At 37.6% G+C, this 121896-nt stretch overlaps 4 protein-coding genes and 1 pseudogene across 8 annotated transcripts; 4 read left to right on the top strand and 1 right to left on the bottom strand.

The window, feature by feature from the left end:
* The first annotated feature begins 2411 nt into the window (after positions 1–2411).
* Positions 2412–19643, top strand: LOC143891456 (L10-interacting MYB domain-containing protein-like). The gene is made up of 4 exons (XM_077396031.1): positions 2412–2517; positions 2614–2708; positions 18149–18498; positions 18587–19643. Exons 2-4 carry the CDS (start codon positions 2690–2692, stop codon positions 19166–19168), a joined length of 951 nt encoding a protein of 316 aa, XP_077252146.1. The 5' UTR covers positions 2412–2517; positions 2614–2689; the 3' UTR covers positions 19169–19643.
* A 1238-nt stretch (positions 19644–20881) lies between these two features.
* On the top strand, positions 20882–31805 carry PMP (putative type 1 membrane protein). The gene is made up of 11 exons (XM_077394668.1): positions 20882–21042; positions 21180–21263; positions 27308–27403; positions 27489–27564; positions 27652–27750; positions 27868–27956; positions 28057–28161; positions 28301–28438; positions 29121–29226; positions 29612–29823; positions 31364–31805. The coding sequence occupies exons 1-11, from the start codon at positions 20974–20976 to the stop codon at positions 31430–31432; spliced, it is 1143 nt and encodes a 380-aa protein (XP_077250783.1). The 5' UTR covers positions 20882–20973; the 3' UTR covers positions 31433–31805.
* A 3404-nt stretch (positions 31806–35209) lies between these two features.
* LOC143890106 (protein disulfide isomerase pTAC5, chloroplastic-like) lies at positions 35210–44104 on the top strand (annotated as a pseudogene). Its single transcript, XR_013255116.1, has 6 exons — positions 35210–35905; positions 38279–38374; positions 38581–38673; positions 42482–42725; positions 43461–43498; positions 43598–44104. The product of XR_013255116.1 is annotated as a protein disulfide isomerase pTAC5, chloroplastic-like (transcript).
* Positions 44105–58841: 14737 nt separating this feature from the next.
* Positions 58842–79373, top strand: LOC143890108 (succinate--CoA ligase [ADP-forming] subunit beta, mitochondrial-like). 3 transcript variants are annotated; one of them, XR_013255118.1, is made up of 6 exons: positions 58843–59155; positions 59793–59903; positions 75845–75951; positions 78319–78392; positions 78661–78941; positions 79061–79373. XR_013255118.1 is itself a non-coding variant. In XM_077394666.1 (3 exons), exons 1-3 carry the CDS (start codon positions 59054–59056, stop codon positions 60721–60723), a joined length of 444 nt encoding a protein of 147 aa, XP_077250781.1. In that variant the 5' UTR covers positions 58842–59053; the 3' UTR covers positions 60724–61054. The 3 variants fall into 3 exon arrangements, 1 of the variants encoding a protein (XP_077250781.1); XR_013255117.1 differs by lacking the exon at positions 78319–78392 and having other exon boundaries at positions 58844–59155; XM_077394666.1 differs by lacking the exons at positions 75845–75951; positions 78319–78392; positions 78661–78941; positions 79061–79373 and adding an exon at positions 60493–61054 and having other exon boundaries at positions 58842–59155.
* LOC143890107 (exopolygalacturonase-like) lies at positions 78215–82271 on the bottom strand. 2 transcript variants are annotated; one of them, XM_077394665.1, is made up of 5 exons: positions 82112–82271; positions 81709–82020; positions 79037–79326; positions 78648–78858; positions 78215–78530 (listed from the first exon to the last, which is right to left on the bottom strand). In XM_077394665.1, the coding sequence occupies exons 2-5, from the start codon at positions 81712–81714 to the stop codon at positions 78267–78269; spliced, it is 771 nt and encodes a 256-aa protein (XP_077250780.1). In that variant the 5' UTR covers positions 81715–82020; positions 82112–82271; the 3' UTR covers positions 78215–78266. The 2 variants fall into 2 exon arrangements, with proteins under 2 accessions (XP_077250780.1, XP_077250779.1); XM_077394664.1 differs by having other exon boundaries at positions 81709–82271.
* Between the last annotated feature and the right edge of the window lie 39625 nt (positions 82272–121896).

The raw sequence follows: 121896 nt of genomic DNA, 5'->3' as shown, positions 1-121896 counted from the left end.
TGACTTTATTGTTTTGATTAAAAACTCCCTAGGATAAAAATTTTACTGGCAACAAACGGAGCATAGGATTTTCTTAGTTGGGAGAATTTACTAGAAGGTTGCCGTCTAAAATCTTAGAAGTTTTAGGAATTTGAGTGTTTTTAGGATAGTTTAGATTGGCTAAATATTGGGTGAGATATTTTATGAGTATTTGTTTCTTTTGTTTCCTTATTTTAGTAGATTTAGGAAATCTAACAAAAGCCTATAAATAAGGCATTGTAAAATGTTCTTGATGGCTTTTGATTAAAGAAAATTCGAGTTTGAGTTTTGGTGGAGAAAATCTCCTCTTTTATCTCTCTTGGGAAGAAGAAGAAGTAAGTTTTCTCTATGAAAACTTCTTTTTATTCTGTATCTATCAAATTTGTTTTATGCAGAGTTTAAGCTTGTTTTTATGCAAGATTTTCATCATTGAAGCAGCCCCATACCTGCTTCGTTTATACCTAACATCTCATCTCGTAGACCAGCCCAATAGTTACTCGTACCCATCCTTCCCCATCTTGTTTAATCTCAGCCCTTTGATTAATAGTTGATACTGTTATGTGGGGGGTGGATTTTTTAAGTTTCGGGCGGGGGATACCATTTCCCTACAAAAAACTTGAAATGAAGAAAAGAAAAGGAAGAGAGAAAGAAAACTAGGGTTTTCTTTGTGACTCTTTTTAGGGTTTTGCACGCGATCAAAACCTAGGGTATGAATTGTTCTTGGATATTTTTTGCTCCGTGGTTTTTCCCTTTTCTTTGGAGGGTTTTCCATGATGTGAATCTTTTAATTCATACACATATACATGCTTTGTAATTTTAGTGGGTTTTCTTTGGTAAAAAAATCCTATACATGTTTGGCAACCATGAAAAAATTATTCCATGGAATATATATTTTCCTCAGTCTGATCCCCTTCCTTCTTAGCTGTTATTTCACAATTGGGCCCACAAATATTCCATCGAATATTTTTTCAATGTTATCAAGCATGCATTCGTCTTTTCTCAAAACTTAGTAAATTACCATTTTTTACGGGTGTAAATTACCAATTTTTTGTGGAGTTTTCTTTATCCATTTGGCCGAGTCTTGGGTGGTAACTGGTCCCCTAGCAACTTTTCCCAAATTTCTTGCTCTGGCATTACTTGTTACTAACGAAAATAAGTAACTTAAACCATGGCAGTTCAAGTTTTATACAAGAGAGGCCTTCATTTTATAATGATAGATTTTACATTATGTGACCCTATGATCAAAACTGTACATTTGTTGGGCCACAATAAGTAGGTTGCGCTCAAGAAATCATTCCCCCGAAGGGACCGCACGTTATGGAAACCTCTATAGATCGTAGGGCTAGGATCATGCAATTGAAATGATTTATGGGGCACAGCCTATGTACGTTGTGGCCCAATAAATGGACGGTTTGTAACATCCCATGAAGTGGGCCTTACATACATTCTGAAAAAACCTAGTCATACACCGTATAAAAGCTCCCCTCTTGAGCAACCATAACTTAGATTTTATATGGTTACGGCTGCAACTTGGGTTGGGTTTTAGCCGCTGAAAATAACATGTGTTGGGTTTAGAAATCACGAGTCTTGGGTAGGAATTTAAAACCCGACTCAATCTTGGGTAGGGCTGGTTTTAAAGAAAAAATAAACCAAAAACCCGACCTGACTCATATGGGTGTATTGTGACTTTCTTAAATTTCTCTTGAATAACATAGCAAATTATTTTCCAATATATTGATACAATTGTTTTCATTGAGGTGAACATGTATGTTATGTGAAAATTGTTCTTAAATTTATATATTGACGACATAAATTTAGAGATTTTTTGTGTGAAGATTTTTTTTTTTGTCTACAATTTTTAAAATTAGTCACTATCCTATGCTAAAAAAAATGAAAACCTAACCCAACCCGAAAAACTATCATGGGTAGGGTCGGGTTTACGAATCTCAGGTTTTCCTGGAAAAAAATTAGACCTGACCTGAGATACTTCTCGGATAGGGTAGGGTTTTGGAAAACCCGACTGGCACGACCCGAGTTGCACCCCCTATAATATGGTGTAAGCCCTTATAGTACCGTATTTTAAAAAGTACTATACAGACTACATCATAGGATGATCCAGACTGTCCATGTGATGGAACACAATGTAAATAGGTTGTTCCCCAAAAATCATTTCCATAGGATGACCTTAGCCCTCCGATCTATAGTGGTTTCGATAATATAGAGTTCTCTATAGATCGGAGGGTTGAGATCATCCAATAGAAATGATTTTTTGGGCACAACCTATTTACGGTGTGGCCCATCACATGGACGGTTTGGATCATCCTATAGTGTGATTTTTTGAAAAAGTAAGGGACTATAAGGGACACCATATAAAAACTCTACCTAGCTATCTCATTTCCCATAACGAAAAAGTTTTCTTAAGAAAAAAAAATTCCACGATAAATGTTTCAGGGTTAGGGTCTCTCTCTCATCGGCATCAAAGAAGGGGCTTCGCTGATCGTTAAGTTCATCTTTCTCTCTTTTTCTCTGATTTTTCTTTCTGGGTTTATTTTTTACCTGATCTTCAAACACCTCGATTTTCTTTCCTCATCTCAGTTTTGCTTTCTAGAAGCTGCCACTCCTTTTGCCATTATTCTAAAATTCGCTTTCGAGGAATTCAAAGTACCCGCAAATGCAACTCATCACCAATGGTAACCCTTTTATTTATGTATGATTTGTTGCTTGTCTCTTGGCAAACATATTAATCAGTTTGTACTCTTACACCATATGTAAAGGGCTTGTGATATGAGTTTTGGTGCGGTGAAATTTGTGATAGACCCTGTTTGGTTTGCAAGAAAATTATTTCTGACGGAAATTTTTTCTCAGGAATATTTTTTTTCCCACAATTTAGAGGGAAATGATATGATTATGGTTAATTTAGAGGGATATTATCATAAATTTAAGCTCCCTCTAAGTAATCATGGAATAGGGTTGGTTCAAGTGCATCTTTTTTTTTTTTGTGTGTGTAAAAAAGTAAGAATATTTAGGAATATTTTTCCTTTCCAAGATTTTCCAGGAAATTCTTTGAATATATGAGGTTTTATGGATTATATGATGGCCATCTGTACTTGGCTAACTCAAAGTTCTTGGAATGGGTAAAAAAAAGCACAATGAGGGGCTGAGCTGATTTTGCAAGGGATGGGTCAGCCTATTTGGAAATTTACAAATCATGAATCCATGTTTGGTTTGGGACATTGAAGTACATGTTGAGGAGAAGAATTCCCAGGTTATAAAATCTTTTATGGTTCATCTAGCTGGTCCTGCACATGATCAGTGTTGGGTTAGAATTAATGACCTGTTCAAAATAACCCTGAGATGATAAGCTATCTTAATATGATTTGTATAATCTAAAGTGCTGCTCATAAATCTTTAAGTCCATAGTGTGAGATTGTCCCTCAAGAGTGATTGATGCGAGTGCAGTGTGAGATAAATTGCGAAACCATACAGATATCTAGAATACACTCAAAACGGAAAAACCATGTTGTGTACCTTGATCGGCGATTGAAGATCCTACGTAGCATTTGGCAGGTGATCAATCTGGGCTGGATATTGTACTGCCTCTCTTGATGATCAGATCTTAGATGGGATAGATCTTCTGATGATTAGGTAGAAGATAGTAGAGATCAACCCATTTATTTATAAAAAAAATCTAATCAACTGTTAATGTTCTATCAATAACATAATTGTAATCATTGGTTTGAAACTCTCACTATTTACAATTCAATCAAATCTTATGGATTTAGACTTGAATCCCTTGATTGAATCTTAATCCGTATGAATCCTGCAATTTTTTTTATCGAATCTTACTTTTCAATCATAAAACGTACAATTCATGCGATTTATCCTAATTGAGTTTTGTGTAAAAGACAATAGGACTTTCGTTCGAAATACCACATTTCCCTTTTGCATTAGAAGAGGCCTTCAAAAACACTCTCGTGACTCGTGAGAAGGAAGAAGACAGAGAAGAATGAGGTGTTCAAACGAATCAGACAAGTTTGAACCTGTCAAGTGCAATGCATGTGCTTGAGGACATTGAGGCATATGACGAAAGGAACCAGTCAAGTGCAATGCATGTGCTTGTATAGATTTCAACCATTTACGGAACTGTGTTCTACTAATTGCATCGCCAAACTTCAGAGGATCTCTTACAAGTAAAGAGCATAGTCATGAGATAGAGTGATCCTAAGAGATCATTGAGATCTCCTTAGAGATGCTTTTAAAGTTGGTTTAATAGGTTGTACTTGTTCTTCAAGAACACTGTCTTGCACTAGCTGCGAGTCATGATCCCTAACTTACCTTTGATCACTATACAATCTTCATTGTGACAACAATAGGCTCTTCCTTACCTTTCAAAAAAAAAACAAAAAAAAACAATAGGCTCTTCCTTAAATGTAAAAGGAGATTGTAAACTCCTACTGATGTTTTCATCTTTAATAAATTATCTCACCTCATTTTCACAACCCTGGTGCCTTTACATGAACTGTAATGACCTTAAAGACATTTAGAACGCTGGATTTGTCATTAAACTCAACTCAACTCAACTAAGCCTTTGTCCCAAACTAGTTGGGGTTGGCTAATGCATCCTTTAGAAAATTTTCATGAAGAAGGTGAAAGGATCTACCCGGCTAAAATTGACTAAGTCTAATCCTGACACTAGTTGGGTTCGTCTACATGGATCATTTTCTTCCATTCTTTCCTATTCAAGGACATGTTCTCTGTCATGTTATCGACTAGATTTGTCATTAATTAAGAAAATATATCCATATGTAGAAAAATCATCTTTTATGAAAATCTGGCTAAAATAATCCTGAAATGAAACTAAGAGGCAGATAGACTTGCAAGTGATAAATGAAATTAAGAGGCAGATAGACTTGCAAGATAGACTTTATGAATATCCGGCTGGGCTCCGCCGTTTTTATTTACTAAAATCCTCACCATTTGCAAAAAAAAAACCCTTTATGGCGCTATCAAACTCTTGAATGCCTCTCCTAATGGTTTCAGAATTCAGACAACCTTTGCATAATCAGAAGACATACGATCAACTCTCATCCACCATTCATATTTGGATTTTACTTTACAAGAGCTGCCCGATCAAACTTAATAAGCTCATCCACTCTTAGTGCAATATCATAGATCCTACAATAGGTCAAACCTCATTGGCAATGGTCTATTCTCATCTTTGTACTCTTTCCTTTGGGTCAAAAATACAATTTATGATTCTCTCCAAACCTTATCACAATACTAGTCAATGGAAATGTAATAACTTTTGAAAATCTCAATACCTTTGGGTAAAGGAAATTTTTAATGTTAGTGCATTTTCCTCAAATTACGTGCCATTTTGAATTGAGCAAATTGTAGTGTCCGTTATGTCGAATACTGTTGAGGAGTGTAAGGGCAGTTAGGCCATTACATGTATAAGTGAGGGGTATTGTAGTCTTTGTACTCAAGGTGTCTTACTTTGGGCTTATATATACATTTTTTACATGTGAGAGCTCCCTAGTGAGAATCTCACCATCTTCTCCCTCACTCTTCTTCTTTCATCTTTTCCTTATTCTAACATGGTATCAGAGCAAGATTCTTAGGGAAGAAAGAAGAAGCAGCGGTGTTTCAAGCATCCACGCCACCATCTCTCTCTCTCTCTCTCTCTCTCTCACTCACGTTGCCATCTCTGTCTTTTCCGTCTCTCCCACTCACTCACCTCTCTGTCTCGCATACACCCCCTCCCTTGTCTCGTCTCACGCCAACACCCCTTTCTCCCTCACAACCCCAAATCCCTACTCTAAACCCTAAACCCTTTTTCTTTTGGCTCCCTAAACCCCAATTTTCTTCTTTAAATACCATTTATAAATCCAACAGTTTTTTTCCAAACAAAAAAAAAACACAAAAGATCCCTCTCTTGTATATTCTTTTCTTCTCTTTTCTCCATCTATAAATCCCTTTCTTGTTGTTTTCTCCATAAATTATTCTTTTTTGTTCTTGTCCATTGTTAGTGTCTTTCTAGGTCCCTACCCTAAATCATTTCATTCCTTCATGTTTTTAGTCACATTCCCTTCTACTCCATCCCCATTCTTGTTCTATCTCTCTCTATTCGTTGTTTCTTATGGCGTTTGTGTTGATCTCAAAGATGTACGCCATTTTTTTTGTTAAAATGTCCAAGAGGGATATTGTGTGTTGAAGGTCGTCTTTTCGTTGCAAGTTGAAGGCCTTCGGCCTCAACTTGAGGGGGATTGTTGGAGCCCTCATGTAGTTCCATTGATGGAGTGTATTGTATCCTTGTTTTGTTGTTATCTTGTTGTCATCTCTTTCTTTCCATAGTCTTTTATGTCTTTTGTGTTTATGTCAAAGGCGCATACCAAGTGTTTGATAACATGTATAAGAGAGGTTCTGTGCCTTGAAAGTCTCTTTTTTTTCTTATTGCAAATTGAATGTCTTTGGCTTCAACTTGAGGGGGAGTGTTATCGTGTAGTTATGTTAGTATGTAGTTGTCGGTGTTATCTTTTCTTGGTATTGTCTAGTGTTGTCATGTTGTCATGTAGTTCTTCTTTTATTGTCTTCTCTTGAGGGGGAGTGTTAGTGTTGTCTTCTTTCGACTTGTCTTGTTGTCTTCTTCTCTCTTTGTCGACTTTTCATGTGTTGTCTTGGCGTGTCTTCCTTGTTGTCTTCTCTTGTCTTATTGTCTCCGGGCTCATGTAGTCTCGCTCGAGGGGCAGTATTGTTGGTGATTCTGTTCTTTGTCTTCTTCATATTGTCATCTCCTTGATGTATTTCACCACTCTTCGAGTGTCAGTTTCATTCTTCAATTGGTTCTTCTCTTCGTGTTCTTGGCGTAGCTTTTTTACGCATTCATCTTTCTTTTCCGACTTTATGCCTTATCTTCTCCGGGCGATGGTATCCCCATTGTTGGTCGGTTCACTGGGCGATGGTTTGCCCCTCTCTTCAGGCGACGCTGTTCATGCCGTCAACCTTCTTTCCAGAGTTCCCATCGTTGGTTGGCTCTCTTCAGGCGACAGTTTACCCGTCGACCTCTCTTCGGACGACGATGTTCATGCCGTTGACCTTCTTTCTAGACGATGGTGTCTCCATCGTTGGTTGCAACGATTTTCCCATCGACCTCTTTTCAGGTGACGATGTTCATGCCGTCGACCTTATCTCCAGACGATAGTTTCCTCATCGTTGGTTGGATATCTTTTCCTTTTCTTCTTCTCTCAAGGCGGCGGTTTCCTGTCGACCTTGTCTCCGATGGTTTCCGCATCGATGATTATCTTCTCTTGGCGTTGTGCTACATAGTTGATGTCTTTGCTAGCCAGTGCTACTTCGTCGATGTTCATTGTACGCGCCTATGGTGTGCCTATGTTGCTCGCTGGACCGTTGCACGGTCCTGCCATGGCACCTCCATTGCTCGTTGATATGCTGATTTGTTCGTCGTGCTCTCATCCAGGGGGAGGCCCTGTTTGATCACTCTCGCCATTGTACTACTTCAGGGGGAGTTGCTCCTTTTTTTATGGCCGTTGATCTTGATGTTGTTCACTGTGGCCGTTACTACTTTTTATTATGCTTTTCATTATGTATTCACCACACCAGCTTGAGGAGTATTATACGAAGCTGATGTGTGTATGAGCTTATTGTACCTTTTGTTGTATGGTCCTTATTAGTTGTTCGTTGTAGTTTCTTTGTAACAAGCTGGAGTTCCATAGTATATGCACTCCAGCTTGAGGGGGAGTGTTGAGGAGTGTAAGGGTAGTTAGGTCATTACATGTATAAGTGAGGGGTATTGTAGTCTTTGTACTCAAGGTGTCCTACTTTGGGCTTACACACACACACACACACACACACACACACACGTCATTTACATGTGAGAGCTCCCTAGTAGAGAATCTCACCATCTTCTCCCTCACTCTTCTTCTTCTTTCCTCTTCTTATTCTAACAGCTACCATTCGCTATAATTCAAAATGCAATTATGACTCTTGATAAATTTGAACTGGAAAACTCGTTTAGTCTTCATGAGTGGACCTCTTTGGTGTAAACCATTCACTCCAACTTGCCAATACATAGCACCGAACATTTCCAATGTATATAAAAACATATTCATAAAGGTACAATTTTTTTGAATTAAAAAATGTTTTTTTTTTTTCAATTTTTTTTTTTTGAATTAAAAAATGTTTGAAAGGTACAAAATAATTTATCATTGATATTGCTCAATAATACTGCTGAAATCTAACACATTTCTCCTCTAAAATTTCAGCTTTTAAAATCATTCACTTTATATATTCAATTCTATTAAACATTCAATAGAAGCCTTATCCAGGATTGTATCATGTTGCTAACCTTTGAAAATAGTTGGTCTCAAGACATCTTCTAGGCCATTACATTGTTGTTTTGAATCGAGTCAAGTAGGTTTTCCTTTGGGCCAACCACTACTCACTATAATTTGAAACGCAATCTCTTAACATGATTGGAAAGTCTTTTAGTCTCGGTGAATAGACCACTTTGGTGGTTAACTACTCACACCAACTCTTTTCAGTTCACTTGAGTAGGAAAAACATATAAATGTCTTCATGGTTCTTACTTTATTAATGATAATTCTTCAAGTAAAGTGTATTATTCTCTTAAAGTTCTTTAATTCGTTATTCACATGCTGAAAAGTTTTGCTGATTTTGAGTTCATTTTGAAATTATATGTTCAAAATGGGGTCAGTTTGGTGTTTTTAAAAAAATTGTTTCAGGAACAGTGAACCCTATTCTTTTAATGGCGAGGAACGGTGAATCCTATAATGATGTATTCCATGAATACCCTTGATAATCTTTCAAAATTATCTAGTTGTCCTTGAAATAAATACGGAATAATTTTGAGCAATAATTTTGACCTGTTTGGATTTTTTAAGCTTAACTTTGATGGTTCTTGCTTTGGGAACCTCGGCCCGGTCGGCGTTGGAGGTGTATTGTAGAATGAGCATGGAGTGGTGATCTGGGCCTTTGTGGGCCCTATAGGCGTGGCCGACGCTTCATAGGCCGAGGTGAGAGCAGTTCATCAAGGGTTAAAACTGTTAGATAGAGGCCTAATAGAAAAAGTTGTGGTTGAAGGTGACTCCCTGAATGTCAGTCGTTGGCTTCAAGGATCCTACATCACACTTGAAGATTTGACCCTTTTTTTCGACGAAATACTAGATTGGGTAGGATCTTCCGCGCTATTATTTACCATCATATTCGTCTCTTCGCTAACGAGGCAGTCGATGGCCTTGTTAGAGTTGGAGTTTCCTTGGAAGATTTGGCGGCTTGGCGCTTTATGATTCTCTTCCTCTTTCATTGTTTATACTGTATTTTTGGCTCTTATGTTTTCTGTTCTCTGTATTACTTCTTGTACTGACCATCTCGGTCCTTTCCTCACTCTCTCTCTCTCTCTCTATATATATATATATATATAAGAAAACGGTTCCTACACATGTGTAGAGAGTTCTCTACACACTAGCTTAAAATACAGTGGGGGCCCACATTGTTTGGGTGATCCAAGCCATCCATTTTAAAGGCCCTCACATAGATAGGGTGTCTACAAAAAATCAGATCCATAGGATCATCCCAACCCTACGATTTGTGGAGGTAAAATGGATGTCTTTAAACCTTCACAAATTAGTCCATTTTTTGCCTCCACAGTTCGAATGGTTAGGATGATCCTATGGATCTGATTTTTTGTGGACACCCTATCTATGTGAGGGCCTTAAAAATGAATGGTTTGGATCACCCAAATAATGTGGCCCCCACTGTATTTTAAGCTGGTGTGTAGATAACTTATCTACACATATGTGTAGGAACCGTTTTCTCATATATATATATATATATACGGAAAAGTGTTGCTACTCGGTCTTATAGCTAAGCTTATCTACTTGGTCGGATTAAATACAGTGGGGGCCCACATTGTTTGGGTGATCCAAACCATTCATTTGAAAGTCCATTACCTAGATAGGGTGTCCACAAAAAATCAGATCCATAGGATGATCCTAACCCATCCAACAGTGGAGGGAAAAATGGGAAAAAAATGGACAGACACAGTTTGTCCACGAATCTGCCCATTTTACCATTTCATTTCTAATATTCTTTCCATTAATCTTGGATGGTATCCAACTCTGAGCTGCATGAGATGACAAACTATGTATTCGTTTCTCTTAGTTGGGTACACACCATTAACCATTCTAGACTGCCTTTGTAAATTTGTCTATTTGATCAATTAATCGCATCTTTGCTTTATTAATCTCACCCACCATATTTGCAGCATGCGATGACAAGCTATGCATTCGTATCTCATAGTTGGGTTCACACCATGACCATTCTACACTGCCTTTGTAAATTGCTTCTTTGCTTTATTAATCTCACCAATCTTTTGCTGAATTTGTTATATTTTTATTTTTATTTTTTCCCTTTTCTATAACATTTTTGAGGACCCTTCAGAACTTTGCTGTTTTAGAAGTATTTTCCAGGAAGGCCGATTGTTTAGTACTTTAGTTTAAGAATACCAATATGAGAAGGAATCCAATAATAGAAACTGGTATAGAACATTATGATTCAGAAGCCCATATAATTCGACGTTTCTTTTCTAATTAGCAATGTGGACTGTGGAGTCACATGGTAGACAATATGTTCTGATGCTTGAGATTGATGATCAAGTGTCTGGATGTTAACCAACACATGCTGTTTAGCTCCCATCGACTTTCATGATAGCAAATGTCAAAACAGAAACAACACTCACCTAAGTCTTAGCTATTGAAATATTTCGCTTGGATTAGAAAAATTTAGCACCAACCACATGCTGGGTCGCCCATGGCATTCCATTTTATTCATCGATGATTACATTTGGTGCTGGATAATGTTATTGATTATCACTTATCAGACACTGTAGGCTTGGGGTAATTGTTTTGCACTTTTGTTTCCTCAATAAATATCGCATTAGTTGTTGATGATTTAGTAACGTTAAGAGGCACTTCAATGGATCTATTGAAGAATCGAAGCACATCTTGTTGTATGGGGTATCTTCAAGAATGTGAGGTGTTTTCACGATTTTTATATAGAAAGCTCTTATTATTGTAGCTCCCACTTCTAAATGATTCAGAAAGTGTTCCTACTTATTGACCTCTGTGAGGAAGTTTACACGGAGCCACCTCTAGCTCTATTACTGAAGTGACATTTTTGTTAAATTTTTTTTTTGTTAAATTTCTAATTTAGCCTCTACTTTGTTAGAATTTGAATGTGTGAGGAAAAACGTCGGGTCTAAGCCAATCGATAGGCACAAAATAATAGGAAAATTGCAATCACGCACCAAAACATAAGATGGCACAAGTGTTTACTTGTTTCAATAATGATGCATACGTCCACGGGGTGAGGACCAATTTTCACCATAGAGAAAATAATATAAGGATTGCAAAGAGATTAGTCTAATCCCACAACTTGTAACCCCCTTCTCTCACCCTAAAAATTCCTATCTGAAATCCTTTCGTTCTCTCCACTCACGACTAAGAGAAAAAAGCCGTTTCTCAAAACCATTTTGTTATAATTCTACATGGTGTGAACGATGGAGAGAATGAGATGTTGAGAGAGGGAGAGAGAGGAGAAGAAAGGAGGCGTGATGGAGAGAAGACAAAAATATGTCTTTACACCACACGTCCCCCATATATATATATATATATATATATATATATATATGAGGAAAATGATTGTGAGCTTGAAGCTCATATAGCTTATGTGGGCCCACATTGTTAGGATGATCCAAAGCATTCATTTGAAAGGCCCTTACATAGATAGGGTGTGTACAAAAAATCACCTCCATAGGATCATCCTAACCCATCCAAAAGTGGAGGGCAAAATGGACAGACACCGTTTGCCACAAATCTGCCCATTTTTGCCCTCTGCTTTTGGAGGGGTTGGGATGATCCAATGGAGCTGATTTTTGGTACACACCCTATCTATGATGGGGCCTTGCAAATGAATGGTTTGGATCACCACAAAAAATGTGGGACCCATGTGTTTGGGCCTCAAGCTCATATAAGCTATATGAGCTTCAAGCTCACAATCATTTTCCTCTATATATATATATATATATATATATATATATATATATATATATATATATACACTCGTAAAAAACCCCATAAAATCATTTCCATAGGATGATCCCAACCCTCCAATCTATAGAGGTTTCCATAATATGTTGTGCCTCTTAAGGTGCCCGGAATTCGTCAATATTTTGAAAGACATCCTGAATCCGTAGTATTATGTAATATGTTCACAAAAATCCGTAGTATTATGTAACATATGTACCCAATCCGTAATTTACGAAGAAAAAACGTCCATATGTTGACTTTGTTCACTTTTTTTATTACAAAAGCATAAAGGAGGGGGGTAGGATTGAAATTATGTGGCTTTAATGGGTGCCTTTGTTAAAAAGCATAAAGGAGGGGGTAGGATTGAAAATATGTGGGTTGAATGGGAGCCTTTGTTAAAAAAAGTCAAAAAAAGTGATGCGTAATTTTCATAGAATTTTGGGAGAAATTCAAATAATTCTCTCATTTTCTCTTCTGCTATATAGTATATAGATATATGTGAATATGGTACAAAGACTGAAATGCCCTTATGGCATACAGTTAAGACTCCCCTCAAGCTGGAATGTATATATCATACATTCCTAGCTTGTTACAAGCATCTTTTAACTTAGCAGGTCCTAATGCTTTGGTGAATGCATCGGCGAGCTGGTTTGCTGATCGGGTAAACATGATGCATATTTCTCCTCTTTGAATTTTTTGACGAATGAAGTGGCAGTCTACCTCAATGTGTTTAGTACGCTCATGGAAGACAGGATTGTTGGTAATATAAATCGCTGACCTGTTATCACAATACAATCGTGATAGTCCAGAAGGTGGAAAACCAATCTGTGACAGAAAGGAACATAACCAAATCAACTCTTCACTCATATATGACATAGCTCTGTATGCTTTCGCACTAGATTTGGATACAATATCCTGCTTTTTACTTCTCCAGGACACCATATTTCCACCAACAAACGTGCAATAACCAATTGTGGAACTGGAGATCCTACTCAATCTGCATCAGTATATCCTTCTGCTCTCTCATGACCATTTTTCTTAAAGCATAACCCTTTTCCTGCTGTGGCCTTTAAATACCTGATGATTTGAATCACTGCTGCCCAATGAGAGGTGTTAGGGGAACTCATAAACTGGCTCACCACTCCTACAACATACAAGATATCATTTCGAGTGACTGGCAGATAAATTAGCTTTCCCACCAATCTCCTGTATCGGCCTAGATCATCCAACAGGTCACCTTGTTCTGGAAGAAGCTTTACATTTGGATCCATAGGAATAGATGCTGGTTTTATTCCCGTGGAGCCTGTCTCCTATAGAATGTCCAAAGTATAAAGACCACAACGAGAGTGAGCCACCTTAATCCCAAGAAAATACCTAAAAAGACCCAAGTCCTTTATTGCAAATTCTTTCTAGAGGAATGTCTTCAATTTAAGTATACAAACTTTATCATTTCCAGTAATGACAATATCATTCACATAGACGATGAGGAAGGTCTGTCCTATAGTGGAGTGGTGACTAAAAACAGAATGATCAATTGTACATTGCTTCATACCAAAACGCATAACTGCACTATTGAAACGTCTGAACCAGGCTCTTGGAGATTGCTTCAACCCATATATTGCTTTCCTCAGGCGACAAACTGATGAACCCATTTCCCCATGAGCAACATACCCAGGAGGTTGCTCTATATGGACCTCCTTGGTGAGACCTTCATAAAGAAAAGCATTTTTAACATCTAACTGATATAGCAGCCAGCCACGGTTCACAACAATGGAAATCAACACTCGCACAGAAGGTATCTTTGCCACCGGTGAAAAAGGCTTCTGATAATCCACCCCAAATGTCTGAGTGTAACCCTTCGCAACCAGCCTCGTCTTGAGGTGCTCAATGGTGCCATCAGGCTGATATTTGATAGTGAATACCCAGTGGCAGCCGACTGTGCACTAGAAGGCAGTGAAACAAGGTGCCATGCGTGATTAGAGTGTTGGGCAGCCATCACGGCATCCATAGCAGCCCGCCAGCCTGGATGATTAAGTGCCTCTGAAACTGTCTTAGGAATAGAAATAAAAGACACTTGAATCAAATGAGCGAAAGTTAAGAGAGATGATCATAAGAGTCAAATTGCGAAATAGGGTGAGCAGTAGTAGGTGAATGAGTGCGACTAGCAATGGGAGAATTAGACATAGTTGGGAGGATTACCTGATGATGTATCATCCGACAAAGGAGGAGAATTGACTGGCAGAGATGATGGCCTAGAAGACTGAACGATAACTTGTCGTGGTCCACGGCTATAAACATTTGGTGCTGGTAGAATAGTCTCCACCTGAGTATCTGTCAGAGGCCTTGCTGGTGATGTAGCACAAACATCTGTAATGAGATCAGGGGGCGGTAATGGAAGAAGCTGGGTCTGCAACTCAGTAGAATTTGTCTGGGAATCAGAAGAATAAGGTGTGTCCTCGAAGAAAGTAACATCGGTTGAGACAAATGATTTGCGCATGTGATTTATGGCTCCATCTGCTGCTGAGTTCTTGCAACCTCTAGAGTCCAACTTGCTAAGGGGATATTAGATTCCTCCGCATCTTTAGGACATTCACCATTCCACCCTAAGCGTGTATCACTCCTTTGAATACGTTGATCTTCACCATCCCAACTCACTTGACGATTTAAGTGAACATGTCACCCAAGGACACAGTACACGGCCTTCTCTCTTTGAACGTATCAAAGTATTCTTATCTGGAACATACATACAAAACATCCTGAATCAAATATCCTCTCATCACTAGGAAAAGTGCTAATACTTGTCGAGACTGGGAGAACATCTTCAACCAACTCGTTCTATTCACTCTCTACAACTTCCTTAATATTCCTTGAGTTATTACCATTCTCCTTACAATGACATTCCAGACAGTTTCGCTTCATGTAGCCACATTCTTTACAACGATACCTTTCCCTACGACCATGGATCTCGACCTGACTTTCCCGGTCCCTTATCAAACAACCTTCCTCTTTGATTCACTCTGAGAACAATCAATCCATGAACTTGGCTTCCATCAGGATTGAGCTTCATCCTAATCTCAATTAGGCCGTCTTTGTTCATCTTTTCATTAACTTTCTGGAGCTGATCCACAATCTCATTTAATACACTCAAATGTTTCGGAAGATTCCCGCCTTCCTGCATCATTAGCCAACACATCTGATGCTTTAAATACAATATGCTACCTAAGCTCTTCAACTAATAGAGCTTCTCTAACCTCTCATAATTTTGGTGTTGATTCTTCCTCTGTAACTCAACTCAACTCAACTCAACTCAACTCAACTAAGCCTTTGTCCCAAACTAGTTGGGCCGGCTAATGAATCCTTTAGAAAATTTTCATGAAGAAGGTGAAAGGATCTTCCCGGCTCAAATTGACTGAGTCTAATCATGACACTAGTTGGGTTCGTCTACATGGATCATTTTCTTCCATTCTGTCCTATGCAAGGTCATGTTCTCTGCTATGTTCCTAGCCCCCAAGTCTTTCCTCACTGTTTCTACCCAAGTTGTTTTCAGTCTGCCCCTACGTCTTTTTACTCCATCAACTTGGCACGAGTCACTTCTTCTCGTTGGAGCATCCAAAGGCCTACGTTGGATATGCCCAAACCATCTTAAGTAGTGATCTCTCATCTTCTTCTCAATTGGTGCTACCCCCACCTTTTTACGGATGTCTTCTTTTTTAATTCGATCTAACCTTGTGTGGCCACACATCCATCTAAGCATTCGCATCTCCGCTACACTCATCTTATGCACATGCTGCTTCTTGGTGGCCCAACATTCTGAGACGTACAACATGGCTGGCCTCACAATTGTCTTATAAAACTTTCCCTTCAACTTGGTAGGTATTTTACGGTCGCACAGAACTCCTGAAGCATGCTTCCGCTTTGACCAACCTGCTCTTATTCTGTGGTTAACATCCTCTTCCTTCTTTTTGTAGGATTGAACTAAGATAGCGAAAGATATCCCTCTTAGGTACCTCCTGTCCAGTCATATTTACTACATCCTTGCCCAACCTCCTTACATTACTAAAGTTGCACTCCATATACTCTCTCTTAGTCCTGCTCAGTCTAAAACCTTTGGATTCAAAACTTGTTCTCCATAACTCTAACTTCGCATTAACTCCTGCTTTGGTTTTGTCAATTAATACAATGTCATTTGTAACGTTAAATATATTTTCTCTTTCCAAATATAGTCGAATTGTGTTGACCACCTTGACTCAATTTCCTTCCACTCGGCATCCTGTAACTTCTATGGCTTCCCACCCCTTTTGTTCAACGCCTTAGCCAGGCCACGTTGAACAGGAATGCCTTACCCTTCTCTGTCAAAGAGTGAAGCTACCTTTCCCATCAAATTTACCAATTTCAAACTTTGAGATTGAGTTCCTTGAAGCCATATTAGATCACCCTACACCTCTAAACAACACTCTGTAAAGTTTATTGCTCCACACAAAAGCAGAAAACTAGGAAAAGATAAGCAGAAAACACTCTACGCACTGATTAACCGAAACACACTCTAGATTGATTGAAAAACCTTTCTAAATCACTGTGAAGTTTATATAATAAATACCTCATTGTGGAACTCCATCTCCAATGAGAATCTCCCAAACAAAAATTCTAAACCAATCCGATCACGCCCAAAACAATCAGAAAATAACAATTAGTCAATTACACACAAGCACACAAAATGACACAAGTGTTTATGTGGTTCAACAATGATTCCTATGTCTACATGGTGAGAACTGATTTCCACTATGGCTCCGTTCCTTTCAACACAAAATGACAGGTCTAGCCTTGGAAAAAAAAATGACAGGTCTAGCCTTGGAAATCGTCCAGCTGGAGTAAGGGGCGTTCTCAGAGATAAGTCGGGTAGTGTGGTTTGGGCTTTTGCTGGTCCTTTGGGAGTAGCTGATTCTTCAGAGGGGGAGTTTAAGGCGGCATTCCATGGTATTAAATTTTTGAAGGCTGAGGACCTTAACAAGGCGGTGGTGGAAGGTGACTAGCAATGTGATTCTTTGGTTAAGTGGCTCTAAAAATTACCCTTGGCGTTTCGCTTAGTCTTTTGAGGAAATCCAGGACATAGTTGGTACCTCATCTATCAGTTTAATCATGTAAGAAGATCGACAAATGGGGAAGCGGACGGGTTAGCTAGAAGGGAGTTCAGTTGGAGGCCCTTGAGCAACATGATGTCCTTCCCTCCTTGATATGATTTTGTAACTGGCCGGTTCTGTTTCCGGCATCTTCTTTTTGTATCATTTTGTATTTGACCTTCTCGGTCCCTTTTTAATGAATATTTGACCATTAAAAAAATGGGCATAAAATTTTTTTTATGGCCATTTTACGTCAAAAGAATATAGAGAGAATAATGTAAGGATACAAAGAGATTAGCCTAATCCCACAACCCATAACCCTATCCTTCTCTCACCCCAAACCACTCTCTCTCAAACCCTTCTGCTGTCTGCACTCGCAACCAAGAGAAAAAAACTACGCCTCTCTCTCTCTCTCAAAAAAAAAAAAAAACACCTTTGTGAGATTTATTTCTTAGAGTGTGTCTTATGGTTTTACAGAAGACTTTATATCTTTAGGTTTTCCTTGAATCTAAAACCCCTACACGATTTTCAGAACCGTCAAGCTCTCTCTCTCTCTCTCTCAAACATATTAGGAAAGTAGAGAAGACCCCACAAAATACGTCAGAAACAACACACAAATCCCAACAATATGGAATGCATTCATCTATATATTTTAACTGCAATCAGCAATGTTGAATGCTGAATATATTATGTATGAGTAGTATAAGTTTGAATGTGGAATGCATTTGGTTGTATGTTTTGATTTATAATTGGTGATCTTAGATGTTATATTACATGTAGGTTTGAATATGGAATGCATTCCCATGTATATTTGATTTGGAATCAGTAATGTTGAATGTTGTATGTTATATGTTATATTATTGGTTGATTTTATGTGTGGTTTATTAGGAGTGAATGCTGAAGAGTCAGGGAGTCAAGTTCCTGACACTAGCCTGAAAAAGTCTATTTGTTGGACCTTTGGTATGGATCGTTTCCTTGCCGAACTTTTAGTGGAGCAAACACATTTAAGGAGGAGGTCGGACAATGGTTTTTTAAAAGTTGCATGGACGACAGTTGAGGCAAAGATGAATTCGCGATTCAAGTCTAACATTACAAGGAATCATTGCAAGAATCGATTAAGAACATGGAACAAACAATACCAAATTGTAAAGTCTTTACTTAATCATGGTGGTTTTCGTTGGGATGATGCTTCATCTATGGTGGTTGCTGATGAGAATGTTTGGGAAGACTATATCAAGGTAAATATGATAAAGAAAGTAGTAACTGTTATTATAGTTTACACAAAATGATTGGATCTATACATAATATCACTTATTTTCTCTATAGGTACACCCCGATGCAAAACAGTTTCGAAGAAAGTCTTTACCAAACTATAATGAGTTGTGCATCATTATTGGAGAGAATCAAATTGGTGGAATTGGTGGAAACAAAGCTAGAACAAGTAACAAAGTGGAGACTGACGATAACACTCCAAGATCGAATGATGTGACACCACTTATGGCTGATAACTTGGAACCTAGGGTCGATCATATGAACGACTCTGATTCAGATGAAGACTTAGAACACTCGTCTCCACGGAGTGGGCATTTATCTATGATGTCTACAGTGCCTAAACGGTTAGGGAAACGGAAGAAAGGTGCCACGGCCAGTATTTTAGACTCATTGGCTCAAATGACAGATGCAGTTAAATTGATAGCGTCGGAAAGGAATGGCATTGCGAAGGAATTTTCTATGGAAAAGAAATTGAAAACCTTGTATGAGGAGATTAGGAAGGTCCCAAACATTGACAGAAATATCCGTGTGCAGGCACTTGACTTTTTCTCTGACAATGAGAACAAAGCAAATATGTTCTTGATTCTTGATGAGGATGATAGATATGAGTGGCTGAAGCTTCGCTTTGGTTGTTGAAGAATGTGTTCCTTGTAGGTATTAGACTACTCACATTCTTTTTCTAATCTTTTAATTAATGTTTAGATCTGGGTTATTTTGACTTTGTTATAGATTGGGGTAATTGTAGGTTTTAGCTCCATGTTTGGTATCTAATATATTGGAATCATGAAAATATGTACCTTGAAACTTTGGTAGTGTGGGTATATGCTGTCTTTGAGTACGGAGCCACTAAAGAACAAATGCTTACTTCCTTCTTTTATTTTCGTTTTGCTTATTTGTTTTATGTATGGGGATCTAATCGACCCACTAGTATGTGGTTTCAGTAACCACCCCCGCCCCGCGCGCGCGCGCGCTGTAATGTTATTTTTTGTTGCCGTTTCTACTTCAACAGCCTGATTTCTGTAAGTCTCTTATTTTGGTTATAACTGTCATGTTCTTTGGACATCTGATGTTTTTTTTCTTTTCTAGAATTAATGGAGTTTCTGTTGCAACAGTTTTCCCCTGGAACATTGCCAATTTGGTATTTTGAGTTTGGAAAGGTTGCTGTCTCAGTTATCACCCTGAAGTGCCTCTTTTAGGCTCTGTTCACTTGCGTTCTCAGGATATCAAATCCCGGGAAAACACCTCTTTTTTTCCCGAGAAAGCTAAAATAGTGGATTAATAACTGAAGAAAATCGAAAAAATCTCTCCCCTCTCTAAGATGATATCCCTTTGCAATCGAGAGGGGCGATGGCAAGCAAGGGGAGGATGGGTTGGGATCTTTTATTAGCTTTAAAAAAGGCTATTTATTTTGCACTACCATGTTTTAATAATGACACAAAGTCGCCTTGTCTTTTATTTTTTTAACCAGTTGTCAAAAGCTATTACAAATCCCAAAAAGCTCTTCCAGTTAAAAAGGAAAATACAAGGTGGGATTGTATAATTATCAATGATCAAAACATGGTAGTACAAGCAGCCTAAAAATGTAAAGTGATAAGCTGGTTAAATAATAAAAGACAAGGCGACATTGTATCATTATCAAAACATGGTAGTGCAAGTATCAGTACCCTAAAAAACGTAGAGTAGAGATTTTAGGGTACTGATATTGTCACTAACATGTTTTTATAATTGCATGAACTCATCTTGTCTTTTATTATTTAAACAACTATCAAAGGTTATTACAACTCCCAAAAGCTCTTGGAAGTCAATTAAACAAGAAAAGACAAGCTGATTTTTGTGCAATTATCAAAACATGGTAGCGCAAATATCATTAGCCAGATTTTATTATCCACGACGATTTCATTATTGAATAATGATATGGAGACCCTGAAGGGGACCGAGAGTACCACGCAACAAATAGCCACTTCACACATTGGTGATCTCTTCCTCCTGATTTTTTGCCTTTAAATGGCAAAACTACCCTCCACATGGCATGTAGGGATTTGCTCGGTTGTACACTAGGTTCTAATCTCGGTCTCCTCGGTGGCAATCTTTATCATCCACGACTTTTAAAGGGAGATGATAAATTCGCACTCCTTCAACTTTGAATTGTGGCAGACTTCAACACTTTTTTGACGTCAAATCACGTTAAAAGTGGGGCGAATAATCCTATAAGGGGTGCGAATTTATCATCACCCCTTTAAATAGAGATAGTTAAATTATTCGAGGATAACATTATCCTTATCCGCGTACCAAACAGCTCCAACAGACGCAAGTGCATTTCCGTATTTACCACCCAAAAATTGTACTTCTCGTTCTTTTTCCCCCTTTTAGCTGTAGAGAGACGATATTACTCTGTATCAGATTTTCTCTCTCTCTCTCTCTCTCTCTCTCTCTCTCTCTCAATGGATTATCATCTCTTCATCAAACTCCATCTATCAATCTTCATTTCCGCTCTCTGCGTGCTCCTTAAGGTTCGTTTTCGCTCCGTTTGTAACCCTAATTCATCAAATTTCATGGAAAATTTTGCCTTTTTCGTCTCAATTTTCTTGTATAAAATAGATCTGATAGTTTTTCTATTACTTTTGCTGTTTTTTTTTTGTTCATATAGGCTGAGGCCAGCGATTCGATCTTCTTCCTTGATAGTCCCGGACGTCCGTACTTTCGCCCTTATCACTCGGAGAATGTCATTGAGGTAATTTCTATATCGATCTTGTCCTTTTTAAAAAAAATTATTTTATATGTTTTCTTTGAATTGGATGAAAAGAATTGAATCTTTTAGGTTTTTTTGTGTGTTTTGGTATTATACTTTTGGAACTCAATGGAAACTTTAGGGTTTTAATTTGAACAAGGTTATGTAGGTTTGCAGGAGGTTTAGAAAGTTTTATAGTGAAAAGAACATGATTGAGCCACAGTGATTAAGACAATAGTTGTTAGATTAGGCTGTGAAAATGAAAGATGTGCATGTGATTATCTTCCCTAAGGCCCTGTTTGGATTGCAAGAATAACATTTCTGATGGAATTTTTTGCCTATGGAAAATTTCTTCTTCCCATGATCTTGAGGGTAATAGTATTGAATAGGATAGGTTCAAGTCAACTTTTTGTTTTTTGTATGTGAAAAAGTTGAAATTTTTAGAAATATTTTTCCTTTCCGAACTTTTCCTGAAAATTCCTGCAATCCAAACAGGGCCTAATTTTAGGAATTTTGTGCATTTGGTATTATTATTTTAGCGCTGATGTCTATATTTTGGGTCAGTCGAACTTAATTCTGTGTAGCTGGAAAACGATAATATTTGATTTTCAGTCGTATGTTTTATTAATATAATTTGGTATTCAGCGAGATTTTCTGTTTACTGGTTGATATTTAGATCTTGATTTCAACTGAGTTGCGTTCTATGCAAGAGAATGATAATGGAATTTGATTTTCCTCGGTTTTTTGTTTGTTTGATACTTGATATTCAGCTCAATTACACTTGAATGCTAGAATGATAAAGAACTTAATTTTCAGAACCAAAAATTTACTGTTAGATATTCATACTTTTATCTCTTTAGTCATTCTATGCATCTGTTGATTGATAATTAAATTTGATTTTCAGGATTTTTTTAGTGCTTGATATTTACCTCTTGATTTCACGTTGAGTTTCATTCTACGCATCTGAAGAATGATGAAAGAATTTGACTTTCAGCGTGTTTTTGGTTTAATACCTTATGTTCAATTCTTGATTTCACTTGAATTTCTTTCTCTATAACTGAAGAATAGTAAAAGAAATTGATTCTCTCCAGCACTGCTATTTGATGCCCTATTTTCCATCTCTTGATCTGCCTAAGTCCGGTTTATACATTTGAATTATTTTTCTGGTAAGTATGATTAATAATATTCAAATTTGAACCTCATATCACAATTATTTTTCTAGTAAGTATGATTAATAATATTCAAATTTGAACCTCATATCACAATAAAAAGTGAGAACAGAGTCTTACAATAATGGAATAGATATGGCAACCATTGTGTTTTGTTGCATTGGCAGAATTCAGGTGGATTATGAATGTTATGTTTCTGCATACTGAGAAAATAAGACATCCTGCAATTTATTCTTGTTCGTAAATTGTATTTTCAAATAGAATCCCATTTCTCTCCTTTAACATGGTTTTTTACTCACCCTTTTTTGTTTCAGTTTTGTTTTTCTGATTGGGTGACCACTTTCTCTGTTTCTTGGATGAGGCTTCAAGATAGAACAATCACTTCTATTCATTTCATTATGAAATAGAGAGGCACTGTCTATCGGAGAACTGGTCCAGAGTGCCAGACACACAGTATCATATTAGATTTGCTATCTGCCTGGGTTAATTAGCTTAGGAAGGCATGGACCAAGGCCGCGAAACTCTGTATGATGAGTGGATCTACCTACCTATTAGTGACTTAATTGTTTGTGTGGTGTGGTGTTTTATTTATAACGACTTCACTTATCAAAATGCAACACAGAACAATTCTTTGAAGTAATTATATGAAGTCCAGTCATAGATTGAAACAAATGACCTGCTCTTGTGACTGGAATATCTCATGCAGTCATGCCCATAATATATCAGATATCTGGAAAGATAAGAGAGTTTATTCTGATAATACTTGAACAGTTGATTCAGATAAATTTAAGAGAACTTGGAAAAGAAATGATACACTAGGCCATAATCAGATAAAAGCAATGGAAGGGTAAACGGAAAAAAAAATCCATTGATATAATAATTCATAAGAAAAGGCCTTAACAAGGGAATAGCAGATTCAAGAGAGTTTGGCATCCCCTTGCCTTACTCCTCCTCATCCACTTCAAGATTCATCAAAGGAAGTGTTGTAATGTGGAGACCTCGTCGTCCTTCCCTGAAATGGAACGTCGAATGCTGGAGCAAGAACTAGCATTCAAGTCGATCTATTACGACCATCGCGGTTGTTCATATTTCATTTTCTTCTTCACCCTTCTTAGAAAGCACTCATCGAGTTACTGAAGAGATTTTCTCTCTCGACGCCAAGAATTTTCTTATTCATTTCCGATCCGAATTTGCTTATTTATTTCTAACATACTCGTTTTTTCATGCAACCCAAACTTCCTATCCTAGTGTATTACAAACTCCTAAAGATACCCTTAATTCACATTGCTAAACCTAATGGGATTCTAATAAAAAGTTGGAAGATGCACCTCTAAATCTACTTTCATGGTTTTTTTTTGGATGAGGCCCACCAAAACTAAATAAATACATGCTAAAATAGTTACAAGTCATCTGATCATACTAAATCAAAACAATCCACTCTACCAATTTTCACAGTAAATACAGATTTCTATGGCCTAATTTAACACCTTTGCTTGCACTGGATCAGAGAAAATTCGTCCTTTAGTTCTTTTGGATTCATGGGATGGAACAACTTAATCCATCATCTTCTAGCTTTAACAAATTCATTGAATGTTATTGGTGTGAAGAATAGCTATAATACGATTCAAGGAGTGAAGAGAAGATAGAAAAAATGGTCTCATAGTTCCAATCACAGCAGGTAACTTCAGTCTGGCAAACGTAAGGCTAGGCATGGACATGTTTCGGGTTGGTTCGTTTCTGGGGACCCCAGAACCGAACCAATCCCTATCGGTTCCCAGTATTGGGAACCAGAACTGAACCATGGAACCAAACCGAACCAGAACCGATCTTGATCGGGTTGGTTTGGTTCGGTTCTGGGTTTACCCAACATTTTTACTTATTTTTTTCAGCCCCCCCTTCTCTCTCTCTCTCTCTCTCTCTCTCTCTCTCTCTCTCTCTCCAAATTCAGCCCCCCTTCTTCTCTTACTTATAATGAAAATAAAAAAAGATATTAGTTTTAACACTTCTTTCGGTACATCTCTTTGGGCTTTTTCAGGTCCTCTTGGTGTATGCGATTCCATTGAAGCCGAGGTTAGAGTTGCTTATGAGGGTATCAAGCATTTGGATAGGGGGGTTCTGGATATATCCATTGTGGAGGGAGATTCTTTAAATGTTATAAGATGCCTTCGGGGATCTGCTAAGCCCCCATGGAGATTTTGGTCTCTGTTCGATGATATTGATGACATAGTTGGTGGGTCATCCATTGCCTTTCAGCACGTGCACAGATCAGCTAACGGTGAAGCGGATTGTTTCGCTAGGGAGGGGGTTGTGAGGGAGGAGCTTGAATTCTTTGATTTCCACCCTCCTTGAGGGAGGGTGCTTGTATTTTTTGCTTTTCTGTTGCTTTTTCTGTTCTCCTTATTCCTCTCTTTGGGTGACCTCCTTGGTCCTCTCTTTTAATTTATTCGATTGCCTTTCAAAAAAAGAAGTTTTAACACTCCTTTCCAGCCTCGCTCAATCCAATGGCCTTGAAAATCTAAAATTTGATATATAGAGTTGGGGCTTCTAGAATTACTTGCTACATGATTGCCTTTTTCAGAATTCGTGGGCAAAAATATTCTAGTTTGTCTCCCTCTGGGTAGTGCCCATTACATTTGGGAAAGGAATAATAGCAAAATTCGTCTTGATCGTTTCCTCATAAATGATGCAAGACTAAAGTATAAGACATGCATATCTTCTAAAATCGCCTATTTCTTTGAAGAGAGTACTGTTGTTTCCCCTTCCCTGAAAATGTACAATTTGCAAAGTTGGACAGGAGTCTAAGGCTCAACTCGAAAGCCCTTCTTAGAGAAGTTATAGAATTCTTCTTTTCACTGAAAAGATATAGTGCCCATGATCCTGACAGTTTCTATATTGCTTTCTTCCAAGTTGGCTCAAAATGGATGAAACAGAGTTATTATGGATATGTTAGACGAGTTGTTTGAAGGCAGTGCCTTAAATGGGTGCACGATGGCCATATTTATAACCTTAATCCCTAAAGGAGATGGAGCAGACCGAATAGTCAATTTTCGGCCTGCCAGCCTACTAGGCAGTGTATACAAGATCCTAGCCAAAGTCTTGGCTGAGAGACTCTATTATGAGCTGAATGGGCTTTGGTAGAAAATGGAGGGCCTGGATGATGAAATGTATGTCGTCAAAGTGGTGCTTGATTTTGCTCAACATGAATCTCTGAGGTTTTTTCATAATATCGAGTGGCCTTTGCCAAGGAGACCCACCATCCCTATTCATATTCCCTATCCTGGCAAAGGGATTGAGCAGAATGTTAGATACAATGTTTTAAATTTCGGTTTCAGCCATCATGGGAATCGAAATATTTCGGTTTCGGTGGAAATTTCAGCCAAAATCTTGTAAAATTCGTGGAAATATTTCAGTTTCTCTAAAATTTCAGCGGAAATCTTGTAAACAGGTGTGAACGAAATTTTGGTTGAAATTTCGCGGGGAAATTTTGTAAAAAACTGATTCAATGTGGATTTTGTATCGGTCTTGGCTGAAACCAAAATATTTCGGCCTAAACGACATGTTTCGGATGAAATTTTAAGGCATATTTCAATTTGCATATATTTGGAAAATCAATTGTTTCGGCTGAGATTTTAAATTTTGTAAAAACCCGATTCAATGCCAATAATGCTTAGGAAATTTTTGGAGCTTTTTTTTTATCTATTTCAGAATGCAAATAATATTTAGGAAAATTTAAATTTTTGTTTGTGAAGGATTATAACTTGTTTTAGAATTGTGTTAGAAGTGTTTTATTAGAAAGGTCTAGGATGTTTCTACTAATAAAAATGTGTTGGAGGTGAAAATGGTCCATTTTATATGATGCTAAACACTATTTTGATAGATTTTGATGAATTATGGGCTTTGAAGTTTATGCAAATTATGCTGGTTTTTACATTGAAAACAACACCTAATACTCTTATTCTCTACATCGTATTGTTGTTCTTTTTATGTATTGTACTTTTTTTTTGCCTGGTTTTGAATTTTTTCATCATGTGATTGTGGCATTCCATCCTACTAGTATTGGTGCAGGTTAATTCCTGCATTAATTGTTATTGGAGCAGGTTTGGTTCCATATCAATTTTTTTTATCAATGAACCCATTTGCTTGACTAGATCTAAGTCACATAATCTCATCTTTGTGTTTGAGTCATCCATACAGCATTACCACAGTCATCTCTTGCAGCCACGGTCAAAGAAACAAGTTGACATGGAGTCAGAACTTGCTTTGGTACTAAATTGATGCTTGAAAATTCAAGAGTACATAGTAGAGAATTTATACCCTATGCAAAAAATCAGATCAAGCCAATAGAAGGGGAGAGCTGCATACAAAGCTATATCGGACGGCAAAGTGAATCCTCAAAGCTAAAGAAAAAAAATCCATTAACGTAATGTTCTGTATAAAAGGCCTTTACAACTTCATAAAGTCCGTCAGTCCCTTACCTGTTCATCACGCAACCCAAACTTTCTGTTGTAGTTTTTACTAACTCTCAAATTCATCATAAATTCACTTTTCTAACTCTTCTATTCTAGATGAAATGAAAGCTATACCCCAAACCTACTATTTATGTGTTGCTTGATGGCTCCACCAAAACCAACTTAAAAAACATCCAAAAACTAATTTAACAATCACCAAAATTCATCAGAAATCAGAACAACTCATTCCACTAATTTTTTTCAGTAGATAGACCCATTTGGCCAACTTCAACACCTTTGCCTGCATCCTTCATCATTATTATTATTTTTATCTTTTATTTTTATTTTTGCTAATATCAGTCGATTGTACTTTCATAAATATATCAATATGTGGCTCAATCTGATTGTTGTGATCTGTATATTACCGCAGTCCAACCCGATTTCACTTTCTGAAGTTTCCGCTGCTGTATCAGTGTTACTCGGTTTTGCACCACCACCTTCACTTCCAGTCGAGTCGTCATCCAAGGTTTGTGGGATAACTCATGCTAACCTCTTTGCTTAGCCCTCATCTTGCTTCCTAAGTTGGGTCAACTGGTGCGTTTTTCTCTCAGTTGGATGAGGTTCTCTTGCCCAACCCATTTGATAGGCCTCGTGCTGTTTTAATGCTGGAAGTAAAAGGAGTTAAAGGTGGTAAAACTTGATCTCTAAAATGCTTCTTAACTGGTCACCTGTTTCTTTATGGTTATAATACCATGAAGTTTCTTTTACATGCAGATCCATCACTGTTTATTGACAACTCAAACTCCCAAGTTAGTAGTGCCTTGAGAACCAAGATTCTTCTTAGTTCAAGTAAAGCTGAAATCCAACTTCCAGGTAATCAAAGTGCCCTTATCTATCTCCTGGGTGGGCTTAATTTATTAATTGCAGTTGCATGATTGTTTTCATTCTAACTAATCTGTCAATTTCTGCTTCACTTGTTTTTTTTGGCAGATGAGGATGAGGTTTCTGTGGTTTTGCTAGATGAACCCCTAAGTCTTGAATGTGATGCAGCTTGCACTGATACAGAACTTCGTGAATTTGTTAGTGCCGCATTGCTTGATTCCTTTTGCTGTTGACACCAATAACCTCTAGGTCTTTATTTTGGCATTCATTTTAAAAATTATGAACAAATTTATGCAGGCAAATTGGATAGGTGGATCATATGTTGGTACATTGGAGTCATCGGATGGGGAGTTGACTATCCCCTTGGCTAGTGGCACGTCTTTGTACCTGCATATTTCAAAGGTGCTTTTCCCTCTTTTTTCTTTTTGATCTGAGTTGCTCTCTGTGATCTAATTTTGTTACGCTCATGCAACTAATCCGTCTATTTATGTATGCGTGATTTGTTTTGGTCTTTATTTGATGAGTTGTGTCTGTTTTACAGGAAGCAGATCGGGAATTTGCATTAGGTCTTGCTTCTCTGGTTCATAATGTTAAAAGGGCAGTGGAGATGCACGAGGATTTTGCTGGAAGCATGCAGAACCCAGCCGAATTATTGATGGGCTGTTTCACAGGCATTCAGGTATTTTAGCTTCATCTCTTCATTGGTTCTTTTTCTTTGGTAGGTTAGCTGGGTTTGGGCAGGATCCCAGCCAGATCATTATGCACAAATAATTCTGAACATTGGCTAATAATATAATTCGTTCAGTGCTTAGTTTTGATATTGTGATGCTAGTACATGTTGTGGATTTAAAACAAAAGCGAAAAACAAACTCCATGTCGTAGATGTTTCAAGGAGTGGGAGGAGTTTACCTGAAATAAGCATCCAAATATTCTCCTTGCCCGTTGTGGCAGGTATCTCAGCCTGACAGGAGGGTTGCATGCACTGTTTCAGTGTTATTGTTTTGTGTTTTTCAAATGTAAACATATTATTTCTGTTACTTTAAATAGCCAAGTGTTTTTCAATTGGAAACATGTTATTTCTGCTACCTTTAAATAACCATTAATTGAGTATTAGCACAGCTAACACATCTCTATAAGCGATGCGATCGTGGTAGCAAGTAATCACGACACAACTAATGAGCTTCTTTTACCATTCAAAAAAAAAAAAAAAACTAATGAGCTTCAACTACTGAAGTACTAGTTAGGTGTTCATTCCTTGTTTTGATTAGGGATCTGTTTATATTTTTTCATTTATTTTCATGGTGATGTTTTCTATGCATTTAGTTCTATTTGGTCAATTGATTAACTTGAATTCGTTACAGGCTTTGCAGGACCAATATGGTCCAGTAGGCATTTCTGAGCAGGGAATGGAGCTCTTTCTAACTACACTGTCCAAGTTATTTGATTCATTACAGGTGGCTTACAGAGGTCAGCTGTTGTTGTAACCTTTAAAGATTCATTCTTGATAATTGATACATCAAATATACAGACAACTTCTGTGTATTCCCACACCCCACGGAATAACTTCAAAATAATGAAAACCACCTGAGTTTCCTCTCTTCCCCTCCATGAAATGACAATTAAGTTTTCAAAATGATATTCTATGAATTTTGAGAACAGCCCTGTGCTCACACCTTCTCCCAGTTTCCATGTGGCTAATGTTCTGCTAATGAGTGGTTTTTTACTTCTTGAAAATTTATGGACAAATCAAGCACTGGATTCTTGAAAACCTGTGATCATTTTTTTTTTCTTGTTTGGATGCATTTTTGTAAAGATTCTTAACTCTAAAGCGTTTGAATGTTTCAATTTGCAGGAAAAATTGCAGGACTTGTCATATTCAACGAGAAACCTTCTCCCAATTCAGGGTTGGTATTGAATGCAAAATCTTCAACGCGGTCTTCACGTTGGTTGGAGGAAGGAAGTCCAGAAAGTCCAATCGATTTAGCTACCCTGGAGATGCTATTGGTTAGGAAGGTTCTTGCTTGGATAACTGGAATTATCCTTCTCATATCAACTCTCATTGGGGTGAGACTAAACTTATTAAGATTACACAATTTGTTATGATGTCCCAATTATTAAAAATGGTCAAATGTGGTCCTCAATTTCTGTTAAGCATTGGAAATTCCTGCAGTTCCCAAACTTAGTGATGACTCAATTATTAAAAATTCTCAAAAATGCCCCAAATTTTTTATTAAGTATTGAAATTCCTGCAGTTCCAAAACTATGATGCTTTCGATGCATTAGAAAATGTTTAGAACATTGATAGTTGCTAAACATCATGTTATGTGGAAAAGAAAGTACTATAACTTTTAACTATGAATAAAATAATTTTAAAATCATTGAGTGATGTTTTAAGAAGATGACAGTGATTCCAGATCCATCTTGTCAGTCACTCTATTGTTTTCTCTATGTTGGTATTGTGGCCATCTTCTCAAAAGCAAAAGGTGTGCCACATGTTCACAAACCCAGATGGCTAATTGAGAATTCCTTTCGTTATCGGAAAAAAATGAACTTGATGTAGTTGGCATAAGACAAAATCAGGGAACTATTGATTTATTACTGATTTTATTTCTTCTTCAATATCATGGAACATTGCCCGTTGTTGGAAAATCAGGTTACATATTTTTCTGTAGTCTAAACTCGGGATAACTTTATCATTAAAAAAAAAAAACCCCGAATAACGGGGATAAATACTTAATGCAAAAATCACATCTTTAGGAAAGAAACACAAAGAAGGTTCTTGAGCTGGTGATTTTTTTTCTTGAACTTCATTTTACAATTAGTGACTTATGAGCAATGATGTGTATGAGAAAGTACCGTAGTAACCAATGTTTCGTACTAAACAAACATAATCCATAATAGACGTGTATGTTGAGACATGCATAAATTCCTGAACTAGGAACAACCACTGTCTCTTCTTCATGCAATTGTTTCCAAAACATGAGACGATGCATCTTTTAACTTTTCAAACAGGGGTATCCCTACTCGGTCAGATAGGGCATCCCCACTGTATTAAATATCTACCAACTGCTCACTACTACAGAAATGTCGGGCTTGTTTGGGTACCTTTAAAAAGTGTTCCCATATGATCCCTATATGCAAATGGTTTTGAGGTCAGTTATGATTATTTGCAAATGATGGTTATGATAGTTTAGAAGTGATATGTGCAAACCTTTCATTAAAAAAAAATGTGATATATGCAAACCTTTAAATAGTGTTTGCATATAATCTTATATGCAAATGGTTTTGAAGTTAGATGTGATTATTTGCAAATAGTGGTTATGATAGTTTAAAAATGATATGAATAGCTTTCAAAGAGGCCTTAATGTCTCATTTGCAATTTAGATTTACTTAATTTATTTGAAATAAGGATTGATATTAGGATTAATATTAATGGAATCCAATGAGACTCTTACTCCACCAATTAATAACTGTATGGTTTGAATAATTCCTTGCATCTAAGATGCATTAATCTTCTTTTCCCTGTACAGGCCTTTTTAATTGCTGGTTTCTATAAATACAGGAGTGTTGGATTACTGATATCTTTGCTGCTTTGGTCTTGCAGATCTATTTTCTAGTCAATATGCCACTCACAAGGGACACTCTTCTTTATTCTAATGTCAAGCTTGATTGAGTGCGTAAAGAACGAGTCTCCCAACCACAAAAAGCCCTCAGGTATCAAGCCTCATTTCAGTGGCATTAGTCTCTCCACACTTTGGCTTTTTTAAGTCAATTGTCATTTCTGGTGTTGTTGAATTAGTAGCTTATTGCGCACTCTAGAAGGGAGAAAAGAAATGGGAAAAGGAGGATGCAGGAAACAGTATGTTAAGTTGTTTCTTCATTTTATTACTGAGAAAGTATGATGAGGACTTGATGATTGTATATGGCTTATCACTCGTTCTAAAAAAAATGTATTGGCCTAACAGTTCTAGCACAAGATTATGATTTTATTGTTTGAACACAGTCGTAAACGAGACTTTTATGAAGTAAGGGTTTTTGAAACAGGATTTTTTCTTGTTATCTGAATTGTGTTATTTAGGGCATCTTTGGGAACCATGAAAAATATTTCATTAAATATTCATTGTCCAAATTGTAAAAGAGGAGCTGAGAGTGAAGGACAGGAAGAGACTTTTGAGTGCAGGAGTGGAGAGAGCATGGAGATAGCATGAGAAATCACTAAAACAGTGGGAAAAATACCCAACTTCAGATTAGATTTTTTTTTTTTTGGAATGATTCAAATTAGATTTTTGTTTTTCCTGTTTTTTAGGGTTTGTTCATTCTTCCCTCCCTCACTCTCTGCCCATCACTCTTTGTTCTGATTTTTTAGTTTTACTCAGTCCATGCTAAAAGGTTGCTGAATTAGAGTATCAGGTAGTTGGAGTTACAGCGTATCATGATTTTTGGTTTGTGCTTCTTAGTTAAATTTGCATGATTGAATTTTTTGGGTCTGGGAGATTCAAAGCAAGGCTTATGAAATGGATGGTTCAGAACAATCAAAGGTGGGACCCACTATCAATCAAAGGTGGGACCCACTATCTGGGTATGGGAGATTCAAAGCAAGGCTTATGAAATGGATGGTTCAGATCATTCAAAGGTGGGACCCACTGTCCTGTAGTGATCAACTCTTTTTATTACAATGAGGTTGCGGGGGGGGGGGGGGGGGGGGGCTTGACCGGGGCAGAATCAAAGTGGCTAAATATGTCAGAATCTGATTCTTTCCCGAAAGGTAGTATTCTGATTCTGCGCCGGTCAGAATGAAATTTTTATTGGAATTTTTTTAAAATAATTTCTTTACTTCAATTTTTTTTCCACTTCGTTTACCATGTAAAAATGTAATAGGGTGCTGATTCTGATTCTTTATTGTGGCAATTCAAACACAGTTCATGGTCTCATGGAGATGCAGCAGATTGTCTTTCACCTATTACATTTGCCACATTAGATTGTCCTTTCACCTATTACACTTGCCACAATATTCCATGTGCAGGATCTGTTTGGATTGTAGAAAAAAACATTTCTTGTGGAAAAATTTTTCTGAGAATTTTTCTTTTTGTTTCCACAATTTAGAGTCAAATGATAAATTTTAGGGATAACATTATAAATTAGGGATTTGCTAGGGTCCATCGCAAAAGGCATTTCACGGCATGGACCCTAGCAATTCCCTATAAATTAAGGGAAGTGATATTTACGCCCTTTTTGATAACCAGGGACACCTAGTGCCATTACGTGTCCCTAGTAATCAAAAGGGGCGTAAATATCACTTCCCTCGTTTGGATACCTCATGTTTTTATATTCATTTGGATTCTAGTTTTGGATACAAAATAGATCTATCATCCTCATGCTCATGTTGTATGAGAGACGGAGGCAGGGACAGATACTGTTTGTCCACAAATCTGTTCATTTTTTGCCCTACAAATGGACACCCTAGGGTGATCCAATGGAGCTGATTTTTTATGGACACCCTACCCATGAAAGGGTCCATCAAATGAATGCTTTGGATCCTACCCAAAATGTGGCTGCACCCTATGTTTCTGTGCTCTAGCGCAGCAACTCTATCCTCTTTTTGGAAATGTTCACTATTTATTTTTTTTTGAAATTTTTAAAATTTTGCCACTAAGGGTGTCAATTTTGGCTCGGGCTCGGAAGCTCACTCGAGCTCGGCTCGAATCCTTAACGAGCTAAGCTTAACGAGCCGAGCCCGAGTTAGGCCAGGCTCGGCTCGTTAAGAATTTAATATATTTAAATATATATATATATATATATATTATATGTTAATATATACACTAAAAGGGTTGTCCAGGGAGTGAAAAGGGGAGGCAAAATATGTCACTTTTTTTTGGAACCCCATTTGTTACTTGGACCACCCCCCGTAGTGTAAAAAGAGTAGTCAAATTACACTAGATAGGGCTGTCCAGGGAAGATGAGGGGTGCGAATTTAATATAACCAAAGCTCGATAAGGCTCGCAAGCTTGGCCGAGCCTGACCGAGCCGAGCTTTTGAGCTTAACGAGCCGAGCCGAGCCTGGCCAAGCTCAGCTCGGCTCGGCTCGTTTACACCCCTATTTGCCACCCTTAATTTTTCTTTTTAAAAGATTTTTTGTCAGATTGATATAATACATGGAGATATCTAAACTACATTACAATCTACTATGTAATAATTTATAGAGGAATGATAGATACAAGGGAGCCCTTGCATCAAGAGCCACAAAAGGGCTCTTCATTGGATCCACGTCATCAAATGTAACTGATTTTACATTTTCAACCGATTTTAAAATGTAACTGAAAATGACGTGGATCCAATGAATAGCCCTTTTGCGGCTCTTTATGCAAGGGCTCCCTTGTATCTATCATTGCTCTAATTTATAATACATGGCTTTCTTTAGGCTACTGATAGTGGCACTAGCATGCTTTAATAATCGCACAAACTCAGCTTGTCTTTTCTTTTTAATTGGTTTATAAGAGGTTTTTATTTGACAGATGTTTAAATAATAAAAGAGAAAGCTGATCCATTTCAAAAAATAAAAAATAAAAGAGAAAGCTGAGTTTGTGCAATTATTAAAACATAGTAGTGCTAATATCAGTAGCCTTCCTTTAACATATTTTTTGTTATTCAAGGTGTTTAATAGCTATAAAGAAATGCATATTTATAAGCTATTTAAATTACAAAATTTAACCTTTATAAGATATGTAATAGCTTCTTTTTTTTTGAATGGTAAAAAGATTTATTAAGAAGGGAGAAATACAACCACGACCACGACCGAGATGATCACTATATGAGAAAAAAAGAAAAGAAAAGAGAGGACAAAACTAGAAAATTAGGCAAGGAGAGAAAATAAAAAACCTCCAAGGGGGTCATGTTCCTTGGGCAACCGCCTACTAGTATATTATGACTACTCTTTTTGCACTATAAAGGTGTGGCCAGGGCGAATGTATCATTTCTCTTCAATAAAAATTTGTACAATACACATGCAAGTCGGACGGGAAGTGGTGTTTCCAGTGGCGGACGGGTAAGGCCATTCCATTTCGACAAAAGACCCACACCCAAGTTCCATAGCTTTGGGTCCGCTATCCCGATCATGATTTTCCTACCCCCATAGGTAAAGGCTCCTGTATAAGGCGCGAGGTATTGTAATGTTGCAGGCAATACAAATTTTTATTGAAGAGAAATGATACATTCGCCCTGGCCACACCTTTATAGTGCAAAAAGAGTAGTCATAATATACTAGTAGGCGGTTGCCCAAGGAACATGACCCCCTTGGAGGTTTTTGATTTTCTCATTGAATTACGATGAAAATATTTACGATGGAAAAGTTTTCAATGGAAATATCTTCGACAGAAAAGGTTTACGCAACGAGCGCATGTTAGACTCCGCCCTTTTAAAAATAATATGAGGTGCTTAGATCAGCGTTATCTATCAAAGTATCAAATATCACACACAAACCTTTTCTTTCTCACTTATCTATTCTTCATGGCTTCTTCTCTTCCCCTCTCTTTTCAAATTCTCCCACCTCTTTATCAAGGATTTCAAACCTCTCTAAAATCCACTTCTTTCCCATTTCAACCCCCAAGAAACCCTAACCCTAACCCTAAACCTAAACCCTTACATAGATCTCCCATTTCTGCTTGTTTATCTTCCTCAAATCCCTCCTCTTCCTCCTCGTGGGAACGAGAAGAAGCCCGATGGATCCCGAGAAGAGCAACGGTGGATCCGAGAAGAACAGCGATGGATCCGAGAAGAATCTCGGTGGAAATCCGAGCGCGAATTCCTCCTCCGAGAAATTTCCTCACTGAAACTCCGAATTGAAACCCTAGAACGCGAAAAATCATCACAAGGAGCTTCAATTTCAGATACAGTGGCGAATCTCGGATCGCTTTTGCAAGCTTTGAAGGATAAGGATTTTAAATCGGTGAAGAATCAGATTCCTGAAAGCGGTATGGGACCGCGTCCGATTCTGTTGGAAGAAGCAGAGGTTAAGGAGATGGTTTCTGAGGAAATTAGGGGTTTGAAGGAAATTAGGGTTTCAGAGAGTGATAAAGAGGTCGAGAAGAAGAAGAAGAAGAAGAAAGCGTTAAGGAAGGGTTCGGAAGGCAAAGAGATCTTAGCGATGCAGGTTTGCGCGGAATCGGTGTTGATTTCTTGAATTTCTACTTCAAAATTTAAGGCGAGTTTTTAAAATTATTACTATTAATATTTTTATTATCCTTTTCATTGACACAGTTTCTGTTGAATTTTGGTGGATTTTTGCGATTTCTTTTTAAACTGACACACGCAAAGAGAATGGATTTTTGTAGAAGCTGTTTGATTTAGTAGTAACCATAGTTTATGATCTGATGGCTGGAGATTGATGCTGTTTTAGAAATGATACTGAGTAACCTTGTTGAATTTCGAGGCTCTATAGTAGCAACTTGTCTCACTGCTTTTTTAGACTCTTCCACAGTGCTGATTCTTTATCCTATGGTGTTTCTTGTATTACTCAATAGTCTAATTTGATAATTATTACAATAGGCATGCTAAACTCCTCATAGTCATCATGGACTCCCCCGAGTCGACTCCCTTTTACCTTGGACGCGTTCCGTGTTTATCACTATTATGACCGTGTTAACCAAGTACTCGGCCACGTCAACCGAGTACTTGACCGCGTCGTGCCAAGTTGACTAGGATTTTCTTCGGCCGCGTTTCGTGCCGAATCTGCATTTTTTAACACTATGGGTACAATTGTGGGTCTTGAGTTGAACCCTGGCAAGTGCACTAAAAGGGGAAGGTGAGGGCAATAATTTGGTGTCCTTGATGACATGGCTTCCCTTAACCTAAATTCATGATACATATGTATGAGATTCAGATCATTCATCAAGCTAGAGACATCATGGATGGGACATGCAATAAAATCTCACTTGAATGTGATATATCAATATATCATAAAGATAATGAAAAGGTAGAAGAAACTAATTGTGGATTCATAATTCAGTTCCTTCCTTTCAGTAATAATAAAATAAATGTCATAATTGATATTTACATGCCATTATTCAAAATGACCAAAATACCCCCCACATGAATTTCGACAAGTTCTAACTTCCAACACTCACCCTCAAGCTTTCAGAAGTAGAGAAATACCTCAAGGCGTACGATTTTTCTTTAATTCCAATTCGCAAACTCAATCATCTAAGTAGAGCGGGATATGCTTGAACATTACACTTGAACATTAACCTAATTCCTCTAATTTTGTATCTCAAATCCGGAATTTAGGCCTAAATATGCCTTGTCTGTTCAATCCCCTGGTCCCTTGAAAAATTCCTAGGTTTCTCAACCACTTTAGACATCGTGATCTAATACTCTTCAATTGTTACTTTCTATCATAGGTTTCAACTTATGGTTGAATTCTTTTATCAAACCCATTGGTCTCCCATTGTGGCAGACATCTAAAAAATTTTGAGAAAAAACAAGTGATTCCGCAACTACCACATCCACCACATAATCACGGTTCTTCTCCTTTGTCAGAGGCTCAAAGCCCTTGCTGCCAATGCAGCAACCTTCTTCTTCATTACTACGAATCATATACGAAAGACGATAACTGTATGTTAAGCTCATTTGCTGAGTGATAATGGTGATTAATTTCCATTTCAAAAATGGTGATTAATTGGAATCCCCTTGGCGAAGATACTGTAGTTTGTTCATAACTTAGTGGATGTTATTATTTTACATCTAACCAATTCGATGAATCACTGCTAATGGTTCACATCATAATAGTGCTTAACATAATAAGGAAATACTTCACTGCTCTCCACTTTCTCACAAATGATATTCTAGTCGATATCAATATGTTTGGTCATGACATTGAAGATTGAGTTCTGTGAGAGTTTAATGAAACTTTGGTTGTCTCAAAGCAATACATAAGGCCATACCTGAGATGGATCTCCTGCATAGCATAGAATTTCTCAACCATGTGAGCTCTGCATTTAAAAATGGGATGAAAGGGCGCCCCATTGGTTGCAGTCACCAAAGTGCATTTATACTATGAAAAAGTCAAAGAACAATAATTGCACTTCGGTGACGTGCAACCAATGGGGGCACCCTTTCATCCCATTGTTTGCAAGGGCACCCCTGAGTTTAGCATTCCTCTTTTTAAATATTATTTATTATTTTTAATACAATAATTTATGTTTTATTATTTTTAAATAAAATATATAATTTTCTTGCATTCCCTAAAGTTTCATTTTAAATTTTCATTATTTGCATATGTGTCCATCTTTTTTTTAAATGATGAAATTTAATTAACAAAGAAGGGCGATGCCAAATGACCGAGGTGGTCAATTACAATGCATAAATTAAAACAATATTGGTGGTTCTTTTGTTGTGAATAATTAAATCTATTGGGATGGTTTCATGACAATAACTGTTTGGTAATTTTCAGATGTATGGGTTGATGTAACTTGGTAAAATTTTAGTTTGGCTGCATTCTAAAGCATGATTTCTACATTATTGTCAGGAAGCATTGCAAAAGTTGGGGTTCTATTCAGGTGAGGAAGATATGGAGTACTCTACCTTTTCAAGTGGGACAGAACGTGCTGTAAAAACATGGCAAGTGAGTATTTACTACCCTTGGTACATCCTATTTTGAAAATGAAGTGCAGAAGGCAACACAATAGGGCCTGTAGCATGTCTTAGAAGAGGGCCAATATTATATCATTTTAGCAAAATGACTAAAATACCTTTTATAAGTTCCTCCTTTATACTTTCTGTCTTTGTTCCCTCGCATGGGCTGAAGTCTGAGATTGTCTTGTTTTCCAGGCAACATTAGGTGCTTCTGAAGATGGCATTATGACTTCAGAACTCTTGGAAAGGCTATTCATGGAGCTAGAAATGGTTGATATTGGTTTGAAGGTAAATGAGGATCAGAAAGGAGATTCTCACTCATGTTAATTTTTTATCATTTCTATTATTGCTTATTCGGGAGTACCTATTTAAATTATTGACTTCTGACGTGCCTTTGTTTATATGCTGCTAGAGTTTGAATTTTGGAGCTTGCAAGTTATGATCTCTAGATATGTTATTGGATATTGATTCAGTTATCAACATTGTAACACATTCGTTATATTTTCATTTTATTTTTTTAACGTAATTTCTGTGTACATTCTGGTACATATCCACTTTCATCATATGAGACCTAAAATTGCATATCAACGGATCTACCCTGATGTCAATGTCTAACCCTTAAATTCATCTTGGAGTTTTGGACTTACCTCAAAGACGAAAGAGAGAGAAGGGGGAAGGAGTTTAGGCTCCAAAGGACAAGAGTTAGTGTGGGCTCCAAAGGAAACTGTTTAATATACAGCTGTTGTCAGCACAATGTTGTCAGTGACCTACTCTCAACTTTTAGAATTCCTATTTTTAGTTTAGTTTTGGGAATTATTAGTATTTTTCCAGAATTTTTCAGAAATAACTCAATGGCTTTCTAGAAAACCAAGAAAGCCATGACTGAACACAAGTTTTGAAATTGGATTAATTCCTAAATTGGAATAGGGGAATCGAAGGAAATCTAAGAGTTTGGGGCAGTGTTCAAAACACGTATGCAGGTCAAAATGTGGCTAAAGCAAATCCTAACTCAGGAGGGTCAAAAGAGTATTGATCGACTTTGTAGTGCAAAATGCAGGCTTGGACAAGAATGCAGAAATGCAGGCTTGGACAAGAATGCGGCCAACATAAAAGGGAGTCGACAACAGTGCAGGGGAGTTTTGAAATTGTGGTTTGGGGTATAATCAAGGCTGAAAATGGAATTCAAGTTGGGTTAAAATTGAGAAGTTTGAAGAATTGTATTTTAGGTGTTCTACTAGAACAAGTGTAGGTTTCTGGGTTTCCATCCAGATGCAAAGTAGCTTGGTAGTTCTTTTATCTCTAATGGTTCTAAGTTAGGAAATTAGATATGTACTGTTATTCGTGGAACTGAAGTAAGAATTTGTTTGTTTGGAGCTTGGGTACTGTTATTCGTGGGGATCTACTGTAACAGTTCATGAAGTTTATTATTGTAGTATTTTCTGCTGCTTGAAATTTGTAGGCACTTCTTTCTAAGTTTCAAAGCATGATTTCCTCCCTAATTGTTTGTTGTGCTTTTTATGGTGTTTTGTATAGTATCTTTGGGTTGAATTCAATTCCTAGAGCCATTTTCACCTCTTTCAAATATCTGGTTCTATCTGTGGGAATGCTCTACGATGGAACAGACCCCTTTCATGTCACGTTTCTATCTTTTCTTATCATCTTTTTTCCTCTCTTCCCTTTTCATCTTTGTTTCTTTATTTCAAACTATATGAGTATATCGTACCAGAGCATCGATCTTGAAGCAAATCTGAATATTTTCTAACCCTATCAAAATTCAAATAAGTTGAGTTTTCTGTTGAAGTCTTGACGAAAGAAAGAACCATCTCCCTTTAGGCCACACAACTGACATCATCAGTCGTATAACTCCTCATCCTTTAGATCTGCAAGGAAAATCAATTGATTGAAGGATACCATCCTTGAGGTATGTATTTATAGATAGTTTTCATTGATTTTTTGTTTGATTTCATAGAGCATACGTGGAGTATTTCAATTTTCAGATTTCTGTAAATATAGAGGCTAGATCTAGATTATCTTCAATCAGATCCAAGCATAGGTTACTAGATTTTGAAGGAAAAACAGTCACCTTCCCATCACTTTTTTTGCTACCTAGAGGATGCAAGTGGTTTGGATCCATTCCGATCTGTTTTTATTCAAACACTGGAATAATTTATTTGAAGGATTTTTTGACCGATCAAGGGGTATTTTTCAAGATTATTTTTGAAAAATTGAATGAGAAATCAAATCAACCACCTTGTACATTTCTTTAAATGTTTACGGCAGGAAACTGTCTGAAAGTGCATCATCGAGCAGTTCCATGACCATTTTGATCCCTCCTCTGACCCAAGGAAGTGGTCAGATGGACTACTCTGGAATCCACTGCACAGCCGTTAGACTAGACTGATCGAATTATTTGGAATGGTCACAGACATCCAAGATGTCCCCATTACCAGCGAGTCTTAATTGGGTTATATGAGTAAGAGAATAAAAGAACCAAAGGAATACGATCCCAACTATGACAAATGTGAATTAGAAATACTTACGGTCATATTCAATGCAACCGAGTATTAGTAAGAGATTACTTTTTCTTTGCACTTTCAAAAAAGTATGGGACACAGTAGTACTAGACAATAGTAGATGCATATTCTCATAAATACTGCTAGAGTATATCAGTTACGCCATAAAATAGCAAATCTTACTTAGGGGAGATGTCATTTGAGTAATATTATGGGATGCTCAAGAGAAAATGGGAAGAGTTGGATCATTGCCAGTCCATTGCTCCCATTGTTGAGGACATTCGTGGAATGTACAGGAAGAAATTTTAGTTCCTCATAGGATTGAACCGCAAGCTTGAGCTTTAGAGGGTTCAAGTCCTAAGAAAGGACTATCTTCCACCACTTGTGACAGTGCACAACTACATCAGAGGGAAAGCAAGCAAAAGAGCCAATGCAAAGCCTCCTCGCGTAGTTACTTCTTTGTCTGAGCTATCCTGCTAAAGAATTTGAATCAAAACATGGTGGCAACTCTAGTCTGAGCGAGCTGCACCCTCTCATGTTCAGGAACCATGGACTCTCTCATGACCTGTCTGCACTCCATCTTTTACCTTTCGGTCTTCCCATATGCTGGATATCCGATATCATCTCCGTCATGATTCAATTGGATGCAATCCATTCCATCATGGGCTCTTTCTAGCACATATTCCTAGAAATTCTCTTTCCTCCTTTGCCTCTCATGCCTATCAAGTTTGGACCCCTTCAACACCTTTGTTGTTGCTTCCATAACCTCCTTCGGGCACGTTGCCACAGTCATTGCAGATAGACTTCTATCTATTGTCATCAAACTGATGCCCATGTTGCCAATAATGTCATCATCTCTTTCTTGACATGGTAGCATGGTAAACACCACTATCATTCACATTTAATTAATAGTCATAAACCCTATAAGTTTGTAACGTATACTAAGCAACTCATAAAACGTACACACATATTAGTATATATCACATTACTTTCAAATAATATATAACACATACAAACTATTTACACATAATACATACACACCACGCCACATGTAATTCATATAAATATAATTATATAACACATACCAGTATACTACATAATACAATAAATGACAAAAAAATATCATAAAATCTTTATCATTTTGTTCTTGAATTGTATATGTTTTATATATTTTATTTTTCTATTATTTCCAATATATACCCAAGAGGAACAAAAAGATTTAAAATACTCCAATATATACCCTCCCGAGAAATTTCCCAGACAAATATTTGTGACTATGACATTAGTTGATAATATGCTGATAAAGAGGAATTATATGGTGCCCGAGCGTGTAGTCCAGTGTAGGAGGTAGGACAGAAGTATCACATGATATTTGATCCATCAGCTGCCCACTTTTAATGCATTGTCCCCTTCAGGGATTCATGTCTTGATTGTTGCTTATGAATATATTTAGAAGCTCTTGTCTCATTTATTTTAATGGAAAATTATTCATACAGGCCTCAATGAATGAAAGTTTGCAAGTCTATTATTATGGTCAATTGGCAGTTTAGTAACGCACGGATGTGGCTTCTATTTTCTGGTAGGATGGTGCAAATGGAGCTGCATTTGCTCCTGTAGCAAGGATCGCTGAGATCCAGAAGACTGTTGTGAAAGAAAGTGATGTTGCAGAAGTTGATGTATCTCAACATAGAGTGTTTCTTCTTGGAGAGAATCGGTGGGAAGAGCCATCCAGACTTACAGGCAGTGACATACAAATAATCGGAAACAATGCTGGGGCTGCTACAAAGTGCCTTGCTTGTCGTGGGGAAGGCCACTTACTATGCACAGGTATTTGCTATATAATATGAGTTAAGAAATACCCACTCGAGTTCTGGCCAGCTTAATAGAGAACAAACATAAAAGTCGCCCATTGTTTTCCTTTGGCGAGGTTACTAAGGAAAAAGAAGAATAAGTCAGAGAGAGATTATAACCTTTCTTATCTTGAATCTTATTAATAATGAGGCACAATTACGAAGCTTCCCTTGATTAGTCAACTAATTGGAAGAGGGAAATGTATATATAAGCATAAACACTAAAGAATAAATAAAACATAAAAAATTCCAACTGTCAACAATAGTACAATACGACATGTTGCTAACAGAGACCATCCAAGTCTTGGATGCTTCTGATTCTAGCCTAGATTCTTCACAGGCTAATGGTGCTGGAGTCCTTGAAGTGTTTGATTCTCACTTGTTCATATTAAAGACCACCCAAGTCTTGGACGCTCCTGATTCTATCTTAGGTCATTCACAAACTAATGATGCTGAAGTCCTTGATTTATTAGATGTAATTGACTCAAAACTATTAAGCTGTGAATGGATGTCATAGATGTATGATTACATCTTACCTATATGGGGGAAGGCATATTTTAAAATTAATTGAAAGAGGGATTTTTATGTGAAAGTCGGAGGAAATCTTGGTTTTTTGGACTTTCGGGACATTTTCCAATAAAACATTACATCACTTATCATCTCAAAAAAAATAAAATAATACATTGCTTATGAATCCTTTATTTTGTCACAGAGTGTGATGGGACTGGTGAACCGAACATTGAAGAGCAGGTTCGATGGGCTTTGACATCTTCTGTCTCTGTTTCTCCTTTGGTGTTTGCTGCATTATATTTCGCCTTTGTTTTTTTATTTCTGAATTTTATGTCTCAGTTTTTGGAGTGGGTGGATGAAGGAGCAAAGTGTCCTTACTGTGAAGGCATGGGGTACACCACCTGTGATGCATGCGAAGGGAAACGGATGATCCCAATATAAGAGGTAACCATACATATTTTTATATATCTCTTTAATATAGATTTAGTTATCATGATATCTTTAGGATTCGACCAAGAAATGCTAAATGTCTGATTTTTGTAGTCTTTTATCTTAAGCATTGGATGCCCGTTCGGGATGGGTCCAAGACCATGCCTGTTTCTATTTTAAAGCAGCTATACCTGCATATACATGCATTTAGATCATGTATATGCATGCCTTGCAGTCTTTTCCTTTTTATTTGTTATATGTATTATCTGTGTGTCGTACAATACTCCACTAAAATAGATAACTGTATTAGTGTCCATATCTAAGTGCTGAAATAACCATATTCCACTAAAATTGATGTCTGTATTATGGTCCACGTCTTAAGTGTTCAAATAAATTGATGAGGTTCTTTTTCCATCAGAGCTGAACAATGTTGTTGTTTTTTTCTTTCTTTTTTAATATGAAGAAATAAAGAGGCACCATATTTTTTTATCCCTACTTATACTTTTGTGTTTTGAAGTATTCGGTATTCACTATGGAATAGATACATGTTCTACAAGATCAATGTCCTTAATTTAATATACATGCTCCCTATGCTTCCTTGTAGGACTAAAAACATACATTTTACATTGTAATAAAAGTCTAAGCTCAACCTAACCTTAGCCTAAGGCTGAGCAAGAGGAGATCCTTCGAGTATCCACGTTGCTTACATTAGCAAAGAGATTACAGGAGGTGCAACGCCTTATCCATATGAGTGCACAATGCAGGGCAGTGGGCTGTAGGGCAATAGAGGCATATGTAGCACTTTCTGGCGCACTTCGCACGTATGCATCTTTGCGAGGTCTGATTAGATGCCTTAAAATTTCTATATTGATATTTAGGTTGTTCATCACGATCGGGCTTGGTTCTGGTTAGTCATAGAGCATGGTCACTATCTATCGTGATTTGAACCACATGTTAGCGGCCAGGCATGTAACGACAGTTAGGTTAGTGATCGGTCGCGAAGCAATGGTTAGATAGCTAACTAACTGTTCTCTGATGGTCAGACTGGTGAATCAGGGGACGGTCTGGATTGTGTACTTGTGATTGAGAATTCATCTTGCATCTAGCGAACCAGATGTAGAGGAATATATGGATTAAAACTGTGATTTCTAGAGCTTTCAAATGGCTTTTTGCTTTGTTCTTTTTGCGTTAAATTTCTCTTTCGTTCTGGTTTCTGTTTTCTGCATAAGAAAAACCTAGTTTCCAGTCACACATTAAATTCAAGGGTAGTTAGGACTTGGGACCTATTTCCGTTAGTGCACTATGTCAGGACATTCTATGATCTTCTGGAAAAAGGTGAGATCAGTGTTATTGCTGCGGAAGAATAGCTTCTCATTCCATGCATTCTATCAGTACTCTGTGTTTTTTTTTCCTTTCTGTTGCTTCCGATTGTATTTACAAAAAAGATTTGGGCTGTTGGGTCATGAAAGAACTAAATTGGTTCGATTCTGAAACTTGAGAACCACATTCTTTCTTTGAATCAATGTTGTTGCTTCTTCAGTCAATGTTGGGTCTTTCTTGTTTAACCGTGGGGGCTGTATGACAGCTATTATAAGCTCTGCTTGGATTACCTGGGGTGCCCCAGTCTCACTTTGCTTAGAACTTATCCAGTCTTTTGAAGTTAAACAGCTTATATGTTAGGCATTTCAGTTTTTTGGATTACTTAAAGCAAGTTTTTCACTTACTCTTAATACTGAATCAGCTTAGTTCTTGAGCATTTGAATAGACCCATATATTTCAGTCTATGAAATACCCCTTCTTTAAACAATTGCAGTCCTCTTTGTTTTACACTTTTCTATTACCTGTTAAAAGGGTGTACGATTTCCTAAACGCTATCACCAGCTAATCACACAAGTGTTTAATAAAGTGAGGAGTGTCATTATCAGAACAAGGGAGTGTGGATATCATTCCTGTAAAATACATAGAGAAATTGGTTGGAAGATGTATAAAAGATGACTGGTTCATTGATCCGAATTTGCAATTTTAATAGCAAATTAAAAAAAAAACATAATAGCTCTTCCTTCTTCCTTTGTAGACTCTCAAGTCTCAACGATCTCCTCTAACCAAAGATTAGACAATGATTCTATCAAACATATCCACCAAAAGAACAACGTAACAAACATGAAATTCACATGTGGTAATTCTTCAGCCCAAGCTGCACTAATAACTTAATTGATTTTGAGCTTAAATAATTGTTATTTTTTTTATATATTTTCTTTGAATTAAGAGAAATTCCCTTATGTTTTATGAGATCAATGAGGGTGGCAATAGGGGGCAATGGGTAAGACTTGTGATGGCCAACAATATTCATGGACCTGCTTGCTTTACTACGGCAATGGATCCATGCTATAAATGGCCGATTTCCTTTTGCCTTGTTCATTTTGGATTTTTTGAGAATTGATTGAGTCCAAAACTGATTATTGGACAACAAAATTAAACGCAATTTTGAGTCTAATAATCTGTTTTGGAGTCAAAATCCAACTGAACAGGGCCTTAATAATGAATAAATGGTCCAGTAGTGTGTAGCTGGTACTTCTGAAGGTTAATGATAGTTTACAGCGGACCGGTGGTGACACTAATGAAAAATCTTCAGGTGGATGGAAAACAAGCCAAGGTGGAGATTGTTGGGAAGTTGCCTTGTTTCCTCCACGTTGAGTGAGAAGCAAAAATAGAAAGTTGCCTTCATTCCTGATTATAGGGGGAAAGTATGCTGGTTTAGGTTTTTACAAAACCTGGGTATAAAAAGATATTCTATTCACGGCCAAAATTGTAGAAGGCTAAGGGGCAGCAAGAGCAGGTTTTCTCTTGAGAGAGAGAGAGAGAGAGTTGCTTCTTGGGGCTTTTTCTCGGGTTGCACTTATGTACGGTCTTAATTGAGATGATAAGGGAAAGGGTTTGTGAGTTTGTAGGTTTGTCGGTTCATCTTGTTGTAATCCTTGTATTTTGATTTCTCACAGCGAAGATTGTGTTCTCGCCCATATTGTTCCCTAGGCACTATGCGGAAGCGGATCTCAACGAATCTCCATTTCTCCAATCTCCACCAGCCAATCAATCTTTGAGACGTAGGCGATTTAGCCGAACCTCATAAGATATGGTGTTCATTTTGTGGTAGATATGGTGTTCATTTTGTGGTTTGTGTTTATTTTTATTTCTTCGTTTAGTTGTGCATGATCGAATCGGAATTGCCCCGCAGATTTTCTCAACAAATATGATTACCTCTTGCATGTGATATATTTACCTATTGGTTCTATGTAGTCATGATAGATGTACCCATGCTTAAGGTCTTGATGGCTTTAACATGGTTTGTATATGGTGCATATGTACTCTCTTAGCTTCCCCTTGGAAAATAAATTTCCTTGGTCTCTTGAAAAAATTGGTAGTCAATTGATTCAGGCAAGTGATCAAACGGGAACCGATAAATCATCTGTTCGCGAGCGATTGCACCTTTAATTTGGTGCTTTAACTTGAAATTAGCTGAATATGTTGAACTGCTACCAGTTTTGGCACATTTGCGCACACACCATCAGCCAACACTTTTGGCACATTTGCACACACACCATCAGCCAACAGTCTCTCTCTCTCTCTCTCTCTCTCTCTCTCTCTCTCTCTCTCTCTCTCATATGCAACAAGAGTGTTCGAGCAAACCTTATATATCTTATTCATAATTCACCCATACATATTATATAGATATAGATAGTTCATACATCATACTACCAGTCTACCAACAACGATCATTATTGAGAATAATACAAGAGTGATCGCCCTTCAGGGTCTTAATCCCATGCTCAAACATACCTTAAAAGTAACCTAAGTGACAAGTAGCGCCTTTCCATCAGTTTGCATTGACTTGGATCTTCATCCCGGCCTCACAGTGGCCTGGAAGACTGCAGATGAAGAAGTTGGCCCCCTTCTTTAGACTGAACTTGTCGTTCCCACTCGTTGCAGCCTTGGATGTACCAGCCTTGCAACTTCTATACTCCGCAATATTAACTGGAACCACGTTATGTTGCCCAGCTGGGTAGTTGAATACTGCAGTAGACAAGGATCCTACAATTAGTAACTTTCGATTGGTCTGGAAATTATTTTCTAGAGGGAACCTAATGAAATATTTAAGGGGCACATGTGTAGTATAAGCAAACCATTTTAAACCGTCAAGTCCTTGAAATAGGGGACATCTATCATGACTATATAGAGCCAAACAGGTAAGTATATCAGAAGTGTGGCCCACTAAGTGTCGTTTAGGTAGGTGCCTAACCGTGACTTTCTTTTTAGTGTTTTTCCTTCCTGAAAATGACTTCATTTTTAGGGAAAAAAAAAACAGAAACACAGGTGTGGAAATATAGTCATTGTAGGGGCTGTTAGGATGTTAGGGAAAATTTATATTGGAAATTTTTTTCCATGGAAAATGCATTTTCCAGCATTTGGTTAACTCATTTCACATGGAGTTTTTATTTTCTAAAATTGAAAATTTTCCACGTGTTCTAGGAAAATTGAAAACCTACTATGCCACAGAAAAAATTAGTTTTCATAATTTTCCCTTTTTGTAGATCCATTAGGCCCTGTTTTGATTTTTAAGAGAAATATTTCTGACAGGAAAATTTTTCATTTTCCACAATTTAGTGGGTGATCATATGATTGTGGTTAAGAGGAATATTATCGTAAATTGAAAGACTTTTTTCCTGCATAAGTGAAAATAAGGCTCTGTTCCTTTCAACGTAAAATGGGTGAAAAAACAAATTTTGCAGTCACTTTTACACTTAAAAATGAGCATAAAATTTGCCATTTTACGTTGAAAGAAACAGAGCCTAAGTCCTTGTTTGGATTGCTGGAATTTTCTGGAAAAGTTTTGAAAGGAAAACTATTGATAAAATTTCCCACTTTATTAAACACAAAAAATATAACTTGAACCGACCCTATTCATATTTTATTCAGAGGGGCCTTTAATTTTACAATGATATCACTATAGTAATATCATTTCCCTCAAAATTGTGGAAAGAAAAAAAACTTTCCCAATAAAAATTTTCATCAGAAATGCTTTTCATGCAATCCAAACAGGGGAAATGAAAATAAGTGGGTACAAACAGGGAATATACCGAGAATGTCTCCTGTAGCAAAGGGTTTTGACCCCCTAATTAAATCTTTATATGAGACTGAGAGACCCCACCCTTGTGAGTTCCCAACCACATGGGTCGTGGAAGCACTTGTGCCACTCGACCAACATATTACTATGAAAGCAAGAAACACAGCCACTATGCAACTGCCTCTTCCCAGAGCCATTTCCTTTGCTTGGTTTCCTACTCTGAAGAGAAACTCAAGTATGATATTTATAAGGTATTGGAGGTGGGGGCATTGTTAGTATTTCCAATATTTAAACTGATCTTTGCTTGATAGAGGAGGTCTCTTTCATTCTCATCTCATCCCATCCTTATGTGTACCCACTACTGCAAAAGGAACACTTTTGCATCACTAAATCAAGAGATGATGAGAAATTATCACCTTAGGGATTATATCCTCTAATCTAATTTAATATAACAAATACAAAATCAATTCACATGTTAGAAGTGAGCCTCTAAACCATGATTTAGGCAATGTTTGGCAACCATGAAAAATTATTCCATGGAATACTCGTGGGCTTAATTGTCTGAGAGGGGCAGAGGAGGGAGTGAGTGAATTGAGTGGGCAGGAGTTGAGGCAGCATAAAATATCCTTAAAAACTAGCAAAGAAAAATTACCTATTTAAAATTGGTTTTTTGTTTTCGTGAGTTTTAGGATCTCTCTCTCTCTCATGGAATATTTTTCCTAGTCCCCAAACATGGCCTTAAGATTAAGAGATTATTTCCAACACGACCAATCTCCGATTTTCAGCACATAAAAAAACAAGTAATTATTCAATCACGAAGTTGATTTGGGGCTCTATAATAATGTTAAGATGATGATAAGAAAATAGAATTAGTGCAAATCCACAAGTTAGGCACGATTAGCAGGGCTAATGGGAAAAGAAAACAATTCAGATATCATTCTATGTGAGTAGATATGCATTTGCCTTACCATCAGTATAAATCTTAAGCATTAGTAAAATTGCTAGTGTGATTTGGCCACTTGGAGCACTTAAGACGAATCTTTTGTTTGACAAATAGGATCTGACTAATGTGTTGGGTGGCGATATTAAATCTAGGCTATGTTTTGATAGGAGACGCTCATGTTTCTTGTCTTTTAGTATTTACTTGTACCCTTTTACAGCTCTTTAAATACTAAAAAACAAGAAACATGAGCGTCTTGATATCAAAAATGTTTGTGTTGAAATCATTTCCCTTTGTTTATTGTAAGAGGGATGAGACGTATTACCGTGATGGGATTTTGCTCAATTTCTTGTCATGTGAAAAGCTCTTGTGAGGCCAAAAGTCAAAATGAGCCGCTTTATATTAGGGAAATGATATCAGCACAAATATATTTTGATATTTGCACAAATCCAGCTGTCTTTTCTTCTTTAATTGTCTCGTGAGAGCTTCTTGAGAAATGTAATAATCTTTTGACGGCTCTTTAAATACTAAAAGACAAGATGGGTTAGTAAAAATATCAAAATATGATTGTGCTGATATCACTTACATTATTGTTTTGACGCTGCAGCTTCTAGCGCAAGGAAATGCAAAAAACAAAATAGGGATTTTGCTCTTGGAGAAGCTAAGTTTGCATCTCTGTTTTCTGTTTGTAACTTGTTGCTGCCATTTTTTCTTATAGACGTAGGTCATTGTTGACAACGTTAAATCTATAGTCTGATTTATGTGAGTTGCATTTGTTACTGGCTCTATTTTTCTTTCTTTCTTTTGCTTGTGTGGTTACTATATATACTTATATATTTTTTGCAACTATTTTAGTCTCTACTAGGGTTGTTCTGCCTAATATTTGGTATCAGAGCTATAAGTTTTTAGATCAGTGTAGAGGAGTGTTTATCTTGTTGTAGAATTGTCCCAGATGAATGACAAAGTTACACCCGAGTTTGAGATTCCAAGGTTTCATGGCATAAACTTTACATGGTGGAAACAAAAAATGTATGTTGTGTTAGTCAATGATGGTTGTATTGTTACTCTTTTGGGGAGAGAAAAGAAACCAAAAGAAATAAAAGATGAGTTTGATGAAAAGACCAAATTGCACATGCAAATTTGCTTCTTGCTTAGGACGATACCATATCGTTCAATGTTGAAACTAAGACAATTGCAAAGGGCTTGTGGGAGAATTTTGAAGAAGGTATACGAGAGAAAGTCATTGGCAAGCAAGATCTTCTTGAAGAGAGAGCATGAGAGGAACAAGTCAAGATCAAAATCCAAAGGGAGAAAGAAAGTAAAATGTTAGAATTGTGGCAAAATTAGTCATGTGAAGAGAGACTGCGACTTAGAAAAGGAGTGGTGGAGAGGACTCAAAACCTGGTTCTAATACTTCCCAAAGGAAATTTGTTAGAAGAGAACAATTCCAATGTTCTAAAAAGTGGAGATGTGATGGCACTGTTAGAGATGGTTGATAGGATGAAGCATTAGATTCTTAGCTCGGGTGCATCTTTTCTTATGACACCCAATTTGGATTGGTTCCATACACCACTCGTGCGATGGCGGTGTTTTCTACATGGGAGACAATAATTAGTGTAAAGTAGTGGGACTTGGAGATGTGAGGATCAAGATGCTTAATGGTGCTGTGTGCACCATATTGGATGTTCGCTATGTAATAAAGAAAAGTCTTCTATCACTTGGAAAGTTTGATCAACATGATTTAAAATTCACAGGAGAAAATGGTCATTTGAAAGTTGTTAAAGGCAAATTGGTAGTGGCAAAGGGGGATTTTGCGGGCTGCTTATACATGTTGGCTGGAGAAACTTTGGTGGGGGTGGAGTTGTTACAAGCACTAGGATTGAGTCTTTCATATTATGGCACAAGCTGTTAGGTCTCATGTGCGAGTGGATTTTAGGTACTCTATAAACAAAATCTTCTTTCTAATTTAAAGTCTACTTTAGATTTCTATAAAGATTGCTTGTTTCAAAACAAACGTAGGTTGTCTTTTTCTTTATCATCCAATAGAAGTAAAAACTTTCTTAAATTGATTCATGCCGGTACATGGGAATCACCAGTAGAATCTTTAAGTGCTTGTTCATAATTTGTCTCTTCCATTGATGATTTTTCATAGAAATATAGATTTTATACTAAAAAGAATTGATGTTTTTGGAAAATTTACGAAATTAAAAGCATTGGTCAAGAACCATAAGTTTTTGAAGATTAAGTGTCCAAGGACTAATTAATTTTCAAAAAAAAAAAAAGTGTTCAAGGACTAACAACAGAGGAGGGTTTTATTCCAATGAGTTTTAATAAATTTTACAGTGAGCATAGTATTCAAAGGTACTTGACAGTTTCGGGCACACCACAGCCAAATGGTATGGGTGAAAGGATGAATCAAACTCTATTGGAGCGTACATGGAGTATGTTGAGAACTGTAAAATTTGATAAATACTTTTAGGTTAAGGTTGTTAATATAACTTACTACTTGGTGAATATGTCACCTACCATATCTCTTGACGTATCTTTCTAGTTATGAAAGTGTGACAAAGGGAGATGGATTCCAGGGTCTTACTGCCTGCAAACTTGTTATTAGCTGAGATCTTGTCTTTCATGGTTGTTTGGTTGCTCATTTTAGGGGGGATTGTAGGAGTTTCAAATGCTTGAGATCTTCCAAAGATCTCCCCAAAGCATGTTTGGTTGTCATTTAGACCTTTGATCACTAGACAACTTCTAGACATCATTATTGCATTTTATCTTAGGTGGCGCCTACGTGGCGGAGATATCCCCCCCCCCCCCCCCATAATTTTCTCCCCTTTTTTCACCAAAATGGAGAAATTTGTGTGGAGAATTAGGAGAAGATTCTTGTGTTTCTCTCTTTCTCTCTTTCTCTCTTTCTCTCTCTTCCACCCTATATTTTGATAACAACACCCTACACCTTCCGCTAATTTTCTTGCGCAACCAAACATTACTCACAAATCTTCCTCCTATTATTCTTCCCATCTTCCATGCTTGTCTTTTTCTCTTTGACTTATTCTTCTCCTAATCTTCCAGCCATCTACAAGCAACCAAACAGAGCAGAAGAGTTTATGTAGAGAAATGCAAGTGATCCAAAAGCAAGAGTAGTTGAATTTGAGCTTGTTGTTGATAGAGATCGGGGATAGCCTGATGCTCTTGAAGGTCAACAAGAGATTGTTCAAGATTAAGAACTTGAGGTTGAGCATGAAGAACTTTAAGATTTACACCAAGATGAGACTCCACTTATGGAAGCCCATGTCAGTTCTAGTAGGCCTAGAAGGTCAATCAGGCCTCCCACTAGGTTGTGTGATTATGTACGTCTTTCAAGTCTTAAGATAATAATGCTAGTGCTCATCAGAGGAACGTAAGCCAACTTCTTATATAGACTCTTGTGAGGCGGTCAATGTTAGTTAGTTGAGATGCTCCATGGAGAAGGAAATGAAGACCTTGCTTATAAATAAGATATGAAGTCTCGTGGAGTTGCCCAAAGGGCGCATGGCAATTAGTTGTAGATGGGTTTACAAGTTGAATCACTCTGAGGGGAACGCCGACATATACAAGTCTTACTTAGTGATAAAGGGTTATGCTTAGAAGGCAGGTATTGATTTTGATGAGATTTTTTCTCTGTTTGCTCGTACTACTAACATTAGAGTTGTTTTAGCTTTGGCAGTTGTTCTAGATTTCAAGCAAGAGCTGTTAGATGTAAAAAAATATTTTGCATGGGGAGCTCAAGGAAGAAATTTATATGGCGCAAAGGATTTGGTGAGAGAAACAAAAGAAATTTGATTTGTCAGTTGAACAAGTCGCTTTATAGTTTAAAGCAGGCCAAGGTATTGGTACACGCAATTTGATTCTTTCATTGTAAACCTTGGTTTTCATCAATGTGAGGCTAATCAATGTGGATACTTATTGTAATTATAGTGATGGCTACTTCAGAGTATATTGATGACATGATTGTTGTAAGAAATAGCAAGAAACGAAGGATTGAAGGGTCGTGAATAAAATTCTTAGGATGAATGTAATTAAGGAGAGGAGGAATAGGAAAATCTGGTTAAGACAAAAAAGTTATGTCGAGAAGATTATGTGATGCTTCAATTTGCAAAATGTTAAATTTATGAGTAGTCCGTTTCCAATCCATATTATCGGTACAGTCACCTAGCGCATAGAAGTAGGGAAGGCAGCCGTGTCTTAAGTGTTATTTTAAAACATTACTTAACGATTCCTTTGGATCTTTGGAAATGAAAAACAAAGAAAAACTTGATTTTAACGAGAAGGGTTTGATGTACCTTTCAAGATGGCTTGTACTTGAACGTGCGTAATTCGACGATCCTCGTAGCTTTTCCGAGCACCGCGAAGGCCCGGAAACGCCCCTTGATACTTCTCTTGCATTGCACACCAATAGGTCTATGGGAAACATCTCAAAAGTGAACTCTCTCTCTCTCTCTCTCTCTCTCTCTCTCTCTCTCACACACACACACACACACAGTGAGTTCTAGTGTTGTGGTGTATAGCAAAAGGGACCAAGGGTCTCCTTTATAGGCAAAAGCTCCCATAGAGCTTTCCTAGTTTAGCAATTAAACCTTAATTAGAAAGTGCAATTAGAGTCATCTTTCTCTTCCCAAATGTTTCCAAATTTAAGGGATTACCCTATAAACATGAAAGGTTACTAAACATGCAAGGCCACACTCAAATTAGCAAGCCTAAACATAGCAATCATTGTCTTTTAGGGATTCTATCAAGTTTAGAAACTCTAGACTTTTAGAAACTTTCCAATAGTCCTCACTTGGCCTGCATGGGCTTGATTCCTTCTATATCAACAACTTTATATTCCGTTCAATAAGTGTACCAACAATGGATCATGTAATCATTGGAAAGTTAAATTATCCAATGACCTCCCCACGATCATAATGCTAGCAAACTTACCGACATGAATTAAACATGGTCCACTTTATGTCATTACTGACATTCTGCTTACAAAAACATCCCTTCAATGTGCGCTATACAAATAATGGAAAAACATACAACTTTATTAATCAGGATCAAGCTCAAAAGTGATCACATTACAATGTCTATAACCTTTATGCAGACTCCCACCAATCAACTTGATCAGCCTTACCCACCAACCTTATGTGCACTTTATGGTCATTAACGACCTTAAGTGGTAAGCCTCTCGTTATTGGATCTGCTAACATAAGTGTGGTACTTATGTACCCAATAGACATTAATTGATCCCAAATTATCTTCCTCAAGACAATATGTCAAAACATTTACTACTTACTTTATTTGTCGTTATGGGAAAAAATAAAACTGCAATGGAATTATCACAACACATTCTCAGTAACTTGTCGAACACCCTGAGACAAAATTTCACAACTACAAGGCGTAGTTTAGGGCCTTGTAACACACCATAAACTCCAAACCCTAGGTGAAAGCAACTAATGGTGTATATATATATCTTACGTTCTTCCACCATTTAAGAATTTCTGCCAAAATATGCTTAAGCAGAACTCTAGGTGTTTGATAATTACAAAATCGAAATCAGATCAACCAATTTCCTTAGGGTCATCTGATTTACTATACGTGAGTCTTCAGTCCCTTGCAAACAACACACAACCTTTTTTGCAGCTTCCCAATGATCCATTCATAGGATCACATTGATACCTTCTAAGCTGGTCCACCACATAAGTTATGCTGAGATAGGTGCAAACTTAATCATTGATGAGATTCCTAATTGCAGAACTATAAGGGATTCTCTTCATTTACTCATATTTGATCCGGGGACTTGTAAAGTTAACTGAATATATTATCACTAACCACAAGGGAACCACTAGTGGGGCCTTATCCATGTTGACAATTTAAGGACCTTTGTCATTATAGGCTTTCTGATATATTCTAGTAATCCTTAAGTCCCAACTATGTGATCATAGATTTCTGTCATTTAGAAAGTTCCACCTAAATCTTTTACACCAATATTCCTTCAAAGACATAGTCAATATGGAACTACAGTAATTCATCACCTTTGGGCAGAAAAATTACCCATGCCAGGAGCCTACACTAGCTTGCTTGGTCTCATTACAACATGGACAAAATATTGTTGGCCAAGGAGGGAAGGTGCATTTTGCTGCCAATATTTTCCCAATTTTGGATGTGACAAATAAGATTTCCTCTCTCTCTCTCTCTCTCTCTCTCTCTCAACGAGAGTGTTCAAGCAAACCCCATATATCTTGTTCATACTTCACCCATACATTTATATATAGATTGGTCACACATCATATACATTACCAACAAGGATCATTAGTGAGAATGATACATGACTGATCGACCTTTTCCATAGCAGGGTCTTAATCCCATGCTCAAACTTACCTTAAAAGGTAACCCAAATATTCCATTAGGTTGCATTGACTTGGATCTTTATGCCTTCCTCCATTCAGTGGCCTGGAAGACTGCATATGAAGTAATTGGCCCCCTTCTTTAGACTAAACTTGTCGTTCTGCATCGTTTTAGCCCTGTAATTGCTTGCAACATAGCAAGCCATGTACTCATGCGTATTTACTGAAACCACTTTATGTTGTCCAGAATTATAGTTGAAAACTGCAATAGAAAAGGATCCTACAATTAGCAACTTTAGATTGGAAGGAAAATTATTGACCAAGGGGAAGCTACTGAAATGTTTTAGGGCACAGGTACACCATATGCAAGCCCTGTTAAACCCATAAAGTCCTTGAAATGATGTAAATCCATTATTGGTACATAGAGCTGGTTCAAGTTATATTTCTTTTAGAGATATTTTTGCTTTCCAAACTTTTCCATGAAATTTCTGCAATCCAAACAGGGCCAATACAAAAATCAACTGCTTTTCTTAGTGGAACCATAAACGAGACTCGATAGGTTCATCCGATCAAAGTGTTCTCAATGGGCCATTTGGTCGAACTTTTGGTTTTCTTTCTGATCAATAGATCTGATCACATATACTAGGCAGAAATGCCTAGTATATGAGGATGCCTAACTATGATTTTGTTTTTAGCATGTTCCTTCCTAAGATACTTCATTTTCAAGAAAAGACAAAGGATAGAAATGTTGTAATTGTAAGGGAAGTTTAGATTTTAGACGATAGGGAGATTTTTATTGAAAATTCTTTCCATGAAAAATGCATTTTCCAGAATTTGGTTAACTCATTTTCCATGGATTTTTTTCCAAAAATGGAAAATTTTCCCTAATTTTAAAGAAAATTAATTAATAACCTACTAGACCTTTTTTCTTGGAAAAATATATATTTTCCATCAATTTCTTTTTGTAGATCCAAACACCCCCTCGCGTACGGTGTGGATTGCAATGATTTTCTGAAAAGGTTTGGAAAATAATAACTTTTCTAGAATTTCTTGATTTCCATTGTTTGATTACACATGAACAACCAAATTCCATTTATCTATAGGAGAAATTATATGATGAAAGGCCGTATGAACACATAAAGGTCGTACCATAAAGGTACCACCCTTGAGATATGATGAAAGGCCGTATAAATTCTATATTTATAGAGACCTTCAACTAAATAATATATCCTTTTAAATAATATAAGCCATAAAATGATTTTTTCCTTTAAGTAACGGAATGAAAAAATTTCTATAAAAAAATTCCCAAAGAAATGTTTTTGGGCAAAATAAAAACATTTCTTTTTGTTTTTAGCCCAACCCTAGACTCGGCTTGAGGATGGTCAACCCTACTCAACCCGCCTCTAAATCTCTCAACCCAACCCAACCCAACCCATCTAACCCCTTTTATCAAAATCGGTTCACGTTGGATCGGGCTGGGTTCAGTTTCACCTAGGGCCAAACAAAAAACCCAAGAAAAAAATATAATCCTAAGAAAATCACGATAAAATTAGAGGACGGAAGCCAGGTTCAGGTTTGGGTTCGTATCGGGTTGCCAAGGCCTCAATCCAAACCCTAACCCAACTCAACCTGAGGAAATGCCAACCCAACCTTAGCCAAAATCGGGTTGAACCCTTCTGTTCGGGTTGAGCCGAGCCTAAGTTGCCCCCCAACAGATGGTGTATTGGCGGCGTACCGTTTGAAATAGCGTTTTCATGTTTGGTTGGCCAGATCAAAATGGCATTTTAAACGGCAAATGGAGGTATTGTGTGTTTGGTTGCAAATACCCCAAAACGGAGTTTTAGTGGTAAAATGACCAAAAAGGGCATTGTTTGTTTGGTTTCAATGTAACTCAATTACTCTCTCATTAGGCCAAATATTAAAAGGTCATTAGGATCTCATTCAAACACTATTAAAATTAAACATCATTGCCCAAAAAAAAAAAATGGCTATACCTTTGGGGTTCTTCTCCTTCTTCTTCTTAACGGCCGGATTTGCCGGATTTGACGAACGAGTGGAGGCGTTGAGGCAGTGAGGCGGACGAGTGGGTTTGCAACTTTGCAAAGTAGATGAAAAAAGTAAGAAACTAGGGTTTCTTTTAATTCTTTTGTCTTTAAAAAATCAAAAGTAAGAGATCATATAATGATATCAGCAGCCCCTTGTTTTGAATTAAATATTAACAATTTAACAAATTTGTGTCCCCAAAAATGATATTAACACCCTCACTTTTTTGGTATTTGACGTAACGCATAAAGTCGCACGCATATATGTAAAAATGGGTTTTGGTGAGGGCAAACATGTAAAAACCCACAGCCCAAAAACTCCATTCAAAACGGCGTTTTGCAAACGGACCTCCCCCCTCCGTTTGCAAAACGCCGTTTTGAGGCTTCAAAATGGTGTTTCAAACGGCGGCTGCACACCCAAACACTCCCAAACGGTCGTTTGGCCTCAAAACGGTGTTTCAAATGCCAAACGGTGTTTTAAACGGTACGCAAAACACGCACGTAGAAGTTTTTCCACTTTTTTTTGCATTTATTTAGATTTTTAAGGGTGATAATAAACTCAAACCCTCTGTAGGATAATTGGCCCCCTCTTAAACGTAAATTGTGACAGACTTTAACTCCTTTTGACGTTTAAGAGGGGCGCGAATTATTGTAAAGGGGTGCGAATTTATCATTGCCCTTTTTTTAAAGTTGGAGGAGAAAAGTCGAGTAACAAAATAAGCATATTAGGGTTTTGAAAATAACCATCCTCCTCTGATTAAAGGATTTCCTAGGGTTTCTTTCTTTCTCATCTCGATCTCGTCTTTCCCCTTTTCGAGTTCGTATTTTCCTTTTTCTAGGGTTTCTCTATAGGCTTATTTCTAGGGTTTCGATTCGATCCTAGATCTAGATTTTGTTTTAATGGCGAGAGGATTGATTAACCAGCTTATTTCTCGGACTTTCTCAATCGCCAGAAAATGGCAACAACAGCAGATTCGGCGTCTCAATATCCATGAATATCAGGTCATGATCTCATCTTTTTTAATCTCCTTGTTGTTTATGCGTTATTCTGCAATTTGTTCTGATCTATTCCGATCTCAACTTTCCTTCACTGATTCTTTATTTCTATCATTTTTCTCTTTGCCACTATTTTTTTCTTCTTTATGAGGCCATTTGGATGGAAATTATAATCTACTATTGTAAAATCCTGGATTTTACATTCTAAAACCTTGATTTTATAAGTTTAAACCTGGATTGGATTTTACAATCCTGAATTATAAAATCTAGGTTGTAGCTTATAAAATCAAGGCTTTGGCTTGTAAAATTCAGGATTTTACCATCCTGGAATATAAATCCATGTTTCCAAACCCTATGTATCATTCGTTGCATTTTTTTATATCATTCGTATAAAGTTTTCATCTCTCTCTCTCTCTCTCTCTCTCTCTCTCATTTTTCACTCATTTTTTTTCATTTTTAAGGAATATTTCTGCAGTTATCTCATACTCTTTAGTATGTTTCTATAAAAAATTCTACTTTTGTTATCATTGAAATCCTAGTGTTCATGCAAATTATTGCATACTTTTTACTATGATTGTATAAAATTTTCAAGTTTTGTTATCATTGAAAAACTAGTAATGATGCAAAATTGTCTTGCAAACAGGGTGCTGAGTTAGTGGGCAAATATGGGGTAAATGTTTCGAAGGGTGTTGCCGTTTCTTCCATTGAAGAGATGAAAAAGGCTATCCAAGATGTTTTCCCCAAGGAGCAGGAGGTAAATGTTTGTATTTGTATTTGAATGTAGGGTATGGAGGGATGCTTTATTAATTGTCTTTGATTAGTACCTGTTGATTGCAAGCTGAGATTGCATTTGACCTAATTGTAGGTTATAGCGTTCCATTTACTATACTTTGGATACAGATAATATTGTGTTGTGTACTTGCACAATTAAAGCATTATATTTGGATTTAGTTTTTGTAGCTTATTATTGTTTAGGGAAATGATATCAGCACTGCAATGTTTTAATATTTCCGTGGAAGCTTCTTGTCCTTTAGTATTTAAAGGGCTTGTAAGAGCTTTTTGGGAATCATTCAAAAAAAGAAGAAGAGCTTTTTGGGAACTGTAAAAACATTTTGACAGCTCTTTAAATGCAAAATGACAAGCAGCTTCCGCGGAAATATCAAAAGATGCCAGTGCTGATATCGTGTCCCATTGTTTATTGTTCGTAGTTTTTTTTAATCAAGTGTTCTGTTCTGAATTCTTTTGTAAGTGTTCATACTTTTAGAGTCAACTTGGCTAGCACTCAACATCGAGTAAGTCATCCAACATTTAAGTACATCTTGAGTTTATGACTGGTGGTGCAGTTGGTTGTTAAGAGCCAAATTCTTGCTGGTGGGCGAGGCTTGGGAACCTTCCAAAATGGATTTAAGGGTGGAGTGCATATAGTCAAACTTGACGAGGTTGAAGCAATATCTGGTACTGGGCTTTATTTGTTAGGAAATTATCCTAACGGTGGATGTGGCATGTGCAAGATCAACGGCCTAGATCATTTTGTTAGTTGGTTTTGTGAAAAGGCATTAAGTGAAAAGCCATAAGAGAAGGGGTGTAAATGTAAGAGACTTTTGGGGAGGGAACCAGCGTGATGAGGAGTTGTGTTTCTTCCCATAAATGTCTATTTATTCTCTCATCCGGTCCCTACTTGCACACAACAACTTCTACATCCTTCTCTTGGCAATCCACGGCAAAAAGAGAGAGGAAGTCGGTCCCCATCACCGTCTGTTGTGGAGTGAGGAGAAATATCGGAATGGAATCAGCAAAACGATATTCGGCTTTCGCGATATGAAGTGTAGCTTTGTTGTCGCAGAATACCGGAATGGAATCCTTCTAGTGATAGCAAAACGATATTCGGCTTTCGGTATGTTCCCTTTACTGTTTCAATTTCAATCTATATGGTTAATTGTGATTTTCTCAAAGTTGGACCGCCAAAGATCCGTTGCTCGTGTTCCTTTTATGATGAACACTTACATGTGGTATCAAAGCCACGGTTCCGGCGAGAAAATCGCATTAAAAGTGATTAAAATAGGGTTTGTGAAAACTTGTATTTTGAGTGCCGCCATCAATTCTGGAGTTGGATCGATGATTAAATGGCACTGAAACGTTACTTGTGTTCCCACGAATCCAACGCAACAAACGGTTCGTCGATCCGATGTCTGGATTGCGTTTGGCGGCGATTTAAAGATGAAAATTTTAACTTTTGAGGAAGTTTTGGGCCTCGCCGGAAAACAGTGTGGTGCCGCCGGCGACCGACTTGTCCGACCAGAGTTTTTCCGGCGTGGTTACGAAGTTCGTCGAGAGACGAGTCCAACGGCGTATTGTTAACCTCAATCGGACTTCAAACGAAGCCGCAATAATAAATCGAACTTTGAGTGTTTTTTCGGATTTTGCTGAAATTTTCACTATTTTAATGAAGAAGATGATGAATAGTGTCGGGCTTGGCGGGCCGAACCGGGCCGCGTGGGCCCATCAAGGATCCGCGACGGGTTTTTCAATTAAAAAGGGCCCAGTAGACCCTCTAAGCCCACCATACCGCTTGGCCCAACCTGACCTGAACCGGCCCATAGGCCCAAACGGCTCAAATATGTGTTTGAGTCGGTTTGGCCCATTTTTGTGAGATTTTTGGCCAGATTATAGCGGTTCTGGAGGTTTTGCACCCTTCTGAATCCATTTTTTTGGTCAGTTTTGGCATTTGGTATCTGTATCATATAGGTATAGTGTAAATTCAAAAACTTTTGATTTTTCAAGTTGGTTTTTGAGTCAAATATTTTAGGGTTTTAGCCAAAGTAAAACTGGTTCCGAACGTTTTGTGCAACCCTTTGAAGCCATTTTTGCTATCCATTTTGCCATTTGAGCACTGTATAATACACTTATAGTGTAATTTTAACACTTTTGACTTTATAAATTTGGTTTTGAGTCAAAAGTTTTGGAGTTTTGGGCTCGGATTGGATTGGTTCCTAAGGTTACAGACCGTTCTGGACCTATTTTTGAGGTCATTTTTGGTATCTAAGCACTGTATGATATAGTTACAGTGTAAAATCAAGACTTTTGATTTTGTAAGTTTGATTTTAAGTCAAATCTTTTGGGGTTTTGGACTTGGGTTAGACCATTCCTATGGTTTCAGATCATTCTGAACCCGTTTCCAAGGTCTGTTTTGGTGTTCGGAGGCTGGATTTTAAAATTTCAGTGTAATTTTATAACTTTTGGGTTTTTTAAAGTGGGCCTTGAGTTTAATTTTGAATTCAAACTCTTAAAGAATTAACTAAATGCCATGGAGACCCAGTTATGTAAAGTTTTGATGTTTAATGATTAAAACTCAGTCAATGAACACCTTTGGTTTCTAATTCTTAACTTAAGAACCCCTATATGTTGTTTATATGCTTTATGTTTTGCAAATAACATAAGGGTTAAAATGATTAGTTGAAATCATATATGGGACTAAACTTTTAACTTGAATGCACATTAGTTCATACCAGATATGCTTAAAACCCAAGCTTATGGTTATAATAAACTGATAGTGTGTATTTTCAAAACCTAAAACATTGAATTATGTTTGATCATGAAACTTGAAAGTTGGTTTTGTATACACAAGTTTATTACGTTGTTCATTATTTTTAGTTGAAATTGAACTATATCTTGTTATGATTGGTCACTAAATGAATGAACAAAGAACTGTGATTTTGACTGGAAAACAAAATCGCTTAAGGTTAAGTGGTTAATTTTAAGAACAGTGTCGCATACAATGACACATTTATGGATTATGAACCACTTTCAATTGCGACTATTTATCCAAGAGCAACACTTAGCCCAACGGATGACTGTTGTTTTGCACAAATAGGCGGTGTGAGAGGGCTAGACCTGGGTAACCTGGTTTGGGTTATGCTTCTGCCCAACGGTGATGTGCGCCTCAAGTATAGGGTTATCTGGCCCTAGTTGGTCTCATGGGAGAGCCAATTGTGTGCTATGGCACGGCCCAACGGACGGCCCACAGTGACATGCCTGGTGTCTCGCCAGAATCACAATATTGTGATTTCCTGAATTGAAAATCGTTTGTGTTGTGGCACGACCCAACGGACGACCCACAATGACATGTCTAATGTTTCGTCGGGGTCACATTTTTGTGTTTTTTTTGTGATTCTGGGCAATCTAACTAATTTTTCCTTAAGATAGATTGACTGAGTATTGTATGTGAGAACCAATTGTGTGCCGTGGCACGGCCTAACGGACGACCCACGGTGATACACCGGTGTTTCTTCATAATCATGGTATTGTGTTTTCTAAAGTAGAAACCAATTCTACATCATGGCACGGCCCAACGGACTGCCCACAATGGCAAATATGGTATCTAATTAGAAGCACACTTATGTATAGGGCTGCAACTCGGGTCGGGCGGGTCGGGTTTTGGAGAACCCAACCCTACCCGAGAAATATCTTGGGTCGGGTCGGGTCGGGTTTTTTTTCAGAAAACCCACGATTCCCAAACCCGGCCCTACCCATGATAAATCTCGGGTCGGGTCGGGTCGGGTCGGGTTTTTTCACGTTGACGCAATTTTTTAAGGAAAATTCTTGTTTGGCAAGGCAACTCAACTCATAGAAGTAGAAATTATACTCACATTACACTTGAATCAAACAATGATGTAATTACACTCACATTACACTTGAATCAAGCAATGCCGTAATCAAACAATGTTGTAATTACAATCAAACAATGCTGAATCAAATGCTTGAATCAACTCAACTTATAGAAGCAGAAATTACACTCACATACAATAACAGTGGGTGCATGGGTTTTCACTTTTAACTTGTAACTAACAATAGAAAAAATGTACATACTATAACTTATGTAACTCGGGTCGGGTCGGGTCGGGCCCCTTCAAACCCGGCTCGACCCGAGATTCATGCGGGCTTTTGAATGCTAAACCCGGCTCGACCCGAAACCCATGAAACCTGAACCCGACCCAGGTTATTTTCGGGTCGGGTCGATGCGGGTCGGGTAAAACCCGGCTCGAGTTGCAGCCCTACTTATGTATCATCATGATTTTATACATTTTAGTCATTCTTTTCAGTTGGATTGATTAAAATCATGGATTGAGGTAATTAAACTCCATTTGTGGACTGAATAGGTGTTATAAGAAGTGAGCATGTTTGGAACTGCAAGTCTGTGTCTGTGACATTGAAGTTGTTGGTATCTTATTGTCTTTTCTAGATACCGATTATGTTAAGTAATTTAATGGGTCAGAAACCTTAGCAAGTGATGGAATAGATCTGCATAATTCAAGACTACAAAAGGCTAGACTATGTATCATTGAATGACAGGCTCACTAAACCCACATTTAAAATATGCTTATGAATAGTGATAGTTCAATGTTAGTATCACTCTAGTAGTAATGGTAGACCTCCATTTTTTTATTCAATTCGAGATGTTTTTAAGACTCGAAAATGCAAAGGAGTTCTTGAATGTAGTCAGTGAATATTTTAGAGGATCATTGGAAGCTCTTGCAAATACCATTAGCATGTGTTTTGATAACCTTAAAGTATGTTCACCAAAGTTGTAGTTTTGAGCACACTTTGAAAGGGTTTAGATTCAGAACCTTGGTTGTGCTCACTTTGACACACCTCTTGGTTATTTTAAATGGCAACATTAGAGTCCTGAAGATATAGACTAGTCTTAGCATTATCAATTAAAGAGAGTGAACTTGGTATCAAGTGTCATTATCTTGAATAATAAATGACACATAAAGTATGGATCCATTAAGTTCGATATGACCTGGAATTAATACCATATCTTTGTATATTATGATTTCTATTTCGTAAGTACTTCGGTAAAAGATTTGTGAATAGATTAAGGCATTACTATTCACATTTAAAATTCTATGTGAGGTCTTGGTGCGAGTTAGGTGCTTAGTAGAGGAGAGTATACCATTATATCGGGAAATAGAATAAAGGTGGCTGTTGAATCCATTATTACTCGCCACTCTTTTCTGAAAATTTGGTTTCATATGAACTAGAAACCTTATTCCAGAATAACTTGATTCCTTTGGCTATGAATCAAGGTCTGGAAGCATAATGGATTCTCTCTAGTTTTTCATTTCCCATTTAGTGATTTTAGTTCTCTTCAGGGCAATCCTTATTGACTTGGATTGCACTTCTCTCAAGGCCAGACTTGGCCCACCTTGCATTAGAATGAGATAATCGGTATTGTTAGAAATAAATGAAATCGCCTAAACAAGAATTTATCCAATCAGTGGCTTAAGTTTTTTAACCACATATCTGAGGATAGTTGGGTAAAAGAAGAATTCTAGATTCACTTAATTTTACCGATTTAAACAATGATACGGGGTACATTGAAGGAGAAATATACAGAGATTAATCGGTTTAGGGTGTCACAAAGAATATTGATCTACTAAAGGTCATTCACAATGACATCTTGGATCTTTGGACTCTGACAGTTGGTGGCGGAAGGTGTTACCCTTTTGGTTAAATTTTCTAGCCATATTTAAATGTGTCTCTCTAATCAGAAGTAGGAGGCCCTATCTTTGTTTGTGATCTATAAGGTAAGAGTCGAGAATTAACTTGACATAAATGATCAAAACAATAAGGGTCATTTATGCAACTCTCTGTTGCCTAAGATTTTGGGTTAAAACTCTTAAAACACCCATGTATTTTGTGATCCAAGTAAGGTTGTGCCTAAGACCCTTTAAGATTTATGGGTCATAAGGAAGCTGAAATTGGGAAACATGCAACTTTGGGTTGTTTATATGAGGCAAAAGTTTATAACCCACGAATATAGTGATTAAGCTCTATGACCATAAGTTGCAATTTCATAGATTATCTTAAAGTATTTAAGGGTTTTAGGTTCTGTTGATTGACCCATTGTACGTATATTGTCGGGATTAAATGTGCCAAGACTTCTAAAGGATGGTGACCTTAGTGAGAGTGTAGTTTCTTTAGTAAAATCACCTTTAAGGAGAACCAGATTGTAGTACCGGTACTAGTGATCCAAGAGAAAGTGGTACCAATGCTCATTGGAACATTAAAAGATACATATAAGTTAACAACCACATTATAGATGTTTTGGTGGTGACGACTACCGAACAATCCTTGAGGCTAAGGAAAGAGGCACATAGTCTGTAGACTTAGAGATTCTGCTTAAGGTTTAGAGCGGACTTCCCAACAATTGTACGCAAAGTTTCATCAAGTACTCTCTATGTTAAGTTTTAAGGATTGTCACAGGATAATGGATATATCTTAAGGTCAGAGGAGTAATATTATTTTCCTCATGTTATGTGTTGATGGTATACTACTTGCTAGTAGTACTTAGCCATGTTCAATGATATTCATACAAAAGAATTAAGGTGAAGCATTTTACATAATAGGAGTTTAGATTCACCTAGTTGGGACTCGAGGATTGTTGAGATTGCAGAAAGCCTATCTTGATAAAGTCCTACGTATTGAACATGGATAAATTACTCCATTTGTAGTGTTCCTATAGTTAAGCGTGATATATTCAGTCAGTTCCAAGGTCCCAGGATTGATTCATTATAGGAGCAGATAAAGAGGTTCTCTGATAGTTCCGCAATTGGGGTCTATTGAATGTTTAAATCTGCACCTATCTGTGTATAACCTATTTGGTGGGCAAATTTAGAAAGTACCAATGTTATTTATGTATGGATCATTGGAAATTTGCCAAAAGGTTATATATTGTCTGTAAGGGACTAAAGGTTTAATGCTCACATAAACTAAATGAGATAATCCTAGTGTGATTGGTTAATCTAATTCCGACTAATTGACACTCAGTTGCTTCCACCTTGGGTACGGAGTTTATTGTGTACTTCAAGGCCTTGTACTATGCCTTGAAGTCGCGGAATTTTGTCTCAGGGTTTTATCTTGTTGATAGTTGACAAGTTACTGAGAATGTATTGTGATAATTCCGCTGCGGTTTTACAATTCCAAGAACGACAAATCAAGTAATGGGGTCAATGTATTGACATATTGTCGTGAGGAAGTTCAGAATCAGTGTGTATCTGAAGATTACATAAGCACCGCACTTATGTTGGCGGATCCTTTGACTGAGGGCTTGTCACCAAAGCTCTTAAGAGAGCATGTAGCGCGCATAAGGTTGGTTGACACTTTTGATAGCCTATGACAGTGGGAGTCTGCATTAGGTATTTAGAAACACTGTTGTGATCACATTTTATTTTATGATTCTGATATATATTATTTTCTACCGCTCCATTTTGTGCACATTACGTAAATGGATTGTGAGTAAGAGGTAGAATGTTTGTAGACTGTTTTGGACCATATTTACATCTTATGTATGTATGTGTTTACATTCATGTTGGTAAGTATTACTAATGATATAATCGTGGGGTAGGCTATTGAGTAGAGTTGGTGACCCAATGGTTACATGGTTTATTGTTAGTAGTTTTTGCTGAACGAAATGTTGTGTTTATTATCTAACTAACTTAAAGATATGATCCTTATGTTTGGCTCAAAGATCTTGCTGGCTAAGTGGGAGAATGTTAGGAAATTATCCTAACGGTGGATGTGGCATGTGCAAGATCAACGGCCTAGATCATTTTGTTAGTTGGTTTTGTGAAAAGGCATTAAGTGAAAAGCCATAAAAGAAGGGGTGCAAATGTAAGAGACTTTTGGGGAGGGAACCAGCGTGATGAGGAGTTGTGTTTCTTCCCATAAATGTCTATTTATTCTCTCATCCGGTCCCTACTTGCACACAACAATTTCTACATCCTTCTCTTGGCAATCCACGGCAAAAAGAGAGAGGAAGTCGGTCCCCATCACCGTCTGTTGTGGAGTGAGGAGAAATACCGGAATGGAATCCTTCCAGTGATAGCAAAATGATATTCGGCTTTCGCGATATGAAGTGCAGCTTTGTTGTCGCAAAATACCGGAATGAAATCCTTCTAGTGATAGCAAAACGATATTCGGCTTTCGGTATGTTCCCTTTACTGTTTCAATTTCAATCTATATGGTTAATTGTGATTTTCTCAAAGTTGGACCGCCAAAGATCCGTTGCTCGTGTTCCTTTTATGATGAACACCTACATTATTAACTGCTTACCCTAGCTAATATTGCCTTATGTTGCTTTTTTGCCTCTTTCTTTTTATTCATTATCTATGGCTTAGTTAAGATATAACATGGACGGCCACCTGTTCCTCTATGGGCACTTTTTGTGCCCCATGAGGTCAAAGGAGTGAACATTTTCTGTTTCTGAATAAAACCTGCTTTTACTTGATTAAGAAAAATCACTTGAAAATTTGAATGGGAGTTGAGCTGTAAACTTATATAGTAGCTATCTAAGTGTTCGTTAATGCCAATGTTTTTTTAAAATGATTGTTAATGCCGATGTTCGAAAACTCATTATTTGTTAAAATGGACATATTGGCATTTCTTTATATATAGTCTGAGGCAATGATTGAATCGACCAAGCCCCCATGTCAATAAAAGGCTTCACATAAATGCTGAAAGAAGTATCTGAAGGGTATTATTATGATTACTAATGCATTCTGTTTGACCCTTGAATTATTTTAGGCTGTGGTCACCTAAAGTAATTCAAGAGTCAAACATAATACCTTATTAGTCGTACTACCACTCTTCAGATACTTCTTTTGGCATTTATGTTAAGCCTAGTGTTTTTTTTTTTTTTTTGGGGGATTGCTACTAGGCCACAGTTTAGAACCACCAACATAGCTGCACATCTGCAAGAATCTGCTATACCTCTGTCAAATCCAATAGCATGCTGGGTTTAGTAATATTCCAAATACATTGGTTTTCCTTCAGATTATTTATACAACTATCTTTGTTTATCTCTTGTTGAACGTACAACATCCTCATCTTCGTTGGCCTCTACTCAGGACTGCCCTCATGTTTATTCAAATGTGAGATAGCTCCAATCCTGTAACCTCTACACACGTTCAATTTGTATGTGTCTGTCTCTCCATATCTCCCATCTTCTGTTAGCCCCTTCCATCATCTTCAGATTCTCTGTCAAGCTTCGTGTCTACTTTGAGGCAAAGAGAGTATATTGAGTCATTGCTGTTGCTATCTCATCCTGATCTATATGACCGGTCCATTTTTTGACAATTTGTTTTGGATGTCAAGATCAATCTATTAGTCAGCACACCATATTTGGAGAGGCTGTTAATGCTATTAAATCATTTTGAGAACTCTAAAATCATACAGATATCCCATACATTTCCAGATGCTGGAAAAGAATTAAGTTCATTTTTTGAGCCATCAGACATTGAAACCAAGGTCCAATTTGTCATGTAGCTGCTCTCTATTGTGGATGTGGGTCCCACATCTCACGCCTCACAAGTCACAAGTACACACGGGATTCTCGTGACCCACAGAAATAGTTAGTAAAAGCACACGGGATTCTCGTGAGCCGTGACTCGTGACCCGCAAAAATAATTATTAAAGCAGGACGAGCATTCTTTTATAATGGTACATACCCAGCTTGTCTTTTCCTTATAGCTTTTTTGGCAACTATAATAAGGGTTGTGATAAATTCGCACCCCCGGTAGAATAATTCGCACCCCAGTTACTTGAATTGATGCGGCAGACTATCGTTTTTAGCTTTGTGCGAATTATCCTCATGGGGGGTGCGAATTTATCATTGCTCCTATAATAATCCTTAACAGCTCCAGTAGATATAAAGTCTTTTTAACCCAGCGCAAATCTCATCTTCTCTTTTTAACTTTACCCTTTTCACTTTTCTGAAATTTCTCCTAGGCGGCGATCTAAACCCTAACCCTACCAAAACCTCTGTTGAAAAAAAAAAGTCCTAATCCGTCTCTCTCTTTCTCCTTTTCTTGCTACTATGGTTTCCATTTGGTTGTTATTGGGAGAGAGGTTATGATAGTTTGCTCTTCTTTTGTTGAAGGTAAGCTTCATTACTACGATTTTCTTATGAATATGTTGATGAATGCTTGATGCTTTTGGTTTTTTTTTTCTTCTCTTGTTTTGCATTGTTTTCTTGTTTCTCCTGCGGTTATTCAAAATATTTGCTTACCTAGCGTGAGAGGCAAATATGCAGTGTGTGTGGAGAGTATGTGACTGTCCTCACAAATCTCTCACCAGCCCTCTCTAACCTGATGTAGACACCCCATTTTGACCGTACCCTAAACCTCCCATGTTTGAGCAAAACCTAACCAAACCAATGCTTTAGGACCCCAAATTTCGCCCCAAGGTAGTTTAGGGTCCTAGCTAGGTCCCCATAAAATTTCGTCAAAATCCGAGCACGTTTGCATAGCGAACGATCCGAGAGAGGACCGTAGTGTAAAACATAAAAGGGGTGTGTGTTTATCCTGAGAGGGGGGAGAATTTATTCTGGAATGGTGCGATTTTTTATCCGAATGGGACACGATTGTGTCGCGCGCTCATCAAAAATTGCGCAAAACCGCGCGCCAATCAAAGGGGGTAGTGCCGATATCAGCCCCATCTTTTTCTTATAAAAAAAAAAAAATGAAGGAGGATCTGGAGAGAGAGAGAGAGAGAGAGAGAGAGAGAGAGAGAGAGAGAGAGAGAGAGAGAGAGAGAGGTTTTTGATTTCCTTCCCCGACGATCTCGCCGGAGATCCGACCGTCATCCTCCACCACCATCACCTTCTTCAATCCATTTTCTCCTCAACCTTATCTCTTTTCCCTATTAGATCTAGTCAAACATCTTCAAACCCTCTAAATCCAAGATCTATGCAGAGATTTGTGAGAGGGAGTGAGAGATTGAGATATTTGTAGAGAGAGATCAAAGAGAGAAATAGAGCAGAAGGAAAAAGAGAGGGAGAGAGTACAGAAAATCTCTAAGTTGAAACCCTAACTTTGCTTTCCCTTCTTCTCCGGCTAGGATCCGGCAATACTCCGGCAAAGCTCCGGTCAGTTATTATAGGGATCTATTGATTTTTCAATTGATAAGGAAGAGAGAGTGCATCTATAGATCGATCGGCATCTGAGATCTTCGATATTGGCAAGGAGTTTTTCACTCTGTTCAGATCTAGCACTTCAGATTTTGGAATTAAAAAGAATGAAGGTTGGAACAAAGAAAATTGAATAGAAAAGCATACTCATTGATAATCAGATCAAGGAAGGGGAATTGATTGCATCAGAGAGGTAAGTTTACATGATTTTGTTACATGGTTTGTCGTTAAATTTTTGTAGATCTGAGTTTTATATGATTTAGTTTGAAATTTCTATGGATTTGAAATCACTATCTAAAGTATAGCAAAGACATGTAGTGTAGACTAATTTGTGAGATTCGTCATGAAAATGATATGATTGTTGCAGACCTTGAACTTGTTTTTTTTTTTAAGTTGTATATTTTTAGAAATGATATCAACTCAATCATGTTAGGTGGTTGCATAATATGTGCTTGTCTTCTCAACATCAATCGATTCCTTAGGTGGTTATGGATGTTGTAGTAAGCCCAAATGTTTGTGTTTATGATGAATCTTGAAGTGATTTTGTGCAACTCCTAAAAAAAAAGGGGGTCCTTATGTCAGTAGCCTTGTTTAAACACTGTCCGGTTTTGATTGTTACAGCCAGTGTACCTGTCTCTATTATCTTAATTGACTTCCCAACTTTTGTTCTTTTAAGAGTAATAACTGTTGTAGTTGCCCAGTAAAGAGTACGGGTTTCTAGTGTGGTCCTCGGAGTATGCTTGAGGCAATACTATTTCCACAGCACCCATCATCTGTCCGATGCCAAAATCTGTTTTTCTTTTTTAGTTGTAAAGGCAAAGAAGGTTCAGCCCCCTTTTATTCCTAGTGAAAAGTGATATTGGTACACTTATGCTTTGATGCTTGTACTACTTTGGCTTGTGTTTTTTTTCTTTTTAATGGATTTATGAGAGTTTTTGGGAACTGTGATAATGTTTTAGCGGTTCTTTACATTTAAAAAAAATGAAGTGACCTTCTTGGCAGTGTTGTGTGCATGAAGCAATGGAGGGCTAGTGATAGAGAGGAAGAAATACTTTGATCAAATGGGTAGAAATGGGTTTTCATCGAAGGTTGAACACTAAGGATGTAGGATTGATCTCTTGGGTCTGGCGGGGTTGGTAGAAGCAGCCTATGAACTAATAAAGATATTGCTTATTAAGAGGGATATGTTCAAAAGCTTGTTAAAATACAGGGAGGGATGATAAGAAATCACAAGACATGCATGTTGTGATCATTTCTTATATGTTTGATTGTGCATTTCTGTTCATTAAAAAGGGTATTAGTTATAGTCACATTTTTTTGTTTTGATGGTTAACTAAAGCATGTAGCTGCTGCCTTTGTAGGTAGTAGGGTCAATTTTCCAAGTTTAATTTGAGCTTGAGTAAAGACAGAGGAGGGGTAAACTCCTAGTTCTGGTCTTATTAAGGTCATTTGGATATGTATTCTTGACGTGGTTGGGATATGCCCAATATCTTGCTATCTTATAGAGAAGACTTTTCTTTTGGGAATACATTGAGGGGATAACAAATAAAAGGGTTAGATCATTTGACAAGGTGGGTTTGTGATGTTCATAGTGTCAAATAATGGGAATCCAAGTTTTAAAAAAATAGGGGGAAATGATGGGAATTGTCATGGATAGATCACTAAGTTACTTCAGGATAGTAGTAGTGTTATGGATAATAAAATTTTATTGTGAATCATCATTGTTATTATTTACGTATTGTAGCTTTCAGCTAAAATGTCTGAATTCATGTCTGAAATATTTTGTAGTAGAGGAGATTATTGAGTGAATAATTTTAAAGAAAACATGATGGATTTATGTCTGATATGTTGTAACATAATTTTTTTTTTTAAAAGGAAAATTGATGATGACTGAGTGGAATTTTGCTTTATGATTATATAGGCAGGCTAATGTTAGACTTGGTTACCTTATTAAATGTATCTCGAGGGATAATTGTGGTTCTCTTGTATACAAGACTAAAATTCTCATAGTTTATCCTAGTCCAACAGTTAAGGCTGTTATTAAAATAAATAAGTGGCAGATCTTGTTCTTTATCTTTAAAGACAATGCATAATGTAAGTTCTATGGTTTTATCCGCGAATGTATCCCTTCTCCTCATATGCCTAGGTGATGATAGAATGCTTCTAGTAGTAATCCCATTCATTTTTTTGTCTTAATGTTTAGCAGGTTAAGAGATTTCATTCTCTTAGTGCCATTATATGAGTTTAGGAGTTGGTCTATTGTTCATAGGGTTAGAAAGATTGTCTAGAAACTTGTTTTCTTCACAGGGCGATGAAGGCGCTAGCCCAAGCCCATATTTAGAGGAACATACCTTGTCACGGTAGTACCTTTTTTTTTCTTTCTCTTTCTTTAGATAGAGGTTTCTTAGCTCTTTAAACACCCTTTGAACCCTTGCCATTTCTCATTATGAAAGGGCGATGAAGGCGCTAGCCCAAGCCCCCATCATTAGAGGATTTGCTCAGTCCAAGTAGCACTCTCCTCTCTCATTTAAAAGACTTGCCCAAGTCTTTTAGATGTACATTCCTTAAACCTTAGGTCTCTCTCATTGCAAAGGCAATGATGGCGCTAGCTGGAGCCAACCTCTTAGGAGACAAGCTATGTCTCATGTGGTAAAATTCAAACCCTTTAGGGAGACGAGCTATGTCTCAGCATAGAGTCATACTCTTTAAGAGACAGGCTTTGTCTCATTAATGAGTCACGCGTAGGAGGCTTGCTTAGCCTCATCATTAGAAACTCCTTTCTTAGTTGAAGACAGACTTGGTCTGTTAAAAGTCATACCTATCTCGTCTTTGAAAGGGCAATGGAGACTTGCTTAGTCTCACTAGCACCCTTCTTATCTCTTCTTCTTTTAGGAGACTAGCCTAGTCTCATTGGCACTCCCCTCTTAGGGTTGTGCACTAGGAGTCGGTCATTTTGTATATGAGTCAATCTTTAGCTAGAGAGTCTGTCTTTAGTTAGAGAGTCAATCTTTCAGGAGTCTGTCCTATCATCTTAGGGGTTAGGATTTTTTTTCCAACCTCTCATCAAATCATGTGATTTTTATCCACTCCTGCAAGGTATATGATGATGTTCAACCCTTGCAAAGTTGTTATTCTGTTCATTTCCCCGCAAAGCATAGGATGCTGTCCAACCTTTGCGGGATATCAGGAGTCAGTCCTGCCCTTATGATGATAGGATTTTATCCTCTTGTGTCAAAACAACAAAAACATTACAAAAACACTTGAAAATTCAAAAACATTGCAAAAACCAAAATTTTTAAAAATCTTGAGTCTTTCAGAGTAGTTAGGAAATTTTATTCCGAACTACGTTGGCTTGATCCTCTTTCACGAGGTACGTAGTGCAGCTTGGGATCCACATCCCAAGTTCAGCCAAACCTTTAAAAATAAACATTTCAAACCTTCCCAAAAATATAAAAATTCTTCAAAACCTTATCAAAAAGTTCTTCCCCTAGAGTTAGGAGTCTGTCCTGATTTGTATTGATATTGTGTGTCCTGTCGTGTGAGTGTCTCTAGAGTTAGGAGGCGTCGAGTCGATCGGTTAGACATTTAGTCGAACCGATCGCTAGACTAGGAAGCATATAGTCAGCCCATAGTTTTCATTAGGTTGCACAGCCTAGATACACATAGGATGTAGGGCCCACCTGCATTAGCTTAAGGCTAATCAACTTGCATTAGTTAGGGCATATAAAGAGTCCTAAAAATTACAATTCACTTTAAGTAGATAGCTTGAACCAACCCTGTTCAATATTTACTAGGGGGCATCAATTGTATAATTTCTCTAGATCTCAAAATGAAAAAAAAAAATCACAGGATAAACTTTTCCATAAGAAAGGTTTTTCTTGCAATCCAAACATGGCGTTGAGGTTTTGCATTCTTATCTATTTTCTGTGATGTTGACACTTTTCATCAACCGGGTTTGTATTATTATTAAACGTGACTTCTGTATAGTAGAAAATCTTGAATTTAAGGAAATCTATTCTTTTTTTTCTTCAACTTATCTCTTCATGTGACTTTTTTTTTTTTTTTTTGATGACGTAGGATGTCCCCACCCCCTTCGGGAGTAGGACTAGTCCCTACGGATACACGCAACGACACACACACCACGTGTATCAGATAAGCCGGAGGCGAGATTCGAACACTCGTCAATAGGGAGCATACCCGTGACTTTATGCCGAAGGGCTTCATGTGACTCTTGCTTCATGGTTTATCAGTGATACGTGATAGTTTTGTTTCAACAAATCCCTCTCGTGTCTCTCGCTTTCTGGTTTCTGCTTATTATCTATTCTATATGGCTTGGTCTTTATCAGTGGTACATGTTAATTTTGTTTCCACAGATCTCTCTAAGTGTCTCTCGTTTTCTGGTTTCTGCTTATTATCTATTCTATGCCTTGTCTTTGTATGATGGTTTATATTGATTATCTTTATTTCTACTTGCCCCTCTTTTACCTTTTGCTTTACGTCAATCATTTATTCTATACGGACTACTATTTAAAAAATAATTTTTGTGGATTATCGATTAATTCTTTGTTTATCCATACACCTCTTTCCCTATCTCTTTCTGGTTTATGTAGTAGATTGTCTATTCTATTTGGGATGGTTGTTTGCATGATTTTATTTTATTTTTCAAAACAATAACCTTAACTAGGAAGCTCACAATATTGTAATGTTTTCAATGTCGCAACTTATAGGTACACATGGCCATAAACCAATGAAGTCATATGTGCCAAGAGTGAAGATGAAGCAAGTATTTTACAATTAATATATCAATGGAACAGGTGATATAGGAAAAATAAAGGTAAATTCTTACTTAAGATGCTATTATAATATTTTAGAAATTATATTTTGTGAATATGTTTTAGAGTAATCAATTTTGGCTTTTATATGTTTTTCAACACATGCATTAACAATTAAAGCACCGTCTTTTCGAGAAAACACTACATATCTCTTATGATGTGATTGAAAACTCGGACCCTTATCTTGGTAATCCTTAGATTGTGAATGGAGAAAACACTTCATAAATAGTGATATTCGAAATCAGTGACATTCAAAATTAGGTTGATTTCGGGCAATCTTGAGGTAAAAGTGGTGGAGGCACTCCGACAGCGAGTGGACGGAGAGTTCATCTGGAAGTTTCTCCTGCCAAGGTTTCTGAGCTCGAGCTCAAGTTGAGCTAGTGTTTGACTCATCCAACCCATTCATTCTATATGATCGAATATAGATAGGGTGTTCCTAACAAACCATCTCCATACTATAGGGCTAAATTGAGAAGCTAACAAGGTGGTAGGTATCTGTTAAGTGGAAGAGAGGATCGTTGACAGAAGAATCTCTAGTTGTTTGGAGCGGGTTTCAGAGAAACTTCTCATCGAAATGCCGGACTTTCTAATCCAGCATATCTTGGACGAATTGGAGAAGTGTGAGGCATAGATGAGCCGGTAAGGTGAGGTGTTGCTAAAATTTTTGCTCTTTGGGTGGCCTATTGTTCCAATGGAAGATTGCTTGAATCTTTTAGTTTTTGGGAATTTGAATATATTAGCGAAACCGGGAGAAAGAGCTGGTATTTGTTGCAATAGTACAGAGTATCCTTTTAATCTTCATTCTGGCCTAGAAGTATGCTTCTAGCCAAATAAATATGAATTGTTGCTATGTAATGTAAGTTGGGGGGGTCCCACGGATGGCGCCAATCTGTTAGGCCAAAAATCGGTAACAGATACGGCAGTGATGTAAGAGCTGAGCTGAAGGACCCGAGGAACCGAAGTGAAGGAGCAGAGTCCTGCACAAGAGCACACGAGGTCTGAAGACTAACCCGGAGTCGTTGCTCCGGACAGGCCCTTCGACACTCAAGTCAGTATGTGCAGGAGTGCAGAGCTAGTAATTTAGAGCTAGTAACCCTACACCTTCCCAAGTAATTTGTTCTCAACGATTTACCCCATCTCCTTCTAAGACATCCCTCTGTTACATCAGAACCCAATAATTTTTAATTTTAGTTAGCACTTCTGGTTTGGAAACCCATTCCTTCTTGATTCTTTAATCAAGCAAGATGCTTAATTGTTACTCAATTAACTACCCTTTCTTAACCTCCACCCATGGTTCTTGATTTCATTAGCAATTTCTCGATCTTCTTGTCTTCTTTAATTCAGGATAGCGGATAGCGGATAGCGGAAGCTTTGATTTTGAATAATGAATGGGGTAGCTGATGCTTAAGATTAAGGGGTGGTCTTAAATAATTGGAAAAGCATATTTGAAAGGATTAGAAAGGGTATCTAAAACTACTAAAAATCTTTCCAGTATAGGTTAAAGTAAGGTGGAAGGGTGTTGGAAGTTCTTGGGTTCTTGGTTGACTAAAGGGAAGGCTTTCTTGGGGTTGGTTAAAAGGACTCAAGAAGGTTTCTTGGGGTTGGTTAAAAGGACTCAAGAAGGTTTCTTGGTGGTAGTTACGGTTAGGCTGAAGGGGTTAAGGAATGGATCAAGAAGTGGGTTATCTTTGGGTTAATCGGTTAACAAAAACTTGAAAGGGTGGTTGGTTAAAATAAGGGCTAAGGTTGAATCTTGGATAAAGAAAGGTGGTCATATACAAGGCATAAGATGGAAGGCATGGGGTGGTGATCGATTAACATGGGAAGGTGGGCTCATAGTTAGCAAAACGTGATTCGCCAAAAAAAAATGGGACGGCAAAAATTCGAGTTTAATACCGGTACTGGTTCAAAAAAACGTAGTAAAAAAAATGGAAACACAAGAAAATGAGTTTAGAATTTTGTCATTTACAAAATATGGTGGGGTAAAATTGGAAGTTGGCCCAAAAAACATGTTTAAAGCGTTTAAAATGTAGCTCAATTTAAGATTGAATGGGATCTTGGAGTGGCTAATTCATTAAAAAATTCAATAGAGATTATGCTCCAAGACTTAGTTAGTGTGGTGGGTATGGTACCAATATTTGGCAAGTGCTTTGCATGATCGATTTCCCACATCCCATGTTTAGAAATCATTGAGATCCCATTACCATTCAAACAACAAAGATTCAAACATATACACTTCAAACACGAAACTAGAAGCACTTTCACTTCACTAGCTGAACAACTATTTCTCTTCAATTATCAATGATTCAGATCGCAATTATAAATTCAATCGCAACATTGTAGAAATAAAAACAATGTTATTATTGAAGGTGGATTCTGCACCTTCGTTAACGGTGGGCTTAACGTTTTGGCACATAGAGGCGACCTTTTGGCCCGCGTCCTGGTACGTTAAATCGATGTTATTTAGTTGAACACCTTGGCAAGGATCTCCTGAGCTGCAAATCAAATTCACTGCAAGCGTAGTGAAAGAAGTGCCTTTGATGTTTTGGTAAATGATGTCACTGATCTGCACTGCTGAAGGCTGCAACAGAAAGAGAAGCAAAAAATTTAGAAAATCCACAACACCTTCTACTCTCCTTCATTTCATTTCGAATCTTAATTTTGATTTCATCTATGTATACCAACATGTTCTAGTTACCTTACTCCCGCAGGTAGCTTTGGCGATGATGATAGGGAAAGAGACTTTGTTCATGGTGATATCTTCGAAGGTAAAATTAGAAGCTTTAAGCGCAGGTGATCCGTTCCATGTTTTGATCCTAACACCATTGGTGGTTCCGGTAAGGACGCAATTCTTTACGTGTACACCTGTCACACCCGTCTCCCTCGCATACTTGCCGAGGCTGCCCACACTGCGAAAGATTGCAGAAATTTATCATCAAATTCTATTCAATGTCATAATATTTGTTAAACCAATCAGTTGAATATAATTGAGGTAAAGTTAAAGTTGTTTCATTATCATTTTATTAACAAATTCACTTTCTTTTACTATTTCAAATAGTTCAACTAGTTTGTTAGGGTTGACATTACCTGATGCCGTGGCCTGGTCCGCAGGTGACACCCTCGATGGAGATATCAGTGGTGCTATCTCCGATGGAGACACAATCGTCACCCCCACTAATTTGACAATTTGTAACGTGGACGTGGGAGGAGCCACTGATATGGATGCCATCAGTGTTAGGGCTATCCTCAGGAGCTGTGACATGGACACCAGAGATATCCACTGCTACGCAGTTGTTGATAACCAAATGGAAGGACTTGCTGTTTTGGAAATTTATGTTCTGGATCTTTCCGTTGTTGTTCCCAATGAATCTCAGAGACTGCACCCACACATAAAACACAAATCATTCCTTTCATTCTCTTTTAATTTAGTAATCGAATTTGACTTCAAAACCATTTGCATATAAGATTACTAGCAATAGCATTCCTGACCCATGTGGAAAATAGTGGGCCTTATACCATTAAAACAAGAGTTGTAAAAGAGACCAAAATGCTCATTGATATGTTTTGATAGTGTGAGCTCCACCAACTCAACTCAAACTGGCCCACGCATCTGGTGGCCCCCACCATTTTGCCTCATTGTTTGATGAGGTAGGTGGGCCCGATTTCCACCTGAGCCCAAGTATAGGGTGGGGTCCATCATTTTACACCTCATGTTTCGATGGGGTGGGCCCGTTATTTTTACAACTAAATAACAACTATGCATAGCACGGGGCCAAGAATGCTAGCATATATAGAAATAATATTCCCACACCTTTGATTCATATATCACTATCATGTGTATTTTGGTCTTTTAGAAGGTAAAATTCACTCAGCTGTGAAATTTGCAAAATTCATTCATATAATGACATTTTGGTGATTTTATGAGTAAAAGAAATCTAGCATGTGTATTTTGGCCAAAAATTGATGGCATGACCCGATTTGCAAAATTCACAAGTACCGTGTGGATCTCCTCATGATTTTCACTAGTACCGTGTGGCTTGATTCATGAAGCCTCGATCAAGCCTTGTTTTGGGTTCCAACTAGTAAAGATAAACCATTTATTTTAGGAATCATTATTTTGTATATTGTATGTTTGTCTTAGATAGGACCAGTACCGTGTGGGTCGCCTCATGATTTTCTACGAGATCAATTGTCTTGATCTCATGCCTAGTATGCCCCTTGTAGGACCAAAGGATGCCTTCTACTATTGATCGTAAAAGTGATTTTCTGCTTAATTGTTGTCTTATTACTAAGTTATATTTCTGTTGGGACATGGGTAGAAGTCATGCTTAAAAGCTAGCTGTTAAGTGGAGGGTGCTTAGGTACATATAAGCCTATCCACAGCTCCTAAGTTTTCCAATGTGGGAATTATGTGATCTTCCTCGAGGAAATTTCACCATCCTAGAACATACACCGGGTTATTGAGATCTTCCCCAAGGGATTTTCTCCATCCTCTAGAATACACTAGGTCTAGAACTCTCCCTTAAAAGCTAGTGTTTAGGCTGAGGGTGCCCAAGTCGTTATAATCCCAGCCACATCTCCTATGTTTTCTGATGTGGGATCTTTTGCTTTTTTTGCGTGGAACCCACAACAATTTCTTTTTTACAAACATAGGACTCTTTTTACCTTTTTGAAATTTCATCCTTTAAATAAGTAATGGTATGTCGTAGCCTACATTTAATAAAATTCAATCTCAAATAAATTTGTTCTTTCCTTCGCTTTTGGGACCTCTTCAATCAAATGGAGTGTCCAATTGTTAGTTTAAAGGAATAATTTTTAAGAATATAGATAAAATATGGCCAAGATGGACCAAAATAAAGCTCGTAGCGAGAGTAGATTTAGCAATGCTAGAAATAGAGTTTAGACGTCTGCAACCTGAACTCTCCATAAGTTGTGAAACAACGACCTAGAGTTCATTGGATGTTTTAGTGTAGCCCTAAATTTAACTACATTAAGATTAATAGTTAATTAAACTTATCTAAATTAGATCAATTAAACTCCAATAGTGTAGCTCTAAATTTAACTATATCAAGATTAATAGTTAATTAAATTTATCTAGATTAGATCAATAAAACTGATTAGAGTTCTGTTATATGTATAACACTAATAGTTGATTTTCTATAAATAAGGGGATTGCATAAAAGATCTATCCCAATAGATCTGCCCTAAATTTTGGACATGGACCAGTGAGTTAGCTCAGCAAGTCTATCAATCAGAACAAAGTTCTATTGAACAAGGTGATGTTTCATTAATTCAGCTGAAACTTTTCAACTTTTTTATCGACTTGCTGGAGACAAAACTGGGTGTGGATCGAATCAGCCAAGTTTTTAAACATTGCAATAACTGACTGCATAATGAAATATCACCCTGTCTTGATCCAATTTCCTTTGGGAAATGTTATCAGCACTACTGTATTTTGATGAGGGCACTCCTCACTTTATTAAAAGTACGGTATGGCCCTCACCATAGGATGATCCAAACCGTCCATTAGATGGGCCACGGCCTAAATAGGTTGTGCCCCAAAAATTATTTCCATAGGTTGATCCTAACCCTCCGATCTATAGAGGCTTAGGATCAACTCTCTAACATTCATTAGGCTACTTGGGGTGTGTTGAAGTATAAATGATTAAATAACGCCAAGCTTAATCTGTATTTGCATCAAACAAAGGGTTATTACTATGATAAGTATTACAAGCCAAAGAAGCCTACCTTTTACTTACCGTCATACATATAACACTGTACAAGTGTAGATCTACTTTTGATGAAGAAAAGCTTCATACTTCATACAAATTTGGAAAATAGAAAACCTCGCGTCATAGCTCGGTCAGGAGGATACTCGTAAACTGCGCTCTTGGGGGTAGAAATCGTGTAACTGATTTTCGCAGCCACATGATTTCCATCACCAGGTTGGGGAGATTGTGCCACTGCTTCGCCATGGACTACAACTGCAGGCCTTCCTTTTCGAGAGGAGATGTAATCCTCAAGTCGATCGAACGCGTCTCTCTTCACCTTGCCATATTCTGCCATGGGCTCTATCCAAAAAAGAAATCGAAGTTTTTGATCAAATACTAATACAAATCAAAGAGAAAGAGGCTTTTGGTGTACAAGAGAGTAATGACTCACAAACTCTAATGCCTTATTTTTGTGAAACTACAATGTGGCTCAAGCCCCCTTTATAAGAATGGATAACGTGCCTCCCTCAAAACTTTCCAAGGTTCTCGTCTTTCTTTCCGAAGGAAAATGTTCCAGTCTTGTGAATATTGTTATGGATATATCTAAAGCTTTTGGGTATATCTCATGAAGGGGAATATATTTCTTTTTATCCATGGTGATAATTCGGGCAAAAGTGTGTTTTTAGGGTGTGTCATAATCAAAAGATGGGTTCCCATCTTGTGTCTGTATCGAAAATATAATGTGGCTCGAGCCCCTTTATAAAAATTGATAAAGACCCCTTTCAAAACATTCAAAGATTCCGATCTTTCTTTCCAAAGGGAAAAGTTCCAGTCCTGTCGATATTATTTTGGGGGATTTGCTAGCGTCCATAGCATAGTATCCATCGCAGATTGTCTGTTACATCTTAGTTGAGCCACCTCATGAATGAAGACAAAAGCTACTGTAAAGTGAGCCTATGTGGCTGGTCTGATATGCAACAGACCATCTATGATGGACGCTATGTAAATACCCAAGTTATCCCCTTTCAAAAATTTGTTCCTCTCTAAAATGAAGGGCAATTTTGTCCATAAGAATTAGACTAAAATTAAGGCTTCTTTCAGAAAGCCTATAAATACACATCTTAGGAGAATTCTACAGCCATTAAGAAACCCTAAACCGTTTTCTACAGCCCTATGAGAGGATTCTGTTGAGAAAGAAAGAGGAGATCGAATTTTGGAATCGGAAATCGAAGGTCAAGGTAAGAACCATGTTCTTTATTGATTTATGATATTAAAAACCCTAAAATAAGAATTCTGTGATCTTAAAAAATGAAGAAGATGAAAGCGAAGGTTGATTTTGTTTAAGATGTTCCTTACGACTGATCTCGGGTTCCTTAGGATTCGCTTTGTTATGGAATCCCCAACGAACCCAAGATCGGATTGTTTTAGTTTTTAGAAAAGTGTGTCTTGAAGGGTCGAACCAAAAAGTTTAGATTATTTCTACAATAATTATATGTGTTGATTCTAGCGTGAAATTTGATTACTTGGATTCCTCTCCTCGATACGAATCCAACTGTTCCGACCACGCGCGAATCGGAGCTTAAACGAGAAAGTTTAGTCCGTAGAAGTTTTGGTAAAATCGGGGACGAATTTGGAATTATCGCAAAGAAATTGTGAAACTTCAAAAATTCGTAACTTCTTCGTTTCTTGTCCGTTTTCGAAGCTCTTGTACTCTACGGACATGTCGGAAACGAGTACTTTCTGTTAAAAATAGTTTCAAAAATTTTGATGACTCTATAATGATGATAATTCCAAAATACTAAATAGAACCATAGGCCGGTTTACCGATTCTTTTCCGAAGATGCACCAAAGGGTGTCTTGTGTCAGTAGGATGATATATATTCCTGATAAAATTGAAATTAATGATGTTTCTCATGGAGAATATTCATACTCTTGATTGTAGGTGATTATGAAAAGGAAAGTAGTTCGATATTAAAGTACATAGTTTCGTACTACATTAGTGATACGATTCGTCGTTCGATAATATGCCTTTTGATTTACAACTTCTTTGAATATATGAAACCTCTGATAACTTTAGCCTTTGATTTGGGTCTTGCATGCTTATCCTTCATTGAAATACAATTCATTGAATTTTGTACTCACTCGCAACCTATGAATTTCGTATTGAATATGTGACCATTTCTGACATAAGAACCTTTTTATCATTGTGCACCCAAATATTTTTGAAAAACCTTGTGGAACCAACTTGAATAACAATTTTTAGAACTTTGTATGAACCTTTGAACCTTTTTGAATATGTGAACACCTTTTGTGAAGGCTTAGGTTATATGTGAACTATAAGGGCCCGCACCAATGGAGGTAATACGTTGGCTTTTGGGTCCCGTCAGTGGGTACTATTCGCTGACTCTGTCGACAAGTATATTAACTTAGAAACTAGTTTCGAACTGCGGGCAGTTGGGTAAAATAACATGCTTTTTGGGCTATGCCAATGACCTTTGGGTGATTTTGTACCTTTGTGATTGCTTTCAGTGATCTCTTAAGACTTTGTAACTTCTCTTATTGAGACCCTCTTTGATGTGATACTTTGAAATATGACTTCGTAAGCTTTACTCTCAGATACCATATTTGTATCAGGCACTTCATGTGTAGCTTTTGCCATTTTTGTTTACCTATCGACCCTCTCTATGTAGCATGCTTTGACCCTACTTTTGTAGTGTGTTATTATATACTAAGCTTTTCAGCTGATTGTGATTATATTAACATTTTTCAGAGTTTGACCCTCGTGAAGTGAACGAGGAAGAATAAGCTTAGTTTCAGAACTGTAGGAGCTTGGAGATTTTATTTAGCTTATTTGCTTTTGTTTCAGATCGTGAATATTGGTAAATAAATGTGTAAGACTATGTCTATGTTTATTTATTTTGAGTCATGGGATAGTTGAGATTTGATTTGGCTATGTTGGGCCCACATTATTTGAGAATTTGATATTTTAGTTATGTAATGTCAGGTTTATTTCTGTTATTGCTTTGTAGCCTTGTATGCTTGTGAGATTTATCTTGCTGGTATACGACACTGCCACGTCCTACGCCCAAGGTGGGGTTTGGGGCGTGACACGCTATGCGATGGACGCTAGCAAATCCCTTATTTTGGATATACCTAAATGTTTTGGATATATCTCATGATGGGGAATATCTCTTTTTATCCATGATAATAATTAGGGCAAAAGTGTGTTTTTAGGGTGTGTCATTATCAAAAGATGGGTTCCCATCTTGTATCGGTATAGAAAATACAATGTGGCTCTAGCACCTTTATAAAAATGGATAAATTACCCCCCTCAAAACTTTCAAAGGTTTTGGTCTTTCTTTGTAAAGAAAAATTTCGGGCTTTCGGTGATTCTTTGGGACAAATATCTAAAGATTTGGGATATATCTCTCATGAAGGGGGATATTTTTCTCTTCCTCTAAGATATTCTCATGCCTCACTTTCAATTACTTGGAGAGATTTTTTTTCTATTCTTCTAAGATATTTGATTTTCACTGCCAAGTTGAAAGTGGACATTATTCTTGTGCCTATCATTGAATGATATGTGGATATGAAAATGAAACACCATCAGGGAATTTTAGGTAATCGTGATTCCTTTATTTAAAAGTGGATTTTTAAGGATTTTCTTGGAAAAAATTCCCACCATTGATTTTACAAGCAGTGTTCGAATCCAAAAGATCTATATATATTTATCGTGATATTTAACTATCATGTATGGTTTCATTATGGCCCACAAGATCAACAGCTCAGATTACCTCTCCAAATTTGGCAGGCCACACAAACTACAAAAGATTTCAATCTACACTCAGGACCCGTTTGGATACTTCATATTTTGTATTTGGATTTGGAATTGAGTTTTGAATACAAAATGAGTAGATCCGCCAGCTCATGCCGAGGGAGACAGAGAGGGGAAAGGGGTACTTTACTTCCTAGTGGAGTGGAGAGGTTGAGGAGCAAAGAGGGTGAAGGAAACATGCCAGTCTATGGATTTCCAATTGCTTATTTCCACATCATATTTGGAAATCTGATTTTTTCACTGTCAGACGCTGATTTGGAAATCTAAGAATTTGATCCGGATCCAAATCACAACGTAAAAAGGGCTGCAAATATGAGAAATCCAAATCCAAATCTTCTTGGCATCCAAACGGGCCCCCAATGTATTTGCATTTCTAATGATAGTATGACACGAATTTTATCTGAACATAATTAAGGGTCATTAATTAGGTTGGAATTTGGGAGGAAACAAACTTTTGAGAGTTATCTTATTAGAGAATCATTTTTTTCAGATATTTAGGGCGCATGCATTTCATACTTCATAGCAACCCAAATCTTTCTTATTTAGCAATATTCTACCGTTTCTTTTTCCAAGCTATGATTTTGGTACCGCGTGTGAGTCAAAAACTGATTATTTGATTCAAATTAAAGCCCCATTTGTTTTCGATTTGAGAATCAATTTCGAGCCCAAAACTGATTATCAGACTGAAAATTATATACCATTTTGAGTCCAATCTTTTTTTTGGGATTTAAAATTTATTCTCATAATCCAAAACAAGCTGGGCCTTTTTTAAGTCCAAATAATCAATTTTTGACTCACAATCAGTTCTCAAAATCTAAAACAAACATGGTTTTTGGAAAGGAAAAACATTTCTAAAATTTCCTACTATTTTACGCACGAAAAAAGATAATTTAAACCAACACTATTCAATTTCTACACTGAGGTGTTAAAGTATGAAAGATTAAATAACACTATCTCCATCAACTTAAGCTGTTGGAGTAATTCGTAGTTTAACACGGTATCAGAGCCAAAGGTCATGAGTTCAAACCTCCTTCATAGCAAAATTTCATACGCAATGGCCAAATCCAAAAGCGGGGCCACATGTGCCATGCGCAGGCCAACCTTAGAAAGAGGGGCTACACGTGAGAGGGAGTGTGAATAAAGTATAAAAGATTAAATAACGCCATCTCCACCAGCTTAAGCTTTTGGAGTAATTCGTAGTTTAACATACGTTCAATTTATGATAATATTCCTCTAAAATAACCACAATCATATCATTTCCCTAAAAAATGTGAAAAGAATAAATTTTCACTAAAAAAATTTTCTGGAAATTTTTTTTTTTGCAATCCAAACAGGGCCTAAAGGAATTAACCAACCCTAAATTCAACCAACCGTTGCACACTCCTGGTCAAGCATCAGAGAGACAACCGGAACTGAAGTAGCTGCTCGTTGTACATATCAAAAGGGTGAATGATTGGACACTCAAATCCACATTAGCAAAATAATCAGATTTTTGGCAGTCCCATGCATGCAATTCTAGTCAAATTACTTAAAAAAACACCTTAATTCACATCAATCTAACGGTTCAGATGGCCTCACCACACTGGTTGTCGCTAAATATTATCCTCAGGTCACTCCAATTTGTCTTTACATCCAATCAATCCGATCAAATAATGAGAAAAATGTCAGATAGATAGAAAATTATAATCAAGGACCCCAATTCTCCCCCAATAAAAAGAGAAATGGCTATTCTAATTGTACAAATGAACTCATATATAAGGAATAATCATAATCTCATTCTCAAGTTATCTCAAACATAATTTTAGTTTGATAAAATCTTAGTCTAGATCATCAATGACATGGTGGCCCATATTCATTTTAGTGCAAATGACCAAAATGCCCTTGAATTCAACCAATTAGAGGATTATACAATTGAATTTCAAAATTCATCCGTCTAGTTTCCATTAGAAACATGCTGTGAGATTAAATTGGGCTTAACTGCCGGTTGAACACTTGTCCATGCTCGAACCAGGTCCGTAATCAAATAGATGGTCACTTGTAGACTATGATTGGATAGAGTGAAGGACGGTAGATACACTGAAGGGTTTTGTACATACATCACAAGGACATTTCTAGCGATCCAACCGTTAGATCTTGGGCTAGATGAGATTGATGGTCGAGATCAAAGCTGGTACTCAAGCGAGTCCAGGATTTTTTGTCCAAAATGTCTAATGCACCGTCGATCTCTATTTGAACTTTGCAGTCTTCCCAAAGTAGGAGTGAAATGTCCAAAATGTCGTTTCTTTTTTTGTATTCCCAACGTAATCCTCTATTTTTCTAGTAAAAATACCCTTTAGTTTTCATTAAAATGATTTAGAACACCCACTCCCAAGACTTGTTCGCCATTATAAACTGCTTGAGTACGTCCAAACGTACATTCTAGGAATTATTATACAGTTCCTATTAGCATATCATCCAAAGGTGCTGTGTGGTATAGATGCACTGGTCTATGTTAATTTCTATTCTTTTCGCAAAGGGGACAGGCCAAAGAGGTGGCCTTAAACATTTTTTAGACCAAAAAAGAAGCCATTATTACGAAAAGATTACAATTAGAGCATTCTACCACACACTAACTAGTGTTTGCATGACACCATACAAGCAAAGGACAAACTGCCCATGAAGATGGACTTTACTTTCCATCCAAACTTGGAAGAGAAAATACCCCACGAATGGGTTTCTCCGCTTCGAGAATAGTGATGGCGCGTTTTCCATCCGTGGGTTCTTTTCTTGAGGGAATTGGTGGGGGATGGGATTTAACTATAGGCCTTCCCTTGCGAGGGAGCATGTGGTCCTTAAGTAGTTCAAACCCTTCTTTCCCTAGCTTCTCGAGGTCGGCCTGGGTTGCCATGGAATTCTGAAAGAAATGCTAGGGTTACAACCATGGTTTTAAATTTCAGTGGAGACCGACACCGAAACCACCCAAAACCGAAATGGTCATTTATTTCGGCCGAAATTTTGGAATTTTGGTCGAAATTTTGGTTTTTCCGAAATTTGACCCAAAAAATCTGTTTTTTTAATTAATTTAATATTTCACCGAAATTTTCGGTAATTTTGGCCAAAATTTAATAATGAATAAAATATTTGTTTCGATTTTTGTACCAGATTTCGACCGAAATTTCGAAATTTCAAAGTCCGAAACCGGTACCGAAACCGAATTTTAAACCTTGGTTACAACAAGGGTCAAGAGAATTGAGTGTTTGGATAGATGAGGATTTGTGAGGAGTGTTCATTTATATAAGGTTATATCAACCATATAGCTTTTAAAGGGAAAGTTGATGGATTGGCTTTTGTGGTTCTTCCTATCGCTCAAATATCTTTGGAAGAGTGGTAGGAGGAGAATTCGGCATCGTACCATATCTTGGATGAGAGGGAACATATTCTGCTTTTGTCCCACCAATACTTTGAGCTAAATTTTCTTGTCATTTAGTGTTAAAAGAGCTGTCAAATCGTTCGTACAGTTCCCAAAAAGATCTTCCCGGCCAATTAAAAAAGAAAAGACAAACTGGGTTTGTACAATTATTAAAACATGGTTGTGCTGATATGTGTGCGAATATCTTTTCCCATAATTTTTTGAAAAAGCCAGATGAGATTAGGTCATCATATTCTTTCTCTCTCTCTCTCTCTCTCTCTCTCAAAAGCCCCACATCAAACATAGATTAAATCAATATGAAAGGTCATCATTCCTAGTAAACCGTAGGGATTAGTCCTACTCCCGAGGCGTTGGCTCTTCGGCATAAAGTCACGGGTTTGCTCCCTGTTGACGAGTGTTCGAATCCCTCCCCGACTTACCTGATACACATGGTGAGTGGGTCATTGTGTGTATCCGTAGGGACTAGTCCTACTCCCGAAGGGGGTTGGGACATCCTATGTCATAAAAAAAGAAAAAAAGGAAAAAAAATCATTCCTAGTAAACCTCGAAAAAACAAAGGAAAAAAAAACTCCTTAATTTGAGTTAAGGGCAAATCCTTTATTATCGGACCATCAAACGCAGGGCTTTGAATCGCCCTAATATTAGGATTCTTGGGTGCATGTAACTGTTTTAGATGCTAATTATTTTACAAAATATGAAATCCTTGAGTAGTTTATTTCCATTCAATATTTTAGGCAAAAAAACTGAAATTCTATCGACAGTCCGTTTTACACTTATTCCTTAGCATACAATTGCCACAACTTGTGTGACAATTTTGTGATCAGACAGTTGGTCGGACCGGTGAGCACAAGTCCAGCCAAACGCCTCTTCGGCCTCCTGCGTCAATGCCTATATAGGATGATTCTAGCTCTCCTTGTTCCATTGACAAGAAAATGGCCTATTGTGACGGTATTTTTTCTGTCGCCAATCAATCATAATTAGCGCATGTGTTTTTACGGGGATAGTTAATTCCTAACCGCCGTTGTATCAAATAACAAAAAATGTATATTTATTACTTTTTGGGAAATGATTTTAGCACAACTATGTTTTGATATGCACGCTCATGTATATTGTCTTTTAGCATTTAATTGTCATGTAAGTGCTTCTTGGGAATCGTAAAAACTCTTTAAATACTAAAAGACAAGAAACATGAGCGTCTTGTATCAAAACATGTTTGCGTTCCCTACTTTTTCATAAACCTATAAATTTATTGTCGTTAATAATTTCTCACATTGATTACATCGCCTTCCCGTCATCAATTGCATCCATAATCTCCATTTAGGCTCCATTTCTTTCGACGTAAAAACAAATTTTATACCCATTTTTCACACTAAAAATTAGTGAAAATTTGTTTTACTTCCATTTTATGTCAAAAGAAACAGAGCCTTATAGCAATGATAATCATCGCGGTAGATTGCAATTTGATATGGAAATTAATCGTCGTAAACATTTTGACTTTGGTGCTAAATGTTACCGCCAATGGTTACTTTCGGCGTGAAGGTAATAAAAAACTGTTAGAATAGTTAATTCAAACGGTGGAATTACCTTGTGGGTCCCACCCAAGGCCACCTAAGTATTTCCACGTTAAAGTTGAGTCGGTTAGATTGGGTAGAGTTTTTTAGATATTTTGTTTTTATCATTATCTTATTATTCTAGAAGAAGTTAGCCAGTGGAGAGTCCTTGTTTTATACAAGTTATTAGAATATGATGCTCTTTAATAGGGACTAGAGTCTATCTTTTTGGGTGAAGTTTTAGTGTTTGAGTAGGTTTAGAAAAGAGACAAAAACGTGTGATTTTTTGTAATTGATAGCAACATCTATTTAAAGATGCTAGCGTCAGTAGTTTCATTTGTGAATAAGATGGAATGAAAAAAAGTGACGATTTCTACTGTCAACATTATAGCCTCTTCTATATTCTTCTTTGATTCTTATTTTTTAGTTATTAAAATTTCTACAAAGTGGTATCAAAGTAGGTCTTGGGATCTCTCAATCGAGTAGAGAGCAGAAAAGTCAGGGTGAATTCAAGAAAACACCGGCAAGGATTCGGTAAGTTCGCAACATGACAGGTAATACTAATTCTTCAAATTTTCAGCAAAGTGTTCCTTTATTTAAAAGTGATAATTTTCAATTTTGGTCAATTAAGATGAAGACGTTATTTATGTCTTATGAATTATGGGAATTGGTAGAGAATGAGTATGACAATTTTGCAGAAGTGGAAAGATTGACCGTGGCACAGAAGAACGAATTAAAAGAGAGCAAAAAGAAAGATGCAAGGGCTCTTTTCCCCATCCAACAAGCCATGGATGAACCAATATTTCCAAGGATCATGGCTGCAACTACATCAAAAGAAGCATGGGATTTGCTTCAAGATGAATATCAAGGTACTTCGAAGGTAATCTCTATCAAGGTACTTCGAAGGTAATCTCCGAAGTTACAAAACATTCGTCGTGATTTTGAGAATTTGAGTATGAAAAATTATGAATATATTCAAGATTTTTTCTCAAGAGTTAGTTCTACTGTAAATCAAATAAGAACTTATGGAGAAAAATTAGATAATAAAAAAATTATTGAAAAAGTGTTAAGGAGTCTTCCGAATAAATTTGATCATGTAGTTGTTGCCATAGAAGAGTTTAAAGATTTATCTAAATACTTTATGAATGAATTAATGGGTTCTTTGCAAGCACATGAGCATAGATTGAATAGGACTGCAGAAATCCACTAGAACAAGCGTTTCAATTGAAAGTGGATTTAAAAAAAAATTAGAGAATACAAATAAAGGTTTCCGAGGAGGAAGAGGTCGTGGACGTGGTGGATTCCGCGGCAGAGGAAGAGGTAGAGGCCAATTCGGTGGTTATCAAAGAAATCAAAGTGGAGGTAACCAAGAATCTACTTCTTTATTTTGTTCCATTTGTAAAAAATCTAATCATACTGATAAGGATTGCTTGTATAAGGATAGTGGAAATCAAAATAGAAATTTACCATAATATTTTTATTGTAAAAAATATGATCATATTGAAAAAAATTGTCATCAAAAGGCTAGGGAACAGGCAAACTATCATGAAGAGAAAAGTGATGAAAAAGTTGAAAAAGAAGATAACGTGTTTGTATCATGTCTTACTGCTAATGTTGATTTGAATGATGAAATATGGTATTTAGATAGTGGTTGTAGTAACCACATGACCGGGAACAAAGGTTATTTTCTTAAAATAGATGAATATATTAAATCACGAGTAAGGATGGGTGATAACAATCATGTTAATGCCCATGGAATTAGTCCCATCGTAGTTTCTACAATGGTTGGCAAGAAACAAATTCAAGATGTTATGTATGTTCCTGGGTTGGCTCAAAACTTGCTAAGTTTGGGTCAATTAATAAAAAAATGGTACCGTGCTATCTTTGATGAAGGATAATGTAAACTTTATGATAAGAAAAGTATGAAACTAATTCTCTCTATTAAGATGACAGGAAATAATATGTTTCCACTAGTATTTTCAAAACTAGTATTCAATGCTTTTACTGCATCTAATGATGACTCTATGTTATGGCATAGAAGATATGGACATTTGAATTTTGGTGGATTGTCCTTATTGTAAAAATTGAATATGACTGTTGGTTTTTCATCTTTGAAATATGATGGAAAAGTCTGTGCAGCTTGTGTTTTGGAAAACACCACCGTGAGCAATTTTCAAGTGGTAAGTCTTGTATGGCATATAAGCTTTTGATGCTTATACATGTCGATATTTGTGGCTCTATGCAAACTTTATCTTTGAGTGGGAATAAATTTTCATCTTATTTGTTGATGATTAAACAAGGATGACATGGGTTTATTTTTTGAAACAAAAAGATGAGGCTTTCTCGATCTTCAAACAATTCAAGGCTCTTATCGAAAAACAAAGTGGTCATTCTTTTATTACTCTTCGTACTAATCATGGTGGTGAATTTATTTTCAAAGAATTTCAGGATTTTTGCAAAGAAAGTGGAATCAAAAGACAGTTGATAGCAAGCTATACTCCACAGCAGAATGAAGTCGCCGAGCAAAAAAATAGAACCTTTGTTGAGGCGGCAAGGAGCATGCTAAAAGACAAAGGGCTGCCTAATGATTATTGGGCTGAAGCAGTAGCCACAGCGGTATACCTATGGAATCGCGCTCCTACAAAAGCAGTTCTAGGTAAAACTTCATATGAGGCTTGGAGTGGAAGAAAACCCAATGTGAGTCATTTTAAAATTTTTGGTTCTATAGCCTATGCTTTTGTTCCATCTGAAAAAAGATAAAAGTTAGACGATAAAAGTAGAAAGTGTATTTTTGTTGGCTATACTGTGGAGACAAAAGAATATCGACTTTATGATCCTATTTCCAAAAAATTAATCATAAGTCGTGATGTTATTTTTAATAAAAAAGAAGCTTGGAATTGGAAAAATGATGTGGAAGCCCCCTTATTTGTCTTAAATGAAAACACATCATATGAGACACCTTTTCTTGATATTTGTTTACCAAATCCTGATGAGTCACCAAGTTCATCTGGTGATTCCACTCCCTTAAGAATGGGAAGTCTTGCTAATATATACGACTCATGTGAATTTGCTTGTTTTGAAATGGAGCCTTCTAGTTTTATTGATGCAGTGAAAAAGAATGAATGGTGTGATGTAATGAAGGAAGAGATTAATGCAATTACAAAGAACAACACTTGGACATTGGTGGATTTGCCTCCAAATAAAGAAGCAATTGGACTTAAGTGGATCTACAAATCTAAATTCAATGCCGATGGTTCTCTCCAAAGGCATAAAGCTCGGTTAGTTGCAAAAGGTTATGCTAAAAAACCAGGTATTGATTACTTTGAAACATTTGCACCTGTTGCTAGAATGGATACTATTAGAATGGATACTTTAGCAGCTCAAAAGAATTGGCAAGTTTTTCAGCTTGATGTGAAATTAACTTTTCTAAATGGAGAACTTGAGGAAGAAGTGTATGTGGATCAACCTCAAGGTTTTGAGATCAAAGGCATGGAACATAAAGTGTACAAATTGAAGAAAGCACTCTATGGGCTTAAACAAGCGCCTAGAGCATGGTATAGTAAAATTGACAGGTATTTTCTTGAAAGCTCATTTCAAAAGAGTGCTAGTGAACCAACTCTTTATGTTAAATTCATTGGGATGATATCTTAGTTGTTTGTTTACATGTTGATGATATGATATACTCTAGGAGTTCTCTTGATATGGTTAATGAATTTAAAGAAAGCATGTTGAAATTTTTTGAAATGTCAGATTTGGGTTTATTGCATTATTTCCTTGGAATTGAAGTAATTCAAGGATCTAATGGGATTTTCATATGTCAGAAAAAGTATGCTTTGGATTTATTGAAAAATTTTGGAATGGCAAATTGTGCACCTGCTAAAACACCCATGAATACTAATGAGAAACTTACTTTGCAAGATGGAGTTGAAAAGGCAAATGAGAAGAATTTTAGAAGCACTGTTGGTGGTTTGATTTATCTAACTCATACAAGGCCGGATATTATGTTTGCAGTTCACATTATTTCCAGGTTTATGTACAGTTCAAGCAAGCATCATTTTGGGGCAGCAAAGAGAATTATGAGATACATCCAAGGCACAATCAATTTTGGCATTGTGTACTCAAAAGTCACTAATAATAAATTGATTTATTTTTCTGATAATGATTGGGCATGTTTCATTGATGATCGGAAAAGCACAACGGCCTATTATTTTAGTCTTGGATTGGGTGTCATAGTTTGGGCATCTAAGAAGCAACTTACTATGGCGCTTTCAAGCACGAAGCCGAGTATATTGCTGCTACGACTACAGCTTGTCAAGCAATTTGGTTACGAAGGGTTTTGCGTGATTTGAAAGAAGAACAAGGCGGACCTACGTGGATGTTTTGTGACAACAAATTCATAATTGCCGTAACAAAGAATGCAGTTCATCAAGGGAGAACGAAGCACATTGAAATTTGTCACCATTTCATTAGAGAAGTAGTCAAATGAGAAGTTGATTTAAAGCATTGCAACACTGAAGATCAAGTGGTAGATATTTTTACCAAAGCTTTGCCGGAAGATAAGTTCAAGAAATTTCGTCAAATGATGGGAGTACAATAATTCACATAGTTTGAATTAAGGGGGCGTGTTGGAATAGTTAATTCAAAAGGTGGAATTACCTTGTGGGTCCCACCCAAGGCCACCTAAGTATTTCCACGTTAAAGTTGAGTCGGTTAGATTGGGTAGAGTTTCTTAGATATTTTGTTTTTATCATTATCTTATTATTCTAGAAGAAGGTAGCCAGTGGAGAGTCCTTGTTTTATACAAGTTATTAGAATAGGACGCTCTTTAATAGGGACTAGAGTCTATCTTTTTGGGTGAAGTTTTAGTGTTTGAGTAGGTTTAGAAAAGAGGCAAAAAAGTGTGATTTTTTGTAACCGATAGCAACATCTATTTAAAGATGCTAGCGTCAGTAGTTTCATATGTGAATAAGATGGAATGAAAAAAAGTGACGATTTCTACTGTCAACATTATAGCCTCTTTTTTTTTTTTTGAAATGGCAAATATTATAAAAGAATCAGAAGGGATACCCGAAAGGGAAATCCCGAAGTTACAGAACACAAAAATAAAAAACTAATTACACAATCAATAGGACATCAAACAGGAAATTGATCAGACCAATTCATCGAGTTGCATACCTCCCCTCTTCTAGCCAACGCATCCGCCTTCTCATTAGCAGACCTTCTAACATGGATCAACTCAATATCTGATTCCGCCAATATATCTTTCATTTCGTCGAAAAGATCTAAAAACCTCAAAGGTGGAGCCACCCCGCCCCTCAGCCACCAGATAACATTAAACGAGTCCCCTTCAACAATTACACTCTTCAGACGGTCCCTACCCATCTTTTTTATGCCATTGAAAGCCGCTTGGACTTCCGCCTCCGTAGCGTCAGTCACAACTAAAGGGCCCCAAATAGCCCAAAGAACCTTGCCGGCATTGTCACGACATAAAGCTCCCACCCCGGCTGGACCAGGATTCCCAAAGCAAGCACCATCAAAGTTTATTTTTAACACTCCTTGAGGCGGTGGTTCCCATCTCTGCACAACTTTATTAGCCCACTCACTACTCAAACACACCATACCCCATCCTTCCCAAAGATCAAAAGCTGAGACAAACTGGAAAGATGGATGACATCTCGTTCAATTTATAACCAATGCAATTATCTGCATATAAAGATGAAATCCAAGGAGTGACTTAGTTTGGCAACCTAGAGGGGGGGTGAATAGGATGTTTATAAAACTTTTGTCTTTTAGAAACTTTTTCTAAAATTTCACCCAAGACTTATCCCTTGTTTAATTAAGTTTGAAATATTTGAACTTTAAACAATATTACAAATTAATATTAGTTCAAAAACCCTTGTTGATTAGCAAACTTAATTAGGTGATTTATAGCCTAGTTAGCAAGGTACAAATATTCAATCAAAACTAAAATGCTAACTACTCACTCAATTCCAAATATGTAAAAATGCAAGCACAAATAAATAAGAGAGTGAGAGGGAGGGAGAGATAGAGAAATACCAACACAAGTGACACAAAGATTTATAGTGGTTCGGCAAACGGCCTACTCCACTCTACTCAAGGTCGCACTTGAAGATTTCCACTATTGAGACCTCCACGACGCCCGGCTCCGAGGCTTTTACACTCCAAGGGAATTAAATAAGGATGCCCTTCCACCTTTACAATGACTCTCCTTCTCTGCCGAGTTCTAAGCGCTTTCTCCCAAGGGAATTAAAAACGGATGCCCTTGCCATCGATCAAATGAAGAAGAAGAAGAAGAAGTATTAGCCTCTTACTAGAATTGATTACAAGTTGTAGCTCACACACTTTCTCTCAAGAATAATTTGCAAATGAAAGCCTAAACCAATCTCAAATGATTTTCCCAAAATCAAGGCACAAGATATTGGTGAGAGAAATTACCAAAAAATGATTCACAAATGATTTTCTAGGATTTTTTGAAGTTGAACAATGTTCATCCCATATTTTAGACCCATTAGATGGGTATATATGGTGTCCCAACTCAATATGACCGTTTCAGGGGCAAAACGGTTATTTTCGGGTCAAACAGTCAACTAGCCGTTGGACCACAACGGCTATATTTTTTTGAACAAAAACACTTCTCGGAGTTCCAAGAATTTAAACAGAGCTTTTAATTTTAGAACCTGGATCATTTCTCGGAGTTCCGAGACTGGATTTCTAGCAAATAGTGTCTCATTTGAAAAATTCATATCTCCTTCGTTTCGCATCGGATTTCGATGTTCTTATACTCTACGGATATGAGAAAAATGAGAGATATCTGTTTTTGAAAATATTTTAAACAATTTTTTATAGGATTTAGTTGCTGGTTCAGGTTGTTGCTTCGGAACTCTGTTTTGTTCATTCTTGTACTGAATGTCATATGGGTCCCAACCTGTTGGTACACCACCATGGCCATTCACTTATCCATTTAAGTCCTTAAAGGGTGTGTTAGTCTCTTTGAAAAATATATTTTTAGGAGTTTTAAGATGTGCCTTGATAAGAGAAAACACTAGAGAGAAAGGTGATACATACTACCATTCTAAGTACTCTCTTGTTCTCTTGAGCCAATCTTCATTTGATCTTCAATGGTGTGCTTGGCTTGCTTTGGGATCTTTAAGGTTGAGCGGTTTTGCTTGACACCTTCTAAGGATGATGCCACCATTTGGTTCAAGCTCCTTTGAAAGTTGTTGATCCACAAGCTTTGGCCTTCATTGATCTTCCTTTGTTTGTTCAATGCTTTGAGATGGTTGTGTGGAACTTCTCCTTGGTTGATCCTCCAAGGTATGGTTTGTCCAAGTATGCTCTAGCTCATTTGTCCTTTATTTGGTTCATCTTCAAGCTTAGGCCATCTGTATGTGTGCTAGCATGGATTGACCTGTGAATTACCTGTCTATAGCACAACACTCAAGGCAAATAATTAGTCCATAAATGACTAATCAATTTGCGTTTGTTAATCATAAAAATAAGGTGATTGAGTGAACCCATGGGGAACCCTTGGGCTAACAAAAGATAATGAGGAGCCTTGGATATTCCCTTAAACACCCGTGCATTTTTCTCCTTCCAAACCACCCACCAAGTGACAAGCAAGCATTCTTCTCACAGAATTTTTCCTTTCTTCTTCCAAGGCACGAAGCTCTATTGTTGCAACAACAACTCAATAGATCTAGGAAAACTCCAGCTAATCCCAAATCTCAGAAATATGCGACCCCATATAGACCAGGTGAACGAACAATGCATAAATAGATGATCTGTAGATTCCCCATCAACAAGACATAGGGGGCAATAATCAACAAGCCACATACCACGGTTTCTCAGAAAGTTAATGGTTTGTATATGTCGTGACATGCGGCCCAACCAAAGATACTTACACGCGGCGAACAATGAAATTTCCACACCTTTGCCGAAAAAGAGGGAGTCGGGCAGAGCATCAGGCTCGTATAGAAAGATCTGACAGAAAAAAACCCAAAAGAATCCGCAGTCCATATTCTCTTATCCAGTCCATTGTAGCCTCTTCTATATTCTTCTTTGATTCTTATTTTTTAGTTATTAAAATTTCTACAAAAATGAGAACTTATATGGTGGCCGACCGTTATCATGAAGGGCGGAGAGAGAGAAAACCTCTATCCCTTGATTTTTAATCCAAGGGAAAGCAGCGTTTTTTTACTTTTCCTTGGTTCAAAAACCAGGCAGGAGGTCTTGTCTCCTTCCCCCCTTTACAACCTAACGAGCAATATATAAAAACTCATAAAAAACATCGCAGCAAAGTTCAATAAGCTCGGTTGCCAAGCGTTGCCGATTAATTTATCAATTTTAGCGCCGAATAGCGAACCAAGCCCCCTCCCACCCTCAGTGTCGCGCACACCTCCAAATAGAATCTACAGACATGCAAGACTAACATATTGAGCAACTCTAATAATTTCCATTTAATCAATAAAATCCATCAGGTCTCATCTACCATAGTGTAGACACCTCATTTTGACCGGGCCCTAAAATCCCGAAATTCAATAAAATTCTCGAAATTTGAGTTCCAAAATATTCGAAATCCCCAAAGAATTGAGCTCAAAAATGCAAAAGAACCCAAAAATGCCATGAGCCCTACTCTTTGGAAAAAAAGGTAGGTAAAGGGATTGGATTGCTACCATACTTTCTCCGATAGCATATGCTGGATTCCGGCCAAAGATGATGATCCGATCCAATTTCAGCAAGACTCTACATCCTCCGGTGAGTTTCTGTACATTCAAGGTTCGATGATTTCTACTAAGATCAGAACATCAAGATCTCTTGCAAATCTTTGTAAAATCTCTCAGATCTGAGATATTAGAGGAATTTCAAGAGAGAGTGAGAGAGAAGGAAGAGGATTTTGAAAAAAATATCATCTTCTCCGGCGGATTTCACCGGAATCCGGCCGGAATGTTGGACAAATGCTTTGGATTCTAGCCGATCTTCGAGTATTTTGAACGGATCTCGCCATTTAGTTTTGTTCTTCTTTCATTTTCACCCAATCTGAGCATTTAAACCCTAACCTTAAGCCGTTCATCTTCCCTGATCTCTCTTTCTCACTCTCTGCAACTTATACACCATTACAGCTTTATAGAAGCTCATTGCATTGAATTTCTAGGGTTTTGTCACTTGCATCAAGAGATCGCAGGTTTTTTTTTACTATTTTTCAGTTCTTTGAAGCTCGATTCTTGAATTATCGAGCTCGATTCTTGAATTCTTGAGTGAATTTTCGAGATCAAAGCTTGAAACTCAAATCCTTTGTAGGATTTTGTTTTTCTCTGAAACTTCAAGCTTTTTCTCGATTTCTCAAAGCTCGATTTCTGAATTCTAGGCTTTTTCACGATCATAACAGTTTTAGTCTCAGAATATCTCTCTCTCTCACTCTCTCTCTCTGGTTTGGAGATGTCTTCAATTGGATTATCTTCGCTCTATTTATGTTCCCCCAAACCTCATCCAAAAGTTCTCCATCAGAAGAATCGTCCAATCTTATCTCGATTTTCGCCCCTAGCCTTTTCCCCTCTGCCGGAAAATCACACCTTTTCCGGTAATGTTTTGAGATTTTCCAGCTTGAATCCGGTCTCAAGGCGACACCGCTCCGTTGATTTTCCAATAGTTTCTGCCTCTGCCTCTGCCTCTGCCTCTGCTGATAGTGAAGGGCTTACCAAACCTTCTAAGAGTTTTGCAGCAAAGTATCCGGCATTGATCACCAGTGGATTTTTCTTCTTGTGGTATTTCTTGAATGATTTGCTGGTACTCCTCACTCCAATGGCGTTTTGTCATGCACTCGGGCATGTGATGTCAAATGTTTCATTTGCGGCTGTTGTGGTGTCTTTTACGCACACCATCAAAGTGGGAGGCTCTTGCTCTGTTGCTTATTGGGATTAGCGTGAATCAGCTTCGGTCACTATCTGAGGGTACTACTGCTTTGGGACTTCCAGTTGCAACTGGTGCATACATATATACAATGGTTTTTGTTACTGTGTGTAGACACCCCATTTTGACCGGACCCAAGTTCGCTATGCTTGGGCGAAATCCCGTTCAATCATTTCCGCCATGTTTCGCACTTTTCCGTTAAATGTTGAGAGAGATTATTCCCAAGAATCCGAACAAGAGAGAATTTGGATCCGATTGATGGGCCCGTCTTGAGTATTTGTTTAGATTTGGATCAAACAGGGTGGCCCGCACATTGTTTTAGTGAAAAATGAGTTTTGAACCTACTTCGATCCAACACCTAAAGATGATCATCAAGAGAACGGTCAAGATCTCAGAGAAGTCGTTTTAACAACCAATTTTGTTTCGATCATCAGGTTGAGTTACTCGGATCAGCCCATTGAAATGATTTAGGAGGACACAACCTACTTAGGTAGGGGACCCATCAATTGGATGGTCTGGATCGTCATAGAGGAATGATTTAAGGGGGCACAACCAATTTACATTGCGACCCACCATTTGAACGGTCAAGATCATCAATTGTCGCCCATCAAATGGACGGTTCGGATCATCAAATGGGAGTGATTTAAAAATGGGGTAACATATTCACATTTTGATCTATTGGATGGCTTGGATCAGCCCATAGGATTGATTAGCGGAGCACAAATTAAATCACATTGTCGCCCATCAAATGAACGGTTCCGATCATACTTTGGAGTGGGGCATATGATTTTATGCACAATTGGGAATTTGGTCACATATGGGACCCATTTGGGTTATCTTTTACCTACTCAAAAGAACTTTAAAAAACATGCATGGGGCCACACACATGTCAAAATTCAATGTCCACAATGGTGGCCACCTACCATGGAATATGTCCACAATGGTGGCCACCTACCATGGAATAAGTCCACAATGGTGGCCACCACCCTCCCATTCCTTTGCTATAAATGGTTCAATGAGGGTGAGTAAGAAGGAGGGAGAACTCATTTCTCTTCTATCATGTGTTCTAACAAAGTTGCTATGAGGGGTTGAAAAGAAAAAAAAAGAAAAGAAACAAGAAAAGAAGAAAAAGAAACAAAAAAGAAGCAAAAAGAGAAAGAAAGCGGAAGCGATCGCACGGAGGCGGAATTTTCGAGTTTTTCGGCTCTCGGATTCGGCGAGGATTTCGATCACAGGTAGGTACACCGTTCTCGGAATTTTTTTTAGAATTATTTGGTATATTTTCGGATTTTTGCATGATTTTTAACAAAGAAAACTAAACGATATACTAAACAGATTCCAAAAATAATGAAATTTCGTGGGAAAATAATATGATAATGATACATTCTACCATGAATTTGTGAGAATTTTTGGATTTTGTTTGGTATATTATTTTACGCATTCTTTGAAAATTATCAGATTTTGGGAGAATTGTTACTGACGTCAAATCACAGATAAAATTCTCCAAAGTTTTACAGTAGTCTTAAATTCTATACTTCTTACTTCTGTAAAATTTTCAAGTGATTTGGATCTTGTTTCATATGAGCTGTAGTGTTAATTCATAATCTGGTTTGAAATTTGAAAAATCCGAAACTGATAGTAAATAGTTTTCTAAATTCATGGAAATCTCACAGCATGCTATTTTCACTTATCTCTTACTACTGTAGAAATTTCATAGAATTTAGATATCTATTTCTAGTAGTTTATGTGTTATTTTTGCAATCTGGTTAATTAATTTTTAAATCCATATTAAATATGAGTTTAATGTAAAAATCTGTAAAAATCTTCCAGTAAATTACATCTCATCATATCTTGTTGGTGGAGAAGTTTCAACTCATTTCGAGTTCGTTTGCAACAGCTTCACTTGTAAAATCACTCATATGGTTAAAAATTGGTAAAATCCATTAAAAAAATAAAAATTAAGTGAAAATCATCTTAAAATCTCTAAAGCACCTTCATCTTTGTGTGTGTTTGGGAGACCCGCCAGGTCTCATTCTCTCGTTAGTCCTCTTTGTGCGCCGTTTGGTTTTGGGAGAACACCCTACTCGGCTTGGCTTCATACCCCTACCCTTATGGGTATTGGGTTGCACATTTGTTGCACCCTAGGGCTAGGTAGCTGTCCGGCCCGGCTTGGTGTTTTACCTCTGCCAAATGTGCAAATTCGTGTTTCCTTTTCTTTTAGAGAGTCTTTGACTCATCTATCCTTTAGTTGGTGTTATTGGAGTCTTTGACTCATGTTTCCATTTCTTTTAGAGAGTCTTTGACTCATTCGTTCTTTTGTTGTATTACTAGGAAGTCTTTGACTCATTGGTTCTTCTGTTGGCGTTATTTGGGAGTCTTTGACTCATTCCTCCTCTAAGTTGTAGTATTAGAGAGTCTCTGACTCATTTGTTCCCCTCTTTAATGTTGTTAGTTCGGAGTTTCTCCTTTAGAGTTGTTGATTACTTCGCTTTTGATTAGAGGCTAACTCAGTCTTATTAGAGCTTTGCTTGCTTAGGATCTTGGACCATTTTCTCTCTTCTTGGGACGCTATCTTTCTTGTTGTGGTTTGTCTCTTTGAGACGCTAGTTGCTTATTCGGGGTTTCCCCTTTTGCTTTAGGGCTTTGCCCTAGTTTGTGGTATTACTTGCGTGTTCCCTTTAAGATTAAAAATATTTTAAGGTCCTGAGCATTGGAAAAGCTATAAAATCCAAAAACATTAGAAATTTAAAACTCAAAAAACATTTGAAAACATCAAAAACCTTAAAAAAAATCTAAAGTGTTGAGTGTTTTCTTTTAGAAGCGTATTAGGCGAGTTCGATTTTCGAACTACGTTGGCTTGATCCTCTTCCGAGGTACGTAGTGCAGCTTGGGATTTACATCCCAAGTCCGGCCAAACTTTTTTGTAAATAACTATTTTAAACCTTCTTAAAAAACCTTTAAAATCTTGTTTTCAAAAGATCTTCTTCTAGAGTTAGGAGTTTCTCCTAGATAGAGAGTTTTAGAGTTAGGGTTTTTCTTTTGATAGGTTATTTGATTGTTTGTTTGTTGTGTGCTTGTTTTAGAGTTAGGGGTCTGTCCTAGAGTTATAGGAGTGCCTCCGTCCGGTCAGTCGGCGATCCACATCGCCGAGTGATGACTAGAGTATGATACGCTAGTCCACCCTTGGTTTTCCTTAAGAAATACAGCCTAGTCACACATAGGTTGTAAGAACCACCTGCATTAGCTTAGGGCTAATCTGCATTTAGTTAGGGCATATAGGGTGTCATAAAATCCACAATTCACTGAAATTTAAATAATCGTACAAGAAACTTTAATAACCGGTTCGGTCTTTTAGATCGAGTCTAGGATAGAAGTCTAGGTGTCTTAGGCATCCTAGCTTAGAATAGGCGCGGAGAACTACGTTGCCTTGATTCTCGTGGAGGCGGGGATACGTAGGCTTCTTTGGATGAATACCAGATCATCTGAGGACTCGGGCTAATCACTTTTAAAACTGTTGAAACAATCAAATCACTTAGGATTTTCCATGAAATTAGAATTTTAGGAGAACTTTCACTTAGATTGAATCCAAACCAATTAAGAAATCAAGATACACATTTAGGATTCACATTGAAATTAGATCATAGGATGCATGTCACATAGTTCGCACATTAACAGAGAGTTGAATGAGCCATTTAAAATGAATTTAAAAGAGTTAACTTTTGGAATTGAAGACCGATTATCGGGCAGGAATGGTGCATGTGGTGGATAAATCCCCATACCTTCCATTCTTGTAACCAGGTAGCGAGTCTAGATTTCTGGTTAATTATGGGTCCTAGATCCCACATCTAGGTGGCGACTCTGTCAGTCTCTTTTGTGTGGAATTCGGATTGCCTTAGTGATCCCAAGTTCACATAAAAGACGAATTAAAATCAATAATGAAAGGCACACGCCAATCGCGTGGGTACGAGAGACCAAGAGATAGTGCGTGGCGGCTCGCGCCACCACCCCTCTCGCGGGATCGGGTCCCACAGACTGGCGACTCTGCTGGGGACAACCTAACTTCATTACAATTCCAAAGGATTACTCATTTGAATCTATTTCAACTGGCTCATGAAAACTCTATCTCTTTTATGCTTGTTAGATTAGTTTGTATGCTTTATTTTCTCATCACATTTACTCAAACTTAATCTAACAAAACCTGAAGGCATCATAGATTGCGCGAACTTATTGCACACACTTACATCACTTTCATCTAAACCCCTGCATCTCACATGCACACACGTCCTATTTTAGAAACCCGGAGTGTTATCTAGCATGGTTGACTGGGATTTCATCACCTGGTGCCTCTGTGCTAGAGAAGCATTCCACCCTTAGCCTAGTACCTTTATGGTACGTAAACGGATCTCTTGTTCACGTACTGATACGCCGGACACTGGTACAGTATATCGAACATGGATTCGCGCTAAGGGAACTCTTGGCCTTACCCCTAGATTAACCCACACATGCATGTAGTATACGAACACATGTGCATCACGTGTGTTGAGCCTAGTTTAGGATATCCTACCCATTTGTGTCTAGATTAGGCCGTAGTTCATCTTCCAATGGCTACGATCGGTCATAGGTACACAAACAAAGTCATGAGTCGAGATCCTCTCTCCACTCCGCTAGATTAGGGTTAGGATTGATGCCTTCAGGTAACACTGATAAAATGTGCGAAGATTTAAAAAACTTTTCCTTTGGGGTTAGGATGTAAATCCCATTCATTTCCAAAGATCTCATAGGATTAGTCATTCATGATCCATCCGTTGAAAGCAATCTTATGCTATCTCATCTCATCTTGATCTCATCTTGATCGTACAGTTGTTGATATCCATCATTCAGATTTTAGATCTGGTCCTTGACCCTACTTTTGTCATTCTTATGGCCATGGTCTATTATCTGAGCCATTGATTTTTCATTGATCAATGTTTACCTATCATATATCTTTTACCCTTGGATCATATCGAAATCATTGATGGAGAAGTTTGATCTTACCTGTATTCTTTGAGTGCATGATCGTTGCTGAGATCGAAACTTATTTTGATTAGGGATGTTTATCGTTCCTGACTCTTTCATTCCCAAAAGAAGAACGGTTATATCCAAAGAACACCTTAAGGAATAGATTGAGGATTCTTTCCAAATTAACATACCCGTTGATGTATTTCAAGATTACTCTTTTCTCTATTTGTTTAGAATTTTTATCCCATGACTATTGAGATGGTGTGATTGCTTCTAAGTCAAAAGTCTGTGTTCAACAAAAAGCCCTTCTTCCAAAAGACTGACCATTTCTGAATTCATTCGATACATCAGTCTATTTCTTTACCCACATTGTCAGCATAAGCCTTTTGTTGCCCCATTTAACCTAGACCTTGTGGAGTTGCCTTTTCTGGGATTCCTACTTCGGGATCGAACTTTGTAATTATCATTATCATGAAGAAAGGTGTATCACCTATAAACTTCCAGTGCCGGTTCACTACCTTTGAAGAAGTGTCCTGTGTCTTTAGATTTGTCTTTCATTGAGTGTACATCAACTTTCTTCTCTCGAAGTTGGAAAAGTTCAGTTATGTTGATGTTAAAAAAAGAAAAGAAAATGTGTCATGTCAATCAGTCTTTCTCGTTCAGAGTCGGTGTTTAGCTTTTTGATTAAATTCAATGTAGAGCCTACTGAGGCGCGTTCAAAGTCATCTATGTACTTCAAAGTATTTCAATTCAATAAAGCATTCGAGTCTGTATCTTCAAATTTTTATGATTCACTCTTGGATCTAATGTTTAAATAACTAAAGACCCCCTTCTCGGATGAGAATGCAGACGAAATTCACCTCGAGATCTGAAAGATGGTCGAACGAGAGGAAGAGCGTCGAGCATAACCACTTAAAGAAGAAATCGAAGCCATTGATAGTGGTATCGAAATCCGAAACTCGGGAGAAATGGATTGGAAAAACTTTATCTCCTAAGGAGCGCAAAGATTTGATAAACCTGTTTAGAGGGGTTTGAGGTAGTCTTGCTTGATCCTATAAGGATAAACCAGGGGAATGCCCTGTCGTTGAGCAAAGCAAGACTTCATCTGCTTTAGACATCCAGTTGAAGAGTAAAATTTTAAAGAGATAAGCATCAGACATCCTGTGGAGCTGATGAAATACTGAGAGAAGATTTTCGGACAAGGAGTTGTGGAATCTTGAGCATAAATCCAAGATCTTTGAGATGAGAGTGGAGCATAGTGGTTGAAGTTTTGCCAGAAAACCGCCAGACTCCTCGATAAAAAAAAAAATTCTAAGTCTTTGAACCTTAAACAAAAGAGCTTGTACATCAAATACATCAGGAGGCCATCATTGGACGTTTGAGCCTTAATAGCCAAAATCCAACGTTTTAAAATCCTTTTGAGAACCCTTTGGGCCAACAATTTAAAGCCAATGTTTCTTTTCAAACACATTATAAACCCGGGGCATTTATGCACCCGAACTACGTCGGACCTGATCCCCATTTCTTCAGGGGTACGTAGGCAACTTGATTAATTCAGGTTCGGTCAAACCTTGGGATAAAATCCCTTTTCAAAATTTTGAAGCTAAATGCTAAACCATTCTTTGAAAAATCCTTAAGCGAACTACGCGGACCTGATCCTCCATTTTTGGGGTACGTAGGTAGTCTGGCTAGACCAGATTCGGTCTAAATCCTTAGAAACTTAGGTATTCAACCCTTTTGAACCCAAGCCCACCTAGAAAGTCCTTCTGGTGAAACAAGTAAAGGTTCGAGGCGAATGAAAAGAAAAACAGAAAGAAAAGAATGAGAGTCTGAAGACCCGCTAGGTTGAAAACCCGAAAGGGCGGCCTAGAGAAAGGTGAAAGTCGTTTTTCTTGCTAAGTCAACAAGCAAAATGATTGACTTATCAGAAGGTAAGGGTAGTGGTATGCTGGATTGAAAACTTGAAGAGACAATCTAGTCAGAGGCAAATACTTCCCATGAAAAGTTGAGTTGAATAGAAGCAGAAGGAGTTCCTCAGTTACGTAGAATTCCTAAGTTTGAGTACAAGCAAAAATTGAGATAAGTAGTCTTTTAGACTGAAAGCTTGGAAAGCAAAAGTTGAGATAAGTGGTCTTTTAGACTGAAAACTTGGAAGACATTAATTTTGACTTCTTCCGAAAAGACAAATCAATAAGACTGAGAAGCAACCTCTATAGGGCAGGATCCTGGAATCCGAATAGTGTCAGCAAGGCTTACTTTGACACCTTTTTAAACTAGGGGCATTAAAACCGAGCAATCCGAAGGGGTATAACCATGACGGATGTCCTGATGGAGGAAACTAGAGCCTTTTGGCATGGTTTTTGAGACTACTCTAAGAGTGGCTGACCTTACCATTTAAAAATAACACATTTGATTTAAGAGTGAATCAAAATTTAGTCAAGTCCCATGAATATTGTAAGTCTTCTTTGAAAGAGTCCTCAGGAGTTTGTTCCTTGTTTCTCATTGTTTTCTTTTAGAATCAAAAGTGTTTGGCACTGGAGAGAATGGGTGTACACCTTCCGAAATGTAAAGAAAAATCTAGAGTAGATCCTGGTTTAAGAATCAAAGAAGGGCAAGAGATTTGTTATTCAGACCTGCCTGAAACATCAAAGCCTCAAGCACTGAGCAAAATGAAGAACTCTTACGTTCAGCCTTTGTGAAGGTGGTCTTACCATTATACCAAAGAAAGAACCCATGCAAACTCAAATTTTTCCTACTTACCTTGGTTCTGCTTTCTTAAAACCTTGTCATGGAAGCACATCATACTAGGGGCATCTTTTATGACTTGCGTCATAAAAGATATTACACAATGATAACTGGGATATCTATTCTTAGCAAATAGAAACCAGAGAAGCTTGAACATACTCTTTGAGTTGAATTCCCTTGATCAAGTTGTTTCTTTTGGAGTCAAAGTTTCATAAACTTCAATTCCCAGCGGGGTATATAATCTACTCCTGCATCCTTCAAACCTCATTAGAATGCTTTTCATCTGTTAAAGAGAGTCAGCACCTAAAAATCTCATCAATCTACTTGAGTTTTGCTTTCAGCAAAGATCATGCACTCCAATTTATTCTCAGCAGGAGATAGCTATGCTATCAATGAACTCGATATAAGATCGATAAAAATTTTGTGTTGATTTGAGACTCTTTGAGTAGTTAAGGCCCTTTGAGTGTTACAGACTCTTCGGGTAATTGAGACTCTCTGAGTATAAATGTTTTGATTTGTTTTGAGACTCTTTGAGTAGTTGAGACCCTTTGAGTGTTACAGACTCTTCGGGTAGTTGAGACTCTTTGAGTATAAACGTTTTTGTGTTAATTTGAGACTCTTTGAGTAGTTGAGACCCTTTGAGTGTTACAGACTCTTCGGGTAGTTGAGACTCTTTGAGTATAAATGTTTTTATGTTGTAATTTGAGACTCTTTGAGTAGTTGAGACCCTTTGAGTGTTACAGACTCTTCGGGAAGTTGAGACTCTTTGAGTATAAATGTTTTTTTTGGTGTATTTAAGACTCTTTGAGTAGTTGAGACCCTTTGAGTGTTACAGACTCTTCGGGTAGTTGAGACTCTTTGAGTATAAATGTTTTTGTGTTGGTTTGAGACTCTTTGAGTAGTTGAGACCCTTTGAGTGTTACAGACTCTTCGGGTAGTTGAGACTCTTTGAGTATAAATATTTTCGTGTCGGTTTAAGACTCTTTGAGTAGTTAAGACCCTTTGAGTGTTACAGACTCTTCGGGTAGTTGAGACTTTTTGAGTATAAAGGTTTTTTGTGTGTATTTGAGACTCTTTGAGTAGTTGAGACCCTTTGAGTGTTACAGACTCTTCGGGTAGTTGAGACTCTTTGAGTATAAATGTTTTTGTGTTGATTTGAGACTCTTTGAGTAGTTGAGACCCTTTGAGTGTTATAGACTCTTCGGGTAGTTGAGACTCCTTGAGTATAAATGTTTTGTGTTGGTTTGAGACTCTTTGAGTAGTTGAGACCCTTTGAGTGTTACAGACTCTTCGGGTAGTTGAGACTCTTTGAGTATAAATAGTTTCTTTGATGTGTTTGAGACTCTTTGAGTAGTTGAGACCCTTTGAGTGTTACAGACTCTTCGGGTAGTTGAGGCCCTTTGAGTATAAAGGTTTCTCTATGTAGTTGAGACTCTTTCGAGTATAAAGGTTTTTGCATGTGTTTGAGACTCTTTGAGTAGTTGAGACCCTTTGAGTGTTACAGACTCTTCGGGTGGTTGAGGCTCTTTGAGTATAAAGATTTCTATGTGTTTGAAGCTCTCTGAGTGTTTGATTTGAGACTCTATGAGTGTTACATACTCTTTGAGTAATTTGATTTGATATTCTTTGAAGGGTTGATTTACGTCTGCATCGATAGTGGTCTGCTTTCTTTGAGGTAATTTCATTGGGTTCGTTTTCTTAAAAGCTTTATTTTAACAGAGTATGTTTGTGTTTGCTTTAATAGAGTCTTTGCGTATTGATTTAAATAGTTGAGTTGTGAGTATTAGAGAGAGGCCATCTCATTGAGATGTCGTGATTGCCGAGTTAAGGGTCGGTGAGAGGTCATCTCCCTTTTGCTTCTAGTCTTTCAGTCTCGTAGTGCTATTTTGTTGTTTTACCCTGATGAACATCATTTTAAAAAAAAAAAAAAAAAAAAAAACTTGTTTTACTTTGTTTTCGGGCCGGCCAAAATGTGTCGTCTGTTCAGCTTTGCCATTCGTGTGTTACACACGCTTTGCCAAAGAGGGGCATCTGTAGACACCCCATTTTGACCGGACCCAAGTTCGCTATGCTTGGGCGAAATCCCGTTCAATCATTTCCGCCATGTTTCGCACTTTTCCGTTAAATGTTGAGAGAGATTATTCCCAAGAATCCGAACAAGAGAGAATTTGGATCCGATTGATGGGCCCGTCTTGAGTATTTGTTTAGATTTGGATCAAACAGGGTGGCCCGCACATTGTTTTAGTGAAAAATGAGTTTTGAACCTACTTCGATCCAACACCTAAAGATGATCATCAAGAGAACGGTCAAGATCTCAGAGAAGTCGTTTTAACAACCAATTTTGTTTCGATCATCAGGTTGAGTTACTCGGATCAGCCCATTGAAATGATTTAGGAGGACACAACCTACTTAGGTAGGGGACCCATCAATTGGATGGTCTGGATCGTCATAGAGGAATGATTTAAGGGGGCACAACCAATTTACATTGCGACCCACCATTTGAACGGTCAAGATCATCAATTGTCGCCCATCAAATGGACGGTTCGGATCATCAAATGGGAGTGATTTAAAAATGGGGTAACATATTCACATTTTGATCTATTGGATGGCTTGGATCAGCCCATAGGATTGATTAGCGGAGCACAAATTAAATCACATTGTCGCCCATCAAATGAACGGTTCCGATCATACTTTGGAGTGGGGCATATGATTTTATGCACAATTGGGAATTTGGTCACATATGGGACCCATTTGGGTTATCTTTTACCTACTCAAAAGAACTTTAAAAAACATGCATGGGGCCACACACATGTCAAAATTCAATGTCCACAATGGTGGCCACCTACCATGGAATATGTCCACAATGGTGGCCACCTACCATGGAATAAGTCCACAATGGTGGCCACCACCCTCCCATTCCTTTGCTATAAATGGTTCAATGAGGGTGAGTAAGAAGGAGGGAGAACTCATTTCTCTTCTATCATGTGTTCTAACAAAGTTGCTATGAGGGGTTGAAAAGAAAAAAAAAGAAAAGAAACAAGAAAAGAAGAAAAAGAAACAAAAAAGAAGCAAAAAGAGAAAGAAAGCGGAAGCGATCGCACGGAGGCGGAATTTTCGAGTTTTTCGGCTCTCGGATTCGGCGAGGATTTCGATCACAGGTAGGTACACCGTTCTCGGAATTTTTTTTAGAATTATTTGGTATATTTTCGGATTTTTGCATGATTTTTAACAAAGAAAACTAAACGATATACTAAACAGATTCCAAAAATAATGAAATTTCGTGGGAAAATAATATGATAATGATACATTCTACCATGAATTTGTGAGAATTTTTGGATTTTGTTTGGTATATTATTTTACGCATTCTTTGAAAATTATCAGATTTTGGGAGAATTGTTACTGACGTCAAATCACAGATAAAATTCTCCAAAGTTTTACAGTAGTCTTAAATTCTATACTTCTTACTTCTGTAAAATTTTCAAGTGATTTGGATCTTGTTTCATATGAGCTGTAGTGTTAATTCATAATCTGGTTTGAAATTTGAAAAATCCGAAACTGATAGTAAATAGTTTTCTAAATTCATGGAAATCTCACAGAATGCTATTTTCACTTATCTCTTACTACTGTAGAAATTTCATGGAATTTAGATATCTATTTCTAGTAGTTTATGTGTTATTTTTGCAATCTGGTTAATTAATTTTTAAATCCATATTAAATATGAGTTTAATGTAAAAATCTGTAAAAATCTTCCAGTAAATTACATCTCATCATATCTTGTTGGTGGAGAAGTTTCAACTCATTTCGAGTTCGTTTGCAACAGCTTCACTTGTAAAATCACTCATATGGTTAAAAATTGGTAAAATCCATTAAAAAAATAAAAATTAAGTGAAAATCATCTTAAAATCTCTAAAGCACCTTCATCTTTGTGTGTGTTTGGGAGACCCGCCAGGTCTCATTCTCTCGTTAGTCCTCTTTGTGCGCCGTTTGGTTTTGGGAGAACACCCTACTCGGCTTGGCTTCATACCCCTACCCTTATGGGTATTGGGTTGCACATTTGTTGCACCCTAGGGCTAGGTAGCTGTCCGGCCCGGCTTGGTGTTTTACCTCTGCCAAATGTGCAAATTCGTGTTTCCTTTTCTTTTAGAGAGTCTTTGACTCATCTATCCTTTAGTTGGTGTTATTGGAGTCTTTGACTCATGTTTCCATTTCTTTTAGAGAGTCTTTGACTCATTCGTTCTTTTGTTGTATTACTAGGAAGTCTTTGACTCATTGGTTCTTTTGTTGGCGTTATTTGGGAGTCTTTGACTCATTCCTCCTCTAAGTTGTAGTATTAGAGAGTCTCTGACTCATTTGTTCCCCTCTTTAATGTTGTTAGTTCGGAGTTTCTCCTTTAGAGTTGTTGATTACTTCGCTTTTGATTAGAGGCTAACTCAGTCTTATTAGAGCTTTGCTTGCTTAGGATCTTGGACCATTTTCTCTCTTCTTGGGACGCTATCTTTCTTGTTGTGGTTTGTCTCTTTGAGACGCTAGTTGCTTATTCGGGGTTTCCCCTTTTGCTTTAGGGCTTTGCCCTAGTTTGTGGTATTACTTGCGTGTTCCCTTTAAGATTAAAAATATTTTAAGGTCCTGAGCATTGGAAAAGCTATAAAATCCAAAAACATTAGAAATTTAAAACTCAAAAAACATTTGAAAACATCAAAAACCTTAAAAAAAATCTAAAGTGTTGAGTGTTTTCTTTTAGAAGCGTATTAGGCGAGTTCGATTTTCGAACTACGTTGGCTTGATCCTCTTCCGAGGTACGTAGTGCAGCTTGGGATTTACATCCCAAGTCCGGCCAAACTTTTTTGTAAATAACTATTTTAAACCTTCTTAAAAAACCTTTAAAATCTTGTTTTCAAAAGATCTTCTTCTAGAGTTAGGAGTTTCTCCTAGATAGAGAGTTTTAGAGTTAGGGTTTTTCTTTTGATAGGTTATTTGATTGTTTGTTTGTTGTGTGCTTGTTTTAGAGTTAGGGGTCTGTCCTAGAGTTATAGGAGTGCCTCCGTCCGGTCAGTCGGCGATCCACATCGCCGAGTGATGACTAGAGTATGATACGCTAGTCCACCCTTGGTTTTCCTTAAGAAATACAGCCTAGTCACACATAGGTTGTAAGAACCACCTGCATTAGCTTAGGGCTAATCTGCATTTAGTTAGGGCATATAGGGTGTCATAAAATCCACAATTCACTGAAATTTAAATAATCGTACAAGAAACTTTAATAACCGGTTCGGTCTTTTAGATCGAGTCTAGGATAGAAGTCTAGGTGTCTTAGGCATCCTAGCTTAGAATAGGCGCGGAGAACTACGTTGCCTTGATTCTCGTGGAGGCGGGGATACGTAGGCTTCTTTGGATGAATACCAGATCATCTGAGGACTCGGGCTAATCACTTTTAAAACTGTTGAAACAATCAAATCACTTAGGATTTTCCATGAAATTAGAATTTTAGGAGAACTTTCACTTAGATTGAATCCAAACCAATTAAGAAATCAAGATACACATTTAGGATTCACATTGAAATTAGATCATAGGATGCATGTCACATAGTTCGCACATTAACAGAGAGTTGAATGAGCCATTTAAAATGAATTTAAAAGAGTTAACTTTTGGAATTGAAGACCGATTATCGGGCAGGAATGGTGCATGTGGTGGATAAATCCCCATACCTTCCATTCTTGTAACCAGGTAGCGAGTCTAGATTTCTGGTTAATTATGGGTCCTAGATCCCACATCTAGGTGGCGACTCTGTCAGTCTCTTTTGTGTGGAATTCGGATTGCCTTAGTGATCCCAAGTTCACATAAAAGACGAATTAAAATCAATAATGAAAGGCACACGCCAATCGCGTGGGTACGAGAGACCAAGAGATAGTGCGTGGCGGCTCGCGCCACCACCCCTCTCGCGGGATCGGGTCCCACACTGTGCCATCTTTGGCCTCAGTTTTCAATGAATATGCTCTGAAGAGCCAATTTGAGACAAGCATCTACCTTCAGAACTTATTTCTGTATGGCTACGGTGCTACGATGTTTTCAATATTCAACAATGCAGCACAAGGCATTCTATCTTCATTCTTTTTCAAATATACAGAGCTCTGGCATGCTTGTGCCGGACTGCTCGTGACAGTTCCTCGAGTAAGTGAGAGTTTTCTACTTTCCTCAGGGGCATATAGAATAGGTTGAGACATCCACGAATCAGATCGTTGACCAGCAGATGCCTGTTTACAATCTCCCGTCAAAGATACTTTGCCGTGTAATGAACGTAGAATTGAAGGCTGAACCGGAACTCAGATTTGAGAATTAAAGGAGAGCTGGGATTAGAAATTTGAGTAAAATTGAAGAAATTAAAAGAGGAAAGGAGGCTATTCATCATCTTTTTCGGATATCACTGGAGCTTTGACCGAGCTACAATCCAAGTTTTTTTTTATCAAAATCATCATCAAATATTTCTGGCAAGTATTTTCTTCAGGTAAGTACTCTCTAATTTTCCATTTTATTTTTCTTATAATTTTGTTAGTCTTTAAGATTTGATGTTTATAGTATTAGGAGGGGGATGTCAATAAAGCATTCTGTCAAGTCGGTATAACTTGTTTTAAGTTCATAATTTTTGAAGTGTGCTCCAAAATTTTCTTACTTTTTTTTAATAATACGATTTTCCCTTGCTCTGTTCATTTTAGTATAGTGATACCCACATCTTAAGAGTGTGAGTTTATGCTGTGTTACCATAGATGTATGAGTCATCTAATTCCTTTTGTTTTTAAAGTTAGTTCAGAGCTATATTTGTTAAGTTTCATAAAGGCTTGCTTGTTTTCAAATGAAGTTATCCTTAGGATATATTTTGAAATGACTTGGTTAATCTTTCCCATACTCTTATTTTGAGCTGATAGTTTCTATTGTGGATACTCCAAATATGCTTATGTGTGAATGAAAGTGTTATAGGGCTTGACTTTCTCTTTGGTGGTTTTTGTGTTGGACTTTGAGATTTTTGATGCAAGTAATGTGCTTTCATTGAAATTATAGGAAAGAAGTTTCATTTTAACAAGGGCGATGAAGGCGTTAGCCCAAGTCCATCTTTAGGGGACTCGCTTAGTCTAAGTAGCACTCCCCTCATTTATTTTTTAAGACTTGCCCAGTCTTTTGGAAACCCTTAGATTTTGTCCTCTCATTGCAAGGGCGATGAAAGAGTTATCTAAAGCCTTCTTTTAGGAGACAGGCTATATCTCAGCATGAAATTCAAATCCATTAGAGACAGGCTGTGTCTCATTAGAGAACCCACCCTTTAGAGACAAACTTTGTCTCATCAGTGAGTCACACATAGGAGACTATCCACGTTTCACAAAGTCGCACTTCTAGAAGACTAGCTCAGTCTCATGCTAGAGCATTCCCCCCTCATTAGTCAGAGGCTAACTTAGCCTTTTAGATACATATCTTGATCTATCATTGCAGGGGCATTGATAAAGTTGCTTGGAGCCCTTTTCTATGTTTAGGAGACTTGCTTAGTCTCGATGACACCCTTTTTCATCCTCTCAGAGTTTATGAGACAGGCCATGTCTCATAATCACCAACTGTCAGTTTTTCTTTTAGGAGACTAACCTAGTCTCACTAGCACTCCCCTCTTAGGGTTGTGCACTAGGATTTTGTCCTTAGCCAGAGAGCCAGTTTTTCAGGAGTCCGTCCTATCATCATAGGGGTTATGATTCTTTCCAACCTCTCATCAAATCATGTGTTTTTATCCACGCTTGCAAGGTATAGGATGCTGTCCAACCCTTGCAGAGTCGTGATTCTGTCTTTTTCCCTCGCAAAGCATAGGATGCTGTCCAACCTTTGCGGAATATCAGGAGTCTGTCATACTCTTATGATGATAGGATTTTAACTTCTTGTGTCAAAACAACAAAAACATTACAAAAACACTTGAAAATTCAAAAACATCTAAAAACCGAAAATTTCAAAAGTCTCGAGTCTTTAGTAGTAGTTAGGAAATTCTATTCCGAACTACGTTGGCTTGATCCTCTTCCATGAGGTACGTAGTGCAGCTTGGGATCCACATCCCAGGTCCAGCCAAACCTTTAAAAATAAACATTTCAAACATTCCCAAAAATACAAAAAACTTTAAAACTTTTTCAAAAAGATCTTCCCCTAGAGTTAGGAGTCTGTCCTAGATATTTAGGGTGTTTTAGAGTTAGGAGTCGGTCCTGATTTGTATTGATATGGTGTGTCCTGTCGTGTGAGTGTCCCTAGAGTTAGGAGGCCTCGAGTTGATCGGTTAGACATTTAGTCGAACCGATGGCTAGACCAGGAAGCATATAGTCAGCCCTGGTTTTTATTAGGTTGCACAGACTAGATACACATAGGATGTAGGGCCCACTTGCATTAGCTTAAGGCTAAACAACTTACATTAGTTATGGCATATAGAGAGTCCTAAAAATTACAATTCACTTGAACTTAAGCAATCGTACAAAAAACTTTAAAAATCAGTCGAGTCTAGTGGAATCGAGTCTAGGATAGCGGTTCTAGATGGTTAGGCATCGTAGTTTAGAATAGGGCATCGAACTACGTTGACTCTGATTCTTCCCGAGGCCGGGATACGTAGAGCAGCTGGGATGGATGGCTATCTTGGTCCGAGTCAGGTCGCATTAGAGTTAGGATTCATCTTGTCCTGTCATGTATAGAGTTGATTTATGCTGTATGATTTGCTGTGTTTTCTTACTTTCATGTACAGATCCTATACCTTTAGCTGTAGCATGCATGTGTTTGCACACCAGAAGCCAGACACCAATTAGGTATGACACTTATAACCTAGCTATTATTAGGCGACACTTCTTTCATATCTTTTATGTGTGCTTATTATTCATCTCCGAGACATGCATGATTAGATAGACGTCTTCTCGAAGATATTCGTTCCCATTTCATTTGACTTTCGCCCAAAACTCTTCAAAATTATTAAATAAATGGCATAAGAGACCAGGTGCTTGCACTTGGGCGGACGAGGTGCTCTTTGGACCTTCCAAATTCGTTACCAGGCACGAACCTTCTTTTTATATCTCTGGTTATCCGTTGTAACAGAGCATAGTATGGGATCCTTGGCCCACTTCCTTGGATGGCGACTCTTCTTTGTTTAAGGTACGCCTCGAATCTGGGCTAGTCCCCGAATCGAGAAGTATCTCCCTTTGTATCGCCACTCATGCTGTGAGAGGCACATTCTTTCGAGAGTTCCTTGGTAGAGCTCTCCATTCATGTGGATGATCCTGAGACTGCTCGTGTGGGGCACGTCCCCCGCCGCCTCTCTCGGATCGGGGTCCACACATAGGAAAGAAAAGTCTAACTAACTAATATCTCATCCCCACCCATAGATCCACAGTATTAATGTTATTTCATAGTTCAATAACTCATTCACACACATTGAAATTAAAGAAAACTAGAAGAAAGACTATGTCGGCATACTCATGTCCGTCGCTTAATATCCCCGTGTCCTACTCAAATCGCTCTGCTGGCTTGCAAATTTATTGCAATGGAGTGAGCTAATTGCCCAGTGGAGTGATATGGAGACACTTAGCGAGTCTGGGCATACCAAAAATCTGAGGTGAAAACATAACATATAACAAGGAATAATAAGCAGTAAAACGAGAACATATAACATGAGATATGAGCAGAACACATCATCAATATATTAAAATCATTCCGTACCAAGGCCGCTAACAAACGATAGCAGTAGATCTGGTTGTCTCACCGTCAGCTGCCACTGCCATGAAGAAGAAGAAGAAGGAGCAAAAAGGTAGAAGAAGAGGAGGGGAAGAAGAAGAAGAAGAGGCACACCATCCCCCACCCCCTTGATGTTACTTTTTTTTTTTCGAAACATTATGGGGCCGTTTGGATATGCGGATTTTAGAATCCAGATTTTTAGTTTGAAAACAGTGTAAAAAATGGTTCATGATCAAGCTGCTGTATGCTGTCCTGACAACGTTTCTTGGATTTTGATTGAGAAATTCAGGTTTTAAAATCTCATGCATCTTGAGATTTCTAAAACCTAGAAACATGGGAGTGTGGACCCCGATCCGAAGAGGACGAGTGCGGCGAGGGACGCGAGGTCCCCCTGCAATCCTCAAAGATCTCCATATGTGAAGGAGAGCTCTACCAAGGAACTCTCGAAATAGGTGCCACTCTCACAGCATAGCATGAGTGACGATACAAAACGAATGAGATACATCCTGATCAGGAGCCACGGCTCGAAACCGAGATGTACCTAAAAATAACTCAGAGTCGCCATCCATGGACACGCCATGGAACCAAACAAATGCTCTGTTTGCAATGGATAAGCAGAGATACAAAAGGTCCGTGCCTGGTGACGAATGGGGAAGGTCTGAAGAGCACCCCCAATTCGCCCGAGTGCGAACACTTGGTCTCCTATGCCATCTTCATTAACTCCAAAGAAGTTTGGGTAAAAATCATATGAAATGAGAACAATCCTCATGAGTCGTCTACCTAAGCATGCATTTCCTGAGAATACAAATAATAAACACACATAACATAAAATGAAAGATGTGCCACCTAAGCATAGCTAGGTTATGAGGGACATGCCTAATGGGTGTCTAAGTTCTGATGTGCAAACACATGCAAGCTATAACTAAAGGTATAGGATCAGTACAAGAAAGTAAGAAAACAGGTCAAAACATACAATAACAACACAACAAATCCTAAGACTCTAAATGATTAGCCTGAGTCCTTGGATGGTCTGATGTTCATCCAAAGAAGCCTACGTATCCCCGCCTCCACGAGAATCAAGGCAACGTAGTTCTTCGCGCCTATTCTAAGCTAGGATGCCTAAGACACCTAGACCTCTATCCTAGACTCGATCTAAAAGACCGGACCAGTTATTAAAGTTTCTGGTACTATTATTTAAATTCCAGTGAATTGTGGATTTTAGGACACCCTATATGCCCTAACTAAATGCAGATTAGCCCTAAGCTAATGCAGGTGGTTCCTACAACCTATATGTAGCTAGGCTGTGTTTCCTAAGGAAAACAAAGGGATCACTAACGCATCTTAGACCTAGTCATCAGTCGGCGATGTGAATCGCCAACTAACTGGACGGAGGCGCTCCTAGCTAGGACAAACTCCTAACTCTAACACAAACACACAACAAACACACAACAAAAGACTAACTCCTAACTCTAAAACTCTCTACTTAGGACAAACTCCTAACTCTAGAGGAAGATCTTTGGAAAATAAGATTTTCAAAGGCTTTTGAAAGATTTTCAAAGTTTATTTACAAAAGTTTGGCTGGACCTGGGATAAGAATCCCAAGCTGCACTACGTACCTCTTGGAAGAGGATCAAGCCAACGTAGTTCAAAACGAACTCTCAAACTACGCTTATAAAAGAAACACTCAATACTTTAGATTTTTTTAAGGTTTTTTATCTTTTCAAATGTTTTTTTATGTTTTAAATTTCTAATATTTTTGGATTTTAAAGCTTTTCCAATGCTCTGAACCTTTAAATGTTTTCAATCTTAAAGGGAACACGCAAGAACACATAAGCATAACCACAAAGTAGGGCAAAGCCCTAAAGCAAAAGGGGAAACCCCGAATAAGCAACTAGCGTCTCAAAGAGACGAACCACAACAAGTAAACAATGCGCCCCAAGAAGAGAGAAAACGATCCAAGATCCCTAGCAAGCAAAGCTCTAATAAGACTGAGTTAGTCTCAAACGAGGATGAATGACAACAACTCTAAAGGCGAACTCGCTCTAAAAGAGGAGGCCGCTCTGACATGAGGCTAGGTAAGCCTCCTAAAGGGAAAACTCTCTATATGAGACAAGGCTTGTCCCCCGAGACGCAAATGATGTAAACATTTGATGAGACTAGGCAAGTCTCCTATATACAAAGGAGGGGTATGCTACTTGAACTGAGCAAGTTCCCTAAGGATGGGCTTGGGCTAGCGCCTTCATCGCCCAGAATCCATGAGGAAAATTCCCAAAAATCGATAGAAATGCCAAACACTTACGAAAAACTTAAGCTCTAATGAAAAATCAAGATGACAAAGGGTTTGCTCAAGAAAACCCAAATAAAACCGAATATCGATACCAAAACCCACAGGGGTAAAGAAAAAAAGAAAAAAAGAGGGGCTTCGAGTAGCCTCATCATAGCCCTCCGAAATGAAGGCCCAAAACACATTCAGTTAGGAATACAGGTGAATGTCTCAAGGAAATGACATCCTCACAATGATCAGGTATTAGAACCAATCCAAAAGGGATCAGATAACAAAGCCAGTCATGCCGGAAACATCATCTACTTAACACATGCTATTTTCAAATCAAAATATAGAAACCAAGGGTTAACTCAACCAAAGCAAGGTTCAGGAAATATATGAAAATGTCAAACTCCAGGAATCTACAGATGCTCCAGAAATAAGTGAAAACAAATCCTCCCAGTAATACCCACAACATAGGGTAAAGAAACAAACATCAAGTGATACACACAAACAAACCCTCGACATGGGGTCTCCTGTGAAATCAGATAGTACTCATACCCATGACATGGAGTAGAGTAATAACCTGATTTCCTACATCAGTTAAGCATACATCCCTCCACCATCCGTTCATCACAGAAAATAAGATTGCCATCTTGCATTCAAAAGTCAAATTAAATTTAAAGCCAGAAGCAATGCCACCACAGCAGAAAACAAGATAAGCAACCATGAATCAATGTATTATAATTTCAAAGAATAAAACTTCAGAACCACAAAACAATTCAGCTGAACCCTCGACATGGGCCTCCTGTGAAATCAGGTGATACTAGTATCATCTGATTTCCTACATCAATTAGGCATACATCACTTTACCATCCATTTTCAACAGAAATTAAACCCCAGGTTAGATTCAAGAACCAAGTTAAAACCAAATCCTCGGGTCACATACCATCCATGTACAGATTCACAGACCAACACTATTCTAAATGATATATGCCATCCAATATTCACAGATATAACAGGAGTGAGAAATTATCTGGAATCTTGATGAAAACAAAATGAAAATCCTATGATTTTTGAAGGTTGCGTTGATTTGCTACTTCCTCTTCTTCTCCAATGCTCTCTGAAAATTGGCAGGCCAGAATCAATGGATTTTGCCGTGGGTTGCCAGATCCAATGGTGGTGGTGGCTTAGGGAAAATGGGGTTTCAGTGGAGGTAAAAATGGAGAAGAAGGTAGAAATGGGCCGGATCTTGTGGAGAATGACCGGAGGATGGCGGATCTGGTAAACCCTTCTCTCTCTCTCTCTCTCCGTCTCACTCTGTCTCTCTCTCTCACAAACCCTCCTCCTGTAAATTCTCTCCTCTGCTCTCTTTTTCTCTCTGGGGGTAGCAGAAATGGTGGAGAGGTCTGCCGAATTTGGATCCCAAGATGGCGGAGGAACTCGCCGGAGTTGATCGCGGAAACTGATGGAGGCTCCTAGTCTCCTTCTTCTTTCCAAGCTTTTTGCAGAGGACCCTAACCGATGCTCTCCTCTTTGATATTTCCACAACCCCAAGTAACCTCAAAGGAGAGATCTGAGATGGGTTTTTAGGTGGAAATGGGTTTGGGTTTCAAAGATACAAAGGGATGTGGTCGTAGGTTGAAAATGGTGGCCGGACGTCGGTCAGAGGTGGAGAAATGGCCATGGTGGTCATTGGATCTATGGTTCTTGGAGTTAGTAAAGGAAACTAAGAGGGTTTCCAGAATCTGTGAGGTTAAATGGGTTGGTGGCAAGCTGA

The sequence above is a fragment of the Tasmannia lanceolata genome, unplaced genomic scaffold (assembly GCF_043159265.1).
Source record: "Tasmannia lanceolata isolate RefF3 unplaced genomic scaffold, GAP_Taslan_0.1 ptg000013l, whole genome shotgun sequence".
In the NCBI taxonomy this organism is placed as follows: domain Eukaryota; kingdom Viridiplantae; phylum Streptophyta; class Magnoliopsida; order Canellales; family Winteraceae; genus Tasmannia; species Tasmannia lanceolata.
The sequence above is the reverse complement of the archived record's forward strand: the minus strand, read 5'-3'. Positions and strand labels throughout refer to the sequence as shown.

Coding starts and splice junctions, on each gene's coding strand:
- LOC143891456 (XM_077396031.1), top strand. Junction 18,499..18,586: donor TTTGGGAAGACTATATCAAG/GTAAATATGATA, acceptor TTTTCTCTATAG/GTACACCCCGATGCAAAACA.
- PMP (XM_077394668.1), top strand. CDS start 20,974: ATGGATTATCATCTCTTCATCAAACTCCATCTATCAATCTTCATTTCC. Junction 21,043..21,179: donor CTCTCTGCGTGCTCCTTAAG/GTTCGTTTTCGC, acceptor TTGTTCATATAG/GCTGAGGCCAGCGATTCGAT. Junction 27,957..28,056: donor ATACAGAACTTCGTGAATTT/GTTAGTGCCGCA, acceptor AAATTTATGCAG/GCAAATTGGATAGGTGGATC.
- LOC143890108 (XM_077394666.1), top strand. CDS start 59,054: ATGGCGAGAGGATTGATTAACCAGCTTATTTCTCGGACTTTCTCAATC. Junction 59,156..59,792: donor TCAATATCCATGAATATCAG/GTCATGATCTCA, acceptor TCTTGCAAACAG/GGTGCTGAGTTAGTGGGCAA. Junction 59,904..60,492: donor TTTTCCCCAAGGAGCAGGAG/GTAAATGTTTGT, acceptor CTGGTGGTGCAG/TTGGTTGTTAAGAGCCAAAT.
- LOC143890107 (XM_077394664.1), bottom strand. Junction 78,859..79,036: donor GGACCAGGCCACGGCATCAG/GTAATGTCAACC, acceptor AATCTTTCGCAG/TGTGGGCAGCCTCGGCAAGT. Junction 78,531..78,647: donor AAGCTACCTGCGGGAGTAAG/GTAACTAGAACA, acceptor TTTCTGTTGCAG/CCTTCAGCAGTGCAGATCAG.